The sequence below is a fragment of the Myotis nattereri genome (genome assembly GCF_964212035.1).
Source record: "Myotis nattereri genome assembly, chromosome: 3".
NCBI lineage: Eukaryota > Metazoa > Chordata > Mammalia > Chiroptera > Vespertilionidae > Myotis > Myotis nattereri.
In genome coordinates, this window is record NC_138077.1 from 146814947 (window position 1) to 146959125 (window position 144179).

The 144179-nt window shown below is 39.4% G+C and overlaps 2 protein-coding genes and 1 pseudogene across 3 annotated transcripts; 2 read left to right on the forward strand and 1 right to left on the reverse strand.

The window, feature by feature from the left end:
- Positions 1-4737: 4737 nt before the first annotated feature.
- HFM1 (helicase for meiosis 1) lies at positions 4738-109581 on the forward strand (the record flags this gene model as incomplete). The annotated part of the gene is made up of 37 exons (XM_081087768.1): positions 4738-4808; positions 7097-7209; positions 8826-9135; positions 14406-14671; positions 14943-14990; positions 27321-27391; positions 27840-27972; positions 28874-29025; positions 29896-30054; positions 33065-33265; positions 33350-33438; positions 34528-34571; positions 34677-34778; positions 35170-35315; positions 36782-36876; positions 38997-39130; positions 39897-39944; positions 42669-42749; positions 47637-47728; positions 49089-49195; positions 49289-49336; positions 56461-56558; positions 56641-56772; positions 61889-61974; positions 62456-62539; positions 62667-62824; positions 64848-64951; positions 66112-66258; positions 88761-88841; positions 89084-89199; positions 91238-91317; positions 92243-92346; positions 102437-102676; positions 104216-104306; positions 106000-106108; positions 106243-106397; positions 109027-109581. 37 exons carry the CDS (start codon positions 4738-4740, stop codon positions 109094-109096), a joined length of 4365 nt encoding a protein of 1454 aa, XP_080943894.1. The 3' UTR covers positions 109097-109581.
- LOC308516917 (UPF0729 protein C18orf32 homolog) lies at positions 92412-95336 on the forward strand (the record flags this gene model as incomplete). The annotated part of the gene is made up of 2 exons (XM_081087987.1): positions 92412-92609; positions 95088-95336. The coding sequence occupies 2 exons, from the start codon at positions 92412-92414 to the stop codon at positions 95334-95336; spliced, it is 447 nt and encodes a 148-aa protein (XP_080944113.1).
- On the reverse strand, positions 97032-97457 carry LOC308516918 (chromatin accessibility complex protein 1-like; annotated as a pseudogene). The gene has a single exon. The product of its transcript is annotated as a chromatin accessibility complex protein 1-like (transcript).
- Positions 109582-144179: the final 34598 nt, after the last annotated feature.

A 144179-nucleotide genomic window follows, 5' to 3' on the forward strand; every position in this document is an offset into this window, starting at 1 on the left:
CCCCCTACAAGGTCCCTAGGATCGGCAAACCTGCGGAGAGGGAAAGCAGGATAGAGGCGTTGCAGAACTCAGGGGTTTCGCCCCTTGGGGTGCGCCGTTGGGGAGCCAGATGTGGCTGTCGACAGCCGGATCTTCGGCTGGTGTGCTGCACGCATTGTTAAAACAGGCAATCCCTGACTGCTCAGTCAGGGGCACGGGCCTCTTTTCCCTCTTCGATTGTCAAATAAAAATTAAAAAATGATGACAACACAACAATAGCTGTCCAGTGTGAATGAGTCAAAACTATACTTTTCTTTTTGTCAGATTGGCCAAAAAACACGTGCTGCAGATTTTTAGTAACTAGTTTGTGTGTCAAGAGATGAAAAAGGTTGAAAGTCCTGATAGTTTTATTTACTTGCGACAAGTAAAAAAGAAGGGGGTTCGCATACAAAGCGCTGTCTCCGGAAGAGAGGCTTAGCCATTGCCTATACACTGCTTGGTTAATTACACGTTTATTTCTTCTTTGCAGTTGGCTACAGCTACCCTCCTGGGTTCAGGCTCTGGCCAAGCTCATCCCGTGACAGCTGCTCCACAAAATGCTGCGCTACATTTCAACATTTAGCAAAAATGACATTTAATAAGAACCGTCCAGACCTTGGGACGCTTGTCCTAACAGAGGTTACCAGGGTTACAAGCGTTATTTAATTTATACTGTAGCCTTATTTAACAGGCTGCCCTTATACTGCCAGCGCCATAGTCAAGACTAATTATAAACTTCTGGAGTAAAAAAGAAGAGGTGGAAAGGGAGGGCTTGGGGAATCCCCAGGATCCACTGTTTGGAACTGGGTTTAGCCTGGCTGCGGGTCCTGATGGGTCCTGATGGGCCGGGAACAGGGGCTCCTCTAGGAGCCCGGATGTCCCCGGAGTGGGGAACTGAGGGAGGGGGGAACTGAGGGAGGGAGGAACTGAGGGAGGGGGGACTGAGGGAGGGGGGACTGAGGGAGGGGGGAACTGAGGGAGGGGGGACTGAGGGTGGGGGGAACTGAGGGAGGGGGGACTGAGGGAGGGGGGAACTGAGGGAGGGGGGACTGAGGGAGGGGGGAACTGAGGGAGGGGAGAACTGGGGCCCGGACATCTGGTGGGCAGGTCAGAACTGGACAACCCGACTCTTTGAAGAGCGCTCCTGGGCTGCAGCGGACGCGGAGGGGAATTGTAGACGGCAGACTTCCGGCCCCTGGCCCGGCACTCCTGAGCCACGGTCCAGTCAGCAGCCCGCGACGTCTGGGCTTCAGTTCGCTTTCGCGTGGACTGTGGCCTCGCGCGCCCAGGAGCCGGCCGGGTGGCGGTTTTGGTGGCTCTCGGAGCCCCTCGTGTTTACCTTCAGGTGTGTTGCCCCAGAGCGAGAGCTGGTGGGGCCTGCGCGTGTGGTGTAGCCATTTTGTTTGACGCAGTGGGAACCACGGCCCACGGCGGAGGCTCGCGCCATGCGCGCGTGTTGGACCCGGCCCAGAAGGCGCCCGCGTGCGGCCGCGAGTCTGCAGGGGGGGTGCTCGGGTTGGACCGGGCCCAGAAGGCGGCCGCGAGTCTGCAGGGGGCGTGCTCGGGTTGGACCGGGCCCAGAAGGCGGCCGCGAGTCTGCAGGGGGCGTGCTCGGGTTGGACCGGGCCCAGAAGGCGGCCGCGAGTCTGCAGGGGGCGTGCTCGGGTACGAGGTGTCCGCAGGCATCCACAGGGCGGGGGGTGGCGCCAGGCCCTGATCCGGCTCCTGTGGGGGCCCCGGGCCGGCTGTGTGGGTCTGCCCCTGCCCGGGACGTGGCGACCGTGGAAGTGTGTTCCCGGGTTTCTTCTCTTCCTTTGCCCCATTCCCAACCATGAAATTCACTTGGATGGTTGGTTCTCCCGCGAATGTTGGTCTTGGCTTCTTCGGTGGCTAACCGATTCCTGCAGATCGATATTTTATAAGACGATGGTTGCACTCTTGAAATAAGGAGTATGTTTCTGAGGGTAAAAACTGTGAAAGATAACTAATAGATCTGAACATTTTATTCAGCGAGGATTTCAAACTGGAAGAAAATTCCGAATTGTCACGAAGATAGCTAGGTAAGGTGCGGGTCCTCTCACCAGCCAACAAATGGTGTCGTCACAGGAAGAGTTTCAGTATTTTAAGAGCGACTAGAGGCAAAGCGCACACAAAACCGTAAAATAATTGTTACCATATAATTTTACACCACATGCCTGAATGAAAACTTTGTAAAAAATAATCCAAATGGAAACTTACTCAGAAAATCTGACTCTAAACCTAACATTTTAATGAATTCAGAATCGAGGGTCTCCTACAATTACAAACTTTTAGAAATGTGCTAAGGTCCCTTGTAGGGCCCGTGTTTTCAAAAAAATATTTATTTACATAATGAAAGTTTCAAATTCATGGTCTTTTATCATTTGATTACATAAATACTGAACTAGAAAAAAAAATTCACCTTTTAAAACTGAACATTAAAGGTTTGGGGGTAGAATTTTTTAAGTTTCAGAGTTGATGGAAATTCTTTTTATTTAAAATTACTTTTATAAACCGATCGTTGCTAATGCGTTTATTCCACACTAAGTTCTTACGGACCACTTGCCTTGTGCCAGGCACTGTTCTGGGTTATTGAAATACACTGAGCAAAAAGTCCCTGCTCATTCTAGAGAAAGCAAAATAAAAATTGAACATGTAAGATCATCCCAGTGACCAGTGAGTGCCATGAAGAGAAGTAATGCGCATCGTGGGGATGCAGAACGGGAGGCCAGGGGTGTTTTCTTCAATAGGGATCCGTCCGAACTAAAATCATGCCTCATGTTTTTATTCTGAACTCAAGCCAGTTCTCTTTTATGCCAGAACTGGAAATCAAATCAGAAGGTGGTGGTGGTTGTTGTTTTTAATATTTGCTGTGCATTTAGGGGGGGTTTCAATTAGTTTATGAAGTAATTTTTTCCGAAACAAATATTTTTAATCTGTTGTTTCATCATTGTTTTGCACTTCCTTTTAGAATAATAAATTCAAACAGATACGGTAGGCTTAAGATTTCTTCTTAAATTCTGAGGTAGCAAAGCCATATAAAAGTGGTCTGGTGAGTTTTAATTTTGTAACTTTTTTTGGTTATTTAATATTCTATGGTTCTCCTAAGACTAGAAAGGGAACATTTTTTAGGTTACTTTTTGGATAAAAAAGAAACATGATCAGCATTTTCATTTATACTTTATCAGGTAATTGTTTTCAAGTTCTGAAATTGTTTACTTAAATGAGGATGCTGACGACACTGTTAGCATATTTCCGCCTCCCTTCTGCCTCCCACTTTGTTATCCTAGGCTTCTGTTGTTCATCCGGTCAAAAATTGTTTTAGACACTTAACGAACCATACTAATTTGATTCTCTTTTACTGTTTGTTTTTGTTGGTGACTACCTGATTAATACATTGAGAAAAATGAAGAAGGCAATTAAGTTAAACAGATGGAAGGGCGAAAAACACAACAACTAAAACAGTGAAAAACCTCACAACATACACTATACACAAACGTAGCCCTCTGTGTAGTGTGTTGTCAAAAGGGGCATGTGTCTACGTACTCCCACATGTGTCTCATCCCACATGAGGGAGGACTGAAAATTGGAGGGACATGGTTTGGTAATATGGATTTCTCCATGAGATGGCACCCATATAGTTTCTTTGATTTTAGCTTCTATCCTAAGCAAAGATTTGCAGTGTACATATTAATTATCACAGAATAAATAGAATTGTGATTTATGTTTTATGATTAGTGCCTCTGATTCATGTTTTGTTATATAGAATTTTCTATCATATTTAGAATTTAGAAAAATGGGATGTAATGTTCACGTGCAGGGGTAAGAATGGCAATGTAAAGGAAGCAACATATGTGTGTAGAAATGGTTCTACTATTTCCTATCAAATTTGAGGCTTCTTTGTGCCCTATATTTTTATTCTATTCCCAGGAGCCAGTGCTGAATGTTTTTAGCCTTTAGATAACATCTCTGAGTGTAAAAATTATATTTTAAAAAGCAATGTAAACATTTATATATGTTATGTAATATGAATGTAAACTTAAATCTATATGTTAAACTTGTAAATTTTTTTATATTGGAAAAGTTCAAACATACATACATAGGCAGAACAGAGCATTATAATGAACTCCACATACCTATTACATAGCTTTAGCAATTATCAAATAATTGCCAATCTTGTTTCATTAATACTGCTCTACCTCTCCACCTATATTTTGAAGCAAGTCCCTGAATATGTACATAATATTATTGTTAGAGACATACACATTCACAATAAAATGCACTATCCTAACTAAAAATAATGGTATAAACAAAGTATTATAAAAGCCCTAAAGGTGTGATTAATTCTGTTTTGGGTAAGTGGACAAATTTACAGAAGCTGTTGAAGGATAAATGACATTTGACCTACACTATGCCAGGTCGAGAATGAAAGAAAACACATTCTAAGCATTGGTGCAGTATGATGAGAGGCACAGTGTGAAATGCATGAAAGAGTGGAGAACAGAGAATAATGTATTTGAATACTGAAGCGCTTTGGAGGAAGTTGCAGGAGATGCAGCTGGGAAAGGTAGTCTGTGGCTTTTCTGAGAAATTTATGATTATAGTTTATGTAGCTAGGAATATTTTTCTACATTTTTGTAAGTAAAATATAAACTTCTTTTTCTGTATTTTTTAGATTTATGACAGAATCCAGTTTTTAACATGTCGAAATCAAATGACTCCTTGTTTTCTTTGGATAATTTGTTTTTTGGAAAACCAGATGAAGCTGAAAAGTAAGTCTGCCTTTAAGAATGATAGCACAGTATATTGCTTTAGGCTTTTTTGAGGAATTATCACACCTTAGGAATTCAAATGCAAATGCAATGAAAAGAGAGAGTTTCATCTCATTTCTCTATCAGGGTAGATGTCTGTCAATAGAAGGTGGACATCAATAAAAGGAGGGGCTTGCACAATCAATCCAGAAAGTCAGCAATCTATGAATAATCCAGAACCGAGTATTTATTTCCTCTGCCACACACCCTCCCTCCCAGCCAGTGAGCAAGATAATTACTCTCAAGTCCAGCTAAGTGCCCCCCAGTCACAGTGGCCAATGCTGACATACAAAGCATACAAATAATTCTCACTCTGGCATAAAAGTGACAACTTTCTTGGAAGAAAAGCAGATACTGTAAATTTCTCAAAGTCTTCCTGAAACATTTTTTAAAGTAATTTTTACTTCTTTAGAAAAAAATGCCATGGGAAACCATCTGTAATAAAATGCCCATTCTATAAAATAATTCATCTATACTAATAAAAGGGTAATATGCTAATTACACTGGGAGACCTTCCAGATGTTCTTCTGGACAAAGCCATGGTGGCGGGGCCGAGGTAGAGGTGGTTAGAGGCCAAGAGGGGAGGGCAGTTGTGGGTGATCAGGCTGGTGGGGGGTAGGGCCATTGGGGGTAAGCAGACCAGCAGGGGGGCCAGTTGGGGACAAGCAGGCCATCAGTGGGGGTCAGTTGGAGGTGATCAGGACGGGGGGGGGGTCGTTTGGAGTGAGCAGGCCAGCAAGGGGACAGTTGGGGATGAGCAGGCCAGTGGGGAGGGAAGGTAGAAGCGAGCTGGCCAGCAGGGGGCGCAGTTTGGGGTGATCAGGCTGGCAGGGGGGCATTTGGGGGCAAGCAGGCCGGCAGCAGGGCGGGGGGGGGGGGTCAGTTGGGAGCAAGCAGACCGGCAGGCAGAGTGGTTAGAGGCAATCAGTCAGGCAGGCAGGCAGGTGAGTGGTTAGGAGCCAGCAGTCCTGGATTGCGAGAGGGATGTCCGACTGCCGGTTTAGGCCCGATCCCTGTAAACTGGCAGTAGGACATCCTTCGAGGGGTCCCAAATTGGAGAGGGTGAAGGCCAGGCTGAGGAAACATACCCTCCCCCGTGCATGAATTTCGTGCACCGGGCCACTAGTCTATATATATAAAAACCTAAACGATGGTTACGACCAAATGACTGGAACAACTAGTCTATATATATAAAAGCCTAAACAATGGTTATGAACGAATGACTGGAATGACTAGTCACAATGACATGCACTGACCACCAGGGGGCAGACGCTCAATGCAGGAGCTTCCCGCTGGTGGTCACTGTGCTCCCACAGCCAACCTCCTGTGGCTGGTGGCCAGCCAACCTCCCGCAGTCACTCACCCCCCCCCCCCCACCCCCGCCCGGGCTGGCCAACCTCCTGCAGCACACCTTCCAGTACCTGGCCCGGCCCCGATGGGCCCAAATCACGGGCAGGGCCGGCTGGCCAACCTCCCGTGGTCCCTCCCCCTGGCTGGCCCCGCTGGGCTGGCCAGGCTGAGGGACCCCACCCATGCACAAATTCATGCACTGGGCCTCTGGTTAACTGATAAGAGTGGCTCACAGTGCATAAACTGTTTATACATTAAAAGAAAACATTAAAGCATTATCTGTTAATAGGATCACAGCTGAAAGATAAGGAGATTGTTAGTTATCAATGCTAACGGGTTGCAATAATCTGGTCAATTGCTGTAGGTTTACAAAATGATTATTACTTTCAACTGTCTTGGATTTTCTGTGTATTTTGATGGTTCTGGACCAAGAATATTTGGGTTAGGACATTAATTTGTAATAATGCTTTAGGAATACTCTAGAATATCAGTAATTGTGTCATTTACACTGATGACCCATGATTAGTTATGAGGTGTGTCAAAAGTAATTTATCACTTGTAATAGTTAAGGTACTAAAGTTTCAGAATGATTTACTACTTTTTAAAAAATATTGGAACATATTTAAGATTCCTGTCACAAGCATTGAATTGGAGAAAAGGAGATGGAGATATAGCCATTATTCAGGTAGCATATCTCACATAGCAATGTCATTAATGTTATGACATAAGGAAAAAAATATTGAGAACATTGCTATATAGGGATAAATCAAAGTTACTACAGACAGTTAATTTACAGGATGTATAAGAGTCTGTGATAGAGTAATGTTTATTGATAAATACATAGTTTCTGATGTTATGTTCTATTAACATGTATATTTACATTTTTGTATTTTATATAGCTATCCAGGTAGTGGAAAATCATTGGATTATTTTCTCCCACCTGCTCCATTGGTTTCAGAAATTCCAGATACTCAGGCATTGGAAGAAGAAATAGAAAGTCATAAACTGTTAGGTAAATTATCACTTATCTGTTATAAAGCCAAACCCATGCAGCTCATGTCAATGTAAGAACAATTTAGTAACACTTTAATTCCTTTTATTTTTAATGGAATAAAATGAAAGTTAGAGGCTTCTCTTATTCAGATCAGTGTTCTTATTCAAATCTAAAAATCTAAAATAGTGGTTCTCAACCTTCCTATTGCCGCGACCCTTTAATACAGCTCCTCATGTTGTGGTGTCCCCCAACCATAAAATTATTTTCATTGCTACTTCATAACTGTCATTTTGCTACTGTTATGAATTGTAATATAAATATCTGATATGCAGGATATATTTTCATTGTTACAAATTGAACACAATTAAAGCATAGTGATTAATCACAAGAACAGTATGTAATTATATATGTGTTTTCCGATGGTCTTAGGTGACCCCTGTGAAAGGGTCGTTCGACCCCAAAGGGGTTGCGACCCACAGGTTGAGAACCGCTGATCTAAAACATTTTCCTTCTCTATATATACTTATACTTACATATACATATCACATGCACACAATATACTATCACATATACGCATTCTGTTGTTCTGTGAATTTTGTTTCCTCTTACCATTAAAACTATCATTGCTCTTTAGTTTTCACCTTGCCCTTTACTAAAAGTAGGATCCTCTGGTTTAAGGAAACAGATTTATTGAGTGAAAACAACAAGAGGCAGATGATCATATGTAGTTTGATACTATCATTTTGTAAAGCTAAAAACCAAGCACACTCAAATAGTATATGTGATCTAATGTAATATTGTTGGCAAAATTTTCATTTTTAAATTGGGCGGTAGGTTCATGCATTTATATTTTATATATATTTATAAGTGCAAACATATGTACTATTGCATGTACCAAATAATATACAGACTATACAATATATATACCATAGTGCATATATATGTGGACATATATATTTGTGTGTGCGTGTGTGTGTATGTATGTGTGTGTGTATATGTGTGTGTGTGTGTGTACATATATATAAATTCAAACCCTACTAAAGCCTCCAAACTCCTCCCAAACCTCCCAAAGATGCTTGTAAAGTCTCTGTAAAGAAACCTACAATTTTGTAACCCTAATGAAAGTATTCCTTTATCTTAATTTTTAGAGGCAACATTATAAACTTAAAAGCATTGTATCATGTATTTTATTACTGAATCATAGTAACATTTTATATGGTTGGTCATTATATTTCTGTGTGTAAATTGTTTATGTAAGTTTTGAATCTTTATAATTATATCATTTGAAGTAGATAAAATACTTAAATACTACAAATATGGTTATTTCTATGGGTCATGGATTAAACCTATTTTATAATATTCTATAGATTTTGTATAAATTTCAAATTTAATTTAAAGAATTCTTAATTTCTGTGGGCCCTTCAGTGATATGATATACTGTTAAGTGACAGTCACCTATATTTCAAAACCTCACATAATATATCTGATTATCTTCTTATTGTACTAATACTTCTTTTTGCTTTCATATTTACCTAGTAAACCCTTTTGAAAATTTTTATTAAATTTTTCATCATGCTTTTGAAATTTTATTTTCATGGAGAACATGTAATAATCAATACATTCCATTTTTGTAGGTGTGGAAAAGAGGCAAACAATGTTAACATCAAATTTAAAGAAAACTAATGAAAACACAAATTATATTTCACCAATGCAAAAATTCCAGTTTGCCTTTTTCTCTAATAAGTCTGAAGAAGATGATCTAAATTTAGGAGGGACAGGCAACAATGGCTTATTGCATGTTTCTGGCAAGCTGACATATGGTTCTCAGAAATTCAGAAATCACATTGGCACTGACATAGCACCTGAGAAAAATATTCAAGATGATACAAAATTAGTTAATTTTGCAGAAGAAAAAGGAGAGAGCACATCAGCCTTCAGAAAAAGGTAATTAAATGAAATAAATAATATTCAGTGATAAAGTTGAATAGTATATGTATGTATATGTCCAAAAGTATGAAATATGGTAGAATTTGAATGAGAAAAACATCAACAACAATAGAGTCTATTATGTACCACACACTCCATTAACTGTGGGATTCTAGTGATAGGTTCTTGTCTTAGGAGAACTTACAACTTAATAGGGGAAAAGACTGATAGTAAATAACTAAATAAATTAGTACGACAGTTATTTTTGCTGAAGTATATGGTTAAATTAGAGGTTCTCAAACTTTTTGTTATTAGAACTCCTTTACACTTAAAAATTATTGAGGATTTTCAAATAACTTTTGTTTATTTGGGTTATTTTTAATATTTAAGTATTAGTGTTTAACCATATTAGAAATTAAAACAAAAATTTGAAAAATATTTATTTACTAATACATTTAAAAATAATAAACATATTTGTTAAATTAAACAGTATATTTTTATTAAAAATAATTATTTTCTGAAACAAAAAATAATTCCATGAAGAAGAGTGATATTATTTTATGATTTTGCAAATGTTTTACATTTCTAACTCATAAAAGATACTTGGGTTCTCATATATGATTTTGCTTCAGTCTGTTGTAATATCACATGACTTGGAGCCCCTGGAAAACTCCATGTTAACTAGCAAGAATAAGAGAGAAAAAGGCAAATAATGCCTTAGTAGTATTATGAAAATAGTTTTGATTTTATGAACTCCTTGAAATAGTCTCCACCATCCTTTGAGAACTGCTGTTAGAGCATATAGAATGGGTCCTAATCTGCTCTGGACTGTCAGGGAAGGCTTTCCTGAAGAAATGGTATTTAAGTTTAACTTTAAGGAGGAAAGGAATAAAACTAAGTGCAAATAAAGGAGAGTGTTCCATGCAGAAGGAATAGTATGTACAAAAGACCTAAGGTGGCATAGAGCTTGGCCTATTCTTAAAAAATTTCCTTAGTTTGCAGGGGTGGGAACATCTGGCCTGCAGGCCTTATAAGGTCCGGAAATCATTTGGTCTGGCCTGACCAAGGCATTAGGGGTGAGTTAATTAAATGTGTGACCAAATAGAGCAGGCTAGTTTTTAAATTGATAATTTTGTATGGCCCTCGAATGATGTTTTATTTATTTATTTATTTAAAATATATTTTATTGATTTTTTTACAGAGAGGAAGGGAGAGGGATAGAGAGTTAGAAACATCGATGAGAAACATCCATCAGCTGCCTCCTGCACGCCCCCTACTGGGGATGTGCCCGCAACCCAGGTACATGCCCTTGACCGGAATCGAACCTGGGACCCTTCAGTCCGCAGGCCGATGCTCTATCCACTGAGCCAAACCGGTCAGGGCCGAATGATGTTTTAAATATCCAAAAGGCCCTTGGCAGGAAAGGTTCCCCTCCCCTATTATAAAGAGAGAAAGCTGAGAGGTTAGATACAGAGGGGCCAAGTCATTCAGAGTCTTATAGGCCAGGGTAACATTTAATTCTTTTCCTTAAGGCAGTGTTTCTTAAACTGTGGCCCGTGGATCTATTGCATCAGAATCACCTAGAGTGCTCATTAAAATTTGGATTCCTGGGTCGTAACTTGGACTTTCTGAATCACAGTCTATATGAACATGGGGATGACACCAACAAACCATTATTTTCAACTCATTTTCTAAATGATGGTTACACACAGTAAAATTTGAGAACCATTGTTCTAGGTCCTGGGTTTTCAGCTGAGGAGTAAAGTTAGATTTCTCTTTTTATTTAAAGTCCATTTTGGCCCCAGTATGATGAATTAGAAGGGAGCTGGAATACATTCAGAAGGGCCATTTAGAAGGTTATTTTATCAGTCTAGGTAAGAGAATGGTAACCTGACCTAGGATTGTGGTAGCAGGAATGAGAGAGTTGACAGTTATTTAGAAGATAGAATCCCATAGGACTTAAATAATTATTGGACATGAGACCGAACTTCTAGGTTTCTGGCTTGAGCCAGAATGATTAAGGATGGTAGTGCCCTTTCGTGATATAGAAAACTATCAAGTAGGAACAGGTTTGGGGAAAGATGATGAGTGCAGATTTGGACATTTCATTTTAGGTACTTAAAAAATTGTCCAGATAGGATATGTGCATTTATGATTCAGAAGAGATCTAGTTGGGAGTTTTTGTTTTCTCTATGACATAAGTGATGAGGTCATCTGTAGAGTTTGAGGGGGAAAAGTAGAGGTATTGAACAAGTATGAGAAGGATGGAAAAATTATGGAGAATGGGAAAGCTCTAATTCGAATAATGGTAGCATTTTTGGACACTGTAAATGGCCCAGTTGAGATTGGTGTCTATGAATATTTTGGAACAGCTCTATTAAGATCTAATTAACTTGAAGTGTACAATTCATGGTTTTTAGAATATTCAGAGTTGTGGACCATCACTACTATCTAATTTTAATACATTGTTTTTCCCCCAGGGGAAATCTATACTCATTAACAGTTACTCCCCATTCTTCTCCCTGACCCAGCCCCTGCAACCACTAATATACGTGTGTGTGGTTTATTTTCAAAGATGTTTTTATTGATTTCAAAGAGGAAGAGAGAGGGAGAGAGAGATAGAAACATCAGTGATGAGAGAGAATTATTGATTGGCTGCCTTCTGCATGCCCCCTACTGGGGATCAGGACAGCAACCCAAGTATATACCCTGGCCAGGAATCGAACCATGACCTCCTAGTTCATGGGTCGATACGCAACCACTGAGCCAATATATGAGGGTTTCAGTTTCTCCACATCCTTGCTAGCCCTTGTTATTGTCTGTCTTTTTATTATAGTGGGTGTGAAGAAGTGGTATCTCATTGTGGTTTTGATTTGTATTTCCCTAATGACTAATGATGTTGGGCATCTTTTTATGTGATTATTGGCTCTTGGTGTATCTTCTTGGGGCAATGTCTACCCAAATCCTTTGCCTGTTTTTTAATTGGGTTATTTGTCTTTTTATTTTTATATATTTATCTTTTTATCCTCACCTGAGGATATGTGTGTGTGTGTGTGTTATTGATTTGTAAAAAGAGAGGGAGGGAGAGAGAGAGAAACATCAGTGTGAGAGAGAAACATCGATCTTTTGCCCTCTGTACATACTCTACCTGCAACCTAGGTATGTGCCCTGATCAGAAATCGAACCCACAGCCTTTTGGTGTATGGGATGACGCTCCAACCAACTGAGCCACTTGGCCAGGGTTATTTGTCTTTTTATTGTGTTTTCAGAGTTCTTTATATATTCTGGATAAAAGTCCCTTATCAACTATATGATTTGCAAATATTTTCTCCCATTGTGAATGTTGTTTTTCACTTTTTTTATGGTGTCTTTAGCAGTACAAAAGTTTTAATTTTGATGAAACCCAATTTTTGTTGTTATTGCTTGGGCTTTTGGTGTCATATCTAAGAAACCATTGCCTAATCTAGGGTTGCGAAGAATTACTCCTACTTTTCTTCTCAGCATTTTATCTCTTACATTGAGGTTTCTGATCCATTTTGAGTTAATTTTTTTAAAAGTATGGTGCAAGGTAAGAGTCCAACTTCATTTTTTTTTTTTTGCATGTAGATGTCCAGTTGTTCCAGCACCATTTGTTGAAAACTAACAAATAAACAAACAAACAAATACACACTAATTTTTCTCCTTTGAATGTAATGGCACCCTCATTGACAATCAATTTACTATGAATGTAAGGTATGGAGGTTTTCTGACACCAGCGAATTCTCTGATTTGAATGGATAACCAATAATTCAGTTTTTACACTAACTCCCAGAGTCAGTGTCAGATTGCACAGGTTAATGGCTTAGTCCTACAAGACTGCCCCCCTGCAGATCCCTGCCACAAATAGGGTGCCAGGTTACCCACAATTCTGCCTTGCAGACTACAAATTTGGGAGTTCCTATGACTGTACATTATGTTTGATAATTTGCTAGAATGATTCACAGAATTCAGGAAAACATTTTACTTACATTTATCAGTTCATTATAAAGGATCCAACTTAGGAACAGCCAAATGAAAGAGATGCAAGGTATGGAGAGGGAGGGCACACTCAGCCTCCATGCCCTTTCTAAGTGTGTTACCCTTTCAGTACCTAGATGTGTTCATCAATCCAGAAGCTCTCAGAACCCCCTGTTATTTAGGGGTATTTCAAATCATGGCAGTTTCATTATTAAATCATTGGCCATTGGTGATCGAACTCAGTCTCCAGCCCCTTTCCCCTCCTTGAATGTCAGCAGTGGGGCTAAAAGTTTCAAACCTGTAATCAAGATTTTGTCTTTCTGGCATCATCCCCATCCTGAAACCATCTAGGGGCCCTAGAAGAGTCACTTCATTAGCATAAACTCAGATATGATTGAAAGGGCCTTCTTATAAATAGTGAAAGATGCTTCTATCACTTCTACCACACAGGAAATTCCTCTGTGCCAGGAGCTAGGAAAAAAGACCAAATTTATATTTCCTATTATACCACAAAAAGGTTTATTTCTGAACTCTCAATTCTGTACCATTGATTAATATTTCTGTACTTATGCCTGACATAAGGATATATCTCATACTGGCATATCCCACATGTTTTAATTGCTGTAGCTTTGTAGTAAGGTTTTAAATTAGTAAGTGGTGAGTCCTCCAACTTTATTCCTTTTTTCATGATTGTTTTTGGCTATTCTTGGTTCTTTGCATTTTCATATGAATTTTAGGATAAATTTCTGCAAAGAAGCCAGCTGGGATTTTGATAGGTATTGTATTGAATCTGAAGATCAACTTGAGTAGTATTGCTATCTTAATAACAGTAAGTCTTCCAATCTATCAACATGGGATATCTTTCCATTTATTTAAATTTTTAAAATTTTTTCAATGATGTTTTATGGACGAGTCTTATACTTATTTTGTTAAATTTATTCCCAAGTATTTATTGTTTTTTATGCTTTTATAAATTTGGATTCCGTACTACTCTACTAGTCACATAGCTAGTCCTGATTTGAAATAGGAAACTACAGAAAGATGTGAATACCAGGAGACAAGGATCATTGGGGCTATCTCAGAGACTGGCTACCACAAATAGATTTATCTGAGTTTTAGGAAAGTGAAAATACATAATTCAGAGGTAAACTTAACAAATTATGTTTTAGGAGAATGATTAATTTTTCTGTTTAAATAAACCATAATTTACAGGTATTTTTAAAGGAACCAATTTTATGATAGTTTTTCACATGCACACATGTTTTCTTTTTTCTTTTTTTGTTTTTTTGCAGATTATTTAAAATATCTGACAATATACATGGGAGTGCTTATTCTAGTGACAGTGGAAACTTGGATTCTCATGTTGGCTCAGGGAAAATTGCCCAAACAGAAATGAACAAAGGGAAACCCTGGAAATGTAGCAATAGTAAGCAGAAACCTCAATATTCAGATGTTAACATGTTTACAGCAAGTGATGCTTTTTCTGCTTCTGAAATCAGAGAAGTCATAATGAAAGCACCATCTTTTTCAGTTGCATCCCAGCCTCATGAAGCTCAAGGTAATTCCTTGCTTTTTCACTTGGTTTATAAAAGTACAAACTAGTCTATATTTCTTAGCATAGGGAAGAATACAAAAATATAGTAAATTTGAATAGGGTAACACTCTTTGTGCAATTGCTGCATTTTCTAATTATATTGCATTATATTCTAAACTGTGATATAGTATTTTTAGCTGTGCTGTCAATAAAAGGTTATGCACATTTTATTGAAACAGTTTTTATGAGAAAGGTTAAAAAATATCTATATACACATGTAGGATTTTCATTTTAGGGGTAACAGGAAATGATTTAGATTCGTTGAAGGCTGTCACAGAAATTCGTATCCTTTAACTTATTTTAGTACGGTAGCTTTTATTTGAAATCATAATTTTTAAACACTGTGTTTCATTGTGTCTCTGTTTATTTTGGTTGACAAAGAAAAAGAGGGAAAAGTGAATATTTTGGGTCATGTAAGAGACCCAGTGTGCGTGATAGTGCTATTCAAAGTGTGGTTTGCAGTCTGATGCCAGTTTGTAAACTGCTTGTTACCAGTCTGGGACAAGATAAGTACAGAAATGAGTTTGTATTATTGGATGAACTCTGAGCATATTTACTTACAAATTGATATAATTTCTTATATTTTAGGAAGGAAAACATATTGGGATCAATATGGGAAGGAGAAAAATGAATGAGAATGGGGCATACAGTGGATTGGGCACATTTTTACAAATCTAGCATTTTTTGAAAGAACCTAATTAATGGTTTACACTTATAATCTGGTTTACATATTTAGAGTGCATATGTATGTTCTGGAGATAACATCTTTTTTTTTTTTTTTTTTTTGCTTCTTTGATACCCTGTGTTATGTCTATAAGAGTGTACTTACTCTATTTTATTATAATTTATTAGCTGTTTTTATGACTACTTCCCTATGATCTATGGACTCTATGAAGGCAAGGACCTTATTTATCTTCCTATCTCCAAATATATACATACTTTGAGTAAATGTATACATACTTTGAATAAATATAAAGGCAGTGTTTATTAAAATACATTTCATTTTCAAAATTGAGTTATCAGCTGTTAAAGTATGTATACATTTTTGGGGGGCAGGGGGGACACCCTATACTTGAAAGGCCGATTAAGTAACAAAGATGTTCTTGCAAAAGTGTATCCACGAGCAAGGATGGGTGAGGGTAAAAGTGTGGAATGTGTTTGGAAAGAACAAGCATTCCAGTTTGGCTGAAATGAAAGTTATGATTAAGTCAGTAGTAGGAAATAATGTTGGATAAGTATCTTAGGATCAGAAAATTTACTGCCATGAATACCAAGGTCAAAAGTTTTTGTTTTTATTTTTAATAAATTTATTAAGCAATGAGGAGAAACCATGCAGAATTTTTGAGCAAGTTAAGCTATATATCATCAAAATTGTGCTTTAGGAGTACAGAATTAGTGACTCAAAAGCTGGGGAAAGGCACTTAAAATCCACAAAAAGTTATGATCTAATTGTCAAAACAGAAAGTAAATTCCAGATTGAAGGAGAAAATGGCAGAGGTATAAACGGACGTGTCCTGTGCCTTGTCCTGGAGCAGATAAGGGTGAGCAGCTGAAATGGGTAACATACAGCCTGAATAGGCAGAGGATTTTCAGCTGAGAGACTGTCTGAAGCTGGGAAAGACCGAGAACTCCCAGAAAAAAAAAGGACGGTTGGAGACTGCGGCTGAAACCTCTCTCAGTGCGCCAGCTCAGCAGCGGAGACTGTGCCATCTTGAGTAGCTGTTGCCGGCCTCCAGAGATCATCTTCTAACCTGGAAACAGAGGATCTCAAGCAGCGTGACTGCGTGAACTCAGTCGAGCACTGCTTCTTCTCACGGAAAGGTTAGACTTCCCCTAAAGGTGCAGTTTGCAGTTCAGGTTGGAGAGAGGACCGAGCTCGTGCGCGCGCAGGGCGAAATCTGTGCCCCACAGAGTCCGCGGCCGTTGGGACCAGTGTGACCCACGAGTGGGGAAGGGGCCCCACAGGGCTGCTGGCGGAAGGGAATGCTAAAAATAAGCCCATAGCTGGACTGGATGTAAAAAAGCAGCCTTGGACTTTGCCAGTGCCCCGACTGCTTGGTGCCAGGGGCGAGTGGGCGCGCGGAGACTGTGCGCAGACCTGGAAGGTGGAGGCTTGCGAATTTACACAGAGCATCAGGCTCTTGTTACAGTTCCCCTTAGATCCGTGCATTTGATTATTAAACCCAGTGCATGGGATTCCCCATGATCAAAAAGATCATACACCATGACCAAGTAGGATTTATCCCAGGGATGCAAGGATGGTACAATATCCGCAAATCAATAAATGTGATACATCACATAAACAAATTGAAAGAAAAAAACCACATAGTCGTATCAATTGATGCAGAGAAAGCATTTGACAAAATCCAACACCCTTTCTTGATAAAAACTCTCAGCAAGATAGGAATTGAGGGATCATACCTCAACATAATAAAAGCCATATATGACAAACCCACAGCCAACATCATACTCAATGGGCAAAAACTAAAACCATTCCCCCTAAAAACAGGAACAAGACAGGGAAACCCCCTCTCACCACTCCTGTTCAACATAGTACTGGAAGTACTAGCTGTTGCGATCAGACAAGAAGAAGAAATAAAAGGCATCCAGATTGGAAAAGTAGAAGTAAAACTGTCCTTATTTGCAGATGACATGATCCTGTACATACAGAACCCTAAAGACTCCATCAAAAAATTATTAGACTTAATAAATGAATTCGACAATGTAGCAGGATACAAAATTAATGCTAAGAAATCCATGGCATTTCTTTACACCAATAGTGAACTTACAGAAAGTGATACTACAGAAGCAATCCCATTTACCATTGCACCAAAAAAATTAAGCTACCTAGGAATAAACTTAACTAAGGAGGTAAAAGACTTATATGCCAAAAACTACAGGACACTGAAAAAAGAGGTAGAGGAAGACATAAACAGATGGAAGAATATACCGTGTTCATGGATTGGTAGAATCAACATCATCAAAATGTCCATACTACCCAAAGCAATTTATAGATTCAATGCAATCCCCATTAAATTACCAATGGCATATTTCACAAATCTAGAACGAACTCTCCAAAAATTCATCTGGAATAAAAAAAGACCCCGAATAGCTGCAGCAATCCTGAGAAAGAACAAAGTAGGTGGGATCTCAGTACCAGATATCAAACTGTATTACAAAGCCACTGTTCTTAAAACAGCTTGGTACTGGCACAAGAACAGACATATAGATCAATGGAATAGAATAGAGAACCCAGAAATCGACCCAAACCACTATGCCCAATTAATATTCGACAAAGGAGGCAAGAGCATACAATGGAGTCAAGACAGTCTCTTCAATAAATGGTGTTGAGAAAATTGGACAGATACATGCAAAAAGATGAAACTAAACCACCAACTCACACCATACACAAAAATAAGCTCAAAATGGATAAAAGACTTAAACGTAAGACGGGAAACCATAAAAATACTAGAGGAATCCACAGGCAGCGAAATCGCAAACATATGCCGAAGGAATTTCTTTTCTGATAATGCTCCTAGGGCAATGGAAACTAAAGAGAAAATAAACAAATGGGACTACATCAAAATAAAAAGCTTTTGCACAGCAAAGGAAACCATCAACAAAACAACAAGAAGACCCACTGCATGGGAGAACATATTTGCCAATGATACCACCGATAAGAGTTTAATTTCCAACATTTTCAGGGATCTCATGAAACTTAACAAAAGGAAGATAAACAATCCAATAAAAAAATGGGCAAAGGACCTAGATAGACACTTTTCGAAAGAGGACATACAGAAGGCCGAAAGACATATGAAAACATGCTCAAAGTCACTAATTATACGAGACATGCAAATCAAAACGACAATGCGTTATCATCTCACACCTGTCAGAATGGCTATCATCAACAAATCAACAAACAACAAGTGTTGGAGAGGATGTGGAGAAAAAGGAACCCTTTTGCACTGCTGGTGGGAATGCAGACTGGTGCAGCCACTGTGGAAAACAGTATGGAGCTTCCTCAAAAAACTAAAAATGGAACTCCCATTTGACCCAGTGATCCCACTACTAGGAATATATTCCAAGAAACCAGAAACGCCAATCAGAAAGGATATATGCACCCCTATGTTCATAGCAGCACAATTCACCATAGCTAAGATTTAGAAACAGCCTAAGTGCCCATCAGCAGATGAATGGATTAGAAAACTGGTACATATACACAATGGAATACTATGCTGCGGTAAAAAAAAAAGGAACTCTTGCCTTTTGCAACAGCATGGGTGGAACTGGAGAGCATTATGCTAAGTGAAATAAGCCAGTCAGAGAAAGGTAAATACCACATGATCTCACTCATTTGTGGATTATAGAGAACAACATAGACTGATGAAAAGGGACAGACCCAAAGACTGAGAAACAGCAATCAGGCTATCAATCCCCAGAAGGAAAGTAGGGGAGGGCGGGGGTAAGGGGAAGAGATCAACCGAAGGACTTGTATACATGTATATAAGCCAAACCAATGGACATGGACAACAGGGGAATGGGAGCATGAGTGTGCGGGGCGGGGCGGGGGGGTGAGGGGGAGGTTGGGGGTTAATGTGGGGGATGAGGACACATTTGTAATACCTTAACTAATTAAAAAAAAAAAAAAGAAAGAAAGTAAATTCCAGCTATTGGGCAGTTGAGCTAGAGAAATCTAGGGGAGAGTGATTCTAATTCTGGGTACTCTGAACATTGAGATAATTCTCAATTGTGGTTAGAAAATACTTGCCTGGCCCTACCCAGTTTTGCTCAGTGGATAGAGCATAGGCCCATGGACTGAAGGTTCTCAGTTTGATTCCTGTCAAGAGCATACCTTGGTTATAGGCTCCATCCCTACTCTGTCAGGGCGCATACGGGAGGCAACCAGTCCATATGTCTCTCTCACAGTGATGTTTCTCTCTCTCTGTCTCTCCCTATCCCTTCCATTCTCTAAAAATCAGTAGAAAAAAATACCCTCTGGTGAGGATTAACCAAAATTAAAAAATAAAATACTTGCCTAATCCCTTGTGAAAAGTTTCGTCCAATGCAGATAACTGAACTGTGTTAGAATGGAGGAGGGAATGACATAACCGGTTTGGCTCAGTGAATAGAGCATCGGCCTGCGGACTGAAAGGTCCCAGGTTCGATTCCGGTCAAGGGCATGTGCCTTGGTTGCGGGCACATCCCCAGTAGGGGGTGTGCAGGAGGCAGCTGATCGATGTTTCTCTCATCGGTGTTTCTAGCTCTCTATCTCTCTCCCTTCCTCCCTGTATTTTTTTTTATGTATTTTATTAAAAAAATTAATAAAATAAAAAAAAAGAATGGAGGAGGGAACAATAAGAGGGTTACATATGATGATGTAATAACTTCAGACATAGCCAGCTTTTAGTGCTTCTGTTCAGTGTGTGGTCTCATTCCTGTTGTGCTTCCTTCTCTAAGGTGATCTAAATAGGGTGGGAACATAGGAAAATAGGTTAGCATTAAACACTTGAAGTTGGTTTTATTGTCTGTGTGATGGAAAATTCTTCCTATCCCTTACTGGAACTTGCCATAATATGACAATAACTTTTGGAGAATTTTAGAGATTTTTTTGGGGGGAGAACTAATTTAATATTAATAGTCAGTGTTAAAATTTTGACATTTAATTGTTTTCTTGCCCTTATTTTTTCTAATAAATACAGTATTCTTTTTCTTCTTCTTTTTCATGTTATATTAGTACTAGAGGCCTGGTGCATGAAATTCATGCAGGGGTTGTCCCTCAGCCCAACCTGCACCCTCTCCAATCTGGGAGCCCTCAGGGGATGTCCTACTGATTGCTTAGGCCTGTTCCCTGTGGTTCTCTGCTGTCTGCGGGGCCCACTTGGATGCTCCTGGGTCACCATGGCGATGGCCAAGCAGGCCCTGCTCTCAGCGGCTGCCTCTGGGACTGGAGGACTCCAGCAGGGCTGAGAGGACTGGGTGCCACCATCTTTGTGTTGGAGTGATGGTTAATTTGCATATTACTCTTTTATTAGATAGTACTAGAGGCCTGGTACACAAAAATTTGTGCACTCGGGGGGAGGAGGGTCCCTCAGCCTGGCCTGTGCCCTCTTGCAGTCTGGGACCCCTCAGGAGATAACGACCTGCTGGCTTAGGCCTGCTCCCGGGTGGCAGAGGGCAGGCCCAATCCCTAGGTACAGTCCCTGGTCGGGCTCAGAGCAGGGCTGATTGGGGAGTTGGGGCGCTGCCCCTGTCATGCACAGAGCAGGGCGGATCGGGAGGTTGCGATGCCACCCTCAGTCATGCTCAGGGTAGGGCCGATTGGGGGGTTGGGTCACCGCCCCCTCTAACACTTAAGGCAGGGTCGATGGGGAGGTTGCGGCGCCACCCCCTGTCTCGCACAGAGCAGGGCCAATCCGGGGATTGGGGTGCTGCCCCCTGTCAACCACAGAGCAGGGCCCATCAGGGGGTTGAGGAACTCCCCCCTGTCACTCACAGAGTAGGGCCGTTAGGGGATTTGGGGCACCGCCTCCAGTCACACACAGAGCAGGGCCAATTAGGGGGTTGGGCGCCGCACTCTGTCACACTCAGGGCAGGGCCGATGGGGAAGTTATGGCTCTACACCATCACACACAGAGCAGGGCCTGTGGGGGGTGGTTGGGGCTCCACCCTCTATCACCCACAGAGCAGGGCCAATCAGGGGGTTGGGCCGCTGCCACTGTCACACTCAGGGCAGGGCCAATGAGGAGGTTATGGCTCTACCCCGTCACACAAAGAGCAGGGCCCGTGGGGGGCGGGGGGAGTTGGAGTGCCGCACCCTGTCACACACAGAGCAGGGCCGATCAGGGGGTTGGGGTGCCGCACCCTGTCACACACAGCCACAGGGCGATCAGGGGGTTGGGGAGCTCCCTCCTATCAGGTACAGAGCAGGGCTGATCAGGGGGTTGGGGTGCCTTCCCCTGTAATGAACAGAGCAGGGCGGATAGGGAGGTTGTGGCCCTGCCCCCTGTCACACACAGAGCCGCAGGCCATCAGGGGGTTGGGCGCTGCCACCTGTCATGCTGATCCCGGTGCCGGGAGGCCTTGCAGCTCCGCTGATCCTGGTGCTGGGAGGCATATTACCCTTTTACTGTATAGGATAGAGGCCTGGTGCACGGGTGGGTGCTGGCTTGTTTGCCCTGAAGGGTGTCCTGGATCAGGGTTGGGGTCCCCACTGGGGTGCCTGGCCAGCCTGGATGAGGGGATGATGGCTGTTTGCTGCTGGTCACACACCCTTCAGGGTGGGGGTCCCCACTGGGGTGCCTGGCCAGTCTGGTTGAGGGTCTGAGGGCTGTTTTCAGGCTGGCGGGTGACTGAAGCTCCCAACCGCTCCCTTTTTTCTTTTTTTTTTCTTTTTTATTATGGGCCAGCTTTAGCTCTGAGGCTTGGCTCCAGCTCTTAGGCATCGGCTGCTGAAAGCAGGTATCTGGTTTGTTTGGGTTCTATAATCGAAACACTGTTTCAACTTCTGAGATCCCGGCTGGCTGAAAGCAGGTTTCTGGGGTTCTGTTTAGCTTCTATATTTGTAAGAATGTTTCAAACTGCAAGCTCAGAGGCCGGCAGTGGCAGGCGGGGAACGTTGGAGTCCTCCGTCACTGAAGCAAGCAAGCCTCATGTTCGCTTCAAGCTGCCTGGCTGCTGGCCACCATCTTGGCTCACAGTTAATTTGCATATCACCCTGATTAGTCAATGGGAAGGGTAGCGGAGGTATGGCTAATTACCATGTTTCTCTTTTATTATATAGGATAGCTGAAGTGATTCTATTGTTTAGGTCTCTGTTGATTAAGACTACTAGCTACTATCGTGTCCATTGTATTGTTCAAAAAGTTCTTTTGCTGTCAAGCTCTCTGAGTTGCTACACTTTATTGTTTCCAAGCATATCTATATATATAAAAGCCTAAGAGATAATATGACCTAATGACTGGAGCAACCAGAACGACCGCTTGACCAATCGCTAGATGCGCACTGACCAAATACTATAGGTACACCAGATCTATAGTATTTATTTATTTACTTATTTATTTTTAAATATATTTTATTGATTTTTTACAGAGAGGAAGGGAGAGAGATAGTTAGAAACATCGATGAGAGAGAAACATCGATCAGCTGCCTCCCGCACATCCCCCACTGGGAATATGCCCGCAACCCAGGTACATGCCCTTGACCGGAATCGAACCTGGGACCTTTCAGTCCGCAGGCCGATGCTCTATCCACTGAGCCAAACCGGTTTCGGCAGTATAGTATTTAAATTACAGTTGAGTCCAGCTGGTGTGGCTCAGTGGTTGAGTGTGGACCCATGAACCAGGAGGTTACAGTTCAATTCCCAGTCAGGGCATACGCCCCAGGTTGTAGGGTCAATCCCCAGTTGGGCAGAGGGGAGAGGGCATGCAGGAGGCAGACAATTGATGATTCTTTCTCATCATTAATGTTTCTATCTCTAGCTCTCCCTTCTCTCTGAAATCAATAGCAAAAACATACTTTAAAAAATAAAGTTGAATACTGAATACTATTGATGATAATTTTAGAGTTTGGTAATACAACTTATGTTCTGCTTCTTTTCCAATATTTTACTGTATTTGAATCCTCAGAACAATAGAAGTTTGGTCAGATTGATGTTGCCACAGTAATCTTGTCATTTTCAGTTCTGCAGACATTTTCCTACATGTAATAACATATAATGGCAGTGGCACTGCTGAGAGTTTGTTGAATGAAAGGAAAAATTTGATACCAAGTGTTGATAATGATGATAAACAATGTTAGTAGCTGAGTTTTCCCATGAATAGAAAACTGATTCTATATCTACTTGGAATTAGAGATTCATTTTTGTGATAGTGGAACTACCTAATGAGAGAAAAACCAGCATGATGGCCCACATGTGGGCTTGTTACAAATAAATATTTTATAGGAAGAGACATCTTTTGAGGAAAAATGAGATTCCTTCAAAAGCTGATGGATTAACAAATTCAAAATTACATTTTGTTTTGGCACAAATATTCTGACACTCTGCAAAACTGAAAGTAAAATGAAAATTTGTAAATTATTTGCTTGACCTAATAAATGCAAATCGATATTAATTGGCTGCTTACTATGTGCCAGGCACTGTTCAGGTATTTGGAATATGTCAGTTAAGAAAACCAACAATGAATCATTGTCCTTAAGGACTTAACTTTCTTTGGAGAGAGGATAGATTTGAACAATTGTAAGTGTATAAATAAGTCATATAGTATTTTAGAAGGTGATGAGTAATAGGGAGAAAGGAAAAAGTGGAGGAGAGTAAAGATGATTAACTTGGGAATGCTGGGATCAGGGATTCAGGATTATAATTATACTAGAAGCCCAGTGCACAGATTCGTGCACCAGTGGAGCCCCTCAGCCTGGCCTGTGGGGATTGGCTGAAACTGGCAGTCCTACATCCCCCAAGGGATGTAGTAGTATCCAAAGTGGCAGGCAGCCAGGGAGGAGCCCAAGCCTGGGCCAGGTGTGCCACTCCCGCTCACCCCAGCCTCCCTGCTCCAGCCTCTGCCACTGCTTGGTAGGCTCTCTGCCACTCCGCTGCCGTCTTCATGCGCCCGTCCTGGGTGATACCGGCACACCCATGATCAAGAAGCAGCTGCAGACTCATGCCCAGTCAGTCCCAATGCCAGTCCCCATCCTGGTCCCAGTCTGGATGGGGGAGGGTCCTGCAGGGGGAGTGTCCGAGGGAGAGGCTCATACTGCCACAGCTGCACTTGCCAGCCATGAGCCTGGTGTCTGGTGCCGTTGGTCAGCTGAGCGGCGCTCCCACTGTGGGAGCACACTGACCATCAGAGGGCAGCTCCTGCATTGAGCATCTGCCCCCTGGTGGTCAGTGTGTGTCATAGCTACTTGTCGACCAGTTGAGTGGTTGACCAGTCGCTTAGGCTTTTATATATGTATATGTATATGTATATGTATATGTATATGTATATGTATATGTATATGTATAGACTAGAGGACTGGTGCATGAAATTCGTGCACTCTGGGGGTCTCTCAGCTGGGCCTGCACCCTCTCGCATTCTGGGAGCCCTAGGGGGATGTCCAACTGATGGCCAGCAGTCAGACATCCTTAGCACTGCCACGGAGGCAGGAGAGACTCCTGCCACCACCGCTGCACTCACCAGCCATGAGCCTGGCTTCTGGCTGAGCGGTGCTCCCCCTGTGGGATCAGGCCAAAACCATCTCTCCAACATTCCCCAAGGGGTCCTGGATTGTGAGAGGGTACAGACCAGGCCGAGGGACCGCACCGGTGCATGATCAGGGCCGGGGAGTAAATCTGAAGAACTTAGCATAAATCTAATTAGTTCTGAATATGGTAAGTTCATTGAAGGAATGAAGACATGAATGTAAAGAATATGATATCATTTAAAAATTATTGCCTTTACTCTGTAACAAAACAATATATGTAAATGATATTATATAAAAATAATTGATTTAAGTAACATGAATCAAAGGAACTTTTATGTATTTAGATAAGTAAATGATAGCATGGACTAGAATAACAAAATTAAATTTTTTATCTGTTCATTTATACACATTTTATTTTCTAAGATAGGTAAATATCAATTATTTTTGGAACATTTTTTTATTTTTATGCTCATGAATAAATTTTCACTTTTAAACTTTTCTTCTTTGCATTTTTTATTCCTGGACTTATTAGACCTTTTAGTTCAAAAGGTATAAAAGTATAAGAGATATAAGAACAAATAAGTGATCTCATATATGGATTTATATTACTTAAACTAGAGGCCCAGTGCACAAAATTCATACACTTGGCGGGGGGGGAGGTGGTCCCTCAGCCTGGCCTGTGCTCTCTTGAAGTCTGGGAGCCCTCGGGGGATGTCTGACTGACGGCTTAGGCCTTCTCCCCTCTGGGAGAGCAGGCCTAAGTCATCAGTCAGACATGCTTAGAGCTGCTATGGAGGTTGGAGAGGCTCCCGCCACCACCGCTGTGCTCACCAGCTGTGAGCCCGGCTTCTGGCTGAGCAGTGTTCCCCTTGTGGGAGTGCACTGACTAGCAGGGGGCAGCTCCTGCATTGAGCATCTGCCCCCTGGTGGTCAGTGCATGTCATAGTGACTGGCCGTTCTACTGTTGGGCCGAAACTAGCTCTCTGACATCCCCAGAGGGGTCTCGGATTGCGAGAGGGCACAGACCAGGCTGAGGGACCCCACTGGTGCACGATCAGGGCTGGGGAGGGATGCAGGAGGTTAGCCAGCCAGGAAGGGACCATGGGAGGGCTCTAGGGTGTGTCCGCCTGTCTCGCTCAGTCCCGATCAGCTGGACCCCAGCAGCAAACTAACCTACCGATCAGAGCGTCTGCTCCCTGGTGGTCAGTGCACATCATAGCAAGTAGTTGAGAGGTCTTAGCATATCATTAGCATATTACACTTTGATTGGTTGAACTGCCGACCAGTCAACCGGACACTTAGCATATTAGGCTTTTATTATATAGGATAGATATAGTAATTAGGGTAGGTCTTTCTGAGAAGGTGAGATGTAAGCAATAGAAGGAAGTGAAACAGCCAAGGAAATATGAAAGAAAGAACAGTCTGGACAATAGACTGGCTAATGTTTTTGAAGACCAGAAAAGAATTCAATATATGTAGAGATTAGTCAAGCAGGACATGAGGTCAGAAACACAAAGGTGGAGGTGAGGAGGCAAGATTTTGTAGGGTTTTGTAGCCATACAGTTTGAAAGAAAGGGGGGAATTTGAGCAGAGAAGTAATATGCTCTTATTTAACTTTTAACAGGAACACATCACAATCCAGCAGTTTTTGTATGTCTTCATAAAAACACAATTGTTTAAATAACAATGTATTTGTGTTATGATTAGAAGCTAGAACCTCAGGCAGCAGCTGAGAAAGTATGCAATTATATTCCTTCCAGGGAGAAACTGAAGATGAGCTTGTCCCTTCTGTATTGAGCTTGGATGTGTACCTGTGTGTGGGGGAGGGGACAGTGTTCCTGTGCCCATTTAAAAAGTACTTCTTTGCTATGGTCCTGTGGAACTGGTGAATGCAAGCTCTATTGGCTCACAGCGATGGGTGTTTCGGGGCCTGTCCTTCAGGTGGGAGTCTTAAAAATTGGTCACTAGATGTATGTTTTAAACCCCTTGCTCTTAAGGGAAAAGGTGGGAGTTGGGGGTTCTTTCCCACTTGTATGGTGCTGTGCTAGGGGTAGGATTTGTGGTAAGAGTTGTCTCAGCCTTTCCTTTCTATTTCAATTCATGTTTTCTCATTCGTCCAATGTATAGGAATCACTCAACTTGAAATTTCAGGATCTCTCTCAGAGGGAAATGTTCTGTGTGTAGGTGCAATCATACTTATTGCTTATAGGTGTGTATTTGGTGAATCTGTGGGAGGGGGAAATTCAGGAGCATACTTTGTTGCCATCTTGGTCCCTTCCTCTATATATGTTAATTCCTTTCTTATGATGTCAAAATAGCAAGTATTAATGGCTCATCATTAAATATTGTCAGTCAATATTAATTCAACTTAATTTTTAAATGAAAAGTAACCAATTTTTAAAATTCCCAAATATTTCCTTAATGTTATTCTAAGCGGCAAAATTTAGAAGTATTTTCAAAGAATTCCCATACTTCAACTATATACAGTCCAAAGCCTTTGATGATGTAAGTATTTTATTCTAATTATTTACTTATCTGCTTGTTCTTACTAGATTGTTTGCCCTCTAAGGGCAGGGACTAGATCACATTCATCTTTATGACCCCAGTGCCACACTCAGTGACATTAAAGGAGCTCAAAAAATGTTTGTTAAATGAATGCATGTGATTTTTATAGGAGGGTTGGTTTGTATTTATTAGATTTATGAAACTTCCTCTGGAAGCTAAAGAAATTATTTTCTTCTAGGTCTGGCATATTGCTTTGACAAATAAAACAAAATGGTAAATTTTTAATAGTTATTTTATGAGGGTGGTAACAATTTTAATAAATTTAAAGATGAAAATATTTGAGCTATTATTATTCCTTAGAGTCTTCCTATGGCATAGTTTCTAATAAATTGAGAATGGGAGTGAAAGATTCTATATATCCCATGATTGATCAAATTTTATATTTTAGCTTCTTTACACAGATAGGAATTTTGTGATTTGTGCTCCAACTGGTTCTGGGAAAACTGTAGTGTTTGAACTTGCAATAACAAGATTGTTAATGGAAGTACCATTGCCATGGTCAAACATTAAAATTGTTTACAGTAAGTATTAATAATTTTAAGAGTAATAATTATAATAATGAAAAACCAGTGAGGATAAAGTAAGAAATAAATTCAGATTCAACACATAGGCCTTAGTATTTGGTTTTCCATACTTTTCATAAAAACATACCACATTTCTGTCATCTGTTACATTAAATTCAAAATACATTTTCTCAGTTATACATAAAAAGTAATATTTGAATTGAGAATTTGGCCTTACACGTTTATTTTTAAAATATTTATATATTTTTTATTTCAAAGGGGAAGTGAGAGGGAGAGAGAGATAGAAACATCAATGATGAGAGAGAATCATTGATCAGCTGCCTCTTGTACACCCCCTACTAAGGATCTAGCCTGCAACCCCGGCATGTGCCCAGACCAAGAATCGAAGTGTGACCTCCTGGTTCATGGGTCGATGACGCTCAACCACTAAGCCACTGCAGCCAGGCTACATGTTTATTTTTAAAAAGATAGGCAAGATGAAGAAATAAAATTAAACATTTTGTAATTCTAGAAACTTCCACATGAACTCTTCTTTCTTAAGTATGTATATATATATATATATATATATATATATGGTAAATTTTTCATCAAAGTAATTTATGCACATGGTTAAAAAAATCAGTTATTACAAAAGGGATTTATAATGAAAAACAATAATCTCTTGTCCTGCCTCTCTTTACTCTTAGTTACAATTTCTTAAGCAGTCACTTCTTTTTCTATTTTCAGTTTTGTTTGGTGATTACGTTCATCACTCTAAGTGATATGCTTCTATTGTTAACTTTTAATTAATATGTATTAGATAGTGCCTAGATATGTTGTTTTTATCATAAATTTATTAACCAACATTTTTTGTGAAAATTTTAATGACATTCAAAATAAATACCTTATATTGTTTTAGTGGCACCAATAAAAGCACTGTGTAGTCAGCGTTTTGATGACTGGAAAGATAAGTTTGGACCAATAGGATTGAATTGTAAAGAACTCACTGGTGATACACTAATGGATGACCTATTTGAGATTCAGCATGCCCATATTATTATGACAACTCCAGTAGGTGTTATTTATACTTTATTATTTCCTTGGTTTATTAGAAAATATCTATTTCTCTTCATCAAGAAAAAAGTTAAAAGAAAAATACAAAGTAGAAGGACAAACATATTTGCATTATAAAAACAAACAAAAGATAATAGTATTCTGGGTGTATAAGGGATATTTACAAATTAATAAGCAGAAGACAACCAACCAAATAGGAAAAACAGACAAAAGATATGAATAGGCAATTTGTTATTGTGGATAATTTGTAAACATACTTATTGCTTATATTCTTCTATTCAAGTATTATGTGATGCAGAGGGAGGATCTTGCTAGAGCTTAAAAGAGGTAATTAGACTATAATTTTGAGTATTTTTGGTTAAACTTAAAAATAAATGGGGTCCATTTTTTAAATACTTGTATAACTGTCAAAATCCTTACAAATTTTAAAAATATTTTTCAGGATACTTATAAGATGTTAACTAAAACATTGCCAATTATTTGTCACATGTCAGTTTAAAAATTTTATTGATAGATCTTAATAACACTCATTATAATCCCTTGCATTAAACCACTTGCATCTTATCTCTAGGAGAAATGGGATAGCATGACTAGAAAATGGAGAGACAACTCTTTGGTTCAACTGGTTCGACTGTTTCTCATTGATGAGGTAGTGAACACATTATTCATTTTCAGAGATAAACATAAAAAGATGACTAGAATAAATAGATAGAAGCAAGATATTTCAACCAAACTATATGTTTGTTTTATGCCTTCAATTGGAAAATGCTTATTTTCTTAAAGAAGAGTGTTAATATTCTTTCACATTTTAATTGATTAGATTTCTATTTTTGTTGCTAATGATTTTTTCCTTGATTTCTTTCTTAGGTACATGTTGTAAAAGATGAAATTCGTGGGCCAACTCTTGAAGTTGTAGTCAGCAGAATGAAAACTGTGCAGTCTTTATCTCATACTTTAGAAAATACCAGCACTATTATTCCAATGAGATTTGTAGCTGTGTCTGCAACAATTCCAAATGCTGAGGATGTGAGTTAGAATTTTAGTTTGTAATATTTTTCATAACTAGTGAAATATTAAACATTTTAATCTTAGAAAAAAGTGAGGGTTTTTTTTGTTAAGCACCTAACCAATTAAATAGGAAAGTATGTTGTAGAAAGTGATGATTAGATTTCATAGGGAAGGCAGTATTAAGGCCATAAAATTTGGATGATTCTTTTTAATACAACATTTTTGGTACAAGTCTGTTGTTTACTAGTATCTAAAAGTCTTAGTTTTATGAGTTTCAAAAACATGTAATAACTTGGCTAATAATATGTTATGGTTGTTGTAACCAGTTGAATCCAGTTTTATAACAAAGTATGATGGGGAATAAAAATAATTGGTTAGATCAGTGGTCAGCAAACTACGACTCGCGAGCCACATGCGGCTCTTTGGCCCCTTGAGTGTGGCTCTTCCACAAAATACCATGTGCAGGTGCGCGCACACAGTGCGATTGAAACTTTGTGGCCCATGCGCAGAAGTTGGTATTTTGTGGAAGAGCCATGGTCAAGGGGCCGAAGAGCCGCATGTGGTTCACAAGCCACAGTTTGCCGACCACTGGGTTAGATGATTACCATCCACCTCCCCCAATTCTGTGTGCCTAGCATTGTGGTAAGATAAGCACTAATGATAGATGCAAAAGTGAAAAAATATAGACCCTGTCCTTGAGTATAATCTTATGGTTACTGGGGTATACAGACATGAAAATAAATAATTATATGCATTTTATACTTTCTATAATGTATATGTGGCCTATTTTTTCTTGATTTTTCTGCAAACTTGAAAAATAGTACAGTCTCACTGCTTTCTCACTCCTATTTACTTTTTAGCCCACTATAATGTGACTTTTTCCTCTTGCTACTTCTTAGAAATTGTTTTCACAAATAGCTGTTACAGTGCCTAATCCAATGGAAAATTTTAGCTTTAACTTGACACAATTAATCATTTTTGTTCTTAAAATGACAGCTTATTTTGTTCATATTCAAGAGAACGTGAACAAAATAAGCTGTTGATATAGAGAAAATTATATGTGTTTGTCTTTCCAGATGTATAGATGGAATCATAATATACATATGCTTTTTGATTTACATGTCACATACAAAAGTTTCCATGTCATTAGTTTTCTTTAATACAATTTTTGCAGTTTTATTATAATTTATCTAATGTTTTAATGTTGGAAGATTGTTTTCACGTTTTGCTATCATAAAAAGTGCTGAAATTAATGTATCTTTAAAAACATCATAAGTAAAATAACTAAGTCCAAGGATATATAAAACTGTAAGGACACAGTGCTTTCAATAAATGTTATACTCATTTACACTTCTACCTTCAGCCATTTCTCTGTATTCTAACACTGGACAGTATAATAATGAAATTATTATTACTTTTGAATAGTTGTCAAATTTCTTATTTAAAATGGTACTTTATTGAAAATTTTGATTTCTACTTTAGTAAATATTTTTAATATATTCTCAACTACTTTAAGTTCTCTTTTTGCAATTTGCTAGATTATGTCCTTTACCTTTTTTTTTTTCACAGTGGGATACTAAATTTTCCTTCTTGATTTTTAAGTTATTATTAAATATCAAAATCCTGTAATTTTTTTAAAAATATATTTTATTGATTTTTTACAGAGAGGAAGGGAGAAGGATAAAGAGTTAGAAACATCGATGAGAGAGAAACATCGATCACCTGCCTCCTGCACACTCCCTACTGGGTATGTGCCCACAACCAAGGTATATGCCCTTGACCGGAATCGAACCTGGGACCCTGGAGTCCGCAGGCCGATGCTCTATCCACTGAGCCAAACCAGTTAGGGCAAAAATCCTGTAATTTTTAAAGAAAGTTTTTACAAGTTAATTTGAGACAAACTGATGATACATGGCAGGGAGTAAGATCATAAATGCTACCAATATCATGTGATTCTTTTTTAAAAATATATTTTTTATTTATTTCAGAGAGGAAGGGAGAGGGAGAGAAAGAAACATCAATGATGAGAGAATTATTGATCAGCTGCCTCCTGCATTCCCCACACTGGGGATTGAGCCCCACAACCTGGACATATGCTCTAATCAGGAATCAAACCGTGACTTCCTGGTTCATAACTCAACGCTCAACCACTGAGCCATGTCGGCTGGGCTATCCTGTTGATTCTTGAAACTCTTTCCTGTTGTGATAATCACTACTTCTGTGAAAGCTATTTCCCTGCCTCTTCTACAAGTCCTCTTTCTCAGTTTTCCCCTAAATTAAGGGCTTCAAAATTGGCCTTTTGCTGCTTTCAAACTGTAAGTTCTTGTGTGATGTCATCCCTAACCACAATAGCCTTGAAAATATTTTAATAATTCCTTCCTATGCAACTAGAAACTCATTAATCCATCTTTCAGTCAAAACAATGGTCAGGTTCATACAGGGCATAAAGTCTGATTGCTAAGCAGGCTATATGAAGATAAGATTGCTTCACCATTGCTCACCACAGTTCCAGCTAGTGACTCTAGCATTTAGTCTGACATGCTTTTGGTCCTGCCATCTCTCAAGTATTTATTTGTTCTTTGTTTGGAACTTGTCAACCCTTACCAATCTAAGCCAACCATTACTTTGCTATTCTTTAGCTAGTACTTAGGACAACACCAAAGTGTCAGCTGTATCTAGACATAGTTCTGAAAAAATAGCAAAGAAATTATAATGATAGTGAGAAATTCAATTTCTCTTCTAAAATCAATTTAATTTTACTTTAGACTCATAAGAAGGAAAGTAAAATAAAATAATAATTAATTGGAAGTTTATCATGGTGAAAAGTGGATATAATCTTGAAATACTATGGATCATATTTACCAATATATTAATAGGATAGTGTCAATGAAATATGTAATATTGAAAAAAACTATTTGACTAGATATTTTTATACTTTGACTTTAAAGTAGTCTATAAATTGGGTTATATTTAACCATAAAACTTCATTAGAAAAAACTCTTAATGTGTATATTTCTATTATTTAAAGATTGCAGAATGGCTTTCAAATGGCGAAAGACCTGCTATATGTCTGAAAATGGATGAGAAACATAGACCAGTGAAACTTCAGAAAGTGGTCCTTGGATTTCCCTGTTGTAGTGACCAAACTGAATTTAAGTTTGATTTAACCCTCAACTACAAAATTGCCAGTGTTATACAAGAGTACTCTGATCAGAAACCTACACTTGTGGTATGGATTGTTGATTACTTATTTTTTTAGTGTAATGCTCAGCTTTTAATATGATTAATACAAAAATTATTCATTCATTTTTAGTTTTGTGCAACAAGGAAAGGTGTGCAACAAGCTGCTTCTGTTCTTGTGAAAAATGCTAAATTTATTATGACTGTGGAACAGAAAGAGAGGTATATTTTTTCATTTTTTTTCCTGGAGGTAGAAAGACTTTTAGGGATTATCTAGAAGAGATAAGAAAATTGGGTTCATTTTGTAAACTTTTCAAGTGACTTGATCTCTCCAAACTTCAGTTTCCTCATTTGTAAAATAAAGATAATAGTAATTTGGAGGATTAAGTGAGATAATGAATCTTTGTGCAGCTATGATTCTGTCTTTATTTCATAGCCAGATTTCTTGAAACATTATTTATAGTGCTGTTTTCATTTTTTTTTAAAAAAATCCACATTCAATCCTACATCTATTGTAATCTCTCACCAAAAGATTCATCTCTCAAGAGTCTCTAACACATTTGAACCTTCCAGGTTCATCTATGTTGTTGAAAAAGGCAGAATTTCCTTATTTTCTAAGGCTGAATAATATTTCATGAGATATCTATATCTCTATATATCTATATCTATATATTTATATCATCTATCTATATATCTATAGCTTCTTTATCTGTCAATGAACACTTAAAGTTGTTTCCATACTTGTCTATTGTGAAATAATGCTGCAGTGAACATGGGAGTACAGATACTTCTTTGAGATACTGATTTTGTATCCTTTGGCTATAATCCAGAAGTGGGACTGCTGGGTCTACTTTTAAGTTTTTAGGAAATTCAATAGTGGCTGTACCAGTTTATATTCCCACCAACAATGCACAGGGCTCCCCTGTCTCCATATCCTCTCCATCACTTATCTTGTGTTTTTGGTAATAGCGATTCTAATAGGTATGAGGTGCAATCTAATTGTAATTTTGATTTGCATTTCCCTGATGATTAGTGAAATGGACCACCTTTTCATCTACTGTTGGCCATTTGTATGTCTTCTTTGGAAAAATTTCTATTTAGGTCCTTTGCCCATTTTTAAATTAGGTTATTTGACTTTTTTTGCTGAGTTGTAAAATTAGGGATTTTTTACTATGAAAGTTAGATGTTCTCTACTTTTTAAAAATGGTTTTCAAATAATGATATTGTGAAAATATTTTTATATCTGTAAGCCTCAAAATAAACTATATTAATGGAACTAACTCACAATAATTTTATGGTATTTTAAAATAGGTTACAGAAGCATGCGTATTCCATAAGAGATTCAAAGCTGAGAGGTAGGTTTAGAGGTATTTTTGAATAGTATTTCAGCTGTAGTTAAAAAGAGTCAATTACTGATTAAATATTAACAGTACATAACAGGTGATATATTTCTATTATAGATATCTTAATACATGGTGTTGCTTATCACCATGCTGGTATGGAGCTGTCAGATAGAAAAGTAGTTGAAGGAGCTTTTACTGTTGGAGATTTACCAGCTCTTTGTAAGTAAAGTATATTCTTGTGGGTATTATTAGATATTTTGGAAAATTATTTTTAAGACAATAAAATAAAAAGCTCAAGTATTCTGACTTATTTATGCTTTTTTCTCAAGTCCAAAATTATGTAACTATTCATGTATTATACATGTTATAGCTAAACTTGTTACCAGTTTTAGTACTTTACCATGTTACTGCACATAGTGCAATTTGAAAAGTGAGAATTTAATAATTTTAAAAGATGTATTATTTTACATTATAGAGTTTTCTTCATTTTAAAATAAATTCTATCTATATGAGCCTATTACATTTATAAAAAGATACCTTTTATAAGAAAATACCTACCTGAGCATTAAAATTATCTGGCTTGAAAGTAATATTCCTTAATCTGATGCAGTTACTACCAGTACTTTAGCAATGGGAGTAAATTTGCCTGCTCACCTAGTAGTTATAAAATCTACAATGCATTATGTTGGAGGAATGTTTGAAGAGTACAGTGAAACAGATATTCTACAGATGATTGGAAGAGCTGGTCGACCTCAAGTAAGTGACAGCATTTTACTTTTTGTAATTTAGTTTAAAGACAAAGTAAATGGCAAAATCCTTTTTGTATATTTTTTGTTAAACAAAAGATTAAGATTTCATATTTGGATTTTGGATTAGGTTTAAAAATAAATGTAACTTAGACAATCTACTTTAATGGAGGAGTAGAAGTAAAATAACTCTCACTAAAAAAAGACATACTCCCTCCACTCCATATAGCATTGGTTGGTAAATGATTGGGTTTATGAATGTGTATGTTAAAATTTCTTTGTTTGGTTTTTTACTCTAAATGGAGATACTATTGGCATTTTGTATGGGACAGTTTTTCATTGTGTAGGACTGTCATGCATTGCAGAACATGTAGCATTCCTGGATCCTAGCACACAATGCCAGTAATGGTCTCCAGGTATTGACAATTAAAAATCATCTCATACATATTACCAAACATGCCTTTGACAAATACTTGAATAAAGAAGTCATTCATATAGGTACTAACGGAATATTTAGGAAGAATATCTTTTCAAAGAATATCAAAATACTATGTTAAACAAATCTATAATTTTATAGGATAAATTAGATTATATATGAACACCAAATATTACAATTTATATACAGTTACCTAAGATTGTTTTAATTTCACCACTGCCAAAATTATGTTATATTGAAACCAAAGTGGTATTTTTATATCTATACTAGATGCCCGGTGCATGAAATTCATGCACAGGGGGTGTTCTCCTCAACCCAGCCTGCACCTTCTCCAATTCAGGACCCCTCGGAGGATGTCTGACTGCCGGTTTAGGCCCAATCTCCAGGATTGGGGGATCAGGCCTAAACCGGCAGTTGGACATCCTTCTCACAATCCTGGACCGCTGGCTCCTAACTGCTCACCTACCTGCCTGCCTAATTGCCTCTAAATGCCCCCCCTGCCAGCCTGATCACCCCTAACAGCCTCTGCCTGCCAGCCTGATCACCCCTAACTGCCCTCCCTGCTGGCTTGGTCACCCCCAACTGCTTCCCCCTGCTGGCCTGGTCACTCCCAACTGCCCCTCTGCCAGCCTGGTCACTCCCAACTGCCCCCCCCCCCTGCCGGCCTGGTCACCCCCAACTGCCACCCCCTGCCGGCCTGGTCGCCCCACACAGCCTGCTGTTCAGTCGTTTGGTCGTCCCTCACTAACCCCTTGCTGGCCTGGTCACCCCATGCAGCCTATTAAGTCATCCATCCGGTTGTTTCTGTCGTGACGGCCCCTGGCTTTTTATATATTAGGATTCTTAGGAGATTTTGAATTAAAATTTCAGTTAACATTCAAATTCAGAAGTATTTTTAAGGCCTTTTTCACCTGTTTTTTTAAGGCAAGGGACTGTTTAATATAGAATCAAAGTCTTGAGTTATTGAAAAGGACTGGTATCAACACGTGCTCATGTTTATTAAATTTCTGTGTGTGTGTGTATGTTTTCTTTTTCCCCAGTTTGACACTACAGCTACTGCAGTTATTATGACTCGGTTAAGTACAAAAGAGAAGTATATTCAGATGTTAGCTTGTAGTGACACTATAGAAAGCAGGTAATAAAATATTCCAACAAGATATTGTTACTGTAGCCAATATTTTTAAGATATATTAAAGGGAAATTTGATTAGGCCATTTGTTTGAAACTTTTCAGTATCTTAACTAGAAAATTTATGTCCTTTTAAGAAATTTAATAGTTAAAAAATAATACAATATTTTTATTCATAGTGTTTCTTAGCATGCAGTATCATGTGTCCTTGTTATAAAAGTCCAAATTAGTCATATGAAGAGGAATATAATTTTCACTTCTCTTTACATATTTAAAATTTGTTTAATGATAGAGAGATAAGCAAGCTGAGTCCTTTTAGTGAAGTATCTATACTAATAAAGAGCTAATATGCTAATGGTTGATATTCGTAACAGGTAATGACCAGGTCATTAGCATATTAGCTGGGGTGTTGCTCCAGAAGTTGGGAGGCACCCGGAGGAGGCGGGACCATCCTGTGCTGGGGAGGGCAGGGGTGAGAGCCCATAACGCCCCCCTCACCAGTTCTTCACCACCCACTGCTCGCACTCTGAGTGCCACATGGCCCACCTGCCAGGGAAAGGAGCACAGCGCAGCAGGCGGGAGGCTTCCATGCTCTCCTCCAGAAACATGATGGGGCGGAGCCGCAGCATTGCTCCAGAGACCGGGTGGAAGTGGGGAGGCACCCAGAGAAGGCGGGACCAGCCCAAGGTGACTAGAGGGACTGAGGGCGGGGCTTGAAGCAGCTAGAGAAGGCCAGAGGGTTTGGGGGCTGGGCCAGGTGCGCTGGAGCTCTGCGTGGACAGGTTCAGGTATCAAAGCAGGGCTGCTGGAGGGTTGGCCGGGCTGTGCCGTGTGCTCGCTGGGCTCCTAGTTTGATTATAATCCTCTTGGAGGGAATAGAATATAATTCACACCCTAGCTTTTTTTGACATTTTATTTATTTATTTTAATTTATTCATTCTAGAGGAAGAGAAAGGGTTGAGAGAGAGAAACATCTATTTATTTTTCCACTTATTTATGCATTCATTGGTTGATTCTTATATGTGCCCTGACCAATTGAACCCACAACCTTGGGGTATCAGAATGATGCTCTAAGCAACTGACCTATCCAGCCAGAACAGATTTTATTCATTTTTTAATTATAGTTGCCATGTGACATACAATATTGTGTTAGTTTGAGGTGTACAACAGTGATTCAACATTTATATACCTTACAAAGTGGTCAACACAGTAAATTTAATAACTATCTGTCACCATACATAGTTACTGCCATATTTTCAACTCTATTCTCTATGCTGTACATTACATCCCTGTGACTTATTTTATAACTGGAAGTTTGTACTTCTTAATCCTCTTCCCTTTTCTGCTCAACTCCCCAACCTCCTCCCCTCTGGCAACCATCAGTTTATTCTCTGTATCTTTGAGTTTTTGTTTCATTTTCTTTTTTAGATTCCACATACAGGTATAAGTGAAATAATATATTTGTTTTTCTCTGTCTGACTTATTTTACTTAATGTAATTTTCTAGGTCTATATTGTCACATATGGCAAGATTTCATTCTTTTTTCTGGTTGAGTAATGTCCCATTGTATATATGTACCACGTTTTCTTTATCCATTCCTCTATCAATGGACACCTAGGTTGCTTCCATATCTTAGCTATTGTAAACATAAGGGTGCATATATCTTTTCAAATTAGTGTTTTTTGCTTTCTTTAGATAAATACTCAGAAGTGGAATTGCTAGGTCATATGGTAGTTCTATTTTTGTTTTTTTGTGGACTCTCCATACTGCTTTCTGTAGTGGCTGCACTAGTTTACAGTCCCACCAACAGTGCACAAAAGGTTCACTTTTCTCCACATCCTTATTAACACTTGTTATTTGCTGTCATTCCCCACTTCTTTTTAGAATAATGTCTTCTAGAACTATGGAATAGAGAGAAATCTATAATATTTCTAAAAGTTGAACTGACTTAATGGTTTTCTCTTATGTTTTTGAAAATTAAGTTATCTTAATGAATTATTAAAGTAGTAATAAGTATATTATTCAGTTATGTTATTTAATTATTCAAAATATTATTGAAGTTTAAAACAGCAAGAGCTATGGCATTGAAATATCTATTACTAATGCAAAAATTCTTTTTCCAATTAGTTTGCACAGACATCTTATTGAACATTTGAATGCAGAGATAGTATTGCATACCATCACAGATGTAAATATTGCTTTGGAATGGATACGATCAACTTTGCTTTATATCAGAGCCTTGAAAAATCCATCTCATTATGGTTTGTTACTTTTACTTGGAAAAGTAGTAATTTTTTCAAACCAGTTGGAACTATATTTATTTTAATAGGTCACAAAATAGATTAAAGAAACTGACAGGTAGCAGAAACAAAAGTAACAAGAGTCATAAATACATTTAGAGGCAAGAATAGACAACTGTGAAAATCTTTATTATTTCATCTCTAGTCTTTCAGTAAGGTTTGAAATCAGACATTTTAGGGAAAAAATTAACTCAAATAAAAATAACAAAAATGCCTAAAATTATTTAAAATAAAGTAAAAAAGTGTCTTGAATTTTATTTGAATTGGCGTTCAAATCAAAGTATATAGTACTACCATTGCTGCTGGAATTTTCATTCTGCTTCTAAAGGTAACACACATCTGGTTATGTTGCTTCTAGAGGGTTCTTTCATGTGTTACAGGTTATAAAATAGTTGAGATTGTTGCATATCAAATTAAAACCTGACTTGTTGCAATACCATTCTAAGGGATACAGGTTCAAAACATTCAGATCTCTAAGGAAAATAATAGAGTATTCCCCGTCACTGTTATACAGTCAAATAAGCAAAAGATAAGCCATTTGATATTGAAAGAATTTCAGCACTGGTTATTGTTATAGATGTAAGCCTTGTTTAAAATCATAGCTATTTTTTAATTTAATATTTAATTGGACTACACTTTTCTAGTTAAGTAGGGTATAAACTGAGCCTATAAAGATAAATTCAGTCCATTCTATTTTATTTTTCACACATTTTTATAATTTATACAGGTTTTGCATCTGGTTTGAACAAAGATGGAATTGAAGCAAAATTACAAGGTTAGATGTATTTCCTCCAAAAAATTATATTCTATAAACTTTAATAAAAAAGGTCAGTTATTGTGAAAGTAAGAATACTCTTTGGGAATTATTTTTTTTAAAGTAACCTATTGTTTGAAGAGAAGAAACAAGAGTTATTTCTTTTCACACCAAAATAAAGTTCAGCACATACACATTTTCTTAATTAATCTACGTGTTGTTTCCATCAGAATATCTTCCTTTCTATAATATGTTAACCTCGTTATTTTTTTATTTTTTAAATGACTCTGGTCTTTGAAAATGTTGCATATAGACACAACTCTTTATTTTTCTTTTCTAGTTTAATTTTGATTGAAAATTAAAAGCCTAGCTTGATAATGGGCTTCTTATTCTAAACTGTGCTAATGATGTGTTCCTATCAAACCCCAGCTTTATTTTTCAGTCACTTAGTATTTCATTAACTGTCTTTTAAAATATCAGATGATTGTTGAGCATTTTTAGGATTAGAAATGCCTACCTCTTCATTGTATTGTAACTTTTTCAGTGAAAGAAAAACAATGTTAAATCCACTAAAAATATTTAGCCAATTTTAATTTATTCTATACTTGGGTGTACATATATGGTAAATAAGAATACAGAGAAGATTTAAAGATGAAACAGTAAAATTGTATTCCTTAAGGAATAAATATATTATTGAAAGATGGTGATAAGCAATAACATATATTTATAACACTGTTAAGAAACAGATCTATAGTAATATTATCCTTTATTTGTTGACCAATTTTGTAATGGAGTTTTTAAAGCATATATCGTGATCATAGTGATCAAATATACACAAGAAATCAGATAGTCCAAGAAATATCTTGCTATATTCCGATAACTATAATGATTTAACTTTAGTTAAATTGGCAGTATATTTGTCTTATCTTCAGTCATTATAAAGGTAGCTAAGTTTTGTCTATATTTGAACTGAATATAATGTTTTGGTATCCTTGGAGGTCTGCCTTAATTCTCTTAAGAAGGGTCCTTAGCATATAATGTGCTGTTTCTAAATTTGGTTATACTTTCTTGCTCAATTTCTTCTAGTAGCTCCCCATCACTCTTAGAATCAAATACATGCTTTCACCAGAGCCCACAACGTCCTACTTCATATCTTGCTGCCTATTTCTCTAACTTCATCTCTTGTCATTTCCTCTTTTATTCTGCTCTCTTTCCCAGTTGGCTCCTTCGCTGTTCCTTAAAACATCAAGCTTGTTTCCATTTCAGGTTTTTTACTATCTGTTCCTTATTCTTGGAATACTTCTCACATATTTTACATGGCCTGCACCTTCCTTTTATTTAGGCCTTTGTCCAAATAATCTGCTGCTCAAAGAGGTTCTCCTGGACTACTTTAGTTAAACCTACCTTACAGAGAGGAAGGCAAAATGATTTCCATGCTGTTACTGCTATTTTTGTGTTCTTAGGAAAGTTGACATGTTTATGTATGTTGAAAATTAGGATGACTATATCCTTACTTTACATCAGAAATTATGTAGCTTTATATCAGAAATACACATAAGCTTTAGTTAAAAGTTCAAATCTATAATTCGCTATGTCCTTTCTAAGCTTTATTTTCCTTCATAGTACCTTTCAATACCTGAAACTGTATTATTTATTATTTGTTATTGATTGCTTTCTTCATTAAAAAGTTCTATAGAGAAGGAATCTTGTCTTGCCCACTGCTATAAACCTAAACCTTGGAATAGTGCTCAGCATTAGTAAGCATTCTTCTTTAGCTGATTAATTTTCTGAAGGTTAAATTAATAGTGGGTAATTAAGAAAATTAGCAAAACTTTCAAAAGCCTTACTTAAAACAATTAAAATGATCAAGCTGCCTAAGCAATGTTCTTAAATTAAAATATTTCCCAAAGAACCTTGCCTTTGAAGGGCTGTATTTTTGTGAGCTGTCAGTCTACTTAAGCTTGAACAGATTGTGGCAATCCCAGGCTCTGCTCTGAACTGTTTCCAGTCTCCTGGGCCTTTATAGCACAGGACAGAGAGAGCACTCTAAGCAGCAGCCTACTACTCTGATCCCCATCCATCAGTGAGAGTGACTTGCATTGCTTCCTGTCAGAGGTTCCTTCCAAGTAGCGATAGTGCCATATTCAGATAAATACCAAAAGCATCAGTTAAAATAATCATAAGTGGTTGCCTTAAGAGTGGCAAACTCAGAGGAGGGACAAGACTGGTGTTTTTTGGAACAATCTTTTAGAACTATTTTACTCTTTATCTTTTAAAACTATTTGACTCTATACTTTGTGTGTCTATATCTTTGATAAAAGTTAAAAAAGGAAACCACTGCCTTATTTAAAGTCATATGACAAAGTGATTATTTAGACCTACGGCAAGTTACTTAGCCTATTTTTTAGTTTCCTAACTTGTATAGGAAATAATATTAATACACTTACCTTATTATGTTATTTTGAGGATTAAATGAGATAATACAAACATATTATTTTAAAAGCTCCAAGTTGTAAATGCTATTTTATCACTTGTTATTTGTATTATTGTTACTATTAGAAAATATTTTTTGCGTATTATCAACTCTTTTATTTAAATGAGCTTTTTATTACCACTTAAGTAGGGATTACAGTTCTTCCCAGAACAATTGCACAGAAACATAACTTTAGCATATGTAATAATAAATTTTATTTTGTGCTGCTTCTTTATTTTGCTAAAATAAAAATGTTTTCTACAATTGAACAGATTTATGTTTGAAGAATCTGAATGATTTATCATCTCTGGACTTGATAACGATGGATGAAGGTGTTAATTTCAAACCAACTGGTAACTTTTCCATCATTGCTAATAAATATAACAATTGCTTGCCCTAGCCAGTTTGGCTCAGTGGATAGAGCATTGGCCTGCAGACTGATGGTTCGCGGGTTTGATTCCTGTCAAAGGCACGTACCTCAGTTTCAGGCTCAATCCCAGCCCCAGTTGTGTGTGGGAAGCAACCAAATCAATATGTCTCTCTCACATGGATGTTTCTCTTTCTCTCTGTCTCTCCCCATCCATTCTACTCTCCACCCCCCTCCACCACCAAAAAACAAACAAACAAAAAAAAACAACAAATCCAGTGGATAAAGGTCCTTGGGTGAGGACACACACACACACACACACACACACACACAGAAAAACACAATTGCTTACTTAAGACTAAATACGAAATTTTGTTCTACTAATCTTAGGTAATGGTAAAATTAAATTGTGATCTCAACATGGTATCATCATTAACATGATAAATGTATACAAGAATCCTATTTATAAAATTATAGAGCTTCTTTTTGACCAGCATAGAATTTGTCTTCACTGATTCTGGTAACTTCTGGCAGAGGAATGAAATGCTTAAATCTTTGGTTTGTTTCAAACCTGCTATAACTTGTAGATACCCTTTTCCCAGTTCTAAATTATTCGAACATTGATTACTTATGCTCTCACTTTCATTCTATTTAGAGTATAATAGGAGAGAGAACGAATGTTTTATAATTTTAGCACTCATGATTAGAAGTTTCTTGGGATGTAATATTGACTTCATTATTCCAGCAGTTTAACATAAAATATGCAAATCTAGCTAAATGTACCTGAATTCTCAGAGGAATACATTACTGTACATGATGCCCATTTTCCTGATCCTCCTCTGGGCCAGGTTAGCCATGTATTTTGCCTTGAAAATATCTATTATGCAATGCCCAAGCTTTAGGCATTTTGTCCTTTGTGTTTATAACTCAGCAGCCTCTTGTTACACCCTCTATCATCAAGCTACTTAAAAAAACAACAACACACAAGTGTATTGTATGTATGTATGTACAATTTTATGAGGAATTTAACATGTCTTTTTTAACTGTGGTAGTATTTTTATTAGGATTATTATTTAGGTTAGTGTTCTTGTTACAAGGTTGCATGTATTTTTTTAAAATATATTTTATTGATTTTTTACAGAGAGGAAGGGAGAGGGATAGATTTAGAAACATAGATGAGAGAGAAACATTGATCAGCTGCCTCCTGCACACTCCCCACTGGGGATGTGCCTGCCACCAAGGTACATGCCCTTGACCAGAATCGAACCTGGGACCCTTGAGTCTGCAGGCCAATGCTCTATCCACTGAGCCAAACCGGTTAGGGCTATCTGTATTCTTTAGTTGTTTGCTTCAATACTTTGTCCATAAACCCTGTTCTATTTAGTATGCATTTCTACAGGATGCAAGAATTTATAGGAATGCATATGTTGTATCTTTTCAGGAAATAAATATATATGTAAGTATTCAAGAATACTATATATTTATTTAAGGCCAATAATTTTTATTAGCTTTGATTTGTAGTATTTTTATTATTAATCAGTTTGTTATATTTTCATATTTCCATCATGATTTCTTTTTTGACCTGTGGATTATTTGCAACTATAGTTCTTAATTTCTGTACATTTTTTAAGTTATCTTTCTTTTCTAACAAGCTTTTGTTGTTGTTTTTTTTTATTACGGTTGCTTTGTGATCAGATAACATTTTCTGTATGATTATGATCTTTTGAAATTTGTTGCGACTTGGTTTATGGCCTAGTATGTGATCAGTTTTTGTAAATATTTTGTGTACTTATCCTTTTGGTTTTAAGCCCTCTTCTAGATAAATATCTTATTAGTTCTTTGATGCTTTATAAAAGATACTTTTTGTATTTCATTTAGCTATTTTAGTTGCCTTCAGCAGGAGGGTTGATTCATACTTAGCCTGCCATTAATGTAAACGGACCTTCTTAAATAGTATTTCTAATAAATTCTTTTTTGTGACTTCTTATTCGTATATATTACTAATATTTTCCTTTACCTTTTTCAGTATTTACTTTTTAAAAATATATTTTTATTGATTTCAGAGGGAAAGGGAGAGGGAGAGAGAGAAACATCAATGATGAGAGAGAATCATTGATCAGCTGCCTCTTGGGGATTGAGCCTACAACCCAGGCATGTGCCCTTGACTGGAATTGAACCTGGGACCCTTCAGTCCACAAGCCAGTGCTCTATCCACTGAGTCAAACCAGCTAGGGCAGTATTTATTTTTGTATTTAAATTCTTAGCCTCTGTGTTTTAATTCTGCTTCATACAGTTTTTTATCTTTAAATTTGTCATCATAGTACTGAAATATCTAGGTATTTTCATTGGTATGCTTATGTTTTTGTTGAGCTTTTTAGTTATTCTACTTGGTAATGTGTAAAAGAGAAGGGCTCAAAAGGCCAAGTCTTAGTTTGTGTGAATTTAAGAAGGATTTAACCTTCTTAAAATGGTGTGTAACTGCAAGAGGTTTGAAAAGTTAATGAACTGGGTTGCACCTTGAACCACTGTAGGAGGGAGGGTGAGAAGGAAGAAAAGAAAGATGGAAAATTTGCAGTCCTAAAACTATTTGGCAAAGCTGATGGGGAATTTTCAAGTCAAAATTGCCCATCAGAGGAGTCCCTTGTCTTATAAGCCTACCTTAATATTCCTGCCATGCTCAGTCATTGGTTTGGAGCATCTTTGAGAAGTGTGATCTCGGTATGAACATGGTGATGGACTCAGAACATAGTAGCTGGGGTCATCTCCAGTAGGAGATGTGAGAGGTCTTATGGCCTCTACCTCCACCCCAACCCCCAACTGTATAACTTTTATTTTGAATTATCCTGAATTTGCTACTATGAGAATATTAATAACTTTAGTATATTGATAGCAAAGTTGCCTCCTTACTTCTTTTCTTCACTTGCATATCTTTTTTAATTCTTTCTATTTCTTCTACCTGAGTCACTTTCTTCATGGCTTCCTTTCTATGTTATTTTTTAAAAAACAAAAACAAAAACAATTCAACATCATTTATTGTCATCTGGTAGTAACATAAGGGTATTGTAAGCCAATATGAATAAATGTGTAAGAACTATTCTCCCAACTAAGGACATCTGAAAAACACAAACTCTATTGCTTCTCAATAATTTCTCACTTCATTAAGTCATTTCTAGGTGGAGACACTTTGATGCAGAGTAATATTATCTCCTTGTAGCATGATCCATTCCAGTTGTTTTCTTTGTTTTAGATTGAATCTCTTCTGCATCATCTACTATGAGATTCATATACTCATCAAAACCAATGATACAGGCTTCTATCCACATATTCACTTGCTCATAAAGCCACACCTAAATCTGAAATCTATTTTACAAATGTCTGAAGATGAGCTTGATGGGCTGCACCAACCCCTTTCTGCACTTTTTGAACCTGGCTATGGTCCACCTGGCATCGTGGACACTAACAAAGCCTCACTAAGCCACATGCTCCCTCAGAGAACCACTTCTGGAATCTTCCTATGTTGTTTTTATACTTTACTTAGGAAACCTTCATCCTTACTAAAAATCCAGCAAGTATCAAGTCTTTTACCAAAACCTTTAATTTTCTCTAACAGGGATATAGCCTATATTAATTTATAAATACTTAGGATAAGAGCAGCAGCTTTAAATATGCCCTAGTTATGTTTAGTTTTCTTGATAACCATATTCTTGATATCTCACACATTGCTCTCAGAAGCTCCATTTTTCTGAACCATTGAATTACTCACATTTTTGCTGAATATATTCACTAGACTCCTAATTGAGAAAGCAGCTTTTAAGCTGCCCTTGTTATTTCTCTGTTCCTTTTTTATCTTCTGTACCATGGAGTATCTAAGTCTAATGGAATGTAATTTTTCCCCTTCTTCAGCAAAACCTGTAGTACATACATAAATGTTAATCCTTTTCTTGAAAAGCAGTATGCCGTTTTCCTGTTCCCAGCCATTTTCTGTTTCACAAGGTTTGAAATTATTTGTAATGTTTTTGACAACTTATAATTGAAACCAGTAGCTTTTAAAACAAATTCCATTTAATCAGTTATTTACCCCCACTCAAACCCCCCTACTCCAGTCAACCCAGTGTTGTATTTCTAAAATAATTTATATTCTAACTCTAATAAAATTTTGCTCAAAAATTTTAAGTGGTACTCTTATTTTACAAATCAGATCTAAAATCTAAACTCTTTTAATGGCATTTCAAGGCTCTTTCAGGGCCTCTGTAAGTCTATCATCATATTTTGATAATGAAAGTGTTAGACCCTATGCTAAGTTCTCTACATGGATTATTGCATTTAATCTTTACAATAAACATGAAATATTCTATTATTCTCACATTATGTAAAATAACCTGTATATGACCAAGCCATGTGTTTATCAAGCCATACATCTCTCATAAAAGTATTCTAATGATAATCTTTTTTTTTTAAACTTTACTTTTTTTTATTAGCAAATCTTGGTTTTTCCTGAGGTCATAATGGCTTTATTTCCTTTCTGCCAAGGCATATTAGTTACTTTTAAATCCTGCTCAAGACGCATTATCTCTACTAGGCTACCCCACATTGACCATTTTCTTAAGTTTAATTTCCTCTTTATTTCAGTTTGTATATGTAAATGTTATCATTAACTGGACTTTGTTCTCTAGTCCAGTTATTTTCATCTGGTTATCTCCCTAGCCAACCTATAAGTTCAGAGACTACATCTTCTAGATTTGTTGGTGTGTCTTTTGTTCTTGATGTCATTACAGGCATGGAATAGATGTTAAAGAAATGTTTATTAAACTCATGAAAAGCAAGTTGTTTCAGCTGATGGAGTAAATGTTTATTTTTCCATCTTTTACCACAGAGACAGGAAGGTTGATGGCTTGGTATTATATTACATTTGAAACAGTGAAGAAATTTTGTACAATTAGTGGAAAAGAAACTTTACTGGATCTGGTAAATTGATTTTCATTAGAAAATAAATACAAACTTATACAGTATAAAATAATATTGGGGAAACAACTAATTAGTATATCATGTAATTTAAGAATGAATGAGCAGAAAAGAAAGCATTTCTAACATTGCTTATGTCTCCTCCATCCTTATGTACATTTGATCATGAGATAGTCAATATTAGGTCTTAGAATGTATTTTCAGTTGTATCTATGTATCAGGGCTTAGAAAATTTATATACATACTCAGAGTAATGCTGGCAGTTACCCTTCAACTTACACGAGAATGCCAATTACATTGGTAGTGGCTTCTAAGTGCAATATGTTGAGAAAGACCCCAAATCATGTGGCATGACATATTAGGAAAGTCTGCCATTAATGAGGGACAGTGAGGGACACATGTGCCGCATATATGCAACTCTTCCCTAAACCTTTTGCAACAGAATAACAGTAACAGTAGAAATAGAATAGGATTGATGATAGACCAAAAAAAAAAAAAGAGAACTGATTGTAGGGAAATGTGAGTAAAAACAGGTATACTAAGATATCAACAGTAGTGGCAACGTTGCAGCTATAGCAGTGAAGAGAACGATAGTCATGTTGATAACTGGTAACTGTACTGGTGCTTTCTCCCTTTACTGGGGACATGACTAGAAAACAAGGTATTTATATTTATTTTTAAATTTAAGTCATTCATTTTAATTTAAAATATCTAAGTTGACTATTTTAGTAGGATTATACTAAAAATAGCACAAAAATTGGTGAAAAGTAGGCTTCATTTACATGTAAAATTATTTTTAAGAAGAAATCAAGAGTAGAAAAATCTTAATGTTAACATTAATTCATTTGATTTTTAGTTCAGTACATGTGTAAGAGAATTAGAATAGGTATTAGTTTCATTTTACAGATGCAAGAAACCAAAGCAGAGAGAGTGCTTTGCTCAAAGTCATGTGGCATAACTATGATATCTAAAGCATTCTTTTCATTACAAAGTTAGCCTCAATAGAGATAATGGTTTGCAAACTATAGAAGGGGGAGTAATAATATAATAGTAGTAATAGTATTAAGAGCAACATTTACTGAAGGCTTACTATGTGGTAAGATTATTTTGTTAATCTTTAACATCTTAGTCCCAGTGTCTAGCACAATGTCTGACATATAACAGGTGTTTGTAAACTTCTGTTAATAAATGAATGAGTGGGTGAATCCTTAAAGAAGCAAAATGTATAAAGCAAATTTTTAGCTCTATTATGCCCAATGATAAAACTGTGGTGTCCCAAGGCAACATGAGAAATAAGTATAGAGAAAGTGGATGACAGGAAAGAATGGACATAATTAAATGGACAAATGCTGAAATTTTATAGGTCAAAATGATAGCCAGCTGCAAGGAATTTCTAGATGTACAATTAAGGATAAATGAGAAGAAAACTTTGAATACTTTGAACAGAAGTCCAAATCGAATAACTATCAGGTACAGAATTTAAAATATTTTAAATAATTTTAAAAGGTTTTATTTTGTTAAAATAAGTCATAATAAAATTTTGCCTTGTGTTTTTATTTACAGATTTCCAATGGAAGGAAAAATTAAAACAAGAGAAATGAAAGTAAATTGGTAAAGATAATTCATTGTTGAATGTCTTAAAATACTGACTACCTGTTCATGACTCATATTTATACATTTTTTATAGTTTTAAAATTTATTTCACATTTTTCCTGAGTATAAAAAAGAACATATTTACATAAAAGTGAGTCAGAATGTAGGTGTGAAATTAATTTCTAAAAATTCAGACTTCAATTTAAACAGATGATTTGTGAAATTTTTTAATCAACAAATATTTATTGAGGGTGTGTTCTGTTTAGGCAAGGTCGATGATAGAAAGAAGATATGCTTATCATCAAGAGCATTCAAATTAGCTTGAATGAGAATCATACATATAAAAATAATGGACAGTATGAAAACACATGTAATAAATGTCTGTTGAATGACAGTGGCATTCTGAGAGAGCAAAAGCATGGGTAAAGGAATGCATATATGACAGTGAGATGAATATTCTGCCAAGAATGGGAAGTTTATAATGAGGAGTTGTAAGTGGAAGAGTAGACAGGTTACACTGTAAATTGTAGTGACTTTTACCCAGTTTGCAATCATAAATGCAGTGATGCACTATGCCAAGTGCTTGGTTTTCTGAATATTTATATCTTAGTGTTAAACCTTTTGATTTCGAGTATACAATTTCAGGTAAAAATGATTTTTGTATGTTCTCAATTAAACCAGTTAGCTAAAGAAATTTCTTCCCTCCTTAGCTAGAGGAGGTCACTCCTTCCATGGGATATTTCATGATACCACATTGAATATTATCTCCCAAATACCTTGATGTCTCAGAAACAAAATTCTCCCCATTCTAAACAATTTATTAGGCCGATCTATAGCTTGGACAACAGAAGTTTTCATTCTGCTTCTTAGCTGTATTTCTCTAGAAATTCTAATTCCTTAGAGATCATTATCTCCCAATCTTCCCATTTTACAAATGGAGTAAGTGATGCCTAGAGAAGTTGTGACTTGCCCAAGGTTATGTTGCTATATTGGGGACTGAACTAGAACTAGAATCTAGATCTCTTGATTCAGTGTTTTGTTTTTTTCTGATATACTCTGTAGCATCAACTGGTGAGTCAAATCAAGGTGTTTTTCCACAAGCATCTTCTTGAGAACTCCCTATTTGCAATTTTAATGCTTTTATTTATCTTGCCTTAAATTGGGTCATACATTCTTTTGATTAATTTAAAACTTAAATTTGATGACTTTATAATTGTTTTTATGCGTATAACAATTTTGTTTCCCATTATTGTTTCCCTCCTTTATGCATCTACTTGAGTTTGGCCAGGGAGAGAGAGGGCCTTTCTTAATCCAGAATGTACAGTCTTTTGGTGGGTGATGATGGCTAATAGTTACCACTTTTATGTCTTCCTCTTTTCCCTGTTACGTTGTTGAATTCCAGATGTTAATCCTCTTAACTTAAAATTTTTATCCTTCAAGTTTCTGCCCTTTATTTTAACGTTATTTTTTTATTTTTCATAACTTTAATTTGCAGGTTTTTCGCCTTCAGCCCTAGCTGTTTTCTTAAATGACATTTTCCAGTGAACTCAGTATATATTTCCAAATCAGTGATGTCTCATTAATTTGTTTCTTGTTACTATATTTTGAAAGGAAAACATGGATTTATTTGTAAAGAGTCAAAAGTAAAATTTATAAAGCAAAGAGTAATGTCACCCTTGACTACCCCCTATCTCCCTTCCCCAGTAGTATGATGTAAATTTTTCTATTTATTTCCTTTCAATTTATTTCATACATATTGGTGTGCTAATAAACATTTGTAATGTCTATATATAAGCAAGTTCATGCTATAATTATTGCTCTAGTAATGTCATATTCTTTCTATATCAGTATATACACATATCAACTTCATTTATTATAATAGCAATATGTCTTTTAATAGCAATACATCCTAGAGTATGAATATATTATAATTTTAACCACTTCTTAATGAAGAGATATAGTTTATAAATATTTGCTAGTATAATTGGTGCTGAAATGAACTTATACCATATTTTTCAAGGATTTCTGGATAAAAGGGTTCATACATGAAAAGATTTCACGTATAATGCCAAATTGCCTTTGAAAAGGCTTTTCTGACAGTTCCCATCCACAATGTAAAAAGAGTGACTATTTTCATACATTTTCTCAATAGTGGTTTTGCATATTTGAACTTTTGCCAATCTAATGAGTAAAAAGTTATAATTTAAAATTAGGAGGGAATATACATAATTGGTTTTATGCAAAAGGAAATATGATTTTTATTCAGTTTGCAATCACAAATGCTATGATATGCTATGCCATGTGCTTGGTTTAGGATATAGAAGGGAATATTATTATTAGGAGGGAAATAATTATTAGGGAATATACATGTTATTTAAACTGCTATAAAATCATGTTAGGAAGATCTTTTATATCTTGTATTTCTTAGAATAGCCTCAACTACAGTCAAAGAGCAATAAAATGAATACCAATAGCTTAAACAAGATAGGCTACTTTTTTATCACAGAATAGATAACTCAAAGTAGAGAGTCTGAGGTAGCTTCATGACTTATTTCAAGGTTACCTCATTGTCCAAAAAGACTGCTAGAGCTGTAGCCCTTACATTTGAGTATCCTCTCTCGGTTCAGTAGACTTCTTGGAAGTCCTAACTCACTTTTGCACCTAGTTCCATGGCTATGCCTACATGCAAAGGAGACTGGGAAATGTCTTGGTGGCATGTGTCTAGATTAAAACTGGGATTTTGCTTTTAAGAAGGAAAGTGAGAATAAATGTTGGTAGGAAAGCAGTCTCTGCCCTGCATTCTAAAATCATAGGACTTTTCCTATCATTTCTTCTAATACTTTAAAATCATTTTATTTTTACTTGTAGGCTTTTCATAAGGCATTTGGAGTTAATTTTTATGTATGGTATGAGTTAAGAATTAATTATATTTTGTCTTCCAAAGATAGTCAGGAGTATTTGATAAATATTTACTGTTAGTCTATTTATTTTGTTGCTGTGACAATACCACATTGTTTTATTTACTCTTCTTTTATTGCATGTTTTGTTATCTGATAAGGCAAGTCCCTCCTTATTGATCTGTAAAAGATGTTTTGAGCTATTACTGCAGTTTTCTCCCTATGATCATTATGAACTTTTGATCCCTATGGACTTTATTTTTATTATTTTTATTTTAATCCTCACTGGAGGATATGTTTTTCATTGATTCTGGAGAGAGAAGAAGGGAGAAGGAGAGATAAAGACATCATCTATTGGCTACCTCCTGCACCCCAGCCCTTACTGGGGATCGAACCTGCAACCTGGGTATGTGCCCTGATTGGGAATTGAACCCACTAGCCTTCACTGCATGGGATGATGCTTCAACCAACTGAGCCACACTTGCCAGGGCTAGATCCCTATGAACTTTAGAGTCAGTTCATCAAGGTCTATAAAAAGTCCTGTTGAAATTGGCTTTATAGATTAGTTTGGGGAAGAATTCTTCTTATAGTTTTGAAGTCTATTTAGGTATATGGTCTCTCTTCATCCATTCAGATCTTTATGTCTTTCTGTGGTATTTTATATTTAACTAGAGGCCTGTTGCATGAAGAGATTCGTGCAATAGGCCTTCCTTTCCCCTGGCTGCTGGCACCGGTTTTCCTCCGGCACCTGGGACATAGGCCTTCGCTCTGGCCGGGCTCCGGCTGTCGCTGCTCCGAGGCCGTCAGGCTTCGCTCCACCGCTTGGAGCCTATGTATGCAAATTAACCGCCATCTTTGTTAGGTTAATTTGCATACTCCTGATTGGCTGGTTAGCATAGCAAAGGTATGGTCAATTTACATGTTTGTCTATTATTAGGTAAGATTATTTAGGATTTATATCTCTTGTTAGGTTTATTTCTTGGCATTTTACATAGTTTGATAGTATGAACAGAGTTTTTTAAAAAAAATATGTTTTCTTTAATTGATTTCAGAGAAAAGAAGGGAGAGGGAAAGAGGGATAGAAACATCAATGATGAATCCTGGCCAGCATGTTCAGTGGTTAGAGCATTGGCCTACAGATTCGATTCCTGTTCAAGAGCACATGCCTAAGTTGCAGGTTTGATCCCTAATCCAAGTTGGGGTGTGTTCAGGAGGCAACCAATAAATGTGTCTCTCTCACATTGATGTTTCTCTCTCTCTCCCCCCCCCTCCCTTCCATTTTCTCTAGAAATCAATGGAAAAAAATATCCTCACTCTTTGGGTGAGGATTAAAAAAAACCAAAACATCAATGATGAGAGAGAATCCTTGATTGGCTGTCTCATGCATGTCCCCCACTGGCGATCGAGCCTGCAACCCAGGCATGTTCTCTGACCAGGAATCAAACCATGACCTCCTGGTTCATGGGTCAACGCTCAACCACTGAACAACACTGTCCAGGCCAGCATCCTTTTTTACATTGAATAACATAACGTTGCATTTTATAAATCATTCATTGATGATATATAGGAAGGCCACTTTTTTTTTTAATTTTGATTGTTTTATTTGGCTATCTCGCCAAACTATCAACAGTACTAATAGTTCTTAAGTTGGTTTGCTGGAAGTTCCTAGGTAGACAATCATCCTAATATAATGAAGAGGTAATATGCAAATTAACCCTCACACTGTCACAAGATGGCTGCGCCCACAGCAGAGGTGGGGTTCCCATAACACAAGATGGCTGCACCCACAGCAGAGGCAGGGTTCCCATAAGGAGCCATAACGAGCGATCAGCAGGGACCAGAGGCTGCATGGCGCCGGGCTGGGGCAGGGGACCTGAGGTTGCGCCCACACCTGGTGGGGCCTGACAGGGGACCTCAGGCCATGCCCTCCACCCCAGCGCCGGGCTGGGGGACCTCAAGGCATGCCCCCTGCCCCGGTGCCAGTCCGGGGACCTCAGGCTGCACCCTCCACCCCTGTCTGGGCCGAGGGACCTCAGCCACGCCCTCTGCCCCAGCCCGGGCCAGGGGACCTCAGGCCACGACTCCACCTGGTGGGGCTTGACGGGGACCTCAGGACGTGCCCCCACCCTGGCACTGGGCTAGGGGACCTGAAACTGTGCCCCCCTCCTGGCACCAGGCTGGAGGACCTGAGGCTGCGCCCCCTGCCCAGCACCGGGCCAGGGGACCTGAGGGTGCACCCCCCCACCCAGCGGGGCTTGACAGGGGTGGGGCCAGCCGGGTCTGGATCTTGCCCAATGGGGGTGGGGCCGGCTGGATCTGGGTCTCGCATGATTTTGAGGCACACGTGGGTGGGCAGGGACTTGACTCTGGGTCCCGCAGTGCACCCCAGACTCTGACAGGAGGAAGATTTTCATATACATTTTACTAATTTTCTTTCATCTCTGACACTTCTGTTATAGAGAAAGAGCAAATAGCAATATTAAAATATTTCCTCTAATTCCCTTTTAATGTGCACAAATTTCGTGCACATTTTCTATAAAGAGTGATTTCTAATAGTTATTTCCTTGATTTCTAGTGTTGTTTTTTTAACTGTTTTCCTTAACTTGTAGATAAAAACTTGTCTTATTACTGTTTTTAGTGATCAAGTTTCCAATGTTTCACCACCAAGGGATTTTTCACACTTTTTGGATTAGATTCTGGGATCCATCAACCTCCTTCTCGCTTATTTGTAAAAACAGGTTTGGGTTCAGGGTAGAGAAGCAGCAACCCCTTTTAGTTCACCACAGTTACTGGATCTGAGAGTTGGGTTTCTCTAAAAAAATTTTTATGTTCTTTGTTTTTTACAGGGTTTCTAACTTTTATTGAGTCAATTTTTGTTAATTTATATGTTTCTGAGATATCATTCATTTCATCTACCTTGCTAGTTTTTATGGCATAAAGTTTTGTTCTCTAATAAGTTAAAATGTTCCTCTAAATATATAATGTCTCCTTTCTAGTTTCTAATAGTATTTGTGTCCTTTTCTTTTTCATAATCAGATATGCAAGGGGTTTCTCTATTGTAATCTTTTTTTAAAATATATATATTTTTTATTGATTTCAGAGAGGAAGGGAGAGGGAGAGAGAAATAGAAACATCAATGATGAGAGAGAATCATTGATTCGCTGCCTCTTGCAGATCCCACACTGGGGATTGAGCCTGCAACCCAGGCTTGTGACCTGACTGGGAATTGGACCCTGACCTCTGGTTCATAGATCAATGCTCAACCACTGAGCCACCTCGGCTGGGCTATATTGTAATCTTTTTAAGTCATTTATTTTTAGGTATTGACTATGTTTAATAGTTCTATTCACTTTAGTTGGGTTTTTTTTATCTTTGCTTTCTATTATTTTCTATTTCACTAATTTCTGATTTTTGTCTTTATTTTCTTCCTTCTGTCTTTTTCTTTTTAATTGTACATTTGCTCCATTTGTTTTGTTTTTCTTATTTTCTATAAAATATATGACTACAAATTTTCTAGAAAATAGCCACCAAGAGAGAATACAAGAGAGTCTAATGATTTTAATTACATCCATAGAGTTATTGTGTATCAATTTCTGGTTAGATAAGTAAACAGTAGAAATAAGTAGCAAAGAACCTGGGATAATAGCACAGTGGCTGGTAGCTCCTTATTTCTTATTTTACTACATAGCTCTCAAATTTTGAAGCCAAGCAGCTGCTGATTTCTAATAATTAACTAATATGATACTGACCATATGTTGAACAGAGTCATCAGCACCTAACATTATGCTTGTTACTCATAGGCATTTAATAAATATTTGTTGATTATACAGTTTGTATTGTTTTTCTATAATACTTATATATAATAAAACCCAAAGACAGAACTGTATTGAAGGAGAATATGACAAATAATTTAGATGTGTTGAGGTTAAATGGTCTAAGTGACTGTGCCCTGTAAGCATTAGACGTTTATCAATCTAGAGATAATGAAAGTCTTGAGAAGAAATGAGATTTTTGAGAGAAAGAGAGGTGAATAAAGAAGAGAAGGGAAGTGAGAACTGAACTTTTGGATATTGGAAAAAAGAAGTAAAAAATACTTGCAACAATAATGATATAAAATATAGATCATGTATTGTCACAGAAATCAAGGCAGAGAGGAATTTTAAGAAGAGATATTTCAGTCAATGATGTCAAATACTGTGAGGTAATAATTTTTAAAAGTAAATAATGAATTTTTTTTCTCCCCAGTCTTATTCAGGCTCAGTTAGGATGCATTCCCATACAGGACTTTGCTTTGACACAAGATACCTCAAAGATTTTCAGAAGTGGCTCACGAATTACAAGATGTATGTTACGGGATTCTTGTATTTTCAATATTTTTTCAGTTAACTAGTGTACTAGATTTAATATTGAAAACTTTTATTGTAGGGTTGTCAGAGTTTGTGGCTCTTCAAGGAAAGAACTTTGCTGTACTATTGAACAGTTTGATTTTAGCTAAATGTTTTCGATGTAAACTTTGGGAAAACTCTCTGCATGTATCCAAACAGCTGGAAAAAATCGGTAGGTACTGAATACAGGCAGGCAGTTTGTCAATGTTTGCAATTTATTTTGCTGTTAGGAAAATTATTCTATGATGATTATAGACCAGTGATGGCGAACCTATGACACGCGTGTCAGAGGTGACACGCGAACTCATTTTTTTGGTTGATTTTTCTTTGTTAAATGGCATTTAAATATATAAAATAAATATCAAAAATATAAATCTTTGTTTTACTGTGGTTGCAAATATCAAAATTTTTCTGTATGTGACGCGGCACCAGAGTTAAGTTAGGGGTTTTCAAAATGCTGACACGCCCAGCTCAAAAGGTTCGCCATCTCTGTTATAGACCTATAAAGGAAAACTATGTTTGTAGGCCTAAATGAGGTACTGTACTTTACTTGTCTTGAAAGTCTGATTTTTATTTACTCTGGCTTAAAGGATTCCATTTTAAATTAATTAGGAAACCCAATGAAAACTATTGCTCTTACTTTTAAATTTGTTTTCAAATCAAAAGTGAAATTTTGTTTTAGTAACTAGGTAACTATGAGTTGCTCTCTCTTCCACTTTTATGACTATTTTGTTTTTATCTCAGTGACAAGGTACAGAACTAGCAGTCTTGGCATTCCTAATTCATTATAGAAAATTATACTACTTACTTATATCTCAACTTTATTGTTTTCAATAACAGCATGATATTAGTACTAATCTTCTTAAAGATTCTGCAGACAAAAGATTATGCCTGACTATTTCCTGTCTGTTGGGATCTAGTTCAGGGTGTGAACTGAAAGACTCTAGAGGGGGACATTTACAAAGACCAGGATATGACTAAAACACTCTGGAGTTTTCCAGTTTGCTGCCATTGGCTTTGTGACCCTCTTCCTTCTTAGGTAGAACTCTAAAAAGAGAGTTGTTAGACCATGACTGACAGTCTAGTTAGCTTTACAATTTTACTAGAGGCCCGGTGCACGAATTTGTGCATGGTGGGGTCCCTCGACCTGGCCAGCAATTGGGGCCAATTGGGACCATCTCGCCCAGTCCCATTTGGGGCTGTTGGGGGCTGGCCTGCCGGGGAGGGACTGCAGGAGGGCTCCAGGGTGTGTCCAGCCCTCTTGCCCAGTCCCGATCGGCCAGACCTCAGCAGCAAGCTAACCTACCAGTCAGAGTGTCTGCTCCTTGGTGGTCAGTGCACATCATAGCAACTGGTCGAGCGGTCTACCGAATGGTTGACCAATTGGTCGGACACTTAGCATATTATGCTTTTATTATATAGGATATGCATCTTGGGACATGAAAAAAATCATGTAAGGGATCATTAAGGATTGTGTTATTATTCCTTATAACAAAGATCTACTTTTTTATTTCCTTGAAATTTGAAATCAGTTGGTAGCAGAGAGCTGACTAGTTCTAGGAGCTGGGGTGAAGGTGGGGATTGGCTGGTGAAAGTCAGGTCCAATTCGAGGAGAGATTCCTGATGAAAAGGGTCACTTTCCTACAGAAGTCCGGGCAAACCAAATGCCACACTCATCCCACGAAGACAAGAGTTCTGAATTGTGAAGGAGGTTCCATATAACAGTTAGGAAATAGCAATTTACAGAAAAAGTTGAAATTAGGAAAAAAACTAAGATGGCGGCATAGATAAACACCGGGAAATAGTCGCCTCCCACAACAATTGAAAATTAGCCCAAAGGACGGAGCAAACATCGTCCAAAACAACAGGAAGGCTGGCTGAGTGTAATTTCTACAACTAGAAGAAAAGAAAAGCACGCTGAGAGCCAGAGGAGCTGCGGAGGCTGAGTGCAGAGGTACGGCGGCGGCTCGCGCGCGCGGAAAGGGGGTGGCACCTGAGGACGCGGCTGTCTTTTTGAATCACAAGCTCCCGACTGCTCTGAACTCCGGTTCTGGGAAGTCTCTGGGGACCCAGGACTCATACGGGCAGAGGCTGCTCTCTCAGGCGGCAGCGGGCGAACTTGGGGGCGGATTTTCCTCGGAGGTGCTTGCAGCCATTGCCGGGACACTGAGACGCGCGACTCCGGGCGCGGAGAATCAGCCATAGCGTCTTTCCCCGCCCTTTGACTCCCTGAGACCCCGCCCCACCCGGGCTGCGGCAGAGGTATTTGCATGTGAATGCCCCAGAACTTTGCAACCTGATAATTACCTAACTGCAGCCGGGCCAGCCAGACCCGGAACTTCCAAGAGAAGGCCCAAGGCCCCGCAGCGGCTTGCATTGCTTCACAGCTGAGCCTCTTCGTAGTTCCTGCTGTGTGGCCTCAGGCAGGGGCTGAATTAGCACCTCCTTAGATCCAGGAGCCACTGTACCCAGTGGTCAGAGGGGGTCCATTCTCCCACTTCAGACACAGCTGCTTCCCACAGCCAATTGGCCTGGAGGTCAATTCCTCCCAGTGATCCTACAACAATCGAGGCACCAAGAGTGCACCAAGAGTGTCCACCCCAGGTAACTGGGGAGGCTGAGCCACTGGGCCCTACAGGACACCCAGTGCGCAGGCCACTCTATCAACACAGGGAAGCAGCCAAAATGCGGAGACAAAGAAACAGGTCACAATTGGCAGAAACGGAGGAGGCCAGACGACTGGATATAGAGTTCAAGGCCACGTTTATAAGGTTTGTCAAGAATTTTATGGAAACCGCCGATAAATTTAATAAATCCCTCAAGGAGTATGGTGAGACCATGGAGGTCATGAAAAAGGACCAATTAGAAATTATGCATACACTGACTGAAATAAAGAATACTTTACAGAGATCCAACAGCAGACAAGAGGATCCCAAGAATCAAGTCAAAGATTTGAAATGCAAAGAAACAAAAAATACCCAACCGAAAAAGAAAAAAGAAAAGAGATTCAAAAAATATGAAGATAGTGTAAGGAACCTCTGGGACAACTTCAAGCGTACCAACATCAGAATTATAGGGGTACCAGAAGGAGAGAGAGGGCAAGATATTGAAAACCTTTTTGAAGAAATAATGACAGAAAACTTCCCCCACCTGGTGAAAGAAATGGACTTACAAGTCCAGGAAGCGCAGAGAACCCCAAACAAAAGGAATCCAAAGAGGACCACACCAAGACACATCATAATTAAAATGCCAAGAGCAAAGGATAAAGAGAGAATCTTAAAAGCAGCAAGAGAAAGACAGTCAGTTACCTACAAGGGAGTACCCATCCGACTGTCAGCTGATTTCTCAACAGAAACCATGCAGGCCAGAAGAGAGTGGCAAGAAATATTCAAAGAGATGAATAGCAAGAACCTGCAACCAAGATTACTTTATCCAGCAAAGCTATCATTCAGAATGGAAGGTCAGATAAAGAGCTTCACGGATAAGAAAAAGCTAAAGGAGTTCATCACCACCAAACCAGCATTATATGAAATGCTGAAAGGTATTCTTTAAGAAGAGGAAGAAGAAAAAGGAACTCTTACCATTTGCCACAGCATGGATGGAACTGGAGAGCGGATAAATACCACAAGATCTCACTTATTTGTGGAATATAATGAACAACATAAACTGATGAACAAGGACTGATCCAGAGACGGAGAGGCATTGATTGGACTGTCGGGCCTTGGAGGGAAGGTAGGGGAGGGTGGGGGCAAGGGGGAAAGATCAACCAAAGGACTTATATGTAAGCATATAGGCCTAACCAATGGACATGGACAATGGGGGGGTGAGGGGGTGAGCGGGGAGAGGGGGGATAGAGGGTACACATATGTAATATCTTAATCAATAAAAAATATTAAAAAAAAAAAAAAAAAAAAGTTGAAATTAGATTAAATGGTTACTAATAAAAGTTTCATTGTACTTGAAAAAGCCAGTCTTTCTGACCTTAGAATATTGTCAGTCTGAGTGTTGGTTGAATTCTGTTATCTCCCTAATTGTTGAACTCTAACATTTTTCTACATTTAATCATAGAAAAGTGAATCAAGCAAAACAAATCTAAGCTCTTATAAGAGCATCAGGAAAGAAATAAAGAATACACATTGATTTTCAGCAATGTTTATAAACTGAAAAATTAAAATTTAGGAGAAGTTTTGAGGGAAAATGAAAATGAACATTAAGGAATTATGAATAGTAGTTGTGTCTTAAGTATAAGAAAAATTCCCATGAAAGAATAAAGATATGAGTAAGGAAATAGGAGTGTCATACCATCATCAGTAATATATGTGCGTACACAGAGTGGTAATATTTTGGAATTTTATACTTCTGACAATATCTTCTATTTGGGGATTTGGTTAAGTTCATTCATGAGTTTGAAACTAAAATTTTAGTTTCTTAAAGCAAAAAGAAAAGGTCCAAAGATGGAAGTGAACTTGATATATTTAAGGAACAAAATACATATTGTGGCTGGACAATATTCAGCAAGAGGAGAAGGGTAGACAATTAGATGGGAGAGGTAGGCTGTGGTCAAGGCATATAGGTAAGGGAGTTTGGCTATAGTAAGGAAATTGTAATTTTATTCCAATTGCAATGGAAAGGTATTGGAAATTTTAAGCAGAAGTGTAAAATTATCTTATTTAGGTACAGACAAGAGAGAACTCTAAGACAGAAATGCTCAGAATACCATAGTTTCATAAAGCAATATTCTCATCCCTGAATCATGTTGCCTTTTTCAAACACGAATATAATAATAGGTGTCTCTTGGTACTTGCTTTATGGATGACATATGATAAAACTAAAGAATTCCTCTTTAGTCTTTGTGAACCAAAGAATTCCTCTTTCTTTTGTATAGTAAGCAAATGTATGTTTATTTCGATTTGAAAAAAAGATATAAACAACTGAATAATGTCACTTCCCAACTAATTTAACTGAAAAGATTTTTAAAACTTTAAAAAATTAGCCCTAGCCAGTTTGGCACAGTGGATAGAGTATCAACCTGAAGACTGAAGGGTCCCAAATTCGATACCAGTCAAGGGCACATGCCCGACTTGCAGGCTTGATCCCCAGTAGGCGTTGTGCAGGATGCAGCCGATCATTGATTCTCTCTTCCTCTCCTTTCCTCTCTGAAATCAGTAAAAATATAAATCAGTTATTAGTCTGAATCTAACTTTTTTACTAATGTAGTTAAATATTTAAATATATATTTTGTTTAAAATAGATTGTTTAAAAACTGCTATTTGATTAATTTTCCACAGGTATAACATTGTCAAATGCAATGGTTAATGCAGGTTTGACTTCCTTTAAAAAAATAGAAGAAACAGATGCAAGGGAACTTGAACTGGTATTTAACATTCACTTATTCCTAATATTACCTCTGTTCTTAATGTGAATTCTAAAGCTTAACTTTTATATATTTATTTCTAGTAAAATGATTTTTCTTCTTATAAGTATTTTAACTTAAGGTTTTAAGTAATAAGCATTACTAAAACTATTGACTAGCCCTGGCTGTTGTGCTCAGTGGTTAGAGTGTTGGCCCGGGCACCTAAGGGTTGAGGGTTTGATTCCCAGTCAGGGACAATGTGCCTGGGTTATAGGTTTGATTCCAATCTCTCTCACATCGATGTTTCTTTCTCTCTTTTCCTCTCTCTCTCTCTCTCCCTCGTCCTCTTCCTCCCTCCCTTCCACTGTCTCCAAAATCAATGGGAAAAATATCCTCAGGTGAGGATTAACAACAATAACAACAAAAACCTATTTGTTATATAAAGTATTTTACTAAAATAATTTTTAGTGTGGTCATAATATAATGATATAAATGTTTTTAGATTTTAAATAGGCATCCCCCTTTTGGAACTCAAATAAAAGAAACAGTGATGTATCTTCCAAAATATGAACTCGAAGTCAAACAGGTAAATATTTTATTTTCTAGATATTTTGATTGTCTTATCAGGAATAATGCTACTCATAGATGAGTTGGATCTGAGTATGAGTAGTAAGGCTATTTTTAATATTTTTTATGCCTATCCTCTTTTAAAGATTGCAAGATATAGTGACATGATGGCGGAAATATTAGTGACCATTACATTAAGAAACTTTGAACAGCTACAAACTAAAAGAACAGCACCAGATTTTCACTATGTTACCTTAATCATAGGTGATACAGATAATCAACTGGTTTTTAAGCACAAAATTATGTAAGTGTAAAAATTTCTATTTCATTTTATTTCTAAGTCTATAGTATAAAAGAAAAAAACCCACTGAGTAGAAAAAGTAATACAATCATTGTAGGATTAATTAATTTACATGTTTCTGATACTATAATGGGGTAGTATCTCTGTTTGTCTTTTAAAGAAGATATTAACATTGAGTCTGTTGTTTTAGATTATTGTATTTGGTACTATAATGAACAAAGTTGGAAACAAGTGAACAGATAACCTTTAGGAGTATCTATAGTCCACTGTTGCTGAACTTTCTTATTTGTTGCTTTTCTTCAGTCATTCATGACCTTACCACTCACTTCAAAATATATCTTTTATTTCAACATTTAAATCTAACAAACTACTATAGCTCCATTATAGGATACAGCCAACCAGATCATATATATAAAGGAGGTACTTCCCTTATACCTAGTTCTTTAGCATGCCATTCTGTAATTTTCACTTGAGTTGGTTTTTCTAATACTGCTCTTTTTTCCAAGATGTCATAAACAAACTCTAAGGATATCAATTATAGCTATAGCTAATATTTTTGAGCAATTAGTAGGTTCCAGGTATTTAATTTTTTAATCTTTGTACGGGACAAATGCTACTATTAATTACATTTTGTAGAAGAAATTGAGACCAAGAGAATTTAATCAGTTGTTCAAGGACATTTAGGTTCTTTAAAGTCTAGATTTGAACCCAAGCAGTCTGACTCCAGAGCCTATGCTCCTTCCTAATCATATTATTGTATATACTTATAAATTCAGGAATGGCAGTGACTCTGAAATCTCTTAATTGTTGCCAGTGTATAGAGCAGTGGTTCTCAACCTTCTGGCCCTTTAAATACAGTTCCTCATGTTGTGACCCAACCATAAAATTATTTTCATCGCTACTTCATAACTGTAATGTTGCTACTGTTATGAATCATAATGTAAATATCTGATATGCAGGATGATCTTAGGCGACCCCTGTGAAAGGGTCGTTCGACCGCCAAAGGGGTCGCAACCCACAGGTTGAGAACTGCTGGTATAGAGAATACCTTCCTAAAATGTCCCATGCAAGGTTCCTGAAGAAACTGCAGTGACTGATAGGATATCCCTTTCACTGATAATTATGCTCCTGCAACTAGCCATGGCAAACTTATAGAGAATATCCTATATAATAAAATGCTAATATGCAAATCGACCGAATGGCAGAATGACCGGTTGCTATGATGTGCACTGACCACCAAGGGGCAGATGCTCAGTGAAGGAGCTGCCCCCTGGTGGTCAGTGCACTCCCACAGGGGGAGTGCTGCTCAGTCAGAGGCCAGGCTCACAGCAGCTGTGGTGGTGGGAGCCTCTCCCGCCTCCGTGGCAGCGCTAAGGATGTCTGGCTGATGGCTTAGGCCCACTCCCCACCTAAGCCATCAGTTGGACATCCCCCAAGGACTCCTGGACTGCTAGAGGGCACAGGCCTGGCTGAGGGGAACCCCTCCCTGAGTGCGTGAATTTTGTGCACCAGGCCTCTAGTATCATTATACAAATCTTTATTCTCTCTGACAACAAAATCTAATGACAACCTTAATTATATGAGACTAAAATAAGTTCAGTCACAAAATTGGTTGTTGATTTGTTTGTGGTGTTATTAAATACAAACTATTTTAGATCAATCTTATACTATTGAAGTGCTCATAAAGTCATGTAATTTATGTATAGCTATTTTTACAGTGAGTGATTAAGGGATAAGCTCATGGGTTATTGATAGCAACTATATATCAGGTGGCCTGAAGTGAGTCAGTGCAACTTGGAATCAGCTTTTGGGTCAATGTGTAGTTAAGAAAATTATGGTAATGGTAGTTCCACTGACATTCCAGTTCCTCTTCCAAGAATCTGGGGAAAGTAACTTTCAATACTGACTTCAGTTTACTACCAGATAGGATATATCTTAGAATCAATCAGCTCTTGAATATTAACATATTATTTTATTTAGTGTTCAGATTATTAATTAAGTGATACATTAAAGTACTCTTTTTCAGGGATTCTGTTTTGCTAAAAGCTGGAAATTGGACTAAAAAGATTGATGTGAAGAGAGCTCTTAAATCTGCAGAACTTAGCATAAATCTAATTAGTTCTGAATATGGTAAGTTCATTGAAGGAATGAAGACACTGCTGCTGCACTCACCAGCCATGACCCCGGCTTCTGGTTGAGTGGCACTCCCCCTGTGGGAGCACACTGACCACCAGGGGCCAGCTCCTGCATCGAGCGTCTGCCTCCTGGTGGTCAGTGCGCGTCATAGCGACTGGTTGTTCTGTTGTAGGGCCAAAACTGGCTCTCTGACATCTCCCGAGGGGCCCCGGATTGTGAGAGGGCACAGGCCTGGCCGAGGGACCCCACCAGTGCACAATCGGGGTGGGGGAGGGACACGGGAGGTTAGCCATCTGGGAAGGGACTGTGGGAGGGCTCCAGAGCGTGTCAGCCTGTCTCGCTCAGTCATGATTGGCTGGACCCCAGCAGCAAGCTAACCTACCAGTCAGAGCATCTACCCCTTGTTGGTCAGTGCACATCATAACGACTGGTCTACCAGTCAGCTGTCTGCCCCCTGGTGGTCAGTGCACATCATAGCGAGCAGTTGAGCGGCCTCAGTATATCTTTAGCATATTTCGCTTTCATTGGTTAAACGGATGACCAGACACTTAGCATATTAGGCTTTTATTATCTATGTATATGTAAAAGCCTAAGCAACTGTTGCAGCCGAACAAACAACTGAACAGGCTGCGTGGGGCGACCAGGCCAGCAGGGGGTTAGTGAGGGACGACCAAATGACTGAGCAGCAGGCTGCAAAGATGGCAGCGCCCACAGCCCATAAGGAGGGAGTATGCTAATTGACTTCCACACCCTCAAAGATGACAGCACCCATAGCCACAAAATGGTGATGCCCAGTCTCCTCAGCCCTGCCAGGGCACCTGCCTCCAGAGTCCCCCAGTCTCCTCAGCCCCCCAGCCTCCCAGGGCTGGCCTGAGGCACAGGCAAGCTTTGGATGGCAGCCGCCCAGCCGCCCAGGGCCACCCGAGGCTCAGGTAACCAGGGCCGACTGAGGCTTGTGCTGCAGGCAATGGCAGCAGCAGAGGTGTGATGAGTGCATCACCTTTCCCTGATCGCCGGGTCGCCTCCCGCCCCTGAGGGATCCCGGACTGTGAGGGGGCAGGCGGGCTGAGGGACCCCCACTCCAGTGCAATAATTTTCATGCACCGGGCCTCTTGTCTAGGATAATCACTTATATGCTTTTTTCCTTTTTCCAGTTGGACTTGATATTCAGCAAAAATTTACAGTCTTTTACTTAGGACCCAAGAGGCTTGGAAATCAAATAATTATACGAAAAAAATCAGTAACAGAGATTTCCCATTTTAAACATTCAGATAGGTCTACTGTAGCAGAACCCAATAAAGGTAAGTAGCTATATATATTCCTGTTTTGCATTAAAGCAAAGATATGGCTGCAGAGGAATATATGTGTAGATTAGTGATTGAGGGAGCAGGAATAGGAAAAAATGAGGAGCCACTACTAATAGTATGTGATTTCTTTTTGTGGTGATGACAATGTTTTGGAATTAAAGTAAGGTGGTAGTTGCACAACCTTGGGAATATATTAAAACAGACTGAATTGTATACTTATAGGAATGGGTTTTATGGTGTGAATTATATTTTAATTTAAAAATCAATTGCATTATTATATACCAGTCAAATAAAAGAGATAGAAATAATTTTAAAACTACCATTAAAAATTACATCAGAAATCTCAGTAATACAGTAGCAAAAGATATTCAATATCACCACATGAAAACTAAAAATCATTATTATAAGAAAATTAAGGAAAATATAATTAATTGAGTGATATACCACTTTAAGGATTAAAAGAGTCAATATTATAAAGATGTCAATTGTCTCCAAATTAATTTAGATTCAATGCAATCCCAATACCAGAAGTATTTTTTTGAAACATCACACTGATTATAAAATTCATGCAAAAACTCAAAAGAATAGGAATAATCAAGATAAACTTGAAGAAGAAAATATAACTTCACAATTTAATTTACTAGATAGCAGGACCTGTTATTAAACAGTAGATATTGAGAGTGACAATATAGGCATAGGGTAGATACATTAATCAGTGGAATAGATTAGAGTCCAGAAATGGACCTACAGATGTAAAGTTACTGATTTATGACAAAATCAGTGTCTTGACCTGACCTCAGACTCTACACAAAAGTTATTTACAAATATATAGTTGATTTAAAGTGAAAGGAAAACAATAAAACCTTTAGAAATAAAAATAGATCTTCAAGACCTTGGAGTAGGTTGATTACTTAAATAGGACACAAAAATGCTAATTATAAAAATATTTGATGAATTTGACCATGTTAAAATTAAGAACAAGACACTATCAAGCTAGGGAAAGGCAACCTCAGAGTGTCAGAAAAAATTGCACTACATATATCTTGTAGTTATGAGCTAAATTGTGTCCTCCAAAAATTTGTTTGTTGAAGTTCTAATCTCCAGTACCTCAGAATTTGACTTCATTTGAATATGGAGTCTGTAAAGAAGTAAATAAGTTAAAATGAGGTAATTAGTTGGGCCCTAATCTAATATGACTGGTATCCTTTAAGAAGAGGAAATTAGGATACAAACATACACAGAGGGAAGACCATGTGAAGACATGGTTTTAAAATGGTTGGTGCACTCTGCTAGGGCTAAAAAATACTAACCCCTTTTTTTGTTGTTGTTGTTAATCCTCATCCAGGATATTTTTCCCATTGATTTTTAAAGAGAGTGGAAAGGAGGGAGGGGGTGAGGTAGAGAAAGAAACATCAATGTGAAAGGGACACATTGATAGATTGCCTCCTGCATGTGCCCAACCAGGACTGGGGATCAAACCTGCAATCCAGATACTTGCCCTTGACGAGGAATCAAATCTACAACCCTTAGGTCCGAGATCTGATGCTCTAACCACTGAGCACATTAGCCAGGGCTGCTTTTCTTTTTTTATTTACTAGAGGCCTGGTGCACAAAAATTTGTGCACTGGCGCAGGGGGGGAGGGGGGGGCTGGGGCCCTCAGCCCCACTTGGGCCCTCTCACAATCCAGGACCCCTCAGGAGATAACAACCTGCTGGCTTAGGCCCGCACCCGGGTGGCAGAGGGCAGGCCCAATCCCTAGGTACCTGCCCCGCAGCCCCTGGTCGGGCTCAGAGCAGGGCTGATTGGGGAGTTGGGGCACCAACCCCTATCATGCACAGAGCAGGGCGGATCAGGAGGTTGCGATGCCACCCTCAGTCATGCTCAGGATAGGGCCGATTGGGGGGTTGGGGCGCCGCCCCCTGTCACACTCAAGGCAGGGTCGATGGGGAGGTTGCGGCGCCACCCCCTATCATGCACAGAGCAGGGCCAATCAGGGGGTTGGGGAGCTGCCCCCTGTCATGCACAGAGCAGGGCGGATCAGGAGGTTGGCATGCAACCCTCAGTCACACCCATGGTAGGGCCAATTGGGGGGTTGGGGTGCCGCCCCCGTCACACTCAAGGCAGGGTTGATGGGGAGGTTGCAGCCCCATCCCTGTCACGCACAGAGCAGGGCGGATCAGGGGGTTGGGGCACTCCCCCCTGTCACACTCAGGGCAGGGCTGATGGGGAGGTTGGGGCTCCACCCCGTCACACACAGAGCAGGGCCCATGGGGGGGTTGGGGCGCCGCACCCTGTCACACACAGAGCAGGGCCAATAAGGGGTTTGGGGACCTCCCCCCTATCAGGCACAGAGCAGGGCCGATCAGGGGGTTGGGGCACCTTCTGTCACAAACAGAGCAGGGCGGATAGGGAGGTTGTAGCCCCACCCCCTGTCACACACACAGCCGCAGGGCGATCAGAGGGTTTGGGCACTGACCCCTGTCACGCTGCTCCAGGGGCCAGGAGCCCTCGTGGCTCCGCTGATCCCAGTGCTGGGAGGCCTCGCTGCTCATCTGATCCCGGGGCTGGGAGGCCTTGTGGCTCCGCTTGACACAGGGGCAGTGAGGCCTTGCTGCTCTGCTGATCCCGGTGCTGGCAGGCCTCGCAGCTCCGCTGATCCCGGGTTCGGGAGGCCTTGTGGCTCTGCTGATCCCAGTGTTGGGAGGCCTTGTGGCTCCACTGATCCCGGTGCTGGCAGGCATATTACCCTTTTACTATATAGGATAGAGGCCTGGTCCATGGGTGGGGGCCAGCTGGTTTGCCCTGAAGGGTGTCCTGGATCAGGGTGGGGGTCCCGCTTGGGTGCCTGGCCAGCCTGGATGAGGGGATGATGGCTGTTTGCAGCTGGTCACACACCCTTCAGGGTGGGGGTCCCCACTGGGGTGCCTGGCCAGTCTGGGTGAGGGGCTGAGGGCTGTTTTCAGGCTGGCGGGTGACTAAAGCTCCCAACCTCTCCTTTTTTACTTTTTTTTTTATTCTGGGATTTATTTACCTTCTATGCCTGTCACTGGAGCTGAGAGCGGCTTTAACTCTGAGGCTCAACTCCAGCTCTGAGACAGCTGCTGAAAGCAGGTTTCTGGGCTTTGTTTACCTTCTGTATTTGAAACTTTGTTGCGACTCCAGCTCTGAGATCTTGGCTGACTAAAAGCAGGTTTCTGGGGATTGTTTACCTTCTATATTTGCCACAATGTTTCTTAGAGAGCAGCTCAGAGCCCAGCAGCGACAGGCGGGGAACATTGGCTTCCTCTGTCACTGGAGCAAGCAAGCCTCCTGTTCGCTTCAGGTGCCTGGCTGCCGGCCGCCATCTTGGTTGGCAGTTAATTTGCATATCTCGCTGATTAGCCAATGGGAAGGGTAGCAAAGTTATGGCTAATTACCATGTTTCTCTATTATTAGATAGGATTTTTAAATTCTTCATTAGTTAAAGTATTACAAATGTGTCCTCATCCCCCCTATTAGCCCCCATCCTCCCCCACCCCCCCACTCATGCTTTCATCCCCCTGTTGTCCATGTCCATTGGGTTGGCTTATATGCGTGCATACAACTCCTTTGGTTAATCTCTTCCCCTTTCCCCTCCCTCCCCTACTTTCCTTCTGGGGATTGATAGTCTGATCGCTGTTTCTCTGTCTTTGGATCTGTCCCTGTTCATCAGTCTATTTTGTTATCTATAATCCACAAATGAGTGAGATCATGTGGTATTTATCTTTCTCTGACTGGCTTATTTCACTTAGCATAATGCTCTCCAGTTCCATCCATGCAGTTGCAAAAGGCAAGAGTTCCTTCCTTTTTACCGCAGCATAGTATTCCATTGTGTAGATGTACCACTGTTTTTGAATCCACTCATCTGCTGATGGGCACTTAGGCTGTTTCCAGATCTTAGCTATGGTGAATTGTGCTGCTATGAACATAGGGGTGCATATATCCTTTCTGATTGGTGTTTCTGGTTTCTTGGGATATATTCCTAGAAGTGGGATCACTGGGTCAAATAGGAGTTCCATTTTTAGTTTTTTGAGGAAACTTCATACTGTTCACCACAGTGGCTGCACCAGTCTGCATTTCCACCAGCAGTGCAGAAGGGTTCCTTTTTCTCCACATCCTCTCCAACACTTGTTTGTTGATTTGTTGATGATAGCCATTCTGACAGGTATGAGATGATACTGCATTGTTGTTTTGATTTGCCTCTCTCATATAATTAGTGACATTGAGCATGTTTTCATATGTCTTTCGGCCTTCTGTATGTCCTCTTTCAAAACGTATCTATCTAGGTCCGTTGCCCATTTTTTATTGGATTGTTTATCTTCCTATTGTTAAGTTGCATGAGTTCCCTGTAAATGTTGGAGATTAAACCACTATCAGTGATATCATTGGCAAATATGTTCTCCCATGTAGTGGGTCTTCTTGTTGTTTTGTTGATGGTTTCCTTTGCTGTGCAAAAGCTTTTTATTTTGATGTAGTCCCATTTGTTTATTTTCTCTTTAGTTTCCATTGCCCTAGGAGCATTATCAGAGAAGAAATTCCTTCGGCATATGTTTGCGATTTCGCTGCCTGTGGATTCCTCTAGTATTTTTATGGTTTCCCGTCTTACGTTTAAGTCTTTTATCCATTTTGAGTTTATTTTTGTATATGGTGTGAGTTGGTGGTCTGGTTTCATCTTTTTGCGTGTGTCTGTCCAATTTTCCCAACACCATTTATTGAAGAGACTGTCTTGACTCCATTGTATGCTCTTGCCTTCTTTGTCGAATATTAATTGGGCATAGTGGTTTGGGTTGATTTCTGGGTTCTCTATTCTATTCCATTGATCTATATGTCTGTTCTTGTGCCAGTACCAAGCTGTTTTAAGAACAGTGGCTTTGTAATACAGTTTGATATCTGGTATTGAGATCCCATTTCCTTTGTTCTTCTTTCTCAGGATTGCTGCAGTTATTCGAGGTCTTTTTTTTTATTCCAGATGAATTTTTGGAACGTTCATTCTAGATCTGTGAAATATGTCGTTGGTAATTTAATGGGGATTGCATTGAATCTATAGATTGCTTTGGGTAGTATGGACATTTTGATGATGTTGATTCTACCAATCCATGAACGCGGTATGTTCTTCCATCTCTTTATGTCTTCCTCTATCTCTTTTTTCAGTGTCCTGTAGTTTTTGGCATATAAGTCTTTTACCTCCTTAGTTAAGTTTATTCCTAGGTAGCTTAATTTTTTTGGTGTGATGGTAAAAGGGATTGCTTTTTTAGTCTCACTTTCTATAAGTTCATTATTGGTGTAAAGAAATGCCATGGATTTCTTGGCATTAATTTTGTATCCTGCTACATTGCTGAATTCATTTATTCAATCTAATAATTTTTTGATGGAGTCTTTAGGGTTCTCTATGTACAGTATCATGTCCTCTGCAAATAAGGACAGTTTGACTTCTTCTTTTCGAATTTGGATGCCTTTTATTTCTTCTTCTTGTCTGATCGCAACGGCTAGTACTTCCAGTACTATGTTGAACAGGAGTGGTGAGAGGGGGCAACCCTGTCTTGTTCCTGTTCTTAGGGGGAATGGTTTTAGTTTTTGCCCATTGATTATGATGTTGGCTGTGGGTTTGTCATATATGGCTTTTATTATGTTGAGGTATGATCCCTCTATTCCTATCTTGCTGAGAGTTTTTATCAAGAAAGGGTGCTGGATTTTGTCAAATGCTTTTTCCACATCAATTGATATGACTGTGTGGTTTTTTTCTCTCAATTTTTTTATGTGATGTATTACATTTATTGATTTGCGGATATTGTACCATCCTTGCATTCCTGGGATAAATCCTACTTGGTCATGGTGTATGATCTTTCTGATGTACTGGATCCGATTTGCTAAGATTTTGTTGAGGATTTTGGCATCTATGTTCATGAGGGATATTGGCCTGTAATTCTCTTTCATTGTGTTCTCTTTATCTGGTTTTGGTATTAGGGTGATGCTGGCTTCATAGAATGAGCTGGGAAGTGTTCCTTCCCCTTGAATTTTTTGGAATAGTCTGAGGAGCATAGGTTTTAGTTCTTCCTTGAATGTTTGGTAAAACTCCCCTGTGAAGCCATCTGGCCCTGGGCTTTTGTTTGCTGGAAGCTTTTTGATTACTGCTTCAATTTCCTCCATAGTTACTGGCCTATTGAGATTTTTAGATTCTTCCTGATTAAGTTTCAGAAGGTTATTTTTCTAGTAATATGTCCATTTCCTCCAGGTTGTCTAGTTTGTTGGAGTAGAGTTGTTCATAGTATTTTCTAACAATCCTTTGTATTTCTGTGGGGTTTGTTGTTATTTTGCCTCTATCATTTCTGATTTTGTTTATTTGGGTCCTCTCTCTTTGTTTCTTGGTGAGCCTGACTAGAAGTTCATCAATCTTGTTTATCCTTTCAAAGAACCAGCTCTTGGTTTTGTTGATCTTTTGTATTGTTTTTTTTTTGGTTTTTTTTTTGTCTCTATGTCGTTTATCTCTGCTCTGATCTTTATTATTTCCTTCCTACTGCTTACACTGGGCTTTTCTTGTTGCTCTCTTTCTAATTCTTTGAGTTGAAGGGTAAGGTAATTTATTCTCATTGTTTCTTGTTTCTTGCAGTAGGCTTGTAGAGCTATGAACTTCCCTCTCAAGACTGCTTTTGCTGTGTCCCATAGGTTTTGGATTGTTGTGTTTTCATTGTCGTTTGTTGCCGTGATGTTTTTTATTTCTTCTTTGATCTCTCTGGTAACCCAGTCATTGTTTAATAGCGTGCTATTTAGTCTCCATGTGTTTGATTTTTTTGGATTGTTTTTATTGTAGTTGATTTCCAGTTTTATGCCATTGTGACCTGAGAAGATGCTTGATACGATTTCAATCTTCTTGAATTTGAAGAGGCTTTGCCTGTGACCCAATATATGGTCTATCTTTTAAAATGATCCATGTGCACTTGAGAAGAATGTATATTCTGTGGCTTTGGTGTGAAATGTTCTGAAGATGTCAGTTAATTCCATGTGATCTAGTGAGTCATTTAGGATTGATGTTTCTTTGCTGATTTTTTGTTTAGAGGATTTGTCCAATGGTAATAATGGGGTGTTAAAGTCCCCTACTATGATTGTATTGCTGTCAATCTCTCCCTTGATCTCCTTCAGAAGATTTCTTACGTATTTGGTTGCTCCTATATTGGGTGCGTTTATGTTTACCAGAGTTATTTTTTCTTGTTGGACTGCTCCCTTTAGTATTATGAAGTGGCCTTCTTGATCTCTTTTTATGTCCTTCACTTTGAGATCTAATTTGTCAGATATAAGTATTGCTACCCCGGCTTTTTTTCTGCTTCCATTCGCCTGTAAAACCTTTTTCCATCCCTTCACCATCAGTCTGTGTGCGTCTTTTTTTCTGAGGTGGGTTTCCTGTAGACAGCAGATATATGGGTCATGTTTTCTTATCCACTCAGTTACCCTATGTCTTTTTATTGGGCATTTAATCCATTTACATTTAAAGTTATTATTGATAGGTACTTGCTAGTCGCCATTTTTATTCTTTACCCCTGTGTTCCTTCTTTGTTTCCTATTTTTTCTTTTTACAGCAGACCCTTTAGCATTTCTTGCATTGCTGGTTTGGTGGTAATAAACTCCCATAGACCTTTTTTTGACTGTGAAGCTCCTGATTTGACCCTCAATTTTGATTGATAGCCTTGCTAGATACAGTATTCTTGGATTCAGACCCTTCCTTTGCATGACTTTGTATATTTCATTCCATTCCCTTCTTGCCTGAAGTGTTTCTGTTGAGAAATCGGTCTCTAGTCTGATGGGGGATCCTTTGTAGGTAACTTTCTGTCTCTCTCTGGCTGCTTTTAAGATTCTTGCTTTGTCATTGGTGTTTGCCAATTTAATTATAATGTGCCTTGGCGTCGGTCTTTTGGGGTTCATTTTGTTTGGTACTCTGTGAGCTTCTTGGATTTGTGTGAGTTTTTTCTTCCCTATATTAGGGAAGTTTTCTGTCATTATTTTTTCAAACAGGTTTTCTATTCCTTGCTCAGTTTCCTCTCCTCCTGGCACCCCTATTATATGGATGTTGTTTCATTTTGTGTTGTCCCAGAGTTCTCTTAGGCTCTCCTGCTTTTTAATTTTTTTTTTCTAGAAGCTGCTTTACTTGGGTATTTTTTCCTACCTTGTCTTCTAGCTCACTGATGTGGTCCTCTGCTTTTTCTAGTCTACTGTTGATACTTTCTATTGAGTTCTTTATAGCAGTGATGTCATTTTTCATTTATTCTTGGTTTTTCTTCATTTCCTCTTGGTTCTTACACATATTGTTGAATTGGTCTTCCATTCTTTTCATCCACCTTATGGCCATTTCTCTGAATTCTTTCTCTGACAGGTTGCCTGCCTCCATTGCCTCCATTTCGTTTACTTCCTTTTCTGGTGATGCCTGTTTTTCTTTCATATGCGGGCTGGTTCTTTGTCTCACCATGATCTCTCTTCTCCAGGTGTTTGGTTATGTAGTTCTCTCTCTGCTTTCTGTGAGAAGAAGCAGGGTCCCTCTAAGTCCAAGTAGTTGCACTGCTTGAGATCCGTTGTTTCCGAGTTAGTAGCCGATCTCTGGATGCCGTGAATGCCGGGTCTTTGGATAAATACGCTTCCAATAATAGCCACTCAAGATGGCGTGGTCTCCGTGGCTGAGCCGGCATTCCGGGAGAGTATTCAGCCGCAGTCTCCAACCGTCCCTTTTCTCCGGGGGTCCTCTGTCTTTCCCAGCTGCAAACTGTCTCCCCGCTGAATATCTTCTGCTTATTTGGGCTGTATGTTACCCGTTTCAGCTGCTCACCCTTATCTGCTCCGGGACAAGGCACAGGACACATCCCTCTATACCTCCGCCATTTTCTTCCTCCCTCAAATGGAAACTTCTTTCTAGCTGTTCTCTTGGGTTAAGTCTGGTTCTCTCCGAAGAAAAGTTCCAACTCAGGGCTGCTTTTCTTTATACTCTTTGGTATATATGAGCAAAATCAAGAACTTCAATTCAGCAATATAATCTTTTCCTTAATAAATAAATAACAAAATTATAGTATAATATTTGACAAAAAATTAAAAAATGTTCTCATCCTCTATAATAAATGGCTAATATGCAAATCAACTGAATGGCAGAACCACTGGTTGCTATGACACACACTTACCACCAGGGGGCAGATGATCAATTCAGGAGCTGCCCCTGGTGGTCAGTTTGCTCCCACAGGGGGAGCGCTGCTCAGCCAGAAGCCAGGCTCATGGCTGGCAAGCCCAGCTGTGGTGGTGGGTGCTTCTTCCTCCTCTGTGGCAGTCAGACATCCCCAGAGGGCTCCCAGACCGTGAGAGGGCACAGGCTGAGCTGAGGGACCCCCCACCCCCCGTCTCCAGTGCATGAATCTCGTTCACCAGGCCTCTAGTTTATAAATAAAATCACTCTGTGCATAAATCTATGATTAACATAAATCAGAAACTGCAGAAGTCTAAGTAATACTTTTACAATACTAACTCCAGTAGCTTATGTACAGACCAAATTATTTGAATTTAAAATTAGGATGTGAGGCTAAGTTTGTCATGGGTGCCTCTATTTCAATTTCTTTCTCTGAATTTTTTTTAAGCAACTGACCCTTGCTCCAGCAACCATAATGGCCCTGTTAAAGTAATTTTAAGTATTTTCCTTAAATACATTTCTAGTTGACATTAATAAATTTATTTTACTTTAAGTACTAGGAACTGGGGGCTTTAAAAACATACATTAATTATATGTAATTTAACATAATATGTGACAAAACTATAAAAATATGAATTTCAGATTATGATAGTGATGAAATATGCAATCTCTTTACAGTATACATGAGAGTACAGCTTAACTTAGGTCAGTTATTTCTTTGAACCTTATTTTTCGAGTTCTCAATCTCTGTAAGCTTTTATTTGTTAGACAAATTCAGACAATTTGCAGGATATAGGGAGTGGAGTGGAGGCAGGGGAGCACTTATATTTCCTAAGTGCCATTTCTAACAGAAAGATAGTAAAAAGTTTTTGTCACTTAGGTGATATCCATATACTATAATTCTATAAAAACACTTGTATACAGTCTTAATTTCAGACAAGACTTGCTAACTCTGCTTTGAAATTTTGGGGAGTCCCAGAATCTCTAATTAGACTCTCAGGTCCTACTTAATTTTCACCACTGGGAGCAGATGTATGTAGTCATTGAGCACCATCTTGTGGTAATGTTTAGAAATGCATCTATTAAAAGTTCTTGCGTTAAGGGACGAAGCATTCTCTATTCCTTATTGTGAAACAGCCATTTCCTCCTAGTCTTCCCACCCCCAAAACAGTAGATTCTTTTCCTAAATAAAGTAAATGCATTTTTTTGTGTGGAGAACTAAGGCAGCAGAATAACTAGGAAGGCAGGGTGGTTGAGAGATCAGGCTCTGGAATTAGACTACCAGAATTAGAGTCTGAAATTTGCTATTTATTATCTGCATAGTCCTGAATGTGTTACTTAACCTCTGTATGAATTAATTTTCTCATATGTGAAATGGAGCTAGAATAGGACTGCCTTATAGACAGATAGCCAAGGATGAAGAGATATTTGAGGAAAATCTGGAACATATGAAAGAAAGCCCAAAATAAAACAGAAATTGGATGAAAGCGCAACAGGATATTTCAGGAATGTAATAAAATGTAACAAACTAATTAGTAACCTCAGAGAAATTAAATATTAAATTGAAATCATAAAACAGAATAGGATGCCATGAGAAAAGCTATGAATAAGAGTTAGTACAAGGAAATAAAAACTAAAAAAATAGCCTAGCTGGAGGGCCAAAAGATAAAGTCAGTATAAACTAAATGAAAGCAAAAAGACAAGGAGACAAAAAATAAAAGACAAAGGGGTAACCTAGGAGTCTGATAGCTGACTAATAAGTTTACCATAAAGAGAGAAGAGACAAATCAGAAGACATAATTTATGAAAATTTTGTAGACTTGAAATGAAACAAATCTGCACATCAAAAAGACTTAGTGCTATTTAGGGTGAATGAGGGAAGATATATACAAAGGAGGCTTAATTGTAACATTTCAGAACATCACAAATAAAGTGAAAACCATAAATGCTTCCAAGGAACAAAAATTAAAGTTGTGTTAATCTTTTTATTAGCAACACTGGATGCTGGAAGACAATAGACTTAAAAATCCTGTGTCCTATACCCAGCCAAACTTTTAATTAAGTTTGAAAGTAAAATAAAGATACTTTTTAATACATTCAAGGATTCAGAAAGTTTAACTGTCACACATCCTTTCTTGGGCAGTTTGGGGATGAGCACAAGAAAACAAAGCAGTTAACCAAGAAAGGAAAAGTCAAAGAATCTAGGAATAGTAGAGTCAGTCCAGGAGTTGAATGAAAGGAAGTTTTAGGATGATAACTTTAGGACAGGCCTAGATTACATTAGGAGGAAGGTGGAGGTCTCTAGAAAGGAAGTATCTATGAAGAGAGAATAAATGGTGAAGTGTTTCCATGTATTTGTCTTTATCTTTGAAATATTAAATGAACTTAAACTTAAGGTAGATATTGCTGGACTAAAAGGAAGGCAATAAAACTTAAGGGACAACAATATGCTGCTCAAGAAAGAAAAGCACTCCACTTAATTCTCCATAAAATATATTTTTACCTTCTATATATCTCTCAAATCAGTCCATTCTCTTTGTATTTCTCCCACCACCTAGACTGAATCACTTTCATTTTTTTGCTTAAATGACTGCAGTAACTTCTTAACTAGTTTTATTTATGTATTTATTATATTTTCAATTACAGTTTACATTCAGTATTATTCTTTATTAGTTTCAGATGAACTGTATAATGGTTAGATAATTATATACTTTACAGAGTGGTCTCTCCAATATTTCAAATACCCACCTGACTATATACATAGTTATTACAGTATTATTGGCTATATGCCCTATGCTGTAATTCACATCTCTGTGACTATTTTGTAACTACCAATTTGTACTCCTTAGTTCCTTCACCTTTTCACCCAGCCCCAAACCCTCCTCCCCTCTGTCAACCATCAGCCTCTTCTCTATATCTGAGTCTGTTTCAATTTTGTTTATTTTGTTCTTTAGATTCCACATGTAAGTTAACTAGTTTTCTTGCATCCACTCTGTTCTCTCTCAAATCCATTCTCCTTATTATACTCCATAGATTGATTTTTTTTTCAAAATGCAAATTCAGTCATGTCCCTTCTTTGGTTAAAATACTTCAGTGGCTCCCCATAGCTTTTAGAATAGAAGATTCAAAACATTACCAAGTTCCATACTGTCAGGTAGTCAGTCAGTCCCTAAGTAGCAGTGCTGTGGCAGCTGCTATGTAGACTTGCCTCGCCTCCATAGAATTGGCTATTTAAGGACACAAGAGACCCAAATAGATTTAGACAGCTTATTACTTAGACAGTAAAACAAGATCAGCAAGGTATCAACTGCTTGCTGGGAGGGGCCAGGTGATGAGAATGGTAGGCTGCTTTGTTTTTGAAAAGTCAACCCTAGGTTGCAGCTAAGTGGTTTTATAGCCTGCAGCTGTACCTGAAAAGGGTGAGGTTAAAAGTCCTTATGCCTGTAACCAGAAGGTAGATGAAAACTGCCTCTAGGCAGGTGCATGTAAGATAGCCTCCTTCAAGCTAAGGAGGCAGGTGAAAAAATGACCTTTAACTTCTCACAAGACTGCCTATGTTGACATGGCCCAAGTAGAATCAGAGGGCATTCTGTAAATAGTTGAGCCTTTCCTATATGGCCTATGTGCAATTGCCAGGGTGCCATGGTGGAGCTGTTTCCCTACAAACACAGGTCGACCTTTCTACTACAGTTTCATCTCTTACACTCTCTCTCTCTCTTACTTGCTGAGCTCAGCCACACTGACCTTCTTTCAGTTTCTCGGTGCTTTCCCTTGTCATAGAGCTTCTGCACCTGTTATTCCTTCTGCCTGGAATACTCTTTCTCCTCTCTTTTGCCTTGTCAACTCCCACTTTTACTCCTCAGCACAACTGTCACTTCCTTAGGGACCTGACCAGGACAGATCCCCCTGTTAACAAATAGCATGTACCCCTCTACTTTATGGCATTCAGATCCATTTTAATTTTATAATCACTATATAATCTTTAATTAATGTCATAGTAGTGATAACATATACACTAATATATTTATCCCTTGTTTGTAAAGTGTTCTCACATATTTGATTTTATCTTTTCTGTGAGGTAAACAGAACAGCTATTATTTTTAATCTCTATTTTTAACAGATAAGAGCCCATATTAGAGCTCATGTTCTCTTACTCTAGTTTAGGGTGCCCTTTACTTTTCCACCATGTTTTTTTTTATGTAAATACATTAAATATAAGGCAGCATGTAGTAAGCAGAGAGGGACAAAGAAAATGCCATAGGCGCTCAAAGGAAAAAGAAATCAGATAGGGTGATTAGGATAGAGCTCCATGATATAGGTGCGGTTTGAATTGGCCTTGCGAGAGATGAGGTCAAGAAGTAGGGCAAAACTTTGCAAGCCATAGCCTTCCTGTATAATGTCAAGACCTTTAAACCAAAGATTGCTGGGAGCACACCTGTGTTGAAGAGTACAGCAGTGGCAGAACTGTGAGTCATCTCGGGGAGTTGAGGAGCTTGTTTGAGTATTTCCACTTGTGCTGGGTGATTTTTAGAAGGGTTTAGAGAACTCAGGGTCAGTTCTACATTGGGTGCTCTCCGAAAGTGGAGTGTTGGATATTTTGGTATTTTTTATCTTGGAGATGAAAGGATTAAAGAAATAGTAGTCATTTGTGTCAGCCAGAAGAGGGGGATGTTTAGTTATTTTTGTGGTTATTGAGGGTCCTTACTAGTATCTCCAGTTTTAGAAATAATTGCACTGTAGTCTTATCTCTGTCTTCTATAGTCAGTGTGTCCTTATTTGAGTATTGTTTATATTCTTCCAAAGTTGTTTATGTTCAGTTGGGAACAATATTGTTCAGCTACTAGCTTCCAGTTGCCAGGGATGTTTTATTACTTAATCATTACCCAATACATTGATTTGCTTAGCCCTCAAGGTAACTGGCCAGTTGCCTCATATAGTGGTGAGCAGGTTATTCATTTACTCTAGGGTACTATATGTACACAGTATTATCATTGAAAAAAGGCTGATGGAGCAAAGACACTAAAAACGGAGAGTAAAAGCTTGTAAAGGTTTCAAAGCTCTTTACTATCTACATTTTTAGTTCACTTAAAATCTATTCTCTAGCAAAAGTAAACTGATTTTGTTTTTACCATTTGTAGTTTGCTCCTTTGGATAACATGTCCTTCCCCTAGGACATCTCTCCTTGTTCCCCTTCCCAAGTCCAGATCCTTTCTGTCCTTCAAGGACCAGTTCAAATGTTTCTCCCTTCCTCCTTTTTACTAGTGAGAGCTAAGATCAAGAAAAAGCACATTTAAACTACAATAAGTGAATAAATTACATATTCAAATATATTAATTCTATTTGGGGGGTCAGGTTGGAAGCAATCTCTCCTTTCTATGAATTTATATAGCAAATTTCTCGTACCCCGAAAGCACTTATTTCTTTTTTAAAAAAATGTTTTATTGCTTTAAGTATTACAAAGAGTATTACGTATGTCTCCTTTTTTTCCTGCCCTTAACAATCCCCTGGCCTCCCCTACCCCCCAGCGTCTTATGTCCATTGGTTATGCTTATATGCATGCATACAAGTCCTTTGGTTGATCTCTTACCCCCCCACCCTCCCGCCCCTCAACCCTCCCCGGCTTTACCGTTGTATTTTGACAGTCTGTTCCAGGCAGCTCTGCCTCTATATCTATTTTTGTTCATAAGTTTATAATGGTCTTTATTATCCATGAGTAAGTGAGATCATGTGGTGTTTTTCCTTCATTGACTGGCTTATTTCACTTAGCATAATGCTCTCCAGTTCCACCCATGCTGTTGCAAATGGTAAGAGTTCCTTATTTTTTACAGCAGTATAGTATTCCATCATGTAGATGTACCACAGTTTTCTAATCCATTCATCTACTGATGGGCACTTAGGCTGTTTCCAGATCTTAGCTATGGTGAATTGTGCTGCTATGAACATAGGGGTGCATATATCCTTTCTGATTGGTGTTTCTGGTTTCTTGGGATATATTCCTAGAAGTGGGATCACAGGGTCAAATAGGAGTTCCATTTTTAGTTTTTTGAGGAAACTCCATACTGTCTTCCATTGTGGCTGCACCAGTCTGCATTCCCACCAGCAGTGCACGAGTGTTCCTTTTTCTCCACATCCTCTCCAGCACTTGTCGTTTGTGGATTTGATGATAGCCATTCTGACAGGTGTGAAATGATACCTCATTGTTGTTTTGATTTGCATCTCTCGGATGATTAGTGACTTTGAGCAAGTTTTCATATGTCTCTTGGCTTTCTGAATGTCCTCTTTTGAAAGGTGTCTATTTAGGTCCTTTGCCCATTTATTGATTGGATTGTTTATCTTCCTTTTGTTAAGTTGTATGAGTTCCCTATAAATTTTGGAGATTAGGCCCTTATCAGATATAACATTGGCAAATATGTTTTCTCATGCAGTGGACTTTCTTGTTGTTTTATTGATGGGTTCTTTTGCTGTGCAGAAGCTTTTTATTTTGATGTAGTCCCATTTGTTTATTTTCTCTTTAGTTTCCAATGCCCTAGGAGCTGTATCGGTGAAGAAATTGCTTCGGCATATGTCTGAGATTTTGTTGCCTTTGGATTCTTCTAGTATTTTTATGGTTTCCCGTCGTACATTTAAGTCCTTTATCCATTTTGAGTTTATTTTTGTGTATGGTGTAAGTTGGTGCTCTAGTTTCATTCTCTTGAATGTATCTGTCCAATTTTCCCAGTACCATTTATTGAAGAGACTATCTTGACTCCATTGTATGTTCTTGCCTCCTTTGTCAAATATTAATTGAGCATATTGGTTCGGGCCGATTTCTGGGCTCTCTATTCTATTCCATTGATCGATATATGTCTGTTCTTGTGCCAATACCAGGAAGTTTTGAGAACAGTGGCTTTGTAATACAGCTTGATATCTGGTATTGAGATCCCACCTACTTTGTTCTTTTTCAGGATCGCTGCAGCTATTCGGGGTCTTTTTTTATTCCAGATGAATTTTTGGAGAGTTCGTTCTAGATCTGTGAAATATGCCGTTGGTATTTTAATGGGAAGTGCGTTGAATTTATAGATTGCTTTGGGTAGTATGGATATTTTAATGATGTTGATTCTACCAATCCAAGAACATGGTATGCTCTTCCATCTGTTTATGTCTTCCTCTATCTCTTTTTTCAACGTCCTGTAGTTTTCTGAGTAGAGGTCTTTTACCTCCTTAGTTAAGTTTATTCCTAGGTAGCTTAATTTTTTTGGTGCGATGGTAAATGGGATTGTTTTTTAGTATCTCTTTCTGTAAATTCACTATTGGTATATAGAAATGCCATAGATTTCTTAGCGTTGATTTTGTATCCTGCTACATTGCTGTATTCATTTATTAAGTCTAATAGTTTTTTGATGGAGTCTTTAGGGTTCTGTATGTACAGGATCATGTCATCTGCAAATAAGGACAGTTTTACTTCTACTTTTCCAATCTGGATGCCTTTTATTTCTTCTTCTTGTCTGATCGCAACGGCTAGTACTTCCAGTACTATGTTGAACAGGAGTGGTGAGAGGGGGCATCCCTGTCTTGTTCCTGTTCTTAGGGGGAATGGTTTTAGTTTTTGCCCATTGATTATGATGTTGGCTGTGGGTTTGTCATATATGGCTTTTATTATGTTGAGGTATGATCCTTCTATTCCCACCTTGCTGAGAGTTTTTATCAAAAATGGATGTTGGATTTTGTCAAATGCTTTTTCTGCATCAATTGATATGACTTTGTGGTTTTTCTCTCTCAATTTGTTTATGTGATGTATTACGTTTATTGATTTGCGGATATTGTACCATCCTTGCATTCCTGGGATAAATCCTACTTGGTCATGGTGTATGATCTTTCTGATGTACTGCTGGATCCGATTTGCTAAGAATTTGTTGAGGATTTTGGCATCTATGTTCATGAGGGATATTGGCCTGTAATTCTCTTTCATTGTGTTGTCTTTATCTGGTTTTGATATTAGGGTGATGCTGGCTTCATAGAATGAGCTGGGAAGTCTTCCTTCCTCTTGGATTTTCTGTAGTAGTCTGAGGAGCATAGGTTTTAGTTCTTCCTTGAATGTTTGGTAAAACTCCCCTATGAAGCCGTCTGGTCCTGGGCTTTTGTTTGCTGGAAGCTTTTTGATGACTGCTTCAATTTCTTCCATAGTTATTGGCATATTGAGATTTTTAGATTCTTCCTTGATTGAGTTTTGGAATGTTGTATTTTTCTAGGAATATGTCCATTTCCTCCAGGTTGTCTAATTTGTTGGAGTAGACTTTTCCATAGTATTGTTTAACAATCATTTGTATTTCTGTGGGGTCTGTTGTTATTTCGCCTGTCATTTCTGATTTTGTTTATTTGGGTCCTCTCTCTTTGCTTCTTGGTGAGCCTGGCTAGAAGTTCATCAATCTTGTTTATCCTTTCAAAGAACCAGCTCTTGGTTTCATTGATTTTATGTATTGTTCTTTTGGTCTCTATATCATTTATTTCTGCTCTAATCTTTATTTTCTCCTTCCTTCTGCTCACTCTGGGCTTTTCTTGTTGCTCTCTTTCTAATTCTTTGACTTGTAGAGTTAGATGATTTACTATCATTTTTTCTTATTTTTTGAAGTAGGCCTGTAGAGCTATAAACTTCCCTCTCAGGATTGCTTTCATTGTGTCCCATAGGTTTTGTATTGTTGTGTTATCATTGTCATTAGTTTCCAGGATGTTTTTAATTTCTTCTTTGATCTCATTGGTAACCCAATCAATATTTAATAACATGCTATTCAGCTTCCAAGTGTTTGAGTATTTTGGGTTGTTTTTATTGTAGTTTATTTCTAATATTATGCCCTTGTGGTCTGAGAAGATGCTTGGTATGATTTCAATCTTCTTGAATTTGGGGAAACTTTGTTTGTGACCCAATATGTGGTCTATTTTTGAATATGTCCCATGAGCCCTTAAGAAGAATGTATATTCCGTGGCTTTGGGGTGAAGTGTTCTGAAGATGTCTATTAAGCCCATCTGATCTAGTGAGTCATTTAGGATTGCTGTTTCTTTGCTGATTGTTTGTCTAGAGGATTTATCCAGTGATTTCAGTGGTGTATTAAAGTCCCCTACTATGATTGTACTGTTGTCAATCTCTCCTTTGATATCTTCCAGGAGTTTTTTTTATGTATTTGGGTGCTCCTGCATTGGGTGCATATATGTTTATCAGGGTTATATCTTCTTGTTGTATTGATCCCTTTAGTATTATGAAGTGGCCTTCCTTATCTCTTGTTATGGCCTTCACTTTGAGGTCTATTTTGTCCTATATACATATTGCTACCCCAGCTTTTTTTTCATTTCCATTTGCCTGAAAGATATTTTTCCATCCCTTCACTTTCAGTCTGTGTGAGTCCCTTCTTCTGAGGTTGGTCTCTTGTAGACTGCAAATGTATGGGTCATGTTTTTTTTATCCATTCAGCCACTCGATGTCATTCGGTTGGAGCATTTAGTCCGTTTACGTTTAAAGTTATTATTGAAAGGTACTTGTTTGTAGCCATTTCTTTTTGTGTGGCTGTTTTCTTTCTGAGCTTTTTATTTCTTATTTTTACACCAGTCCCTTTAGCATTTCTTGCATTGCTGGCTTGGTGATGATAAACTCCCTTAGCCTTTTTTTGTCTGTGAAGCTTCTTATTTCCCCTTCAATTTTGAATGGTAGCCTTGCTGGATAGAGTATTCTTGGATTCAGTCCTTTGCTTTGCATCACTTTGTAAATTTCTGTCCATTCTTTTCTGGCCTAATGTGTTTCTGTTGAGAAACCATTTGATAATCTAATGGGAGACCCCTTGAATGTAACTTTCCATCTCTCTCTTGCAGCCTTTAAGATTCTCTCTTTGTCCTGAACATTTGCCATGGTAATTATGATGTGTCTTGGTGTGGGTCTTTTTGGGTTCACCTTGTTTGGGACTCTCTGTGCTTGTGTGATTTTTTTCTTCCCCACCTCTGGGAAGTTTTCCGATATTATTTCTTCAAATAGGTTTTCTAACCCTTGTTCCTCTTTCTGTTGTTCTGGCAGCCCTATTATTCGTATGTTGTTTCGTTTCATGTTGTCCCATAGCTCCCTTAGGCTCTCCTCCTGACTTTTAAATTTTTTTCTTCAATTGCTGTTCAGTTTGGGTGTGTTTTGTTTCCCTGTCTTCTAATTCGCTAATTCGGTCCTCCGCTTCTCCTAGTCTACTGTTGAGACTTTCAATGGTGTTTTTTATTGCAGCTATATCACTCTTCATTTCTTCTTGGTTCTTACATAATTTATTGATTTTTTCATCTGTTTCTTCTTGCTTCTTGCATAAGTTGTTGATTTTTTTCCTCCATCCAGTTTATGCACTCTAGGACCCTTAATCTGAATTCTTTTTCTGTTATGTTGCATGCCTCTGTATCACTTAGCTACTTTTCTGGCGAGTCCTCCTTTTCTTTCCTTTGGGGGTTTCTTTGTCTACCCATGTTTGATCGTACCACCATATCTAGATGTGGAGTTGTTCAGTGGCTGCTCCTTGGGTGGCAGTGGCTCCTCGGGCTGCGGTTGCTCCTCAGGCAGTTGTGGTAGCAGCTGCTCCTCAGTTGGTAACAGCTCCTCTGGTGGGTGCTGTTCACAGTTGTGGTGGCTGCTCTGGCTGGTGGGGGGAGGCTTCACACACAGCTGCTGTTCCTTAGACAGAGGGTGTGGTGATCATGAGGCTGCTGTTCCTTGGGTGGGATCGGGCTACACAAGCAGCTGCTGCTCCTTTGAATTGTTACTTTTAATCTCTTAAGCGGCCTCAGGGCAAGGTGTTTTCCAATAGGGTGTGTCAACTGTCTTCCCCCCAGGCAAGGCAGATGTCTATGTGGCTGTATGAGGGAATGACTGAGCTGAGGAGACTTGGGGTGTCTGCCTTCTGAGCTTTGTCCCCAAGTCCCCAGTGCTGGCTTCTGCTCTCACAGCTCCAGTCCACTTCACCCTCCCTCTGCCAGAGCACAAGGTGGGTGGCTCCACAGGGAATGTTGGTACCTTGGCCCTTTAAGAGGGTGCCTGAACTTTCAGCTGCCACTCCCTGGCAGACAGCACCCCACTGCTTTTCACAGCTTGATGTTATATGGATACCTTCCTCAGTTTGGTGCTCTCTGCTGGGGCACCCAGCTCCGGGATTAGATCCCAGAATTCTCAGTGGCACCTCGCCCCCTTCACCACAGGCTGAGATATCTCTCTGGGACTTCAGTTCCCCTCTGTGGGTCATGTCTCTGCCCCTCCTACCAGTCTCTATGCCAGCTCCACCTTCGGTCCTTGGGTATCAGGGTTCTCTCCTGTGAGTTTTCAGTTGGTTATTCAGGAAGCCTTCTCATATTCAGTTGTAATTTCAGCTTGTTCCTGGGAGCATGACCATGCAGCATCCTCCTACTCTGCTGCCATTTTTAATCCACTCAGCACTTATTTCTAACATCTATTAAATATGTGTGGTGTCCTATCTTCTAGTAGCTATCAGTGATGCCATGAAAATGCCACGAGGTTTGCTTCTTTCCTAGTTCTTCAGGCTTACGTACAAAGCAACAAAAAAGTTTCACCCTTATTCTTACCTCATTAAGGACAAGAAGTGCTGAGTTACTCTATTTAATTCAGGAAAATTAACAAAAGCTTATAGATGGCTCAGTGTTGCTTGTGAAAAGCTGAGTTGCCACTAATAGTGGGACAGGGACTATTATCAGAACTATCTTTTTAAAAATTACATATTAAATGGGTTAATATTGGAAGAAATGTGAAAAATCATAGTCTTTTTGTATTGTTTGAAAGGAGAGACTGGTTATAACTTAATTATATTAAATTCATTATAATAGACTAGAGGCCCGGTGCACAAAAATTTGTGCACTTGGGGGGGACAGGAGGGTCCCTCAGCCTGGCCTGTGCCCTCTCGCAGTCTGGGACCCTTCGGGAGATAACGACCTGGTGGCTTAGGCCTGCTCCCGGGTGGCAGAGGGCAGGCCTAATCCCTAGGTGCAGCCCCTGGTCGGGCTCAGGGCAAGGCCGATTGGGGAGTTGGGGCGCCGCCCCCTGTCATGCACAGAGCAGGGCGGATTGGGAGGTTGCAATGCCACCCTCAGTCACGCTCAGGGTAGGGCCGATTGGGGGTTTGGGGCACCGCCCCCTGTCACACTCAAGGCAGGGTCGATGGGGAGGTTGCAGCGCCACCCCATCATGCACAGAGCAGGGCCAATCCGGGGGTTGGGGCGCTGTCCCCTGTCACGCACAGAGCAGGGCCCATCAGGGGGTTGGGGAGCTCCCCCCGTCACTCACAGAGCTGGGCCCATCAGGGGGTTCAGGAGCTCCCCCCTGTCACTCACAGATTAGGGCCGATAAGGGAGTTGGGGCACCGCCCCCTGTCACACACAGAGCAGGGCCGATCAGGGGGTTGGGATGCCGCCACTGTCACACTCAGGACAGGGCCGATGGGGAGGTTATGGCTCTACCCCATCACACACAGAGCAGGGCCCGTGGGGTGGAGGGGTTGGGGCGCCGCCCCCTGTCACACACAGAGCCGCAGGGCGATCAGGGGGTTTGGGTGCTGCCCCCTGTCACGCTGATCTCGATGCCTGGAGGCCTCGCAGCTCTGCTGATCCGGGTGCTGGGAGGCATATTACCCTTTTACTATATAGGATAGAGGCCTGGTGCATGGGTGGGGGCTGGCTGACTTGTCCTGAAGGGTGTCCTGGATCAGGGTGGGGGTCCCCACTGGGGTGCCTGGCCAGCCTGGATGAGGGGATGATGGCTGTTTGCAGCTGGTCACACACCCTTCACGGTGGGGGTTCCCACTGGGGTGCCTGGCCAGTCTGGGTGAGGGGCTGATGGCTGTTTTCAGGCTGGGACTGAAGCTCCCAACTGCTTCTTTTTTTCTTTTCTTTTTTTTTTTTTTATTCTGGGCCAGCTTTAGCTCTGGCTCCAGCTCTGAGACCTCTGCTGCTGAAAGAAGGTATCTGGTTTTTTTAGGTTCTATAATCAAAACAATGTATAACTCCAGCTCTGAGATCCCAGCTAGCTGAAAGCTGGTTTCTGGGGTTTTGTTTAGCTTCTATATTTGTTACAATGTTTCATAAACTGCAGGCTCAGAGGCCGGCAAGGCAGGTGGGGAACTTTGGAGTCCTCCGTCACTGAAGCAAGGAAGCCTCATGTTAGTTTTAAGCTGCCTGGCTTCCGGCCGCCATCTTGGCTGGTAGTTAATTTGCATATCTCACCGATTAGCCAATGGGAAAGGTAGCGGTCGTACGCCAATTACCATGTTTCTCCTTTATTAGATAGGATATAGTAAAAATTGGTTTGTTTATCTTATATTAATTTAGGAATGACTACCTGCAAAAAACCTGGGAACCGAGAATGTAATCATCACTGTAAAAATAAACAGACTTGTGGACATGACTGCTGTGAGTTCCATAACCCAAGTTTATTTCAAGTTTTAAAAATTGAAAGGTTTTTGATAAATAGTAATTACATCCTAAATTATTTATGTGTGATATTTACACGATGCATTTTGTAACAAATAGTTTTCTTTCTCTTGTGAGCAACATGAAAAAGTAAATATTAGATTAGAAATTTTAAAGAAATTTGGCTTTCTATGAACAATACCTGAAGTTTAATCTAAAGAATCTTTAATTTTTTTTCATAGGTAAAACTGGAGTTGCACAGAAGTCAGAAATGAAAGAGTCAGCAATTTCTTCATATTTATCTGATTTAAGAAACAGAAATGCTTTTTCATCTCTTCCTCCAGTTAAACGTCTCAAGGTTATTTTTCATAACATTTATCCCTTATTCTGTAAATAAATGTATATGAATATTCCTTTACTGAATATCAATTAAGTAGGTAGCCACAGTGTACTTGAGGGCCTGACTAGGAATATGACCATTATTCATAACACTGTTTTTAAAGGAAAAGGTATTATAGTTCTTAATAATCAATCTGTAAGTACACTTTTGGGACATATTTACTGACTCTTCCCTCATTAGTTTTTTGGGTTTGTTTAGTTTTGTTTTGAGAAAGGAGGGATATGCAGCTTGGCTTGGTTCAATAATTAAGACTAGACACTCTTGCCCTTTTCTGGCTCAGTCTTTGCTGTACTGGGCTGGGAAGTGTGAGTTAATTTTGATTTATGCACTTAGATGAGTACTGAGCAAGAGCCTCCCTTTCAAATAATGAAGAAATGGGAGTTCCTACTGTTGGATAGGCTAGTCACTAGCACACTTATTCTAAGCCTAAGTCATCATAGCCAGGGCAAAATAATGGGTCAGGCCACAAAATAACCACGTCAAGAAGATGGCAGAGTGGCTATTTCTTTTCTAGAGCTTGTATAAGAATGAAGATCCTAAATCCTGAGGGTAAATCAAGGAGAATATTGGGAAACAGGGAGAGGCATGCAGTTTGAAATGACTACCATCTGAGAGAATTTTTTAGCCGCTCAAGTTTTTCCTTTCTTTCATATTTATTCCATATTAGTTTTTTTTTTCCTTTCCATAGTATTGAGCACCAAAAATATGCCAAGCACTATAATAGGTGCTAAGATACAGTGGTGAATAAGACAGTTTTAGCCCTAGTTCTCATAGAGCTTACAGTTGAGTGAAGGAGATAGCTAAGTAAATAGGCTTTTCCAGTATAGTATGATAGGTGATTCTGTGGCAGAAGTGTAGGATAACTTGCACTTAGATAGAAAATGTATTCACTTCACACTTGATAGGTCAGGAAAAGATTCCTAATAATCATGATTGAGACCTAAAGGATATATTGGCATAAGCAAAGTATGAAGAGGTGGACACTAGGATGGTGGTAGAGAGGGACAGAAAAATATTCTAGACGTACAGAATATGCAGTGTTTCAGAGTTGAGAAAGAGATAGAGATCTCTTCAGTTAGAAAATTAAAGTATACAATATGTCTGGACTTCAATTATAAGTGGTGCGGGGAGTGGAGAGAGATGAAACTGGAAAAGTAAGTAGAAGCTAGATCATAAACATCTGTTTGCTATTTTAAGGATTTGAACTTTATCCTGAAAGTACTGGGTAGTCACTGAAGGACTTTAATCAGTGACATGATCAGAATTGCATTTGGTAAAGTTTATTATGTATGCAATGTAGAGAATGGATTAGTGAATGATACAATAGGAATGTAAGGATTCATTAGGTGGGTTTTACAATAATGCAAGCAAGATGATTGCCTAGTCTAGTGTAGTGGCAAGTAGCAACACAGAGAAGTATAAAATATTTTCCATAGATAGAATCAACTAGCTTGGTACTTAAATGGTTATGAGGGGTGACAGAGGAGTAGTTAAAGATAATGACCAACTTTCTGGCTCGAGCAACTGGGAAAAAATGTAGGGCCTCATTGGGGTAGGAACTCTGAAGGAAAAGCAAGCTTGGAGGTGTAGAGACACTATAAGTTCAATTTGGGAAATAGTGAATTTAGAGGCCTGCAATATGTCTAGCTAAAGTTGTTTTACAGACAGCCAGACAAAACTGTTTGAAAATTAGGAGAGAGCTAAGCTAAAAATATATATTTGAGAGTCATTCACATGTAGTTAATCATTAAAGCTACGGGAGTAGATGAAATCTTTGATTGAGAATGTGTAGAGTGAGAATAATGTCTAGTAAAGAACCTTGAAGAATATCTACATTTAAGAAGGGCCTAAGAAGGAAATATGATTTGAGAACTAGCCTGAGTTCATAATTCATTAGTTTTTGGTCTTTATGTACCAGCAGGAATTTTACTATTTGGCTCATTTGTTAAAAGGTATTGATGTGAAATTGGTAGCCAAACTTTTTTTTCATTAATAGATGCAAATGAATAAATCTCAAAGTGTGGACCTTAAGGAGTTTGGTTTTACTCCAAAAGCTTCTCTTCCTAGTATATCAAGGTAAAATATTCATCATAAACTCTGTGTTCCTCCAAGTAGTCATTTACCCAGAGAAGGTTGGTAACTAGCTACTTTCAAATCATGGTAATAATTTGGTTACATAAGGTAATGACATCATAAGAGTTACATTATCTTTCAGACCCTAAACTGACTTAGAACTCTACTGTTAAAGAATACTTTAACATTCATTGAATAATCTCTTCCCTCAGAAACTACCCATCCTATATGTCATTCTATCAGGCTCTCTCTGCTTTCTAAATTTGACAGCTGACGAGTATAGTTTAAAAAGAGAATTCATGTTTGTGTACAAAGTCTAACCTTTTCCATTTAGAGGTCCACTGTATACTAGTAATACCTCAGATTTATAATAAAATACTTTATAATTAAAAATTTTTACTTTTATATATTATGTCTTTTGCCCTTAACATAAGGTATTTTTATTCCATTGTATAGGTGAAATAACTGAAGCTCGTATTCCTAGTTAATAAGTCAGCATCCTTTACCTATGTTTTGATGCCTAGATGGCAATACTATATGTCATTTCCCATTCGGATAAGGGAATTTTATATGCAGGGATGATATTTAATATACTTAACTCATGCAGAACAGGTGCCAACACTACGTCAAGAGATCCTATCTTTTCTATCTAACAGAAAGTAGCATTAGCAACAGATTTTTAAGGCTATACATAGATAGCAGATAGTCTACATATTTGGGGCCTATAAAGATGACTAAGTATCTCTTGATTCTATTAAAACCTGTTTTTTACCCTTTACTATCCAGGCTGCTACAGTTTATCATAGAAATGTTGAGTGAATGAACCATCCCTTTTTTTTTTTCATTTATATGAATAAGTATTTTTCAGAGTCAAATTAATTTCATTATTTTCTTTAGAATTTTTACAGTTTTATTTATCTTTATAAAGGTCAGAATATTTAAACACACCTGAATTATCTATACTGGAGCAGAGGGATCAGCATGAAATCTGTGCAAATGTTCAACAAGAACCATCTGATTATCAAGATAAAGGTAAATTACCATTGATATTGACTTGAGAGAGAATATGATTTCTCATTATTTTGGATTAACAAATAATGTTATTGAAAAATCTGGGGACCCAGCGGTCCCCCGATGCTGTCCGGGAGAAGGCAACCCAGCAGTCCCCTGACGCTGTCCAAGAGAAGGGGACCCAGCGGTCCCCCGACGCTGTCCGGGAGAAGGCGACCCAGTGGTCCCCCGACGCTGTTCAAGAGAAGGGGACCCAGCGGTCCCCCGATGCTGTTCAAGAGAAGGCGACTCAGCGGTCCCCCCGACGCTGTCTGGGAGGTGGCGACCCAGCTGTTCCCCAACACAATCTAGGAGGCGGCGGCCTAGAGCTCCCCCAACACTACCCAGAGCCCGGTTCCCAGGTTATGAAGGCATTTCGGGGCCCCGGAGCTCGAGCCAGGCAAGGTTCAAGTGAAAACCCCTCTCTGGAACTCTATTCTAGGTCCAGCTTCTGCAGCAGAAGCTGGGGAAAGGAAAGGGTGGTGTGGGTTGTTCTTGGTTTCCCCTCCCCAACCCCATGTTAAATGTTTGCAAGCACAAGTCTAAAATTGTAACAAAAGAATCAAATTTCCTTAATAAAGAATTGAATTACAAAAAAAAAGAAAGAAAAAAGAAAAAGAAAAATCAACATCTGAAATCATTATGATTATAAATTTGGCAACATTTTTCTCTTGGGTTATTGAACCAATTTTAAATTCTTTGGATCTGTTATTTCAGATGGTCTTACTATATCTGTCTTAGAATTAAAAAAAAAAAAAATCTTCCCTATATAGTGTTGACTATTTTTATTTAAAGATACTATGAGGAAAAGCTGAGGAAATAAGGGATCTTTGAGTACAGAAGGTATTAAAATGCTGTACTATTACTTTTACGTATCTTTAGAATTATTCAAAATAATGTTGTTTATAAAATTAGTCCAATTTTACAAAATGACCATGTGACCTTGGGAAAATTATTTCTTTGGGCCTTACCTTTAAAATTAAGAGATTAAATTAGGTGACCTTTAATATCTCTAAAACCTATGACTCTTACAATTTCTGTGATATATCTATATATATAAAAGCCTAAGCAGCCCACCAATATCTATGACACACACTGACCACCAGGGAACAGACACTCAACACAGGAGCTGCCAAGCTGCAGTGACTTGGCAGCTGCGGTTCTCAGGTAACACCCAGAATCAGAGGAAGGAGCCCGATTCTGGGGTGCGCCACCCAAGAACCACCCTCTCACAACCTGGGACCCCTCAGAGGATGTCAGAGAGCCAGTTTCAGCCAATCCCCACAGGCCAGGCCAAGGGACCCCACAGGTGCACAAATTCGTGCACCCGGCCTCTAGTAAGAATATAATCTAATTTATAGGATATAGCTGGTGTGTAATCTAGGTTTGCCTTTTATCTGTGTTTGTCATTCAATTAATGAGATAATGCATATACATTTTTTTAATATTGTGATTGGCTCATCATTAGTCTGGATCCTGCCATTAAGAGCATCATATTGGGTCATATTTAATAACCAGTCTGTTAAAATGTGTGAGAAATAATCCTGGCCATAGAGTTGTTTTTTCAGTAACTATATGTAGAAATGATAAGCGTGGGGTTTTCTGAAAATAATTTCATGTGTGTATCTATTGAACCATACCAAAAGGTCTTGGTATCTATTGCCACACTTTTCTTTAAGCTGTCATTATGCTTCTTCTAGCCCTAATTTAAGATCTTAAGTAAGCAAGGGCTGGAGTACCCACAACTTCTTATGACACCATGATAGCCATTAGGCCCAATATAAGATTAAGAAGAATCCCCTGATCTCACCTAGAGGATCAGAGCATTTTTCCAATTGTTCAAAGCCTGAATGTCACTACAACATGCTTAGAAGGTATAAGATTTTCAACCCTCTTATTTTTATCTCTCTTCAACCTATAACTTACTCCTTGTACTGCATAGCAGAGTTTATCCTTCCCTGTACTTACTTTTACTAGTATGTTGTTTTCACAGAGTTTTTCTACTTTTATTTCTTTTCTGCCCACTATTCCAAATCCAATTTATATATGATATAAAAGTCTCATCATGATACTTTAACCTCCAATGAAAACTGTGTTGCTTAATGCTACCCCCCTTTTTTGGATTTTAAAATTTATTTTAAAAAATAAACTTTAAAAACAAGAGAGCAGAAAACATCAGTGGTTGCCTGGGAATAGGGAAAAGGGTATGTGGGAATATTTGGGGTGATGGAACTACTTGCTTACACAACCAACAGATTGAACATTAAGGATGCTTTTACTGGGTGTAAATAACTCAATTTTTTTAAAAAGATTAAAAGGATAAGAGCCAAAAATTTACCCAATGTGAAAAAATACAGAGCTTATGGTTTTCTCTTATGGATAATAAAAAGTTATCGTGGGTGTAAAGAAAGGAACAGTAAATGAGATATCTTCAATATACAAAAGATTCTAAAATGTTTAAGAAGAATATGCTTATGCAGAGGTACTAATTTCTTTTTAGATTTATGATTTGACTTGAAATTTTTCTCTAGGGATAAAAATGCTAGAAATGCTTATTTTTAAATTTCACAAAGGTGTCACAGGTAATAAGGAAGGCATTAGAATAATAGAGGGTTCTAAAATTTGATCTACAGAGCATTTACTGCAAAAATACATACAACTTTTGAGGTCCCTCCCTCCGGAAGTGCAGACATTTCCATTTGGGCTTGGTGGTTGTGGCTCAGGAGCTCCCACCTGGGACAGTGGTGTGCATTCCTTGTATCATCATTCCAGTTCTGCTCTGGATCTACAAAAAGTTACTGGAGCCATACATATACCCTCTGATTTCCCCCTTTGTTAGTCGCATATGGCCTAGAAAAGCTGTGCAAGAATCCAATGACACAAGCAAAGGCAAAATAGACTATAAGGGTGCAGACATGAATGGATTACCAACATCAGGATCGACAGAAATCTCCGATAAAAAGAAAGACTAAAGGCATTAACCCAGGACCCTCCTTGTTTTCAAAATGGACCTAATAATGTGAAGCACCTTCTTTGTAATTGTCTCTGACCTTTTTCTCTTAGAACTCTGGGTGGATGGTTTAGATGTTTGCCTGATACTGATCAGGAAACACATGGTATTTATATTTAGAATGTATTTGGTTATAGTTAATGATCTCATTCCCGAGTTCCTTTTTCATTAACATAGCTTTAATAGTATGAATGAATAGGAGGTGTGTGCCAGTAGACATTGTTACTAAAGCAGTACCTAAACATCCTTGGGCTTCTAGCTTCTGTTCAGGCTCTTTGAATTTGAGTGGAGTGTGTTTTCACTATGAAACAGTACAGTGAGACTGCAGTGAAATAAATTAAAGGGAGTGTTTGGAGGTGATAATGACTTGAAACATAAAGTTATAATTACTGCCCAACACAATGGAGCCCCTTATCTACTAGAGTAGAAATTACAGGTTATTGCTCCGAAGAAAATAGCAAAGACAAGAAACTGAGGAAATTTCTTTGGGAAAAATGGAACAGTTTTTACATAAATGTCTAACGTATATTATAAAATTCTCATCTTTGTTGTATTCCTTATATTCCTACAGAATGTATTAAATATTCAATTTAGCTTGTGGTTGGGGTTTGGCTTTTTCTTTTTCTTTTTTTCTAAGTTTAAATATTTCTTAAAAGGAACATTTTTTTTTAAAGGAACATTTTTTCACTATATCAGAAAGCAGAATTATAATAGCGTGCTGGCATCTGGACAGTTCTGAGACAACAGTGTATTATTTTTTAAAGTATATTGTATCAGTTATTGTTGTATAACAAGACACTGTAAAACTTAGTGGTTTTCAACAACAGTGACATGGCTGGACAGTTCTTTGCTGGTCTGGGCTTCTGTATGGTCTTTCACTCCTGGGCTGCTTCACTTTAGGGACTTATAAATGTTCAGAGGTGATGAACCATATCTTTATATTCTATTTACTTATTCTTTCTGAGGCAGGGAATGTTTAGAAGAGACTTCTGCCTTTGAGTCCCCAATGAAGTCCTGGGTCCTAACCAAGGCTCTGTTCAACTCTGTGTGAGCAAGTCAGTGATTCACCCTGGTCTTCATTTGATAGAAATCAGTAGGTTTCAAGTGTTATGCCCCAACCCACCTGAGGGATAAGATAAATTCCCTTTAGCAACTAAATTCAGTTGATTAGTTTGTTATTTAAAGTATAAAAACTATTTTACAAAAATAGCAGATGTTCACAGTAAAACAGTGCAATGGAAAGTTAAAAAAAATACAACTTTTAATTTAAAAACTTTTAAGTTCAAAATGCAGTATTTAGACAAATATTCAAATTTTCTTGAAATACAAAAATGTAAATGTAGCATACTACATATAATGTAACAAAATGTAACATAAACTACATTGAGTTAAAACTGAATGTAGTTGCTTTTACATAACTGGTATTTAGAAGCTCTTTGAATTCTATCCCTAAATGAAAGTTAAGCAGAATTGTCTTTGGCTGTACAGACAGCTCTCTCTTTATGCCCTCCAACTACATTGTGGGCCTGACAACTTTCCTTCTGGACATTTATGGTGTAGGTGCATCAGGCCCTGCATCCCAGGAAGGAGCACAGTGTCTTTGAAGCCTCTGAAAGGTGAGGAGACTGAAGACTGGGCTAATCCAGGATCCTCCTCACTAGGTGGACTTCAAAAGAATTTTTTTTGGGATGTAGGATTCTGCTTTATCATCACTTTCATCAACATTGTTATCCCCCTCCTCTTCTTCTTCTCTCTTCTACTTAAGTATTTTTAGATATATACTGGCTGGTATCTTCTTTGGTAATATGTCCGCAAGAAACTGGAAAGTTTCTGATTCTTCTGCAGTATTTAATAAATCATTGTAAGTGATTTTCCACTTTTCTTTTCCACTGCCATGTCTGTAGGAATAGGTGGCTAGATATTGAACAAAGTGTTCCATAGTGTTAGCCATGAGCATGAGTGCTTCCTGTTTGATTCTGGACACCTCGGGCGAGCTCTTCATGATGACCCAGATGCAGGACAGGGGCAGTGACAGGAGGCACTTCTCCTGTCACTTGTCTCTGCCCATGACCACATCCGCCATCTTTCTGCCCCTCTCTTGCAGTGACTATCCCCTCTTTTGAAAGAAGGATCTATATAGTATACTAGAGGTCTGGTGCATGAAATTCGTGCACGGGGAGGGGGAGGTGTCCCTCAGCCCAGGCTGCACCCTCTCCAATCTGGGACATCCCTCTCACAGCCCAGGACTGCTGGCTCCCAACCACTCACCTGCCTGCCTGCCTGATTGCCCCTAACTGCTTCTGCCTGCAGCCTGATCACCCCTAACTACTCCCCTGCCAGCATGATCAATGCCTAACTGCTCCTCTGCTGGCCTGATTGTCCTTAACTGCCCTCTCCTGCAGGCCTGGTCGCCCCCAACTGCCCTCCCCTGCAGGCCTGGTCCCCCCAACTGCCCTGCCCTACTGGCCATCATGTGTGTTAGAGTGATGGTCAATTTGCATATTACTCTTTTATTAGATAGTATTTTTGCTCTGCCATTTAGTAGTTGTGTAACCTTTCATACTATACTTACCCGTTTTTCTTGATACCCTCATCTGGTTATATTTTAGCATTAAATGAGATAATGTATGTAAAACTCTTACCATAGTATTTGGTACTATTATTACTAAGAATAATGTAAACTATACTTTTCACACATTAGCCTTTAGTGACAAAACATACTGTAAATCTATTCCAATATTGCTCTTAGAAATGTTTTTAGAAAAACATAGCAAGTTTTATTATCTGTATTCCAATTTCCAAAAGGGAAGAAGAAAAATGCCAGAAATTTTATGAGAAAGCATGTTGAATCATAACATTTTAATTTCTCATTTTACCGTGAAAGAAGCCAAGAACTTTGAGAGTTTAAATGACTTGTCCAAAATCACATCCAATTAATGGCAGAACCAGAAATAGAATCCATATCTTTTGATTCCCAGTTCAGCACCATTTCTATAAATTGAAATTGACTTTTAGTTATCTGTGAGAATTAAAAATTGAGCCAATAATATATGAACTCTTTCAACTTTCCACCCCACAACTCTATATTTCTTTGTCTCCACACCCATCATTAACTTTCTATTTGTCTTAAAAAAGAATGGTCTTTTCTTCTATTCAGGGTTTATCTTTCCACTGGCAATCGTAATCTTTCCAATCCTGTCTTACCTGGGACTTAAAGACCATTTATCCCTCTCTTTCCCCCACATTTTTACAAGCTCTCTTCCCTGTTGTCTCTTTCTCGTTAGCGTATAAATATGCTCAAATCTCCTTTCTCTTCAGCTCCATGTCCCCAGCTGACTAGTTATGGCCTTTTTGACTTCTAGAAATTCTGTTCAAAAAAAGGAAACCAATTATCTCATGTAAGCTAAGTCCAGACAGGTTATCTGGCTTTAATCTTTCTAGATCCAGGCATTCAAATGATTCCATCATGCCTCTGGTTTTCACTCATTTATTTAGATATCCTGGTTATTAATTGGCTTTATTTTTTAAGTGGGATTTCTCACATGGTAATATGCCCCCAGCTCACATTTTCCCAGTTTAACAGCTTCAGTAGAAAAATGCAGTGTTCCCTCTTAGCTTTGGCAGACCAGAGTTCATCCCAATTGGCCTCATTTGAGCGTTGTGTTCATTCTTTAAGCCAGGAGTGGGAAACCTTTTTTTTTTTTTTTTTTTTTTGCCAAGGGCCATTGGGATATTTTTAACATCATTCAAGGGCCATACAAAATTATCAACTTACAAATTAGCCCACTATATTTGGTCAAATGTTTAATTAACTCACCCCTAATCCCTTGGCAGGGCCAGACCAAATTTCTCAGGCCTTATATGGTCCTCAGCCTAGATGTTCCCCACCCCTGCTTTAAGTATTCCCTGTACCCTGAAGACTGGGCCATGTGTTCCACCCACTGTGGCACTGGGGAAGCCAGAGTGCAATGAATGACATCCTCACCAGCCTCACATGGAATGTTGGAGGCAGTTTCCTCAAAGAACAAGAAAGATACTCCTACTAAAAGAAAGAAAAGCATGCCAGGCAGATTAAAAACAGAATCAGTAGTCTTTATACTCTCTATCTCTTTCTTTCCCATTGAAACAAAAATTTTGAAAGAGCAATTTATACTCACTGTCCTCACTTCTTTACCTCCTTATCACTCTTCACTCACTAAAATTTGAGTTCTCCATCACTCCTTTGAAACTGCTTTTTCTCAGACCATTTAGTGACCTCCTACATGCTGAATTCAATGAACTCCTTTCAACTTCCATTTTCTTTGAGCTTTGTAGTGTTTGACACACTGTCTTGTCCTTCCTTTTGGAAATCTCTCCTTTGGTTTCGATTAAACCGCTCAAAACCGGGTCTCCTGCCACTTCTTCAACTGCTCGGGCTTTTCTTTCTGTTCATGTTGCAAAAGGATCCTTTTTGTTTGTTTGTTTCTTCTCACTTTATAAAGCTTTCTTAGGCAATGTCACCTAAGCCCATGTCTTCAATTACTACCTATCTTTGGATGATTTCTAAATCTATACTCCCATATAGATCTTCCTGTCTAGCCCCTGACCCATTTATGCATCACCTTTCTAGACATATCCACCTAAAAGTTAACATGTCAGCATCTGAATTCTTTCTTTCTGTTTTCTCTATACCTCACTCTGCTCCTTTTCATTTTTCCTTAGCTGAGTGAAAGAACTCTCTTATTTTCCAAGCTGCTAAAAGGCAGAAAAGAGTCAGCCTAAATATCTTACCTCACATGTAATTAATCACCAAGTCCTATGTATTTTACCACCTAAACATCTCTATATCTATTTTTCCTCTCTGTTTCTTCTGCTGTTACTCTAATTTAAATATTCATTGTCTTTCACTTATTGCAGTGGCTTTCTTAACTTTTTTTCTTTGCTTCCAATCTCATCCTCTAATTCATACTATTCCAAGTGATCTAATAGGCATACCTGATCATGTAAGCTTCTTGCTAAAATATTTTTAATATTCATTGCCTATAAGAAAAATAAAGTAAATTTCTTAACATGTCAAACAAGCTTCAACACAATCTCACACTTAACTGCCTATGCAATCTCAGTGGGCCCTGCCTTCTCCTTCTACTTTGTGTTCCATAAAATCTGAAAACATACAGTTTTCCAAGCACTCTCTTGTCTCTCATACTGTTATGCTTTTCACATGCTGTTCTCCCTTCATGGAATATCTTGACTTTCCTTCTTGCCCTGCTCCATAGTCACAAAATTCTATCAAGTTCAAATTCCAATGTTACCATCTTACCATGTTACTATCTGAAAGGTGGTTACTCTGACTGCCATTGTAAGTTTAGGTCCTATTCCCTATGCACTTTGTACCTAGTTCTATTTTTAGGACATATTATATTGTGAATGTGTACCAATGTACAAAATAATGTGAACTGTAGTTGTAGGTGAAGTTTAAGGACAAAGTAGAATAATGTGAACTGTAGTTGTAGGTGCAGTTGAAGGACAAAATAGGATTTGGAAAGGTGAAGAAGAAGATAGAAGATCCTTAAAATGAAGGAAACTTAGCAGTGATTGGAGCAAGCTTATACTGGCTTGTGAGAGATTATTATTAAAATTTTGGGAATCTTTCAACTATTATTAGAAGTTTAATTATATATAAACTTTCAATTAAATAAAAAATATTAAAAACAAAGGTTATAAGTACTCAAAAGTAATCAGATCCTACTTATTCTACTATGTTTTATTGTCTGTGTTCTTGAGATTCTTTACATCTATATTTGTATCTATATAGTGAAAATATTATACAATAGGGTGCTATTAGCCTTTCTTTTCAACTTTGCATTCAGTGATGTTATGTTGATACCTTAAAATCAACCAAAGTGTAAGTATTTATACCATGGAAATCAGCAAACACACAAATCAAGACTTGGTTTATTGTTTTGTTTGTTGTTTAGACTTAAAAAGGTGATGTAGAAAATGTTAATAGTACAAATTAAATTTAGAAGTGTATTGTGTCTGTAGCCATTACATTGTGAATAGCACAAAAAAAACTGAGGGAGTATTCATCTAGTATTTGAAAAATATAATCCAATTCAGCAAACAAGTTGCTTGAGTCAGTGGATGAATGGGTAAAGTCCCAACATATGTCTTTGTTATTTAACTTTTATCCTATTTGTTAACGTCAACAAAAATATCAAACAACATTCATGTGAGAATTACATTCACTTGTCAGTTGCAACCATAGATGTTAAAGTTTGGCAAAATTCAATGAAAACATTCAGTGAGAATCAATTAGATATATGGAACTTATAATAAAGCATGCTGTATATTTTATTATTTGCAAATTTTGTGTGCTACATATCCTTTGCTTATAATAAATATATATAATACATAAAACAAACAATATGTATGTATATTCATACTTTTTGGAGAAGCAGTCATTAAACAATTATTAGCACACTGGCATGGAAAACTGCACAAGAGAAGTCATTTAGTCCCCATAACAATCTTGTAGATGTTATTATCATTCCACAGAGGAGAAAACTAGGCTCAGCGGGTTTAAGTTTCTTGTCTAAGATCATACAACCAGTAAATGAGGAAGGTGGAATTTTCACCCAGGTAGTCTGGCTCTAAGCCCAGCCTTCAAACAATGTATAACACTAAAGATTTTTTAGCAGGAGAAAAATTAAGATATATTTTGGATAAATATATTTCATAAAAATACTAAAAATTAACTTGTAGGGAGAAGAGCTGAAGGGAGGAAGACCATTTTCCAGTAATAACTCTAGCTTGGAGTGGGGTTATTCTCATATAGGAATTAAGATGGAAATTTTATTCAATCTACAAGAATCCATTAAAAATTAAAGTCAGCTCAACTATCAGTGTGTGTAATTGAGTGAATAGAATTGGTTAAACAGTATTCAATAATGCTTGACCCAATGCTTTTGAAAGCTATTCAAGACCTCTGTTTTATACTTAAAAGGTATGTTTGATAGATCAGTAGATGATATGCTTATGGTTTAGAAAGTACCTATACTCTTTTCTCCATACCCATGGCAGATTTTTCTAGCTGGATCTATTCTACAACTTTAAATGAAAAAGCTCCTCAAGCAGTGCTGTTTAACAGAAATTTTAATGCATCTGGAAACCAGAATTTGATAGATGTGGATAAAAACAACTCTCCATTTTCAGAAGCTTTGAATGTGAACTTCGAATTGGAAAATGAAGTTTGGGATGATTTTGATGATGAAAACTTAATGGAAGTTACTAGCTTTTCAGCTGATAACACAAAAACATCAGGTAAAATTGTATGTTAGCATGAAATAACTTCTTGAGATATTCTTTGAATGTTTTTCAGTTCAGCCTCTGGGACTAATTTTTTTTGTCTTATTTTATTTGTTTGCTTAATTAGCTTTGGTTTGTTAAGATTATAATTTTTAGCAGAACTGAAAATTCGACCCTTCCACAGATAGCATTTCCTCCTCCTGAGGACAAGGGTCAAGGTCCTTCCATGAGGATAGTATACAAATAAGCTTTTTCTATTCTGTTGTTCCCCTATCTAGTTAAAGGCCCTATTCAAATTCAGATTGTTTATTCAATTTTTTCTCATAAAACAAACTATCCAGCTCTCCATTCTAAGATCACACATGGTCTGCTAATATTTGGGACAAAAATATTTCCTTTCTAAAAGTATTCATCTGCTAGCCAAGAAAATAAAGATAACTTTTATTTATAGGAGAACTATTAACTTTATCAGGTACAAATAAATAGGAAAGGATTTATTTCTTTGCATTAAATATTGTATTTAAGTCATATTCAATCCAAAAATAATGGGATTTAGTTCCTTGAGTTACTGGCAGACTTACTCCTGTTCACTAAAACAGTGAAGTGGAAATCTTGGTAAGTGTATGACATGACAGTGAGATGATGACAGTCTCTCCCATGATGGCTGCAAGAAGGGAAATCATTTCCTCAGAATTATAGTTTACTTTTAATGTTTCCACCCCAGTCCTATTTTCAAAAAGGCTTTCTTAAGGAAGCAAATAGAAGTTGAAATATTGTTTCAGGGTTCTAAGAATTACCTAAAGAGCTAATACTCCTTTCAGAAGGAATAGGATTTGACCACCTTCACAACGTAGACCAGAAAAATCTCCAGCATGGGATCAGTAGGCACAGTTTCCTATATTACAAGACAACTACTGGTCCCTACCTCAAAATTAAAAGCACTGTCTACTGCAACTTAAGAAGCAATTTATACTGTTCATTCAAGACAGCCTAATCCTATGAGGCATAGCTTTGACACTGGGAAAATCAATTACAATATGTTTCCCTGTGTATAGAAACATTTTAATTAACTTAATTACGTGTAGACCATTGAAAATATTGAATGAACTTTAATTTGATCATTTACATGAATTAAAAATCTATAATAATAAAAGCATAATATGCTAATTAGACCAGACAGCCAAACGACCTTCCAAACGTCCTTCTGGATGAAGCCAGGGCTGTGAGGGCCAAGAGGCAAGCTGCCATGGCTGTGAGGGCCAAGCCTCTTGTATGAATTTTGTGCATCAGGCCTTTAGTAAGTAAATAATAGTGACTTAGAGACCTTTTAATATAGTGACTAATAAGCTACCCTACATATTTCGTGGTTTTACTCTCTTATTTTTGCTCCCTTATTTAGCTATGCAAATGAAATTTTATTATTGAGAAGAATTATGCATTCCTTCCTTAGCCAGGTCATATTTGTTGTATAAAGTGAGCCCTTTTAGATCTTGTGAAAAGCTCCATTCAGCTGTTTCCTGGCATTTTATTTCAAAATGTTATCTCTTTATATAGGATTTGGAAACACTTTGAGTTCAATTACCAGGGAACATGAACTATGCCTCCAAGAGTCAGAGAGCAAATTCCAAAGAGAAATGTCAAACAGGCAAGTTTTAGAACTTGGGTTTGGAATACAACTTTGTACAACTTTTTACAATTTTATATTCTCCTGACATGTAATTGGAGATGGGCATCAAGTCTTAAGATGTCAGAGAAGCTGTAAAGTATTACCCAAACTAAATCCTCTTAATCTTAGAGCTGTGTTTTTCAAAGTGCTGTTGTCAGACCACTTGCATCAGAATCACCTAGGGCAGTGGTTCTCAACCTATGGGTCGCGACACCTTTGGTGGTCGAACGACCCTTTCACAGGGGTCGCCTAAGACCATCCTGCATATCAGATATTTACATTATGATTCATAACAGTAGCAACATTACAGTTATGAAGTAGCAACAAAAATAATTTTATGGTTGGGTCACAACATGAGGAACTGTATTTAAAGGGCCAGAAGGTTGAGAACCACTGACCTAGGGGGTGATGTTTAAAATGCACACTCCTGGGCCCCACACTAAACTTACTGAATTGTGGTCTCTGGGGCTAGAGCCCAGGAATCTTCATTTTTTACAAGACTTGAAAGCTAAATAGGAGTTCAATAAGGCATTGCAAGTAGAAGCATGTGTAAGGGATAAGGTTTTAAAAGGCATCCTTATGCTCAAGGATCAATAAAGTGTGGTCTGACCACAGCATTAAGGCTGAGATTGCTGAGGTCTGATTGTGAAAAACCTTAAATGCCATATTAGGCACCATATTAGGAGTCTGTAGGCATCTTATAGGTTACAGACTCAACCTGACCTCAGGACTTGGTGAGTCAAAGCCAACTGTAGAGTATTCCATCTAAAGAGAGAAACCACTACTCAGCTCCAGCGAGTTGTTGCTATGCAGGAAATGGGTGTCTAGTATTGTCAAATATTCTAGTTTAAAAAAATAAAATGCTAGGCATCTAAAATGTTATGTGATATCTCCTGACTTGTAATTTTGACAACTAATTTTAAAAATGTGATAATCTCTAGTGCCCTCCTCCAAAAGTAATAATTATAATGTCTGTAGTTTGGATGTAGCCTAGAGGCCTCTAGTTTTTTACCTCCATAGTAGGCAGTAAGGTATCACCTAAGATTGTTAAGCACAGGATAAACAGTTTGATTACAAAAAAAATCATCGTAGGGATTTGTAGAGTGATATGTATTTCCTTATTGTCTGTTCCTCTACTAACTGTAACTCCCTGAAGATTTCCTTACCGCTTTATTCTCAGATCCTAGTACAATATCTGAGATATGGAAGCAAATAACAGGTGTTTTTTAATGAATGAATTGAATACAGAAGATTAAAGGTGAATTCTACTATGAAGTTATACATAGGAAGATAACTAGAAATGTCTGTCCACACGGAGACCAGAGTAAGGAAAGGGGGTTAAAAGGGAGACCTAGGAAAGATTTACAGATTGCTAGATGAAAGACAATTAAGCATGAGACCCAATTTTTTAAAGAAAATAGTTGAGTGATTATTTCGGTTGCTCTTTAAAATAGTATTCTTACCTAATTTGGAATATCTAAGTTGTTGTTTTGTCCAAAGGAAAGGAGATACACCAAGTCTCCATGAGTCTTAAGAAACAGGGCATCAATCTTTATGGTGACAAATATGGTAAACTTTAATCATATTCTCCAGAGAATTATTGATCTCTAAGTTGGAATGATTTGTTTATCTTATTTGACATATTTTACAAATAATTAACTTTGATTTTTAGTTTTGTTTCATCACAAGAGGAGCCAGATATTTATTTATTAAATTCTGCTACATCCAAGTTTGGCGCATCCTCAGTGACATTTCCTCAACAAGATGAAAATACAAATATTGTAAGAAGCACTTTTTATTTTATTTTTATTTGGGGAAAATACTTTTTTAAAGTGTTACATTGTTTTTCTTTTAAATTCTATTTGAATAGTTAAACTTTCAATGATGGCTGTTTTATTTAAAACTCAAAATATAGGTCCATTTACAAAAAGAAAAACAACAAAATCTGTCACCAGTGATTGAAAGGCTATACTTTCCTCACTCTGAAAAAAGATCAAATTCTTCAAGTTATGTCAAGAAAGTGGATTTCTTTGTTAGAAACAGTGAATGTAAAAACAAAATTGATTTAAGGTAAGAGCCCTTTAAAGACATATCAAGAAATACCAATAACAATTTTTTACAGAGAAATTCAGCATTCTTTTTCCTTGATTATTTTATGTACTTAAAGACATTGAAATTTTAGATCCCTGATGAGCTAACCTTCTCATGGGGATGTAAAGTACAGCATAGGAAATATAGTCAATAATATTGTAGTAACTAACATACATACATACATACATACATACATACATAAATAAGAAATCCAAATGAGATCAGCTAATATTTCAAAAGTTCAAGTTATATTTTAGCCAACCAGTTCTTTCATAATTCTACATGTTCAATGGGGGAAAAGCTACATTAAGTCTAATAAATCACCCACTGCTGCTCATTTTTATGAGTAACTCTGTAGCAGTTTCCCCCACCTCTTGAATAGTCAAAGTCATAGATGTATTGATTAACTGACATTATTTTCTAATATGTTTAAAGATATATCTAAGGAACTTATCTGACAGTTTATGAAGTTTAATTTTCCACCACAAGACTTCCCACAAGGTTATGCATATTGAAGTTCACTTGACATATTTTTTTTTTTTTTTTTTTTTTTTTTTTTTTCATTTTATTTTTTTTTTTAATTAAATCTTTATTGTTCAGATTATTACATTTGTTCCTCTTTTTTCCCCCCATAACTCCCCTCCTCCCAGTTCCCGCCCCACCCTCCGCCCTCACTCCCCACTCACTGTCCTCATCCATAGGTGCACGATTTTTGTCCAGTCTCTTCCCGCATCTCCGACACCCCTTTCCCCCCCAAGAATAGTCAGTCCATTCCCTTTCTATGTCCCTCATTCTATTATAATCACCAGTTCATTCTGTTCATCGGATTATTTATTCACTTGATTCTTAGATTCACTTGTTGATAGATGCATATTTGTTGTTCATAATTTGTATCTTTACCTTTTTCTTCCTCTTCCTCTTCTTAAAGGATACCTTTCAGCATTTCATATAATCCTGATTTGGTGGTGATGAACTCCTTTAGCTTTTCCTTATCTGTGAAGCTCTTTATCTGACCTTCAATTCTGAATGATAGCTTTGCTGGATAAAGTAATCTTGGTTGTAGGTTCTTGGTATTCATCACTTTGAATATTTCTTGCCACTCCCTTCTGGCCTGCAAAGTTTCTGTTGAGAAATCAGCTGACAGTCGTATGGGTATTCCCTTGTAGGTAACTGAGTTTCTTTCTCTTGCTGTTTTTAAGATTCTCTCTTTATCTTTTGCTCTTGGCATTTTAATTATGATGTGTCTTGGTGTGGTCCTCTTTGGATTCCTTTTGTTTGGGGTTCTCCGCGCTTCTTGGACCTGTAAGTCCATTTCTTTCACCAGGTGAGGGAAGTTTTCTGTCATTATTTCTTCAAATAGGTTTTCAATATCTTGCTCTCTCTCATCTTCTGGCACCCCTATAATTCTGATGTTGGTACGCTTGAAGCTGTCCCAGAGGCTCCTTACACTATCCTCGCATTTTTGGATTCTTTTTTCATTTTGCTTTTCCGGTTGGGTGTTTTTTGCTTCCTCGCATTTCAAATCATTGACTTGATTCTTGCGCTCCTCTGTTCTGCTGTCGGGAGTCTGTATAATATTCTTTATTTCAGTCAGTGTATGCTTAATTTCTAGTTGATTCCCCAATATAACATCGAGGGTCTCATTAGTTTTCTTGTAGATCTCATTAAGTTTATCGGCGGCTTCTAAACAGTTCTTGAGAGACCTTAAAAGTGTGGTTCTGAACTCTAGATCTTCCATTGACAATTTTGTCCTGTTTCTTTGTCTCCGCATTTTGTTATGCTTCCTTGGTGCACCCCCTAGTGGTCTTTGTGCGCAGTCTTATAGTTAAATCTTGTAGCTAATTCCAGGGAGGGTTTGACCTCCAGGCCAAGTGGCTATGAGAATCAGCTGTGTCAGCAGTGAGAGAACTTCTGTCCTCTAGGGAGGTGCTAATCTAGCCTTTGCCTGAGGCTATCCGGCAAATGCCTCTGTGCAGGGCTTGGGCGGGGCGGGTCGCACAGGATCAACAGGGTGGGCCGGAGAGAGCAGTGATGGCGGCTCTCAGTCCTGTCCCCAGGGGCTCTGCCTCTCTGAGTCCCAGCACCCGCTGCAAAGCTCGGAGAGAAAGCTGCACTCGCTCTGACCGAAGCCAGGCAGTCCCGCTTCTCCCGTTTGAGTCTGGGTCCCTAAAGACTCGCCTGGATCTGGAGCTCAGAGTCTGCGACTCCCTCCCGATTGAAAACGCCAACCGCGCCCTCCGCCGCCAGCCCGCTCCGCGCGCGCGCACTCCGCACCTCAGAATTTGACTTCAGCACTGCGCCTCCTCTGAGTGTCCGTATGCGTTTCTCTTTCCTCCTAGTTGTAGGACTTCCATTCAGCCAGCGTTCCAGTGGTTTTGGGTGATGTCCGTTCTGTCTTTTAGTTTCACTTTTGAAGTAGTTGTTCAAAGCAGCAAACTCCGGCGTTAACCTATGCCGCCATCTTGGTTCTCAACTTCTCACTTGACATATTAAGCTTTCAGCAGTCTTCAAGTTTATTCATTTTGTATTTACTACATTATTTATTGTGTATTTTAAAATAAATTGTGTTACAATAATAGTTATATTTACATTTGCTTTTTCCCCCCAGTAGGTACCATCCTGATGATAAAGCTGACAAAATGAAGTCTTTTCTGGGAATATTTGATGGTATTTTCTAAAAACAAAAATAAGACAATGCTCTTTATATTAATAAGACAAATTACAAAGATACCTAATTAGAAAGCATGCTTTTTTATTTTTAAAAGTAGATAATAATTGTTCAGATTTATTTCTCTTGGATTTGATCAGTTTTGTTGAAATTTTCACAACAAAATATTTGGACTTATTTATTTTCCTATTATATTGTAACTTTAGGAAAAGTACTTTTACAGTGGCTTTGTTTCAGTAAACTGATAATTAAATTTTACTTAGAAATAATTATGTTTAATTAGATATTTTGAATTATGACAAGAACCAGTTTAAAATTTTAGTTTTATATTTTTTTAAGAAAAAAGGTATTCTGTTAAAGCAAAATAATGCTAGTTAGTGAATCTTCTAAATTATTCACCAATGTTGTTTTGTCTTACTGAAGATTTTTACGAATCCAGTAGCTATCTGAATCTGTTATTTAACTTCAAGCAATAAATGAAACATTAGTCAAATTAGATTATTGTCTTCTTTTAGCTTGTTTTTCAGTTAGTGAACTCGTAAAACTTTATGTTGGCTTTTACTATAACAAAAGGTATTTCCCATTATTTTCAATGAATTATATCTCAATTTTATGTATTGACTAGAGGCCCGGTGCACAAATTCATGCACGGATGGCGTCCAGCCAGCCCGTCCCAATGGGGGACAATCGGGGCTGGGCCAGCAGGGAGGGGGGCGCAGGAGGTCGTCCGGGAGGGCACCACGGAAGATTGGCCAGCCGGCCCTGCCCCTGATGGGATGGGGGGCAATCAGGGGCAGGGCCAGCCAGAGGGAGGCGCCGTGGGAGGTTGGGGGTGCCAATTGGAGCCCCAATTGAGCCATTTGGCTGCTGCAGTGCACGTCATAGTGACCAGTCGTTCTGATTATTCCATTGTTCCGGTCGCTTGGCTTTTATAGATGGATGGATAGATAGATAGATAGATAGATAGATAGGTAGTATATAGGCACACTATGCAATAGTTATTATCTAATTTATTTATAGATACAACTAGAAGCCTGGTGCACAAAATTCGTGCACCAGGAGGTCCCCTCAGCCCAGCCTGCAACCTCTCCAATCAGGACCCCTTGGGGGATGTCCGACTGCCCAATCAGGGATCGTGCCTAAACCGACAGTCAGACATTCCTCTCACAATCCAGGACCGCTGGCTCCTAACTGCTCACCTGCCTGCCTGCCTGATCGCCCCTAACCGCCTCTGCCTGATCACCTCTAACTGCCCCCCCCCACCGCCAGCCTGGTCGCCCCCATCTGCCCCCCCCCCCGCAACCTGGTTGCCCCAAACTCCCCTCCCCCCCCCCCCGCCACCAGCCTGGTTGCCCCTAACTGCCTCCACCTGCGAGCATAGTCGCCCCCTACTGCCCCCCCCCACACCGGCCTGATCATCTCCAACAGCCCCCCTCTGCTGGCCTAGTCGCCCTTAACTGCCCCTTTCTGCTGACTTGGTCGCCCCTAACTTCCCCCCCCCCCTGCTGGCCTAGTTGCCCCCAACTGCCCCCCTGCCAACCTGGTTGCCCCAAATTGCCCTCCCTGCTGGCCTGGTCACCCCAACTGCCCCCCTGCCAGCCTGGTTTCCCCTCACTGCCCCCCTCTGCTGGCCTGGTTGCCCCCAACTGTCCCCCCTGCTGACATGGTCGCCCCCAACTGCCCCCGCCCGCTCGCCTAGTTGCCCCCAACTGCCCCTCCATGCTGGCTTGGTCACCCCTCACAGCCCCCATGCTGGCCTGGTCGCCCCTCACTGCCCCCCTCTGCCAGCCTGGTCACCCCTCACTGCCCCCCCCACCCCCCCCCACCCCCCGCCAGCCTGGAATTGGAATCATACAGGGCTTGTTTGAAAACAGATGCTGGGCACCATACCCAGAGCTTCTGATTCAGTAGGTCTGGAGAGGGACCCAAAATTTGGCTTTCTAACAAGTCCCCAGCTGATACTGATACTGCTGATTCAGGGATCACATTTTGGAAATCACTGCAATAGAGGTTTGAAGAGCTGTGGGAGTTCATAGGAGAGAGAACACAATCCTGGCCCTGTGGTCAGGAAAGCCCTTATAGAGAAGTTCAAATTTGAGTTGAGCCTTGAAAGATGAATAAGAAAGATCTGATGGACAAATATATGAGAGAAGGATATTCTAGGCAGAGGGAACAGCTTGAGCAAAGCTCCAAGGGAGAAAAGTATCTATTTGACAACAGTGAATAAATAGATCATTTTAAACAAAGGTAAATGTTGTAGATGTTTGAAATGTACCTTAAGGCCAGGTTGTGGAGGACTTTAGATGCTAAGATGAAAAAACAAAACAAACAAACCTGAGCTTTACTCAGCAGACTAATGTTTCCCAAACTTGCCTGATCATAAGGAAACATATGGATGAATTATTAACTATATAAATTCCTAGATCTCACCTCAGAGCTACTGATTGAGAAATTTCAAGTGGACAGGACTGGCAATTCTATAATCTTCCAAGTCATTATGATCAGGCTGATTTTGGAAACACTTGGGAAGATATTAGGTTTACTTCCTAAGTAATCAAAATAAATGAAATATTGACAGTGTTATAATAGACATACCTTACTTTGTGCACATGTCTACCTGGGAAGTTATATGTATGTTAAATATATGTAACTCAGAACCCTGCTTCCTATACTGATGACTTAAAGGAATATTCTCTTGGTGAGGTGAATAATAAGCCTAAAGTTTCCTATTTTGTAAGTTAAGTTTTAAATATAGTGGCTTTACTTATTCATATAAAACAAACCATACAAGAGAGCTTTTAACAAAAAAGCTTGTTTGGGTTAAAATTTTTCAAAAGCCTTTTTCAATTAAAAAGGTCCTTAAAAACCAAGATGGTGGCATAGGTAAACACAGTACTCACTGCTTCCCACAACCACATCAAAATTACAATTAAAATACAGGACAGCCATCATTCAGAACCACCTGAAATCTAGCTGAATGGAAGTCATACAGCTAGAAAAGTAAATAAGAAAGTAAGTTGAGACTGGTAGGAGGGGTAGAGGCATGGAACAGGTTGCTCTAATACCCACATGTGGCATGGTTTTAATTCAGAGGCATATCTTGGCTATAGAGCCCTCCTGTGAGGAGCAGGGGGTCCCAGACAACCAGCCCAGGGTTCCAGTGCTAGAAAGAGAAGTCCCCATAACTTCAGGCTGTAAGAACCAGTGGGGATTGTGGCTGAGTGACACGGCTGCTGGAGTCCCAGCAGTTCCTCTTAAAGGACCAGTGCACAGATTTACTCAGCAGGCTCCCTCTGTGCTCCCACGCTGGGCAGAGGCTTGGGGGATCCAAGGGTATATGGGGAGGAACTGCATTGTCTGGCACCCAGGCAATAACTCAGGGGCAGCTTTCTCGCAGATAGGTGTGCTCACCGAATTCATTGTTCCTATGCTGAGACCTTCCCCATCACAGAGCTGACTAGCAGGCACCGTATGTGAGTCTCCATCAACCTGGCTTACACTGTTCGATCCACCCTGATGATTCCCTGAGACCCCACCCCATCCAATTTTCAGCCCCACCCAAGCTGTTTGCAGCAGCTTTTCCATATGAATGGCCTGTCCTGGCTCAGGCTTCAGACTCTCTTAAAATCTCTCAAACAGCAGTTGGTTTCAGTATGTCCCATGTCATTTAATAAGAGGCACAAGGCCTGGCACTAGCAGCAGCCTGCCTTACTTCACAGCTGGGCCTTGCCTGGGCTAACACTTCCAAGGCTAACACAAGTAACAGCCATCCACAGATAGCTCTGTAGCTCCTGACAGGTAGCCTCAGGCAGTAGCTGACTTTGCACCTCTCCAGATGCCCCAGAGCCAGTGCACCCAATGGACAGCTTCAAACCATACCAGATTACAACTCTACACATCCACGAGTGATACACTCAAGAGTCAGACTTAGTAATCACCAAATCCCCACTGAAGCAAGTCCTATTCCATAGGGGTATCTCCTGTACTGCAGCTCTTCCACTGTAGTCACAGCTGGTCCTCACAGCCAATTGGCCTGGAGGTCAATTTCTCCCAGTGACGTCAACAGCAATCAAGGCTCAACTACAATAAGACTGTGCACACAGCCCACACAGGGGTGCACCTAGAGTACCCAGCTCAGGTGACTGGAGAAGCTGAACCATTGGGCCCTATAAGACACCAACTACACAAGACCACTCTACCAAATCCAGGAGACATAGCAGCTCTACCTAATACATAGAAAAAAGCACAGGAAAACAGCCAAAATGCGGAGACAAAGAAACATGTCACAAATGAAAGAACAGAAGAAATCTCCAGAAAAAGAACTAAATAAAATGGAAGCAAACAAACTAGTAGATACAGAGTTCAAAACAATGGTTATACGGATGCTCTAGGATCTTAATGAGAACTTCAAGAGGCTTAATGAGAATTCCAAGAATCTTAGAACATCAAAGACACGAAAAAGGACCTGTCAGAAATTATGCATATACTAACTGAAATAATAATTTAAAAGAATTCAACAGTAGAGGATACTGAGAATCAAATCAGCAATTTGGAATATGAGGAAGCAAAAAACGCCTAATCAGAAGAGCAAAAAAGAAAAAAGAATCCAAAAATATGAAAATAGTATAAGGAGCGTTTGGGACAACTTCAAGCATACCTACATTCACATTATGGGGGTGCCAGGAGAAGAGAGAGAAAAATATTGAAAACCTATTTGAAGAAATAATGACAGAAAAATTCCCCTACCTGATAAAAGAAATAGACTTACAAGTCCAGGAAGCACAGAGAGACCCAAAGAGGAACTCAAAGAGGCCCACACAAGACACATCATAATTAAAATGCAAAAGATTAAAGACAAAGAATCATAAAAGCAGCAAGAGATAAGCAGTTACCTACAAGGGAGTGCTCAAAAAACTGTCAGCTGATTTCTCAACAGAAACTTTGCAGGCCAGAAGGGAGTGGCAAGAAATATTCAAGTGATGAATAACAAAGACCTACAACCAAGATTACTCTACCCAGCAAAGCTATCATTTAGAATTGAAGGTCAGATAAAGAGCTTCACAGACAAGAAAAAGCTTGAAGAGTTCATCACCACCAAACCAGTATTACATGAAATGTTGAAGGATAGTCTTTATGAAGAGAAAATAGTAGAAGAAGAAAAAAGATTAAAAGTATGAACAATAAAATGGCAATAAATAAATATCAACAATTGTATCTAAAAATCAAAATAAATGGAAAAGGAATCTAATAAACAAAAATAAACTGATGAATAAAATAGAGCCAGTGGCATGGAAACATGGAACAGACTGACAAATCTCAGAGGAAAGAGGGGAGAGGGACTGGGGAGAGATAAACCAAAGAACTTAGAAACATATATGCATTACCTATGGACACAGACAGTAGGATGTTGAAGGCCTGGGGTGGGGCAGGAACCGAGTAGAAGGGAACAAGGTGGGGGGAAAGGAGGACATCTTTAAATACTCTCAATAACAAAGTTGGTTGTTTGGTGTGTTGTTATTTTTTTGTTTTGTTTTGTTTTGTTTTTAAGATCCTTAATAGGCTGTATTTTTCTCACCTATAATGTTGGCATAATGGCATCTATGTCACATGTATGGAGGGAAAATTTAATAAGCCACTGCATAGGAAGCCCTTAGTTTAGGGACTGATGCTCAATAAATGATAGTTGTTTGTAATTTTTTTAAAAGTGTCCTTAACAGCACTTTAAATAAGCCATTAGTGGTAAAATAATACAATATTTATTTGTCATGTTTGAGTTGCACTAAGTTTCATAGGATTTGACAAATGAACTGTTGACTTTCCACAGATGTATCATCCATGGGAAAAATTTTATCCTAGACTTCTCTCTCCTACATATACTTCCTCCTGCTTCCAGATGGATACCCTCATCCCCGTCCCCTCCTCACTAACATTCTTAGTTGGTTTATGGTCAGAGCATACAAATCTATTTTAATATTGCCTTAAATAAAATGTAATTAGAAAATAAATCCTCTGCAAATTCTATTGTAATTTAAAGCCAAATAGAAATGACTGCTGAATTACTCAGGTTTTGGCAAAATTTACTCCATAGTAGCATCAGGTAAAGGGTCTCTTTATCATGACCCCATTGCTAAGAAACACCCCCATTAGGGACAGTAGGGAACCACTCTTAGAGGACCTCAGGTGTACAGATTACATGGGTAACATTTACCCACGGCATCCTAGATAAATGGTGTCTGTATGTAAGAACCTTCGCTTTTGTGGGACAGAGAATGCACCAGTGAAGAGGAAGTCAGGGCAAAGAGGAGTCAACTAAGCTAAGCTTAGAATTAAGCTAAGTAAGTAAGCTAAGAATTTCAGTGTGGGTTTTGGTTAGTTAGTGGGACAAACAGGAAAACCCTGACACTTCTTGCCCTTCGGCATTTCAACTGCTGGCTCCTTGCTAATCAAGTCTGATTCAAACCTGTAACACGGAAAACTCCCGGGGACTGGTTAGGTCTCAGGACCTTCTGTGTCAGAACCTACATTTTAATAAGATTCCAGGTGATTATGTGCACATTCAAGTGTGAGAAGCCTTGTTTACAGTGGAAACAAAAGGAGGCAATATCAGAATTTTAAGAGCATCCATTCCAGAAGACAAGCATAAGAGTAATGATGATTGCTTGATTTTCTGCACATATATTTCCTATGTTAAATGTAACATGGTGATATAGCTCTTGTTTAATTGCCTTTCAGTAGAGGTTGTTTTCTTCACCAACTGTAAATTATCTTTATAATTCTCATGCATCAACTGGGTGTTTGTTTGTTTTTTATGTAGCTTGAGAGGCACTTAGGCAATTTATAGAGTTTTATTTTAATTAACATAATAAAAGCAGATGATTCAAAAGAGCAGTCTTTGTCTTGCTTTTTTTCACATTTCAATTTGGAAACCATTCCCCAAACTAACATATGCCTTAAGAATCCCTACATACTTCATCAAAACAAAACAAAACAAAAGCCAAACCCCATAGTATTCTGAGAGATTTAGATAAGTGTGCATAAACCAGCACTCACAAATTATATATTGTAGCTATAAATGTTTTTATTAAAAAAGGAATTAACATTCAGCTTTGTCTGAAGTACTTCCTTATGACAGTAGATGGCTTTAATCCTTTAGAAACTACACAAACAATAAAATCATTCTTTTCTTTCTTTTTTTCCATATTGATCAGTTTGAAAATTTAAACATTTTACCATTTAGAATTTTAATAAATTTTTTTAAAGCAAAAAAGAATTTTACTGCAGTATTTTTCTCATTTCAAGTTTATTAAAATTTTAGCAATATAAATTATTCAAGTTGCATACTATCAAAAGATCAACTCAGTGAAGGCCACATTAAAAAAAAAAATGGACAAACAAAACAATACCCCAAAATGAAAAGAGAACAACATAAAGGTGATTCATCAGCAGACCAGGTAGATGCTCAAATGCTAAACACAGCTCCTTTTCAAAAAAAAGTCTTACCATAACAGCTACCAGGGCTAGCCAACATTACTGACAACTACTATGTGCTTAATCTTGTCCTAAGCCCTATAGATGGCATATTTAGTTTAATCCTTCTGATAGCCCTATGAGATAAATTCTTTTGTTGTGTATATATTTTATACATGAGTAAGCTAACTAGGTTGCCAAAGGGCACAAAGCTTGAACTTTGTGTGATTTGAGAATCCTTTGCATAACCTCCTTAGAAATGGATGAAAAACTGACTACATCTAATCATCAACGTTCATGATTTTTTTAATCTTGAGAGTTTTTCTCTTGAAGAATTTAAGGCAAATTCCAGAGAGTTCTTCACCAGGACACATCCTATAACTCAGTCTCCAGTTTCACTCTAATTTCCAAAGAAGCAAGACTGCTGTGACCTTCTCCCTAGATTATCTGCTCATTGTGCTAGGCCTTTCAACCTATAACCTTAGTAGACATCTTTCCATTTGGCCATGAACTCTCTGATCACTGTTTGTTTGTTCATGCATAAGCTTTTATATTTTCTGAAGACTATTTGTTTATTTTTCCTAGGTCAATGACTTTAACTCAGTATTTTGGAGAGAAAGAGAGAGAAGAAGGCTGTTTTCAACAAAACACTCTTAGTAAAGGCAACGTGGCTTTGTGGGGCAGCCTGTGTCATGGAGCTTCTCTGCTGCTATCAGTGAAGTTGGCCTGAGTAAGAGACAGAGGAAACGCAGCTCCCTCTGACTTTTTTTGGGGCCATGATACTTCAGTAACATCTGCAGTCAGATGCCTCTCATCTTCCCATTTTTTTTTTGCCCATAATATATAGTTATATGTGGTCTTTTTCATACTTCTCATCTAGGAATATATTGTTTTGAAGAAAAGTTTGAAAGTTGAATACAAATCATTACTTCTACCTTATAAAAATATGACTGAACAAAGTTACTCTTGAAATTCTATTTTTATCTTAAATTAAAGTTTAAAGAAAGGAAGGGGATTAGCAGTTATTATTAGATTTTATGTTAAAAATTATTAACTTTCAATATATAAATTTCAGGTTTCCCCAATAGGCTTTATTACTTCTTCTGATTGTCTTTTCATTTTCCTGTGCTGTCCATCAACCATTTTCTATCCTTTTGGGATTTTCCTCAATTTCTGTTTGCATTACAATGCCATATTTCTTTTGTTTTAAATGATTTTAATTTCATTTTTAATATATAGTGAGAACATACTGTAATAAGTTCATTTCACTACTTTTCACTTTCAAAATAACTTCGTCTTTTGAAATGTTCGCCTCCTAAAATAAGTCAAGCATTTTAGGGTCTTCATAAAAAGATATTTCTCTTTTCCCTTTGAATTTTTTGTATCTATAGAAAAGAGTTTCATGTGTCCACTTTTTTAAAGTAGAGGTGTAATACTTATTTCTACATTTGATAGTATTTCCATTGAGAAAATTATGTAAAATAATTTTGGCTTTTTATGCTCTTTTGATAGAAGAAATATTGTTTTCTTTTTTTCTAATAAAAACGTTTATTAGATTTTTTTTCTAATTATGAAAATAGCATATGTTTATTTATAATTCCTATATGATAAAAATAACTTCATCAGTTATATGCAATAGACTAGTACTCATAGCAACATAGACCTAAAAAACGTAATACTAAGTGAAACATGTAAGAAACAGGATGTGATACTAATTTAAAATACCTGTACAAAAACAAAAAAGTTTTATAGGAATACATACAAACTGAAAGACTGATATCAAGTGCCTTAGAACAGTTGTGTGTGGGGGAGGGGGACTGGGGGAGGGGTTGGAATGATCTAAGTGGAAAATGGGGATAAAAGAGAATAAAAGAAGAACTTTCAGGTAATACAGAATTGTACAGAAAAGTTAAAATCACCCTGAATCCCGCTATTTGTGGGGCAGTGCTGTGTTATGGAGCTTCACAGTTAGCATATTTTGGAACATACCCATTCAGATACACACACACACGCACTTATAGTGGGATTATAATCTGTTTGTAATCTTTATTTTAATTTAACAATACAATATAAACATGTTGACATACATAATCATTTTTATGTAGCACATGCATGGATGTACATACTTATTTAATGACTACCATAATGATGTATATTGAAATAATATCCAGTTTATAACTAATGTTACCATGAGCATTCTTATACATACATCTTTACCTATATGCCTTATCTTACATATACATATTTAAATTATTGAAACAAATTGTTCAATTGCCCTCCAGAAATACAATTTTTACATTTCCCATATGAAACTTTCTGATTCCTACAAGGTTCTAAAATGTAAAACACTTGTAAAACCAACCTACCAACAAAAGTATCTTTAATTTCAGACACCCAAGTGTCCAGATCTCAACAATAGAGTAACTTTAGTTCAGAATCCACTCTATTTAGTGAGAGATTGAAGACTAGCAAATATGTGATAGCAACAGTGCACAGGGACTGAGTGAACTACAGCAAAGAAAGCAGAAAAGAAGGCACCCAGCACCTCTCTTTCCAGTTACACATATTCACTTAAATAGTATATCAACTTCTTTTGTGCTTGTATATGCATTAGAACCCTGAAGTTAAAAAAAAAAAACAAAGCCTTTAATTACTAATGGTGGGACCTGTGTCCTAAGTAATTTTTGAATTTTCTACTTTTCAACCTCATTCCTAAAGTGCCTTTTAAGTTTTCTGGAAGGTTCTGACTTCATTGGCAACCTTATGCTCCAAACAGTCAAAAGAGTTTGAAACGTAGCTACCAAATCAGACAGCAGGTCCAACACCACAGCTCTGGTGGGTGCCAAGCCGAGCTGTGCAGCCAGGTAGACCCGGGGTTTGTCCCAAAGCCTTGGGCTGGTCACTGAACTCCTCCGTCTCAATTTCCTCAACTATTACAGGTAGATGAAGATACCCACTTGGCTGTTTCTCAGTATCAAGGTAACAACTAGGAATAATGAATGTGAAATGTCAGGGACCTAGCAAATACTCATTAAGTGATAGCTATTGCAATGTTAAGATAAAATGTGGGATTGTGGTTGAAGGAGAGAAGCAGAGAGCAAAAAAAAAAATCACATAATCCTGATGGCAGGTGAGAGTCTGAGCATAGGTGCTGGGGCCAGTGTGAGTCTAAAAATGCGGGAATAGTGACAGGTTAGAAGAGAGGGAGCTGCTCTGAATTAGGCTCAGCCTTCAGGATTGCCAACAGCCTCTCTGAATGGAAAATACCCTTGTGGCTTTTAACAATGTGTGAATGTGAATAATCAACTCATCAAGGAAAAGTCCTTAAGCTTTTTCTACCCAATATCATTGCTATACCCAAGGCCACATTGAAGAAAGAATTGCTAAATGCATGTTTTCCTAATGCTACTATGTGGCAGGAATTTAAGTTGATAATCTCTTTCCAAGGCACATCTTTATTAAAAGGGACTTACTCAAAGCCATCTGAGCAGTAATTACTATATAAATGCTAATTGACCTAATTAATCTAAGGAGGGCCAGCGGCTCTATAGGACCCAAAGAAGAACATTCTCAAATGAGACAAAAAGATAAAGAAACTCCAAAAGGAATTTCTTTAAGTGAACATCCTTAAATTTAGTGAGTCTGATTTATTTCTTGCAGACAGATATTATATAGCTGCATATTGTATTGCTGGAGTGGCTGAGCTGGGATAAAAAGAGATAGACTAATTCTCCAAGGATACTGAAGAACATTCTGTTCATTACTCAGGGGAAGGCACTATATAAATTACATTATAACAATACTGCCTTTCTGATAAGGTAGCACTGAAAGAAGAATTCAACATGACAAGAAGTCAAATTTACTATCATACTGTTTTGATTCTCTTGGTGATATGATAAAGTGCATGCTGATACCTGCTTTTTATTTTATTAACTTCAGCTTCTATGAATGCCAAATTGTCCCATTTGAAGTATTGACTGCAAAATATAAACTGGGACTGAAAATATTTAGGCCCTGTGACCAAGGAAAGAAAGTATACTTCACATCTGTGGTAGACAAAATAAGACCCCCCCAAGATGTCCACATGTTAACCCCCAAATTTGTGAATATGTCGTGTTATAGACTTTGCAGATATAAAGTTAGGGATCTTGAAGTAGGGAGGTTATACTGGGTTATCCAGGTGGGCCCCCATGTACTCACAAGCATCCTTATAAGTGAAGAAGGAAGCAGGAAACTCAGAGAAAGAGATGTGAGGATAGAAGCAAATATCAGAGAAAGAGAGAGGGAGACAGATTTGAAGACACAGCACTGCTGGCTTTGAATATGGAGGAAGGGGCCACAAGTCAAGAAGTGCAGGCAACCTCTGGGAGTTAGAAAGAGCAAGGCCATAGATTCCCCACTCGACCTCCAGAGGGACTAGAGCCCAGTATTTGAAAATCAAGCATCCTGGAATTTATAGCTCAGTGACACTGATCTCTAGACTTATGACCTCCAGAACCCTAAGATAATAAAGTGGTGGTGTTTTAAGATACTAAATTTGTGGTAATTTGTTATAGCAGCAACAGAAACTAATGCACCATCTTTGGGCTCACAGCACAGAGCTACACTCATGCCCTTTTGTTACCATTGTAATTAACTAGTTATAACTATTAATGATGGAAAGGGAATAAAGGGGAGGCCAGACATTGTAAACATGGTCATTTGGGCAGCTGCACCAGGAAGCTGCAGTTTCACATTCCCCAGGGAACCACTGGTCCATTCCCTGCAAATCACGTGGGGGGGGGGGGTGCGGGGGGGGGGGGGCGGGGGGGGAGGCCCAACAAAGGGAGAAATGGATGCATACCCAGTGAAGTTTGGGTGATGTAGCAAAGATGCTTACCTGTCAGTCTAACCTGGGCACAAAGATAATTGACCAGAGGGATGGAGCCAATGCAAGACTATAAAAATTTGGGAATAAAAAAATCCCCAAAGGAATTTTCTCTCTCTTGCCACTTGTGCTACTGTTTCTTGCTTGTTCCATGATCTGTGACTGTGCCGACCCACCTTATGGCTCTAGAAGCTGCATTGCTCATGGCCAAGCGGACCCCACATGCAATGCACTGCAACTGGGACCACAAGCTAACCTACCCAGATGTTGGACTGGACTGTGCAAGTATGGAGTGGAAACTCTGGGCAGTGGCTTTAATCCTAGTTCTGCTGAAGACAAAATGGGGCTTTTCCCATGGTGAGACAGGGGGAGATGGGACATTGGAAACTCAGGCGTTAAATTCCACAAAAATAAAGCTTTCCACAACACCTCATCTCCCGTGGGGGTTTCAGTACTTGTTCCTGTGGCATCCCAAGAACCCACCTCTGCCAGCAGCAGGTGGGGACACAGAGAGCGCCCCACCAATAACAATTAGGGTTGGATTGAAATGACTTCCCCAAACTGTACCTATACCCCAAGACCACGCTGTGGCCATGAACCAGAACGCACTGAAGCAGAAGCTCTGGCTTTGCCTATTATTAGTCAGAAGCTCACTTTGCTGTTTCTTTTCAGGTCTTTTGAGAAATGGAGTGTGAGGGTTCCGAAGTGTGGGAAGACACCACTCCTTTCATGAGTGAATTCCCCTCTCCCAGGTTTTTAAAACCCAAAGACATTTTCTTAAAAGATATTTATAAACCAAGTCTTTTCATCAATTTGGCCTCTGTTCTGTGCTCAAAATTAAACAAGAGGGAGCTTGGAGGATGACAAGAATGTTCACAAAATCTTTAGAAGGTATACTCTGGTTTCTCTTCAGATCCTATAAATCTTTCACCTTTTACTAAAATCTTTAGAAGGTGGTAATTGTCTTCACAGAGAGTCACAAGCTCTGGGTATACCTTCGGGCTAATGAGGCAGGCTGGGAAGGAGCTCTGGGCAATGGATCCAAACCTCACAGGAAGGAGACATATGTACTACTCTTTGTAATACTTTAATAAAATAAAATTTAATAATAATGAATAAATAAATAAATAAATAAAACCTCACAAGAACCAAGGAGTTGAATAATAATATTAGCAGCCACTGTGCTAAGGAGCACTTACATCACATTAAGGAACATATGCGTAATCCTATTATCCCATTCTTACTACCCCTATTTTCAATTGAGAAATTAAAGCTTAAGGAGTGGCACTATCCTCACCATCCCCTAAATCAACACACTTGACTCACTCCAAGCTGGAGCTGTTACCCACTGCCTATGTCCTTTCTCTGTGTCCCATAGAGCTGTAACTGGGAGGGTTTGACAAGGTTGTGGCAGATTTGCTATTTTCTTGATGTTCCAATTGTAGTGCCCCAGCAAAGTCCTGAGAATATAGGAAGGGCTACTTGAGGAAGCATATATATCACATATGAACACCAAGCAAAATCTTTTTTTAAATTAATTATTTTTAAAAAAATTTCAATTACAGTTTACATTCAATATTATACCAAGCAAAATCCTATTGCCAAGTGCAGCGGGAGAATGGGCAGACTGTGCACCGCAAGGTCGGCTTTCTCTGAAGCACACTCTTCTCACGGGTCCAGTGGAAAAGCTTCCTAACTGATGGAAGTGACTCTGTTAGAAGTAAGGCAGACAATGCAAATGAGTAAGTGCACGTGTTGATTCTGACCATTGCAATGAGGAGGAAAAGCTGGTGGAGCCCAATTAGGACAGATAGCAAGCTTTTTGATGAGCATGGATGAAAGGTGAACAGGAGGACACATACCCAAGGTCTTGAGGAAGACTAATACTCAGAACCTGGTAAAAATGTTAAAGAAAATGATAAATTCAGAGTGGAAGAAAGAGTTCTGAGAAGGGAAAGGCCCCCAGCTTGAAAATAATGATGCTAGGTTGGCATGTAAGAGCAATGAGGAAGCGGATCTTCTCCACTCCTATTTTACAACCTTTCTTTTTCTGGGTAAGAAGAGTGCTAATCAGAATTGACTGAAAGGGTGGAATGAATATTGATCAGAAGGAACTGGGCCTCCAACTCATCTAAGATTCCACATCTGAATCCAAGGGAAGGTAACATATTGACTGAGAAAACGAGCTTTGAAGTCAGATAGACCCTAGAGCAGGGGTGGGCAAACTTTTTGACTCGAGGGCCACAATGGGTTCTTAAACTGGACCGGAGGGCCGGAACAAAAGCATGGATGGAGTGTTTGTGTGAACTAATATAAATTCAAAGTAAACATCATTACATAAAAGGGTACGGTCTTTTTTTTTTTTTTAGTTTTATTCATTTCAAACTGGCCGGATCCGTGGGCCGTAGTTTGCCCACGGCTGCCCTAGAGGCTACTTTGTCTCCTAGCAGACTACAGATTTCTATTTTTCCCTCTAAAATTGGAATAGTATATACCTGTTAGGGTTAGGGTGACAAGTCAAAGTAAAGCACTTTAACACAGCCTCTGGCCCATAATAAATAATGCACAGTAGCTATTCAGTTTATTATTTTTATAGACTAAATGGTTTGAATGACACCAGAAATCTTTAAGAATGTGAAGAATAGCTCTAACCGGTTTGGCTCAGTGGATAGAGCGTCAGCCTGCAGACTGAAGGGTCCCAGGTTCGATTCCAGTCAAGGGCATGTACCTTGGTTGCGGGCACATCCCCAGTGGGGAGTGTGCAGGAGGCAGCTGATCGATGTTTCTCTCTCATCGATGTTTCTAACTCTCTATCCCTCTCCCTTCCTCTCTGTAAAAAACTCAATAAAATATATTTTAAAAAAGAATGTGAAGAATATATATTGTAAATAGTCAACAAAACTAGAACTAATTGCATTAAGCATAGTTTTACTACTTTCCAAAGTAAATAGTGATCTCTAAAAATAGTGCAGTTTCAGTAAGAATAAGTCATGCCAATCGAAATGCATTCTCCTTTTTCTAGAGAGCTATAGGATGGGAATCAGGAATTTTGCAAACAACCAGTGTTGTGATTTTAGCATGACTGAGAATCTCATGCTATCCCAGTGAAAGAACTGTGGGCTGGTTTTACAGATAAGAGGATTGTTAACTTGTTGAATCCAAAAAGTGCTAGTTAAGAAATATTATAAATCCAGAGGAAGTTTTCCAGGAGGAATTACTTACATGTTGGCCTCTCCGCCCTGAATTGTTCAACATTGTCACTAATGATATTTATGCTAACATCTATGGCATGGCAATCAATGAAAGAATGCTGAGTCACAAAATTAGGTTTCAAAAAATTCCCATCTGGCTGAAACTACAAGCCAAATCAAACTACACAAAATTTGTCCACAAAAATTCTAGTCTTCTTTTTTTTTTTTTTTTTTACCTTAGTCCAATACCAAACTCTATAAGCAGGTATGAGGTACATGTCTTAGCAGCTTGTGTGTGTGTGTGTGTGTGTGTGTGTGTGTGTGTGTGTGTGTGTGTAAGGTTTTATTCAAGAGCAAGGTCAGTGTAAATCAATTGTGTGGCTCTGCTTCCAACCCTGGAGGTGTTTAAGCAGAGAAGACAGACACTAGACAGGATGTCATTGAAGGGATTCCTCTGTGGATGGCAGTCTGTGCTAGATGACCACTAAGATTTTAGGACCCCCTCATTCATTAGAGCCTGATGTGTAGTCATAGAACTAAAACACGTCCTGAGGATCTGAGAGGTGGTTCAGCAGATTCACTAAGGCGAAGGTGAGGGAAAGGCTGTATACCAGCGAGGCCAAAAGGCTAGAAGCGGGACCTTCCATTTTGCTGATCAGAAATGGGAGAATTGGCACCTGCAGACAGCTCAGCCATAACTCCCGGTATCGGTATTGTCCTCCTGCTGCTTGTGCTGGGGTTGGGCAAGTGGGCACAGCCACACCCAGGCAGCCGGCAGGCAGGGGTGTGGCTTGAGGAGGGGCTGATGCGGCACCAGCAGCAGTGATGGCAGCGGGGAAGGAGCAGGCAGGGCTACCTGGACACCCGCCATCCAACTTGAACTGCTATCCACTTGCAACAGGGTTGAGATGAACTTTCTCTTTTGTTGACTATTTTAAGTGGAGACTGGTTCATATCACAGTGTGAACTGTATTTGAAAAGGCTTCGTGTGTGGTTGATGGTGAACAACTCTCCATCTCACGGAGGAGCCCTTCTTAAACTTTAATTGTGCATCCGCATTACCTGGGGATCTTGTGAAAACGGATTCTGCTGGACCCAGTAGGTCTGGGGTGGAGCCTGAGAGTCTGCATTTCTAAACTCTTAGGTGATGATGATGATGACCCCAAACCCACAGTTAGAAAAGCAAGGAAGTGACAGATTTTTGTTGTTGTTGCTGTTAATCCTCCCCTGAGGATATTTTTCTCATTGATTTTTACAGAGAGTGGAAGGGAGGGGGAGAAACAAAGAAAGGGAACCATTGCTGTAAGAGAGACACATCCATTGGTTGCCTCCTGCACATGCCCGAACCAGGGCCAACCCTGCAACCAAGGTAGAAGCCCTTGACTGGAATTGAACCCGAAACCCTTCTGTCTGAGGGCTGATGCTCTATCCACTGAGCCAAACTGGCTAGGGCAGAAGTAACAGATTTTAAATTGCAATGGAACGGATATAGATAGGTCAGCAGTGGTTCACCACACTGGTTGCTCACTGGAATCACCAAAATACTGACATCTGGGTCTCTGTACCTGAGGAGGTTTATAATTGATGTATACAATGTAAATTCTAAAACTTCTTAGGTATCATTAGTCATGTATGAATTATTATATGTGTACATGTAATTAAATGTATAAATAATTTGAGGGGACAAGTTTTCTGTATATATAAAATCTAGTGTCAGAGAAGCTTCTAAATCACTCTCTACTATAGGTGTAAATACACTTGTTAAATTAGTATCTAATCTATGGTTTAAAAAATAAGTCATTCCAGATGTGAAAACTTTCATCATATTAGACAGTGGTTCTTATATATCATTTATCAAAAAGTAAATCAATTATACTACCTTATACCCATTAGGCTGACTACCACCAAAAGAAACAGAAAATAAGCATTGGTGAGAGTGTGGTGAAATTAGGACCCTTGTGCACTATGGTGGGGAATAGATTGGCGCAGCCACTAAAAAACCCCAGTATTGTTGTTCCTCAAAAATTAAAAAAAGAACTATCATATGGTATAGCAATTGCACTTCTTGGTATATACCAAAAGAATTCAAAACAGGATCTCAAAGAGATATTTGTTTACCCATGTTCATCACAGTATTATTCACAATAGCCCAAAGGTAGAAGCAATCTGGGTATCTATCAGTGAATGAATGAATAAAAAAAAAAGGCACACACACACATACAAACTTATTCAGTCTTAAAAAGAAAGGAAATTATTACACATGCTGCAACATGGATGAACCTTTAGGGCATTATGCTAAGTGAAATAAGCCAGTCACCAAAGAACAAATACTATATGATTCCACTTATATGAGGTACTGAGAGTAGTCAAATTCATAGAGACAGAAGGTAGAATGATGGTTGCAGGTGGGGGACAGGAGTAAGGAATAATTGTTTAATGGATAATGTAAGATGGAAAGAGTTATGTGGATGAAGGATGGATGACTGTACCCTTAAAAATGATTAAAATGGTAAATTTTATGTTATATGCCTTTTAGCACAATTTTTAAAAGTAAACCAATGTAAAAAGAAAAGTAAACCAATGTAAAATTTTAAATATACAAGAGCAACTTTGTACAACAAGATGGAATCTATTATTAGATAACTTTGTATTTAGCATGTTGGAAATTTTTGATACTCATACTATGAGATGGACAGTACCGATATTACCTCCATTTTTAGAATTAAAGAAACTGAGGCTCAGAGAAATGAGACTAGATTCCGGGACTCCTGACTCAAGGGCCAGGTATCGCTCCATTGGGACTTCTCCCTGGCCACACTTTGGGCCTCATGGCTGGATTTTGAGGTGAGCGAGTGTGTGTGTGTGTGTGTGTGTGTGTGTGTGTGTGTGATTTCCGTTATCTACATTAATATTATGCTTTGATATTTTGCAGTTATAAACCTCTCTGGTAGGGTGATGTGGTGGGGATGTTTGTCTCTTTGCCAAGCTGGTGACAATTTAATGATAGTATTGTCAACCAGTGTCTTCGATGATTATACACATTTATCAGACAGTGCAATCATCTCTACTCTGCCAGTTGCTCACACACCAGAAGCGAAGCTCCAGGAACAGTCTATTACTCTGACAAGGATAATAGGTCATTATTGCCAAATCAGCGGCTCAGTGCTTTAAAAATAAACGACCTGCTGCCTGTCATTATTTTTCATAAGTGCCTCAGGTTTGTCTTAGTGTCTAACAGCAGGAGACAATTATCTCATAATATTCTTCTATTTTTTTTTTAGCAGGTCTTAAGTGGTCTTAAATGGTAAATGGAATGTTTCTGTTGACCCCAAAGTACAAAAAGTCTGGGTGGTTTTATAGGAACCGTCATAGAAAATGGGTAGAATTCATGCTACGTGCACACCAAATGCACATAATCTTGTCCCTTTCCATCTAATTATGTTGAAAAAGGACGACCAGCTAGGAAGATGGGAGTGCGAGGGGAAAGGAGAAGTACTCTGCTTATCACGAATTAGGGTGAGTTTTTAATGTTCTCTTAATGCTGTTTGATTGGGCCATCAACGTGCACAGCTCCCAAATGTGTCCTCTGCCTGTGGGGAGTGTTTGTTAAGGGGAAACTCCACTCATAAAGGAGAAAGTCTTCTGCGCCTGCCCGGGGAGTCCCCCTGCCCCTCCCCCTCCTCAGCCAGGACAACTCCGGGGGCCGCGGGTCTTCCCGGAGCCCGACCGGCTCTTACCACGTGGCCAGAGGCTCTGCTCAGAGCAGCCCTCCGCGGGCTGGAGCCGGACAGCGCCCCCCGCGGCGAGGGGAGGAAGCACCGTGGGGACGGACGGAGGTCTGCTTCCCAGGAGCGCAGGGGAGAGCTGGCTGCGGGTGAGGAACTGTGTTTCTCCGGCAGCTGAGAACCGTCCTGTTAGAGGTGGCTGCTCGCTTTCTAAACAACAAGCAGCTTGTGACTGCAAAAGGCGGCCGACGGATTCCTGCTCCCCCACCCGTTTAGAGGCAAAACCTATTTATGAGGCTTTATTAAGTGCAAATAAGTCCCCGGGCTGCATCGGAGAAGCAGCAGCTGCTGAAGATGTGGTCATTTGCATATAAATGACATGATTTCAGCTGGGAGAAGAATATTGAAAAATATACACGTCGACAATGGAATCCTGATAGATTCACACATATTAAGGTCAGATAGTGTAATTTTTAAGGCGGCTGCCTGCTGATGACTGCATCATATCACACATTCAATTCTGTTTGGGTTCTGTAAGTTTTATCTCCTATGAAATGAAGGATTTCTTATTGTGAATTAATTAAGTTTCTTCTCTCCCCCCACCCCCCCCCCCCACCCCCGCCCCTCCCAAACATGAGAACATTTAGGTCAATAAGCTAAATGCTCTACAAATGCACAGGCTCCGTGACAGCCAAAGTTGCCAACTTACTTTTCTATCCGCTAACAAAGAGGGATGTGTTCCCCGAGGAGCCTCCTGGGGACAAGGCCTGGACACTTTCTCAGTTTCAGCCTGTCCACTGCAGGGCCAGCCTTCTCTGAAAGGGCCCCGGGAAGCTCCAGTTTCCATCTTCTAAGAAGTTCTCTAACCGTCCGGGTAAAAGATGAGGGGAAATGACTGCAGCTCAGACATCCTCACGGGTTTGCCAAGTGCCCGGCTTACGCTGTGGCCTGCGGCGAGCACGTCTCAGCGGGCGGGAGACAGCCCCTGGCAGCCTGCGCACGCCCCTGGCTGGCGTCCCCTGTCCCCCTCCCTGCCTGCAGGGCGCAGGCGGCTCCCTCTGAAATCTGCCCGAATGTGGGCTCTGCATCGGAGTACTATTGGTTTCTTCCCCAAAACAGAAACTGCTTGTTGTATTTGGCTGCGGGAAGGCCGTAGAAGTACATAGCACGACCGTCACCTTGCCAAGCAGCCTTCAGACCCCTCGGGGGGAGATTTTCCTGTAAGTGATGGTCACTTAAGTGATAACTTTAGATTTTTTTGTACAAAAATAATACCTGTGTTCCTTTAAGTAACAGGCTTTAGTCAGCATTAGACCAGTGAATTATTTCAGTAAGTCAGGTATCTAATTCTCAACATATTTTTAAACCCTACACATGAACATTTACCAGATGAATAGTCCTTGGTACACACCCACTTTTTAAAAAGAGATCATTATAGATGACTAATAAATAACTACATAGCTGGCAGGAAAAAAAGGAAAATTTAGAAATTCACCAGAAATATACATGTTTCATAGAGAATTTAAGAACCTTTAGAGAACTTGTAAAAAGAATCTCGATGTCTACTTGCTGATATATTCAGTATGTTACATATGATACTTAAGGTTTAGTAAAGATTTTAAAACTATAAATTCTAAAAGCTTAATCCTGGTAATTGATCAGATTATACACGTAGCAGAGGATTATACTATCCAAAGTTTGGAACCCCAGGATTAGAGAAGGATGACTAAACTGCCCCGGGGTGGACCCAGGTGTTGTGAGGCCTGAAGCACATACAATTTGGAGGGTTCTCTTTAAGAAAAAGAATACAAAATTGCAGTACAAAATTGGGGACAATGTGACTATTTATTTAGATTGAGAAAAAAATCCCAATACATTATCATTTTTTTAAAAAAAATCACAAGCAATTACAAACCTCCAAAAAACACACCAAACTAACATACTTTGATTAACTGGCTCCACACCTCTGTAACACCTTTCTCTACAACTGGCTGCCTCTGCAGTCTGTCCTTTGCTGTGGTTGATAAAAGTTTGGTTTTTATTAATGACAGCTTTAAGAAATTTACTTCATCTCCACAACTTGCTACAGGTAACGTCACATAAAGTTCTAGGATTGTTGTCAACTCGAGGAAGACCTCTATTTCTTTCACGCATGCGCTGTGAAATTTCAGGGACTGTCAAGTGTTCTTGTGGAGTGGCCCAAGGTAAACACTCCAACCCGTTCCTAGTCCCTGGGGTCACAGGGGGCATAGGATTCCATTGCAATGCGCTCTCAAGCTCTGTACTTTTGTGTCCTTGGAAATAGGGCTTATGGAAGCTGTCCCTGTATCGGGACGGTTAGCAATGTCTTTACTATAGACAGAATCGACTGCCAAACATTTAATTAAATGTATTCCCAACTCAATTTTGACATAGATGAAGGGGGAAAGAGTCTTATTAGAATGAGGTCTGCAGAACAATTTCTGGCCCTCTCTGCCTTGGGACAGTCTGTTGTTGCTGATTTTCAGGGCACGGTGTCTGTGATGAGGGAAGAAGGATGGAGGCAGCAGAGGACAGTTGAAGAGAGTTTCCCTCTAGCAGCACAAACCCTTCAAATGAAATTTTAAAAAAATAAAAAGCTGATCTCTAACTTCATGAAAACAATGCCCTCCAGACTCCCTCCAACCAGCATTCTCTCTGCAGACCCGTTCAGTTCGGCCAGAGTAAGATTAAAACCAGAAAATGCCACAAGAAATTGAAAAATAAGAGCCCCCAGTGGATGCCAGTCTCTCCAGGGTGTGATTGACTGAACACAGCCAATTCTCTGGTGGATCAATGGCCATCGTCTTCTGGAAGAGCTTTGCTAAGAGCAGCGCATCCAGGAGCTGCCAGAGACGAAGCGGACACTGTCCTAGGAAGAAGATGAAGCCGGTAGTTTAGATCGCTGGAAAACAGTTTGCGGTAAGCTTGCAGTTCCATAGAAATTAATCCGTGCCTCTAGATAGCACGTAAGCCTATTGGAAAGCTTCTTCAATTCAAGCAGTTAATAATATATCAAGTCTTGTAGCTTAAGGGATACAATTTTCAAAATTATTGTGCTGAGGGAATCATAAATTCCACCAAGAGGAAGGTTGCAGTCCAGATATTTTATTTTCGATTTCCATCTAGGGTGCATTATGACACTCCACATGAAAGTCAAATCGTCCATGTAAAATGGTTTCCAGGTGATAAGTTTACCCCAAGGGGTCCAGTAAAGCAATACATTCAGAGTTATATCTGACTCTCACAATCTATAAAGACTAGTTATCAATTTTTTGAAAGATTTGATAAGCAGGAACAAAAAAATAGCTCGTGTATGCTGACATTTGTCTCATTAATGGGAGCAGCATAAGAAGTACAAGCTCCTTCTGGATTTGGCTGTAAATACACCGCTGACATACATTTTGGAAGGTTGCTGTTTTGTGCTGGTGGGAATGGATTCGTCTAACCTTGCACTGACTATAATAGACATAAGGAAGCTGTGAGATTACTGTCAGCCACATTCGGCTTTTTAAAACAGGGGCACCCACTCTGCCAATATCTGTCAGATTCCAGGCCACTGCATACTAAAAATTATGTTCCATCAACACTGCCTGGCCTAGTGGAAATTTTATTAGGAAATAATTCTCCCTGTTGTGTTTGGGGAAGGGAAGAAAAAAGTCCCACTTCACCCAATCGGATTCAAAGGAATAATTAATGTTTCTTCCATCCTCAGAATAGGAATGCTATCAGCTTCTCTGGTGTTTCATGGGGAGTACCAGAACCCCACCTTGCAAGGGCAAAACTAATAAACATATTAAGAACAGGCAGGAGGCCCAGGACTAATTAATCACCAGTCTGCGTGTTGCCTATCATTGCATCATTATATGTATTGCAAGGCAGTATTTTAATAAGTTTTTCCCTTGTTACCAGGGGGAAAGAATAGATATTTTTTCTCAGGATGATAAGATTGGTGAGTTTGCTGAAGGCGCTTATTAAAACACTAAGAGTAATAGCAGAGTGGGTACATTTGCTTGACTTTGGGTAAATTTTCTAGTTGACAGTGTATTCCTGGGAGGATGCTGGCTGCCCAGGCTGCAGAAGACATGCGTGGAGCTGCCTGCCTCCATCAGAGCTAGAATTCATGGGGTGAAATAAGGAATGGCTACACTCTTCATCTGTCCAGAATTTAACACTAAACACATTCTTCAAAAAACTCACCATGCACTTGAACAAAGTATACAGCAGTAATACCTTATTTATCTAGCTAAACCAATTGTGAATTGTTTTCCAGAAAATCAATTGTTATCAGCAAATAAATTGTTTTCCATAAAAGCCAATAAATGACATTTTATGTTTACCCATCTAATGTAACTATATTGCATTTTAGCCCTTTTAATATTTGCATAAATCCCTACCTTTTGGATTTGAGTGAACATACGCTAACTTTTTCTTTGTGGAAATGAATTCTTGTTACCAGTTACCACCCTGCAGTGGCTGGTGGAGCTACTGAGCAGCATAGGGCTCTGGCTGTGGCTTCCGGGCCCCTCCTGGCTTTAGCACTTCCTCCTGCTCAGGGTGTGCTCACTGCAAATCCCGCTCACCGCTTCTAATCGGAGCGGGCAGGCTTTTGCAGGTGAGGGCCGGGGTTTTGGAGTCCAACACCTGGGGTAAAACCCAGCTCCACCACTTACTACCTGTGTGAACTGGAACAACTAATGTCCACAGTGTTCTCACTGATAACGTGGAGAAGAAATGCCTGCTCTCGGGTTACTGTGAAAGGAAGGAGCGCTAGCCCAGAATCTGACACAGCTCGTCAGGCTCCTGCAGAGCACACCTCAAAGGGGTTCGGTGACACCTCATGGTGTGGTAGGCAGTTAGATAGACAGACATGAGCAGAGTGAGGACGATGGGCCAGGTACCGAAGGTCACCAGGGCTGAGAGGGGGCCCTGGGTACCTAACAATAGACAATTGTAGGATGGGCCCTTGACCCCAGGGTGACCTTTCCTCCCTAGCATACCCCTGGTCATAAAGTTAGGACCCTCTCCTGACCTTTTCTCCCTTGGCAGGCTGCTAGTTATGCGGGTTCAACCCCCTCGGAGGGGGAATGAACAGGGGAGCCTGAGAATAGCCCTTAAGCATTAATCCCAGGACAGTGAGGTTCTGACCTGCATCAAACACATCTAGGTCTCAGTTGTGTTTCAGCTCAAGGCCCAGAAATGCAGCTAAACCCGACAAGCAACACCATGGCTGACCTCAGGACCAGCCGCGTGGACCAAAGGCCCCGTGCCCTGGCACCAGTCCATCTGTGGAGACCAGGACCTGCACAGGACACACCTGGAAAGCTGATGAATATGCTGTTGGGATCCTCCCCTGAGACCTACACATAAATACTCTCAAGACTGAGGACCGAGTGCAGCTCTCTAGGGAGCGGGCCCCACCTCTCTCTTTCTCCTAACCTCCAAGGGCCCTTCCTTTGCCTCTGTAACTTGTTCCCTGAGCCCATTTCTTCTGCAGCTCAGTTCTTCTACCTCTGTGACTTTCTAAATAGACTTTCTCACATAGTTTGAGTCTTGGCTCTGAATTCTTTCTTAGCCAGAACGCAAGTACTAAGGTTGCTGAAAGAAGGTCGGGTCTGACCTCAGCAGTAAATAATACACACCCAGAGCCATCCTTGCCATCAACAATTGAACTGTTCAGGGGCCTCTCTTACTGTGTCTGTTTCTGGCTACTAGCGGGCTGACCTTGCCAGCACTTAGCCCCTGAAGATGTGGGCAGACCACTGCTGTGCCTCGCGATTTAAGGCAACAGCATCCTTTCTGTGCCTATTTTTGTTCATTTATCTCTATAAATATAATTGTTCATTTTTTATTTTTTATTACATGGAAATGATTGAGCAAATTTCACCAGATTTGGAGGCCTGGCATTGTATATAGCCATACAGAATACCCAAGGTTAACTTCAGGGAGGCCTGGGGGGGCAGGGAGGGGTGTCCACAGGTGCTTCTCAGACTTGAGGCTGCATCAGCATCACCTGAAAGTCTTGTGAAAACACAGGTTCCTGAGCCCCATCCCAGAGCTGCTGATTCAGTAGGCTTGGGTGGGACGGAACAATTCTCAGGTCTGACAGGTTCCCTGGTGACGCTGACGCTGATGCCCACGTTTCGGGTCTGAGGAACAGCCTCTGAGAACCACTGCCTCAGGCAATCCAAAGCGGGATGGGTGTTGTGGGTTTGCAGGCAGCCAGCTGCACACGTGTGCTGCTCCGTGGGCTCCTGAGCCTCCAGAGGCAGGCTGGGAGGCCAGCTAGTTCCACTCAACCTCAGCCTGCTTTTAGGAGCAAGTGGTTATGTGCGACTTGATGCCTGAAAAGAGTATCCCAAGGGGAGGTGTCAGGCAAATTTTCTGTAGCCTTAATTCCTTCCTACACACCACTGCTTCGTAATGCAAATAGCTGGAGCACCCCTCCACCCCCCACCCCCCACCCCCAATGCCTGGCCTCTTATTTCCTCTCCTAAATCACAGTGGCTGATTAACTTGGGGTTTGAGTGGGGCTGGTGGTCTGAATGCTTAGCTCTTGGGTAAAGTGAGGCCCATTGAAATTGATCTTAATTTCCCACAACACGTTTAGGTTGAGAAGGAAGCAATTTTGTAACTATTTGCAACCCGGAAATTGTGTTCATAAAACATTTGAGATCATTCCAAACCATGTTTCTAAAATCGAAATCACACATAGTTCACTGAAATGGGCAGCAGCGTCTGAGACCTAGTCTCAATCCCCTCCCGCCCCATCCCAGCTCCCCCCTATCCAATCACTGCAGGTGACTCTTCAGGGAACCCTCTGCCAGCCCCAGGGAGGCGAGGGACCGCTGTGGGCCACCTGTGTGTAGCCTGAGGAGAACAGTGGGGCAGTGAGACGTCCCGGGGCACTGGGGAGCTAAAGGACAATTTTCAACTTAATTGTTTGATGTGTTGTATAGTCATATAGCCCCTAATTTTAGGATGAGCCTGCTGCAGACACTACTCTGCATTATTAGCATGTGGTGGTGGGGGGGTTTGTGGCCTCCCCAGATGAGAGAGGGGAGCAGCCCAAGATGATTCTGACACATATCTAATGGAGACTTCGCAGGCCTGGGAAGTGAGTGAGAGGGAACTCAGAGAGCACAGGCCCCGGGATTTGCTGAGATCCCTGGTGAGGTCACTAGACGTCCCATAGCTTTTGGCCCATGAGACTTGAGGTGTTTTTATTTAAATAGCAAAGAAAAAAGTAACCTAGCAAGTGGACAGCCCATTGACAGACTTGGGATCATCTGAGGTGACAGGAGGATTTTGAAATAGGAAAATCAGATTGGTTTTGCCTTAACCCTTTTTCAGATTTCTCCAGTCTGAAGAAAGTGTGTTCATTAGTCCAGTGCATTTCTGAGTGGCTGCTGGAGGCGTGGCTGTGTGCCAGATGCTGAGGAAGTTTGATGACAATAAGGCAGATTCTGTTCTCAAGGAGCTTGTTTTCCTCCCACATCTTCTCTTCCTCCAAAGCCCAGTTCCGTCACATCTGCATTCCCATCTCACTTCCTTCCTCTGTGCTCTCACCAATGAGCCACTCCCAGAGCCTGCAGTATTCACCTATTTATTAAACGGCTGTGTGCCAGGCACTGTTTGGGGCAGTGGGGACTCAGTAGTGAACAGCAGAGACAAAAGTCTATGCCTTCTTGGAGTAAAAGGAAGCAAACAACAAACAGGATAAAATAAAGCAATCACAGTGTATAAAAGATCAGTATGTTGGGCAGTGATGAAAACAGGAAAAGGGGAGTAGGGGAGTCTGGAATGGGGCTTAGAGGGGCTGACCAGGGCAGGGCCCCTTTGAGATGGTCTGAACATCTGAACATAGGAAGGAACGGCAAGTGCAAAACCCTGAGGTGGAATCCCATTCCTGGTACCTTGAGGAAGAGCTCAGAGGCTGCGGTGGCTGGAGCAGGGTGCAGGAGGAAGAGCAGGAGATGAGGTCAGAGACTGAGCTGGAACACAGACCAGGTAAGTCTTGTAGGGCTTAGATAGGACTTGGCCTTTCTCTGTGTGATGTCATAGGAAGGTTTCGAGCTGAGGGGTGACCTGGTGAGTCTTAGTTTTAGCAGGGTCAGTCTGGCTGTTGTGCAGGGAATGGGCTGAAGGAGAGCAAGAAAGAATAATTAGGAGGCTACTGCAGAATCCATGTAAGAGATGATGGTGGCCGAACCAGGATGTGAAGGTGAAATGTGGTCAAACACAGGATAAAGTTTTAAAGTAGAGCCAACGGGATTTGTTGTCAGTTTGTGAGATCTGAAAGAAAGAAAACACCTAAAGAACTTCACTAGATATTTTTCCAAAGAAGATATACAAATGGACAACTGGTACATGAAAATGTACTCAACATCACTAATCATCAGGAAAATGAAAATCAAAACCACAATGAGATATCACCTCACAAGTGTTAGAATAGTTATCATCAAGAAAGCAAGAGAGAAATGTAGATAAGGATGTGGAGAAAAAGGAACCGCTGTGCACTATTGGTGGTATGTAACTTGGTACAGCCACTATAAGAAACAGTATGGAGTTTCCTCAAGAAATTAAAAACAGAACTACCATATGATCCAGCAATCCCACTTCTGGGTATATATCTGAAGGAAATGAAATCACTACCTTGAAGAGATATATGTACTCCCATGTTCATTGAAGCATTATTCACAACTAGAGGCCTGGTGCATGGATTCATGCACCACTGGGGTCTTTTGGCCTGGCCTGCGCCCTCTCACAATCTGGGACCCCTTGGGGAATGTCGGACTGCAGGTTTTGGCCTGATCCCTGCAGGCCAGGCTGAGGGACCCCACCAGTGCACAAATCTGTGCACCAGGCCTCTAGTATGCATATAAGATCTTCGGTTAATCTCTTCCCACCCTCCCCACTTCCCTCTGAGCTTCATCAGTCTGTTTCATGTTTCCATGCCTGTGCATTGAGCATCTGCCTCCTGGTGGTCAGTATGCATCATTGCTACCGGTCGAATGGTTGAACAGTCACTTAGGCTTTTATATATACAGATAGCCAAGGCATGGAAATAACCTAAGTGTCCATGGACAGATGAGAATATTTAAAAAAATGGTGTGTTTTTATACACAATGAGATTTTATTCAGCCATGAGAAAGAAAGAAATCCTGCCATTTGCAACAACATGGATGGAACTTGAGGACATTATGCTATGTGAAGTTAAGTAAGACAAATACTATACGACCTCACTTGTATATGGAATATTAAAAAACAAAACAAAACACACACACACACACACACACACACAAACCCATAGAAACAGAGAGGAGGCTGGTTAGGCTGGTGGTTGCCAGGTGAGACTTGGGGGAAATGGAGGGAGGCAGTCAAAGGATACAAACTTCTAGTTATAAGATGAATTAAATTCTGGAAACCTAATGTACAGCATGGTGACTATGGTAACCACACTGTGTTTATTGTACACTAGAATGTTGCTAAGAGAGTAAATATTAAAAATTCTCATCACACAAAAAAATGGTATCTCTGTGAGGTGATAGATGTGTTAACTAACATTATGGTGGCAATCATTTCACAATGTATACATGCAGCAAATCATCAGGCTGCACAACCTTAGCACACACAATGTTATATCGCACTTCCTAGTATATCTCCAATAAATTTCAATACTGAGGGGTGAGGAGAGACCTAAAGATGCAACAAGTGTTTTGACCTGAGCAATTAGAAGAACGGGCCACCATTTACTATCACAGAGGAGACTGCAGGATGGGGAAGATCGTAAACTCGATCTTGGACCAGTTAGAGTCTGAGAAGCCTATCAGACATCCACGTGGCGATGTCAAGTGGGCAACTGACTCTAGCTCAGAAGAGAAGTCCGGGCTTGAGATGTAAATTTGGAAGTAATTATAATGATTGACTATGAACTTAAGTTGGGAAAATAGGATCTGAGGGGTAGACAGATAGGGAAAGGGGGGATGGATCAATGGATTGGGGTCGGGAGGGGGTGGGCACTACTCTAAGAGCCACAGGAGAAGCACTGTCCTCAGAAAAGCAAGTTTGAACAAGAAGAAGGGAGCGTTCAGAGGACAGGAGACGGGTACAGGGATTTTGTTGATGGCTGATCATGATTCCAGGCAGCACAGAGGGAGAGTTTCAGGAGAAAAGGGAAGGTGGGAAATGGGATCCGAAATGTGATAGACTGAACTGAATTGCATGAAGTGTGCAGGGATGAAGAATGATCTTTGAGCTCAGAAAAAGACATAAACTGGGATAAGTGGCATGAGATGACCGGCTGGATGTGTTGGTCCCCAAGCCCCAAGCCTCAGGCCCCAGTCACCAGAGCGGCTGTGAATGTACGTGACTGTGCGCCTGCATGGAGGGCAAGGCAGGGAACTTCCCCCACCAGGTCCCAGGGCTCCTCTCCTTTTTTCAGCCTCAGGCGCTAGCTAGCTAGGCTGTGCAGGTTTTCTTTTATTTTCTTTTTAAAAATATATGTTATTGATTTTTTACAGAGAGGAAGAGAGAGGGATAGAGAGGCAGAAACATCAATCAGCTGCCTCCTGCACACCCCCTGCTAGGAATGTGCCTGCAACCAAGGTACATACCCTTGGCCGGAATCGAACCTGGGGCCTTTCAGTCCGCAGGCCGAGGCTCTATCCACTGAGCAAACTGGTTAGGGCTGTGCAGGTTTTCTTTATTCCATGTCGGCCTCCAGTCCGGGCTGTTTCCCGGCTGGACCGGTGTGAGGCTGACAGCGGGACCCCCGCACGCCCTGTTCTGAGCTGGGCCCCTCTCTCACTTGCGCTGCCTTTAAACACCAGTGCCCAGGGGCGTCCTTCTTCACGCGGCCAGTGCGCTCAGCCCTCTTTCAACCCCTGGGAGCAGGGCCGTGTTTAGGATGGAAGGGACGACCCGATGTGAGCCTGGACGCAGCTCAGCTTCCATACACCATCACATCTCCCCAACGTCTTTATTTCTGTTTCCTTCCCCTTGTATCCGCCCCTTAACCAGTCATACCTGCAGCCGGGCTTTTAAAAGCCAGTGTGTTAGTGCGGTGGGTACAGAGGGAAGGGCGGGGAGAGGCTGAAGAGGGTAAAGGGGGTCAAATAGGAGGTGATGGAAGGAGACTTGACTTTGGGTGGTGAATACACGATGCAATATGCAGGCGATGTAGTATGGAATTCACACTTGAAACATGATCTTATTAAGCAGTGTCACCCCAATACATTTAATAAAACAAAATAAAAGAATATATTCAAAAAGTTTTAAAAAACCACGGTTTTGCATTCCTTCTTTTGTATTTTTAAAAAGAATCTGCCAGCTGTCTTTCTTCTTTGTAGGCTGTTTTAAAAGAATTCCTCCTTTAGCTCTAAGATTGGTAGCCTTCTGTGATAAAAGGATTCTCTGTCCTCTCCTGGGCCTCGGGAGCATTTATTTTCCAACACTAATTTTCTGGGGACCTTCTACCTGGGAACGGTGGTCTCTCCACGGCCTTTCTCCAGCCCGGGGTTTGTCTGGGCTCCTCTTCCTGACCGGCTTGGCACTGGCTCTCCAGAACCCCGCCTGTCTCTGAGCAATAAATACCAAATGCAAAAAATCACCCGGCAGAAGAGAGAAAAGGGGAAAGGGTGTTTGATTTACTCCCCACCCACGAATGAGCAGGCACAGAAGGCTCATTGCACAGGGCGCTGTCAGATGAAAATACAAGAGCGATTGGGACAGAGAGAAGAAACCCCTGGAGTGGTCTGGTTATTCTCTCCAGAGATGCAGTCTTTTCTAGTTATTGGTTGCAGCGCTGCCGACAGTTTTCCTGCCAGAGGTTCCAGGGCAGAATGAAGTTAATCGCCATTAAATGTTCATGAGCAGCTGCCATCGAGTTGGATGAAAGCGAGCGATTGCTGGGTTCTGGATTTTTAAATTTTCTTCCAACATAAGCGCACAGAATTTGTTCGTCCTCACCAGCAGGCAATTGGGCCTACACCCCGCTTCTTCTGGGCTCTTCAGAGCATGTTTTTTTAAAGATCAGGGAGGACTACATCTCCCACGATGCACCGCGCATTAACTGCTTCAGTGTTTTCTCATGTGAAATAGGTCCCTTTCTTAATGATTATGACAATCCAACGCTTGAGGCACTTTGGAAAGTCACCTATCAGCCTCTGTGTGTGTATGCACATGTGGTGTGTGTGTGTGTGTGTGTGTGTGTGTGTTCCAGAAAAGAAAAATCATCATTTGCTGTTTAAATCATTATGCTGTTCCTTTAAGAAAATAACGTGGGGAATAGGCATGAGAGCAGGTTAAAATTACAGGTTTTTAAATATATAAAAAGAAAATGGATATTAAAAAGGTTAACAAAATAGAGTTAAATACAGTTTAAATTGTTTTAAGCAACATTTATTGTCTTCTAAATGTTGCAGGCTTTTTATATACAAGCGCTTTTTAAATCTCTATAATAGCCCCCATTAGGTAGCCACTATGAAGCCCATTTTGTATTTAAGTCAGACAACTTGCTGAAGAATATGCAGTTAATAAGAGACAAAATAGAGGTTTAAACCCAACTCTGTCTTACTCTAAAGTCCATATTTACATCCTTACATCCCAGTGACTTTTAAAGAGATCATAAGGCACATCTATAAGGTGAAAATGTCCTTTGCCTCTCAACCAACCAACAGGAGATTATTAAGTACTGAATGGGATAGAAGTTAATTCTCCTGAGTGACAGCTGAGTGACAGCTGGGAAGGTTGCTATGCCAAGCTTGCTTCTCAGGTAGCAAGAGATGAATCTGCTGATGTTTTTCTGAAGGAGGCAGAAAAGAACTGGGCATATCCTAACAAGGACCGAGCAGACTGGGGCTGTGCCTCTGCTCTGACACAGTGGCCTCTTACCCGGGACTGCGTTTCGGGCTCCACGCAGAGGGCAATGCTAGTTAAGCTGGATTCTGGCTGGGACACACACAAACTCCTCACACTTCACCTGCCCCTCACCCCTGCAAGTCAGCAGCAGGCAGCAAAGCCTTCTGAGGGCAACCCTGCCCGGGGCCTGATTAGCTGTTCCCGTCTTCTCTCTGGCAGTTTGAAAGAGCCACTGCCACGCTGGTCAAAGCATCTAGCTTTTCCCAGAGGGATCTTTCTTAGAATATTTTCTTTCTTGCAGACTCTACTAGATTTAAAATACCCTCAAAACCAAACTATATATATAAATATAAATATAGGTATAAATAGATATAGTTATATATTATGTAATATATAAATATTAGTAATTATTACTAATAATTATTAATGACAATATATTATATAGTAATATAATATATTACATTATATATTATGTTATAACTACATATTATATATAATTATCTATATAACTATAGGTAGATATAGAGAGGAATATATAGATATAGGTATAGGTATATTATATATATAACTTCATCTATATATCCTCACTCCTTCATTATTTTCAATACTATAATTTAATGTGGAAATACTTCTCATGTAGGATACATCTATATAACTGTACTATACCTATAACTCTATCTCCTATATCTATATAGTCCTCTCTCAAGAGGCAATAGTCTCCTCTCCTGCTGGGCCTCCTGACAAACACTTTGTCTTTATGCATTAGGGACATAAAGGATACGTACCACCTAGACCCTGTTGTTCTCGCTGGGCCCAGACAAGGCTGTGGGGAACCCGGGCTATTCTGCTGTGCCGGGTGCCTTGCCAAGGCCACTCCCACTGAACGTCTTTGGTCAGCAACCCCAAATCTTATCCTGGTCCAAACAACAAGCCAAAAACAGGGTGGTAACTCAGAGGCAGAGAAAACATACACCAAGATCCTAGAATTTCCCTGCTATTAACCGTATTTTCTCAAAAGAAGCCACCAGAGCAATTAAAAATCAAACAAAAGAGAGGCCATGTACACAGAGACACCCCCACCTGAAGGTTCTGGAAAGGAGACCCCAAGAGGAAAATAAAATTTAGGAGGTTGTTGAACCCACCGTAGAGCTGATCCAGAATTTAAATTGATTCCATAATTTATTGCATTTTAATTAGCAATCACAAGAGGCCAAGGATTGTTTACTCTCTTGTTAGGAGCTCAGGCTGGAAACAAATACCAGAGAGTCTTAATAAGGATGAGTTATATTTACTGTTTTCCATGTTACAGTCTTGTTATAATCATCACAGGAAGAGATTCATTTAGTGCTCATCTGTTCTTGGTATGACATTTGTTGACCACCAGGGTGACATAAAATCAGAACATACCCCATAAGCCAAGAAATAACCCCTCCCCCACCGCACCCTGTGCTTACGCCTTCATTGTTTTCAATAATATAATTTAATGTGGAAATACTTCTGGCTTAGATGACATGAGATCCCATGTGCCTTCGTCACCCAAAATGCATCTAAATGACTGCTGTTGGTTATTTATTTGGAACAGAATAATGCTGCTACCAGTAGACAGCTGCATTTATATGCACCAGCCAACACGGAAACATCAGCCGTGTCAGACGGCGAGAAGCGGTCTGTCTGCTGCAGGGCCCCTCATCTCACGGGCTATCACACTTGTTTTGTTTCATTCTATATTTTTGTTTGGGGGAGGGGGGTGTTCATAGAATATGAGTTCTTTTGAATGACATTTCCCCAGGGCCAGAGTTTTAGGAGTTTCCAAGCAGCTCTTGCTATTATTCCCCAAGCAGGAAGAACCCTGAACTCCTGCTCGTGGGACGGGCTCTCTGGGACAGTGCATTTCTTTGGGACCACTCTGCGCCGGTTCCTCGCTGGGAACATTATAAAGTGCTTTGTAAATACCACCGGTATTATCTATCGGAGTGATTCCATCGGTCATCCCAGCTCCGGCACTTGGATTGGGCCACCCGGCAGGTAATCGAGCTCATTATCGTATTTCATTAAACAAAGAAGGAGGGCTGATTCCAAAGGCCACCCTCAGAAAAGGGATGTTTTGTGTAACCTGAGTACACACAGCCTTGTGAGGCTTTTCATTCAAAATGGTCTTTCCCCCCAAAAAAGTAGGTAAAATCGGTGCCATTGTTTATTTACTCCTTTTTCTTTTTTTAACCCAGTTTTTCTACCCAACCCCAGAGGCACCAATCTGATGCTCAAGTTTTAATTAAACCTTGCTCTCTGTTAAAAAGCTCCTATTGTTCTTTTCATTTAAATAAGATCCTTCTTAGATCTTTAACAAGACCACAAAGGAGTAATAAATCTAAGTAATTGTCCTTATTAGAGGAGATTATTCTCATGAGACTGTAACAGTCACTAAAGTAAGTAAAACCACATCCAGGTAGCACTTAGAGTGCCCTCCTCCTACCCAAATACAGAAATGCCTCGTTAGTCACTTCCTTTGCAGCTCAAATTAAATTAGATGGCATTCTGTTTATTTTTCATATCTTTACCAACAGAAAGAGATTCTCCCTTTGATGATATTAATCAAGAAACCTCAAGTTCAATCACACTAAGTTCACAGGATGGTGATGACCCCTTCTTCCCTTCCTTCTTTCCTTCTTTCCTTCTTTCCTTCTTTCCTTCTTTCCTTCTTTCCTTCTTTCCTTCTTTCCTTCCTTCCTTCCTTCCTTCCTTCCTTCCTTCCTTCCTTCCTTCCTTCTTTCCTTCCTTCTTCAGCTGATGCCTAACTTCCTGCTATGCCAGGCACTCTGCTAGGCATTAGTGGTTCAAAGGTGAAGGACATAGTCCCTTGGGTGGTATATTATCCATTCATCTAATATTTACTAAACATCTTCCATGTCAAGACACTGTAGTAGGCGCTGAGTTTTCGGAGGGGAAAAGGCCAGACACAGTCCC